The following is a 144,179-nucleotide window of genomic DNA, read 5'->3' as shown; positions in this document are numbered from 1 at the left end:
GGTTGACCTGAACTACATTCGAGTGGCTGGAATAATGTTATTACTGTCTACAGGTCTAGCTGTCTATTCGAACAATATAACATGGTTCACCTGAACTACACTCGAGTGGCTGGAATAATGTTATTACTGTCTACAGGTCTGGCTGTCTATTCGAACAATATCTCATGGTTGACCTGAACTACACTCGAGTGGCAGGATTAATGTTATTACTGTCTAGAGGTCTGGCTGGCTATTCGCACAATATCTCATGGTTGACCTGAACTACTCTCGAGTGGCTGGAATAACGTTATTACTGTCTACAGGTCTGACCGTCTAATCGCACAATATCTTAAGATTAAATAGGACTTCACTAGAGTGGCTGGAATAATGTTTATTATTGTCTAGAGGTCTGACTGTCTACTCGCAAAATATCTTAAGATTGAACTGAACTACACTTGAGTGACTGGAATAATGTTATTACTGTCTACAGGTGTGGCTGTCTCTCCGCACAATATCTCAAGGTTGAACTGAACTACACTCGAGTGGCTGGAATAATGTTATTACTGTCTACAGGTCTGGCTTCTCTCCCTGCACAATATCTAAAGGTTGAATTGAACTACACTCGAGTGGCTGGAATATTGTTATTACTGTCTACAGGTCTGACCGTCTAATCGCACAATATCTTAAGGTTAAACTAAACTACATTCGGGTGGCTGAAATAATGTTATTACTGTCTACAGGTCTGGCTGGCTATTCGCTCAATATCTCATGGTTACCTGAACTACATTCGAGTGAATGGAATAATGTTATTACTGTGTACAGGTCTGGCTGTCTATTCGAACAATATCTCATGGTTGACCTGAACTACACTCGAATGGCTGGAATAATGTTATTAATGTCTAGAGGTCTGACTGTCCACTCACAAAAATATCTCAAGATTGAACAGGACTATACTTGAGTGGCTGGAATAATGTTATTACTGTCTACAGGTCTGGCTTCTCTCCCTGCACAATATCTAAAGGTTGAACTGAACTACACTCGAGTGGCTGGAATAATGTTATTACTGTCTACAGGTCTGACCGTCTAATCGCACAACATTTTAAGTTTGAACTGAACTACATTTAAGTGGCTGGAATAATGTTCTTACTGTCTACAGGTCTGGCTGGCTATTCGCACAATATCTCATGGTTGACGTAAACTACATTCGAGTGGCTGGAATAATGTTATTACTGTCTAGAGGTCTGGCTGGCTATTCGCACAATATCTCATGGTTGACCTGAACTACACTCGAATGGCTGGAATAATGTTATTACTGTCTACAGGTCTGGCTGTCTATTCGAACACTATCTCAAGGTTGAACTGAACTAAATTCGAGTGGCTGGAATAATGGTATACTGTCTACAGGTCTGATTGTCTATTCGCACAATATCTTAAAATTGGATAGGACTACACTCGAGTGACTGGAATAATGTTATTACTGTTTACAGGTCTGGCTGTCTAATCGCACAATATATTAAGATTGAACTGAACTACACTCGAGTGACTGGAATAATGTTATTACTGTCTTCAGGTCTGACTGTCTACTCGCAAAATATCTTAAGATTGAACTGAACTACACTTGAGTGACTGGAATAATGTTATCACTGTCTACAGGTGTGGCTGTCTCTCCGCACAATATCTCAAGGTTGAACTGAACTACACTCGAGTGGCTGGAATAATGTTATTACTGTCTACAGGTCTGGCTTCTCTCCCTGCACAATATCTAAAGGTTGAACTGAACTACACTCGAGTGGATGGAATAATGTTATTACTGTCTACAGGTCTGACCGTCTAATCGCACAATATGTTAAGGTTGAACTGAACTACATTTGAGTGGCTGGAATAATGTTATTACTGTCTACAGGTCTGGCTGGCTATTCGCTCAATATCTCATAGTTGACCTGAACTACATTCGAGTGAATGGAATAATGTTATTACTGTGTACAGGTCTGGCTGTCTATTCGAACAATATCTCATGGTTGACCTGAACTACACTCGAATGGCTGGAATAATGTTATTAATGTCTAGAGGTCTGACTGTCCACTCACAAAAATATCTTAAGATTGAACAGAACTATATTTGAGTGGCTGGAATAATGTTATTACTGTCTACAGGTCTGGCTTCTCTCCCTGCACAATATCTAAAGGTTGAACTGAACTACACTCGAGTGGCTGGAATAATGTTATTACTGTCTACAGGTCTGACCGTCTAATCGCACAACATTTTAAGTTTGAAACTGAACTACATTTAAGTGGCTGGAATAATGTTCTTACTGTCTACAGGTCTGGCTGGCTATTCGCACAATATCTCATGGTTGACCTGAACTACATTCGAGTGGCTGGAATAATGTTTTTACTGTCTACAGGTCTGGCTGGCTATTCGCACAATATCTCATGGTGGACCTGAACTACACTCGAGTGGCTGGAATAATGTTATTACTGTCTAGAGGTCTGGCTGGCTATTCGCACAATATCTCATGGTTGACCTGAACTACACTCGAATGGCTGGAATAATGTTATTACTGTCTACAGGTTTGGCAGTCTATTCGAACACTATCTCAAGGTTGAACTGAACTAAATTCGAGTGGCTGGAATAATGGTATACTGTCTACAGGTCTGATTGTCTATTCGCACAATATCTTAAAATTGGATAGGACTTCACTCGAGTGGCTGGAATAGTGTTGTTAATGTCTTGAAGTCTGACTGTCTACTTGAAAAATATACTCAAGATTGAACTGAACTACACTCGAGTGACTGGAATAATGTTATTACTGTTTACAGGTCTGGCTGTCTAATCGCACAATATATTAAGATTGAACTGAACTACACTCGAGTGACTGGAATAATGTTATTACTGTCTACAGGTCTGACTGTCTACTCGCAAAATATCTTAAGACTGGATAGGAATTCACTAGAGTGGCTGGAACAGTGTTATTAATGTCTACAAGTCTGACTGTCTAATCGCACAATATCTTAAGATTAAATAGGACTTCACTAGAGTGGCTGGAATAATGTTATTAATGTCTAGAGGTCTGACTGTCTACTCGCAAAATATCTTAAGATTGAACTGAACTACACTTGAGTGACTGGAATAATGTTATTACTGTCTACAGGTGTGGCTGTCTCTCCGCACAATATCTCAAGGTTGAACTGAACTACACTCGAGTGGCTGGAATAATGTTATTACTGTCTACAGATCTGGCTTCTCTCCCTGCACAATATCTAAAGGTTGAATTGAAACTACACTCGAGTGGCTGGAATAATGTTATTACTGTCTACAGGTCTGACCGTCTCTCCCTGCACAATATCTTAAGGTTGAACTGAACTACATTCGAGTGGCTGGAATAATGTTATTACTGTCTACAGGTCTGGCTGGCTATTCGCACAATATCTCATGGTTACCTGAACTACTTTCGAGTGGCAGGATTAATGTTATTACTGTCTATAGGTCTGGCTGGCTATTCGCACAATATCTCATGGTTGACCTGAACTACTCTCGAGTGGCTGGAATAATGTTATTACTGTTTACAGGTCTGGCTGGATATTCGCACAATATCTAATGGTTGACCTGAAACTACAATCGAGTGGCTGGATTAATGTTATTACTGTCTAGAGGTCTGGCTGGCTACTCGCACAATATTTCATGGTTGACCTGAAACTACACTCGAGTGGCTGGAATAATGTTATTACTGTCTACAGGTCTAGCTGACTATTCGAACACTATCTCAAGGTTGAAATGAACTACATTCGAGTGGCTGGAATAATTGTATACTGTCTACAGGTCTGATTGTCTATTCGCACAATATCTTAAGATTGGATAGGACTTCACTCGAGTGGCTGGAATAGTGTTGTTAATGTCTTAAATTCTGACTGTCTACTCGCAAAATATCTTAAGACTGGATAGGAATTCACTAGAATGGCTGGAACAGTGTTATTAATGTCTACAGGTCTGACTGTCTAATCGCACAATATCTTAAGATTAAATAGGAACTTCACTAGAGTGGCTGGAATAATGTTATTATTGTCTAGAGGTCTGACTGTCTACTCGCAAAATATCTTAAGATTGAACTGAACTACACTTGAGTGACTGGAATAATGTTATTACTGTCTACAGGTGTGGCTGTCTCTCCGCACAATATCTCAAGGTTGAACTGAACTACACTCGAGTGGCTGGAATAATGTTATTACTGTCTACAGGTCTGGCTTCTCTCCCTGCACAATATCTAAAGGTTTGAATTGAACTACAATCGAGTGGCTGGAATATTGTTATTACTGTCTACAGGTCTGGCTGGCTATTCGCTCAATATCTCATGGTTACCTGAACTACATTCGAGTGAATGGAATAATGTTATTACTGTGTACAGGTCTGGCTGTCTATTCGAACAATATCTCATGGTTGACCTGAACTTACACTCGAATGGCTGGAATAATGTTATTAATGTCTAGAGGTCTGACTGTCCACTCACAAAATATCTTAAGATTAAACAGGACTATACTTGAGTGGCTGGAATAATGTTATTACTGTCTACAGGTCTGGCTTCTCTCCCTAAACAATATCTAAAGGTTGAACTGAACTACACTCGAGTGGCTGGAATAATGTTATTACTGTCTACAGGTCTGACCGTCTAATCGCACAACATTTTAAGTTTGAACTGAACTACATTTAAGTGGCTGGAATAATGTTCTTACTGTCTACAGGTCTGGCTGGCTATTCGCACAATATCTCATGGTTGACCTGAACTACACTCGAATGGCTGGAATAATGTTATTACTGTCTACAGGTCTGGCTGTCTATTCGAACACTATCTCAAGGTTGAACTGAACTAAATTCGAGTGGCTGGAATAATGGTATAATGTCTACAGGTCTGATTGTCTATTCGCACAATATCTTAAAATTGGATAGGACTTCACTCGAGTGGCTGGAATAGTGTTGTTAATGTCTTGAAGTCTGACTGTCTACTTGCAAAATATCCTAAGATTGAACTGAACTACACTCGAGTGACTGGAATAATGTTATTACTGTTTACAGGTCTGGCTGTCTAATCGCACAATATATTAAGATTGAACTGAAACTACACTCGAGTGACTGGAATAATGTTATTACTGTCTACAGGTCTGACTGTCTAATCGCACAATATCTTAAGATTGGATAGGAATTCACTAGAGTGGCTGGAATAGTGTTTATTAATGTCTACAGGTCTGACTGTCTAATCGCACAATATCTTAAGATTGGATAGGACTTCACTAGAATGGCTGGAATAATGTTATTAATGTCTAGAGGTCTGAATGTCTACTCGTCAAAATATCTTAAGATTGATTAGAACTATACTTGAGTGGCTGGAATAATGTTATTTACTGTAGACAGGTCTGGCTGGCTATTCGCACAATATCTCATGGTTGACCTGAACTACACTCGAGTGGCTGGAATAATGTTATTACTGTCTACAGGTTTGGCTAGCTATTCGAATACTATCACAACATTCGAATTTAACTCAATTGGTAAAAACTATTCATTCCAAACAGGAGTGTTCCCCTCTCTCCTGAAAATTGCTAAAGTTGTCCCAATTTTCAAGAAAGACGACCCAGCTTCAATCACCAATTATCGGCCTGTCTCAATCTTGCCAGTTCTGAGCAAAATTTTTGAAAAGCTTTTTCTTATAAGAATGCTTCAGTTTTTGGAACGAAACACAATCAGCTCTCCAGTGAAACAATTTGGATTCAGGAAGAGCAAAATCGACAACAGACGCAGTCGTGAGTCTTGTCGATATGATTGTAGGAGGGGATTGAATGTCGTAACCACACAATGGGTGTGTTCTTAGAACTGTCCAAAGCATTCGGACTGCGTTGACCACGGTACACTGCTTGACAAACTTGAGTCTCACGGTATTCGAGGTTTGCCTCTTAAATGGCTTAGCTCGTTTCTAACTCACAGATCCCAGGTTGTCCAGATTATCTAGTAAGTCGTCCAAAAAAATAGAACTGAGTTACGGAGTCCCTCAGGGATCCATCCTCAGTCCTGTGCTTTTCCTGCTTTACGTCAACGATGTAAAAATCATCGCTTCTGCATGCAAAAATTAGTGCAGTTTGCCGATGATACGACTCTCTTTTTCAATTGCAATATCAAGTGAATGTTTTGGAACAACAGGCTTTTGTTGACGTCAACAACTGTGTCCAATACTTCCACAGCCTTAATCTTACAACAAACCCTTCAAAAACCAAACGTTTTTGAATATAGCCTTGCGCACTGCGGGCAACCAGTGTGGGCCTGCTATTTTGTTAGATGACTCCACACTGGAAGAAGTCAGCTCTTCAAAATTCCTAGGAATGCACCTTGACCAAGGGCTGACTTGGAATGAGCATATTGACTATGTTTGCGCCAAAGTCTGCTCAGGTATTTTTGTTCTGAGATCTTTAGCACAAATACTGCCCGAGTCAGGTACTGATTACGGCGTATTATGGACTGATTTACCCCCATCTGGCCTACGGAGTGGTCCTTTGGGGAGCTTGCGCAAACACCACAGTTTCAAAGAGCATTCAGACTCCAAAAAAAAGCAATTCGAATAATCGCCAAAATCAAATTTAGAGAGTCGTGCAGGGAATCCTTCAAGAAATTGCAGCTGTTGACTCTGCCGTGCCTCTACATTTTGGAAAACAACTTTGTTTTGTTGTGTGAGTAAATGCGCCTTAACCAGAGGCCAAGACATACACATGTATGAGACACGTGGTAGAGCAAACTACCGAACTGGGAGGACACAGAACGGTGGTTTATGAACGCCTGCCCTCGCAGGCGGAGTGTTCATTTTCTCAACAGACTGCCCAATTCAATTAAAGATACTCCAACGCCCAAGGCGTTAAAGACTTCGCCTTAAACGCTTCTTGGTGTCACAAGCATTCTATAATGCAGGGTGAGTTTTTGGCATTCGACTGGGGAGACCGCCCAATTAGAAAACTGACTCCGTTGTACTAAGTGGGTTGCATTGGCGAAGTATGAAAGAGGCGTAACTGTGAAACTGTATGTATGAGTGTGTATTGTTATATGAAATGCAGAAATGGGGGGTGGGGGGGGGGGGGGGTGGGGGGGGGGGGGGGTGGGGGGGGGGGGGGGTGGGGGGGGGGGGGGGTGGGGGGGGGGGGGGGTGGGGGGGGGGGGATAATACAATAAGAATAGTACAAATAGAAAGTGAAACTGTCCAAATAAAAGTACTTATCCTTGAAAAACAAATTGCGTTACTATAAAATCAGGTAGAGCAAACTTCTATTCTAATATCCTTATTCATTGGCTAATACCAACATACAGTCCTTAACTAAGAGATTAAAAGACGCCTCGGAATTACTTTGCGTGAATAAGTTTAAAAGTCGGATGACATTTACTTTTATAGCTTCTAAAGTTCGTAATGTTTAATTGGTTCCTCACAGTTAAAACTGAATATAAATTAAAACTGACGTTGTAAATTCAAGCCCTCTCTCCGATATTGCTTTTGTTATCATGACAACTTTAGAACAAAATTCTTTGGCATTTCATCTTGTTATTTCTGATATTTCAGTATATTTACTTGTATATGCAACATGATGTGTTGGATCTATGAAGAGTAGAAACACTGGTATTATATAGTATTATACAGTATATCCCGATATTTTATGTAATAAAATGTGTTGTATATTGTTGGAAGAAGTCGTTTTACGTTAAACCGTTTTTAGTCCATCTCTATATATTTTTGCTTTCTCCCAAGAAACTCCTGAAAACCTTGTATTATAGTATTAGCGGATATTTTTATTTGACTTATTTTAAGATAATAAATTATTATTTGCGTAGCAACCAATAAGGGGTTTACATGACTATAATATATATTATTCAAGTCAGTATTAAGTAAGTACCCATATATAAATTACTGTAAACAAAACAAAGTGAAATCTTTGCCTCCAGAGATGAAAATTATTTATTTTAAAACTTTGTGATATTATTAACTGGAACTTGTACGGGAGGAATGAGTTAATGACTTATAAAGATCCAACCACTATAAACAAAACACAGTCAAATCTTTGCCTCCAGAGGTGATAATTATTTATTGTAACACTTTGTGATGTTATTAACCGGCACTTGTACGGGAGGAATAAGTTAATGACTTATAAAGATCCAACCAATATAAACAAAACACAGTCAAATCTTTGCCTCCAGAGGTGAAAATTATTTATTGTAACACTTTGTGATATTATAAACACAGATAATCGGTCTGAAAAAAATGTTTCATTACATTCAACCTCTTACATCCTAAGTGATAAGTACGATGGAAGCCACATAGCAGCCCTCTCACTAAAACGATGTAATCTGTATCATACCAATAGCATGTTAAAAACAAGCAATTTGAAAGTGTGAAGAACAATTTAGAGTTTCGGTGCGTTATGCTTTTAACGTCATAAAAGAGATTTACTTTTTGATACGTTAAAAAGTATAAATTTTCAGTCTTCTATGAATTTCTATAAACTGCGCGACTCGCTTTAGCCGCTTCTCCAATTGTGATCAATTGCAATACACTATCTGATTCCATTACATAATTGTATATTAATATTTTGACTTGTACTGCACAAGCAACTTTCCAGGTAAATTAAGAGTGTGGAAAAATTTTGGATTAAGAAGTAAGAAGTTTTCAGTTCAACCGTTTGTTTCGAAGATACGTTCCGAGTAATTATTTGAAAAATTGTCTTAGAAAGTTACTTGTACAGTAAAATCTTTTAAACAGAATTTTTATTTGAAATGACATTGGTGAAAAGCTTTGAACGATTACAGCATCAGTGTGCAACAACTGAGTCTTCTAATTCGTGGTATATAACACTTGTGTTATCAAAAAGGACCTGTGTTATATTTTTAAAATGTATAAACGTAACTATTGTTTGTTTTCAAGCAATTGTAATTCTAATATTCAACATCTTCAAAGAAAATAAATAGTAAATACAGTTATAATGGGCGATTTAAAAATAATATCTAAATAATTTTTAAAAACTTTAGTTCAACCTTATTACAAGAAGAATTGTTGTAGTGGAAAACATGAAGGCACTTTATTAAATTTCCGTGCATGTAAATGAATTTTGTTTGAAGAACAATTGTAAAATTGTAAAGCTATATTTGGTTTTATAAAACGTTTAGGGGTATTACAATCCATGTTCTTTAAAGTTAATTTTATTGTAAATTCAAGTTAAATTCAGATATTAAACTGTAATTAAATTTACATTACTCTCCATTCTCATTCATTATGAATACGGTACACCATTGTTTAGACAGTATGTAAGGACTGTTTTAACCTTTAAATTATTCAGTACTTTGATCAAGAAACTGAAATGATTTATGCAATAACTGAGATATAGTTAAAACATATATAACACTGACGCAGATATATCACACACTCATTAAGGCCTATACACGAGTTAGACCTATAAATCATATGTTCTCGAAACATTGAACCTAGGTAAGCTAAGGTAAGGGAGAGGTTTTACAGGCTTTCAATGTTCGGTAAAGTTGCTACAATCCTGATGGCTCAGTGGGATTTATTTGTACTGCGTTGAGGAGCATCCAAGTGCATTTCATGGAGTCTGAGAGCATTATTTGTGAACTCATCTCATGGATCTCAGAAAAGCTTAAACTTGGCTGCTTCAACTACAGGTTACTTGTTTTATCCATTATATTATATTATTTGTTACTTGTATAAAGATACAGTTTTAAATATAAGTTTATACTGTTTATATATTAATACATTACATTATTGTTTTTCATCCAATGTATTAAACAACACTAAATTAGATTGTTTTTAATTCGTTTATAGCATTACTCATTTCTAAAGGAATATAGTATGTTTTTAATATTTTTTTCTATTTAGATAAAATATTATTATTTGTCTATACTTTCGTCTTGTATTACACTTTGGTTCAACAATTTATTCTAAAAAAAAGGGCTCCGTGGTGTATTGGTAAAGAGCCCTTCCCTGCAAGTGAGACACCAGGGTTCGCTTACTGCTATAGCAAGAACTTTTTGTGATTTAATGTTTATCCATAATTAAAAAATTATATTGTAGATAATACAGCATTTAAAGAACTGTAGTTGGGTACATATATTAGAGCATTATTATAATTAAAATGTTTGTACTACTTTACGATCTTATAATGTTCTCCTTCAGTGGCTTAAAATATTGAGGAGACGACAGTACATTTACAAATCGTACGTTTGCCTATTCAATCGTTCGATGATTACTATAAATGTCTTTTAGACTTTTAAAAGTATTACAAATGTACTCTATTTGTTTGAGTCCAAGATATAAAATAGAATTATAAAAAGAAATGATTTAGTTTTTACATTTTTGTTGGGGAGTGCGTAAACAGTAAGGGTAAAGAAAACATTACTAAATATCAAAACTGTAATGAAATAATGTGATAGTTTAAAATTGTGTCGTTCACCATATAAGCACATAATACATTGGTCTTATTTGGATTTAATGTTAATAGTTTTACTTTTGTATTCATCAGTATTCAATTTATTTCAGGCTGCACATCCAGGAATGTATGTCGATACTGCTGTATTAATCTTTAAAATAAAATTATTATTTTTTATACATTTAAATGTCTCATTTCAAATACCTTTAGTAAACATACTGATGGTATATCCTAAATATATTTAATAGCAGTTTGTTCAATACATTTTGATACCGCGGATAGGAATGCACAACATAGATTTTCCTTAGATATATTGTATTTGATTTACTCTTTTAATTCAATAAATTTGTCGTTGAGCTTTAATTTTCTTCGCAGTCTACCAAAATCCCTAAATCTGTAGCTTTCAAACACGAGTAACAACGAGAATAAGTGTATTATGAGTGGGACTGTAGTAGGTCCACGAGTTTATAAAATAATTTTTCTCGGTTATGGATTAATTGCATCTCAAATGCTAAGTAACGCCTTTCGTTAATTTTATCGGAACTATATTGTCAGATTACAAACTTTACTGATGATTCTACAGAACTCATAAACTGAAATTAGTGTCTAATTTTTATCGTACCGTTAATGATACATATTCAATAGATACTAGATAAAAAGACATAATAATAAACCCAAAACAAGTTAAAAAATTTTGATTATTGCTGTAATATATTGCATAATACCCTCGAGAACTATCTCAGAAGCAGTCCTAAATGTAAATGTAATTTAAATGTAAACCTTTCTATGCGGTTGCTAGTCAAAGTTAGAAAATATTTTAAACTCTTTACTTTAGCCCTATTGTATAATAACGTACAAAAGTATAATAATACACCATGGTAATACCATTGCGTACTTATACCGGTAATAAATTTTTTGTTAATTCAATATGTTTTTGTTATCTTTAGGAAACAATACACATTCATTATTACCAGTTATCACTAAGTTTTACGTCAGGTGTCAAGTCAGCAAGAGTGCGATCTTACCCTATATACGAAGGCATCTAGTTGGGATAAAACCACATCCAAACTCTGAAATTTAGTTATTGACCTTGTTACATTCCAGTTACATTATTTAATAAAATTTTCTTTCAAGAATATTAGTTTTTTTAATAGATTGGGAAGTAGGATAAACTGTAATAATTACCGACCGACTTCCCCTCTACCTACATTATCGATGGTTTTCGAAAAGTTATTTCTTTATGGGATGTAACTTTTTCGTAGGTCCTGACATATCTATGAACTAATACATGTACGATACAAACAGTACATGTAGTTTATTTTTGGTTTCAAATCGTTGAGTAAATAACATTTGGCACTTTTCAACAATTAGGTTAAAATCGAATAATAAGCTAGTTAAATTGTAAAATTATAATTATGATGGATCAATTACGATCAATTATTTATTGCTTTCTTAATATAATGCCAGTTGCCAGTTTCATGTTGCCAGTGAACTACTTACATATTTTCGTTATTATTATCAACGAGAATAATTGGTTAGTTCTCAATATTTCAAATAGTTTGTTATGTTAAAAAGCAACCTATTTAGACATATTTACAAGATACTTGTAGAGAAGTGGCTACTAATAGCGGAAAGCACCGAGTAAATAACGTCCACGTTTTAGATTTACGGTCCTGGTATCTCCCCCTGTTGGCTGTATAAATCCTTCAATCCTGTAAAACAAAACCTTTGAAAATACATCGTACATCTATATATGCACAGTAGTATTTCCCAAAACCCAATGCAAATAAACCGTGTACTAGTGGGGTTCTGTTTAGATAGGTAAAAATATTAATTAAGCATATTTTGCGATGCTACGTGATTCTTACCATAAATGATTAAGTTTGAAAATATAATATAATTCTTATATATAAAGTATAAAAAACAAAGATTTTAAATAAATTTGATTGGAATGGCATATAAAAATCTACAGTTATGTTAAGTCTCCGGTTTAACATAATTATATGGTACTTGGTATTAATTATTTTATAATATAGTTTAAGTTATTTTATTAATATTCCATACATTTATATATATATATATATATATATATATATATATATATATATATCTCACTATGTATGTTTCATTTTACACTAATTCTTAAGCTGTATATATAATATGTTAAATTTATAGTAAATGTTAATATAGAAAAATTCTTACGTAATTACATTTCTAATGCTTGTTTAAGGAACTCTGCAATAAACGAAAAACATATAAATAGTCGTTTGTTTCATTTAATTACCTGCAAAAAATAAATTGAAAGCCATATGTATAATGTATATTTTGTATAACGAGTACTTCCAGAAACATATCTTAGACAGTATAAAATATATGTTTGCAGGAAATGTCTGCACTGAATCTGCGGGATCACACGTAAGCTGCAAGTGTGTCATAAATGTGGCTTTTATCACAGACATTCACTTGTGTTCTGAACATAACTCTTTCTTATGAATAATTTACGGTTTAAATTTTATACTTCGAAAAACACATGTAATAATTATTTACCAACAAAGATTTTGTTTCATATATTCCCCGACCTCATTATTTTAGTAATATGAAGATTTCAAAGAATAAAATAAAATGTACTAAAGTGAGATTGTACTACGGAACCTTTGTAGGAAATAGTGTGCCCTTACGATGTTACAATTAATAGTTCTCAAAATTATTGTCCCTAACCTTTACATTTTTATATAATATAACTTTGTTTGGAACAAAAATTCTAATTTATGTGTTTATTATAATATATCTCTGTGGTGTAATGGTAGCACATTCACCCGGCAAGTTAGAGATCCGGGTTCGAGTCCCGGCGGAGCAAACACTTTTTGCGATTCAATGTTTATTGAAATTATATTTCAATATACGTTTAAGTAAGAAAATTCATCCATTTCACATACATTCATGTCAACAAATTCATTGATTTCTAGAATGTGTTTTGTTTGGCTCTAATTCAAAGATTTGTATCATCAGCAATCATATTGACCATTTTTATCCGCCAGGATCGATGACTTCAACCTGTTAAGGTACGCAAAGAATAGGATTCGTCCAAATATAGATCCCTGTGGGACACCCACGTCATTTGGACGTTTCCTGACAGTGCACTCGAAATCTGGACACACTATTCCTGGACAGCTTCTATTCCTGATGTAGGCTAAGAAAAGATATTCTTGAGGCAGGCCACAAACATCACATGTTGTTAAATAGTATAGCATTGTTCCATGGTTTACACAGTCAAATACTTTAAATAAGTGGAGAAATATAGAGATGCTTTTAGACTGTAACTAAGTAAATTTAGTGAGGCTGAACACGGTGAAAATCTCTTTCTTTGATTAAACATAAAATTTTAAAATTTGGTACACGCTCTGCATTGTAACTATACATATATATATAACTACTAGCTGTTTCCCGCGGCTTCGCACGCTTTTCGTAAGTTTTGCCCGCGTATGAGCATTTCTGGTTGAAGTAAATTATATTTCCAACCCCGATGTAGATTTTACCTTGATGTCACGATCAAGAAAATATGTCAAAAATGTATTGTACATGCATAATGTATTTTATTACAAAGTGATCTACCACTCAACCTTTAAGTTCAACCAAAAATTTAGTTTAGACAATTATACATCATAACTTAGCGCCTTCAAATAGTGTTTCAACTGTTTAATATACGTATCTATCTCGTAATTGCAGGTTATAATGTGCAGGCGCTTTGAAAACTTTTCTTCATTTTATTCGTTTATATTCACGACATAAGCGAATAATTCAGATAATAACTATCCTATCTTCTAAGTTAGACTAAATTACTGATACATGTGAAATTTGATTGAAATTGGTTCAGTCGTTTTGGAGTTTATTGGCAACATACATCGTGACTCAAGATTTTTATATATAAGATATATATATATATATATATATATATATATATATATATATATATTTTTTTTTATTTATTTATTTTTTGGATTCAATAACACCGGCAAGAATACTGGGGGTCAAATCATTGTTAGATGAAGGAAATTAAAATTTCCGTAACGGTTGTTGACTTTAGGTTCTTCTATGAATGACTATTTTGTTTAAACCATACTATATATCAAGTGGTCTGTCAAACATTTGTGATTCGAGTTCGCAAAGAAACTATATAAAAATGGGAATTTAGTAGGTAATATAATTGCCTCAATACTGATCATAATCCGTCACGAATAAACATAATTTTCCTGTTTATTATATTCTTATACGATTATTCTTCCACTCCCAAGGATAACTGAGTCAGGCCAATATTTGATACAAAGCATTTTGGAAGTAGTGCACTAAAGTTTGAAATTATATAGAAATCAACTTTAAATGAAATCAAAATTCTCTGACAACGAACAAACAGATTGTTAAATAAAATCATTAACGCAGTAAAATGTTTTTAAATATAGAGCCTTAGTTGGTGACCTTTCAAGCCAAAGACCATAAATAATCAAATGCTAAAGTTAAAATACCACCATCGGTCGTAGACTATAAATTTTTTATAGGCATATGTGTAGAGTATTCTGATCATTAATTCAGCCGCATGAGCAAAACCTGCTGCGTGGTAACAATTACAATAGTGCGGGTATTTTCATATTTAGTCCAAATTTAATTTTCTAAATTAAACGTGTATATACACGTGTGTTTTATAGAAATAACATTGAAAAATATGTTACTAAAAATTTTATTGCTCGATAAATATAAGGTGTAGACAAATAGGTTTGCTAAACATTAAGTTTGGGTATAATAATGGAAATGGACGACTGTCGACTATCAATAACCATTTTTATCATATGTTGTTATCATATATATTGCTATAATTTAATTTTATATTATTTCCATTTCTTAGTTAATTATTCTTCATAGGTATCCACAATACGTGTCTTAAAAAAATTTACCTAATTTATTAATTTATAGAACTGACCTAAATACAAATGTAAAGATTGATATCCTACTACTTGATTTACAATAATTTCAGTTCTTGCAGTTGATATTTTGTAATAAACATATTTTAACAAAATGTCCCCGATAAGTTATTTTAATGGAATACCAATATAAAAAAAAAATTGGTTTAAGAGCCACTTTAAGTTATCTTTACTAAGTTCTCGATTGTTCAAATTGTGAGTAGACATTTCCGATACGCCTAAGGCTACATGTTCTGAGTTAAGATACTTTCGGAACATTTCATTGTCCGATGTGAACTTTACTCAAACTTAGTTAGAAACAGTTTACTTTGGTTGTATGTTAAATTACAGCAATCTACTTTAAAACACTGCATTGTCTTAATTTACAAATAAGTCTCTTAAGAATAAAATAACTAATGAATATTTTACAGACAACATATATAAAACAATTACCAATGTACGTGGATAAAACTTTTTTTTACAACTTAACATAAATGGTCAGGTTACATTGTAATGTTTACTGCAGGATACAAATTATGGTTTAGAAACAAAACAATTTATATACGAATTTAAATTTGAAAAAATACAATATGTATTGTAATAAGCGCATAGTGAATCATGATGATAGGCCTATTTGTACAAATATCACACAGTTTCAGTCTAATGATTTTAAAACCTACGTGTAATGGACATTGAAAATATATTTTACGGGAGGGGTGGATTTTTCATCAATGCAATGCAAATGGAATATTTACCAGTCAGGGTTCTCAGTAGTAATTAAAACTTTATATTCGGAGTTGGCTCAGATAGTTAAATACGCAACGCATATCGTGCCGTTCATTGTCGTTTGATAATAGCGATCATCCAAACCAAATTTAAATTTTTGAAGAATCTGAATTTTAAATAAGCAAGTCCAGTAGGTTGAAAATATATGTCTGCAAGGATACGGGGTCAGAATACCTACGGAAGTACAATTTACTCTCGTTTGAAAAATTTGATTGGAATTGAATAAGAAAAACCCTGTGGATATGATTACTCAGAATGTTAATAGATGAATATCTAAATAACAATACCTAAAACATATATTTTCTTTACAGCAGTAAAGAACCAAGGGGTATCATTATTTTTCGAAGTAATAATTTATGGAAGACTGCCTATCATGGGAGTACAATCTACACTTATCCTAATACTGTAGACCTCTTATTACAACAGTCTAGAGCCTATATATATAACAGCAACTCGAATCTACAATAAATTTCAAGTAGTAGTAAATAATCAACAATATTTCGAAATAAGAATATAAACAAACATAGCTTTAAATTTTATCTAACCTATTCTCTGGATTGTAAAAAAACAACGAATTCCCCTTATTACAACCATCTAGAGATAACATAAATTATAACAAGTATCTTTAATATATATAATTATCAATATGTTACAAGCAATACGTCTATAAATACATAATCGTCATAGTTTACGATTAATTTTCTATTATATTTGCCTATAATATATATAATGAATATTATATATATATATATATATATATAAGCCATATTCAATAATTACGCATGGAGCATGTGAACTATAAGCCAGACGCAGCGACAGCAGCTTGCCCGATGTGGTTCACCACACCACGTGCAGTTAGTTGTATTCATCCAATACCCCACATTGAGTTCTTAGGGTCATTGAACTTTCACAATGAGAGATTCATGTTTTGAGTAATGTATATAGCAACTAGTATAAGAATTCAATAAGTATTAAATTTAGTTTATAGTTCAATACGGTAATTTTAAGTATAAATCGTCATATTTTTTATATAATCTGTTTTAATATTTCATACAATTTAACACGAAACAAAGCTATAAGTTTAATTCTTGTGTAAAAATGTCATTAGGATAGAAATAAACGTTGGGTACATTGTTCCGTGTCTGTGGTATTTTTGTACCAGCATTTAGATTCAAATGTTGATTATTTTTCTGTGACTTAAAATACACTATTAGTCAGAATCAAAGGTGTAGAGATTTATGTGTATACATTTTGAAAATAATTTACTCACTAAAATTCTAAGTTACTACAAATATAATGGTGTCGTTATTTTGACATTAGGAAATTAAATTCGCCCATTCTGATGGATGGCCATGCATTATTACAATACGGCAGGTAAATGTCCTAGGCTATCTTGAGTAGGCCCGGTTTATGTCAAGTGAAATAAAGCACCGTTTTCTTCACTTACGATGGTGAAAAAGCGTCTACTGACGCTAACCGAGCATTAAGCACGGGGAACCTCCTAGCTATTAATTCTATTAGCTACTATTGTCAGTATTATAATCTTCTGACCGTTAAAGACACTAATACTTGACATTGTCATAAAACTATTATTGTAAGATTGGAAATATGTTGTTAAATATTAATAACATTACAGTGGAATAAACAAAAAGTGATGGAGTCAACTGAAAACCTTGACTTTAGATATAGAACAGTCCCTCTTAGATTTATAACCAACTGTCATCTTCCACACAATTCAGCTTCTGAAAATGAACTCAAATATCGGTATATTTCTCTACTCGATGACAATTTACAACATCTCAATATTTCAGACTGACAGCGATCGGAATAGCTTTCAATCCGATTACAAGTGCCGTAATTTATTACATGAGTTTCAGATCGTGTTCTGAATTTGATTGATTTTACGTATCCATAGAAAAGTAATAGGTTTAATCTATATACCATATACGTATCTGATCAAAAGTAAACCATCTCTATAAAAATTATTATTCAAAATATCGTAATTTATATTTTTAAATTACTACATTGCAAATTAATTGAATTTTATTTAAGTGTAAACTCAAAGGAGAAGTCAAATTAAAATTAAATTTACTTGCGAACACGTTGATTTATTCTACAAACAGACGTTGTCCAACCCAAAGGTAGTATCTAACAAAGATTTTAAAATTCTTTTAGTTTTTAAAACTAAATCTATTGACACACAAAAAACCTGTATAACAGGTATATTTATTTTCAAATATTTAAATGTCTTGTTTTAATAATATTAACTAAAAATTCTTTGAAAAATAACTTTAAATTTTATTTACAAGCATTTACCTAAATCACACAGTACTTTTTAATGTTACTTATAAGTTTATATTACTATAAAATAAAAAAAAAATTAATATTTATGAATTTTGCAACAAATATCTAAATATATAAGTACATCCGAAAAATAAAAATATTTAACATTTCTCAAGAATTCAAACTTAAAAAAGACAATGAACTAAATAGAAAACAAATACTCCGAAAATCGTTTTAAACCAAACAGTTACGTTATACATTACCTACACTAAACCGGACCATCCTACTGATTTTAAAATTCTCCAGAACCTCAAAATGTTAGGAATAGTCTCTTTTAAAACAAATATTCAAATTTTTAAATAAGGCTTTTTATGAAATTAGACAGTGACTTGAAGTTAAAAACAGTTTGAATAAAAATTGAACGTGTCGCACACATAAAAATAATTTACTGGTGGTTACTAAAACTCATTGGTCTAACGTACACTGAAGAAGTTCATTAGTTTGGCTCAGGAGAGAGGTGGTTGAGGGGAGGGAGGTAGGGATTGGCGATATGATCGCCCCCACACCTGATCAACAGGATTTAAATAAAAGAGAAGCGGTTTAGTTCGGTTCCGACACTATAAATATCTGCAGATCGACACTAGACCTTGCTTTATTTCAAGAAACAGTCCTAGCAATGGGGGAATTATCGCAAACATTTTACTCAACGGTACATGATCAGAATTATACTTATTTTAAACAATATGTTAAATAATATGTAAATGTTAAACAAATATTTGTAATTTAATGTATATAGAACATAAAACCTTATTATTGTCTCAATTACACCAAAAAATATATCATTACGTTCATCGCATGATTAAACCTCTCATGAAAACTTTCTATGAACCTAAAAATTTACGACCCTTTTGAAAGCTACATTTATATGGAGCAAAAAAGGCAGAGGGACGAACACTTAGTCAGAAAATCAACTGATACTTATGTTTTATTTCAGTTAAATAACTGACAGCAACTCTTAGGTTTGTTAATATTATAATATGTTTACCATAATATACAGTAAACTAAATGTGTCATTCTTGGTTTCATAAATAAATCGTGATATTACCACGTTTGATTTTGTATATTACCTTAAAAAAGAAAAATGGATACCAAACAATGAATAAATCTAAAATAAAGTTAAACTTTACTGCTGATTTTTAATTAATCTGCTGAATTTAAAAGAGATATAACATACCAGGCCAAAATATAGGACAAACGTAACATACACAAAACAATTACGATGTTTAATAAGAGTTAACATTGATTGTTCTCCGTAGGTCATACATGAACCAGAGTTTCGGTTTGGTTACTCAAAAAACATTACATGAAGTTTATATAGGCAGATTAGCATGTAACCAATTATAATTTCGTTGATTTTTCTAGTACATTTACATAGAAAATATGCATTTTTCCCTTGATTTTAAATGTAATATTATAGAGCACTGCATCACTTAATACCGTTAAAGATATTAATGAGAAGATTTATACTATTTTTAAGATTTTTAAAACTAGTTTGAGTCCGATTTGTGTCCGCAGAACCTTAAAATTACATATACATATACAATTACATTACATATAAATGCAGACAAAACACAAATAAAAGTATATAAATAAACAAAAACAATAAATAAATAAATATAAATACAAAAGTACAAATAAAAAAGTATAAATTACTTAAGTAGATATAAATTCGACATAAGTAGTAGCTCGTTTTAGCACTCATATATATTTGGAATATATTGGAAAATAAAACATGTTTTACAGGAATAATATATAAAACATGATTAAATCATGTTATACATTATGTTGAACGTTGAACTAAAATATATTTAATTCTCAGTTAACGTGGTTATTGTAACTTTAAGTAGATAGCATAGCAAAAACCTTATTCGAATTTTGATTCAAAATTGCTTTGATATATTAAATTTATTTATAATAAAAATTTGTTGAAAAAATGGCATTTTAAAAACTACTGTTACGCTATATAGTACTTGTTTAGTGCTGTTCAACAAATAGTAACAAATCCTATGTGTATTAAAGGCTAATACAAGTCTAAGAAATACTATAATAAAGCTTTATTTTATAACGTGACGCCAGATGTGACTGAAGATAAATCGATCTAATCTGAGCAGTAAGGAATGGTAGACTCCAGCCCAGGAATATTAGAGGTGCCTGCCTTTGTTCGTGTCTCACAGCCGCCAGGAAAGCTCGTGAAGTGTGTTCGGCCTTTTACTAGAGCATCGTTGTGATATTTCCTTCTACAAATGGTATAAGTTTTTCTTATTCTTTTCATACAATAACTAATATGGCATATCGTAATTATCGTATACTTTTATAAATAGGATGTTATTTTTGTACTTTCCAAAACTAATAGTTCGAATTGCGTTGTAAAGAACAACCTATCATTAGAATACATTGATTTGAGATATGTGTAAAACTCGACTGTAATTGTATAAAACTAGTTTGAAATAAACTTTTGTAAAAAACTAACCCATTATTTTTACGTATCTGGCTGTTACATAAAAAGGTCCATAGTGCGATTTATCTCATTAATCATATTGGTTACTATGACGGAAACGAGAAAACTTCAGGATAAATAATAATGTGTAAGCAAACTCAACACCAATAAAACCTTAAAAAGTGTGACATATAATAATAAACATGTAGCATAGCCATCCGTACACATGAAACATAATTTTATATACTGGTTGTGTACATTTCTATTATTTAAGCATTGATAAGAAATTTAATCAACAAAAGACGATACAACAGGTAGTGTCAAAGAACTCATATCAAGTTTTACAGACAACTTGCAATTCCCTGTATCTTTTCATACGATGTTATATAAAAAAAAAAACAAAAAAACAGGTACGTCATGTACTTCTAATTTAAAATGATATAACAAATACTCCTTAATTGATCATATTAATAATAATTAGATTTTAAATCGATATAATATTTTGAAATTCAGAATTTAGATAATGAAACCTTTTATTTGAGTACCATATAATGGAAATATAATGAAATATTATTAAAATTATAGTGTACAAAGTTATAAGAGATAATTTTTACTAAAATCATGTGTAGTTTTATACATATATATGTGTATAATAATATATTTATTTTATGGTGTTACATGCATAACTTTAAACACAAACGTTGTATAACGGTATGTTCTTGATCCACCTAATTGAAATTATATCTAACAATTCGACTATATTAATTCAGGGAACATGGTGTAGCGGTTCTAAAGTTATATAATATGGAATTGGCTATCATTTCAGCTTGTGTGAAACACTTATTCAAATGCTTTTTATTTCATACTTCATTGTAGATTTTGTTTTCTTTATTAAGATAAAAATTGACATAAGTTCATAAGTAATACAAACTTTAGTAATAAATGCATTACTGGTATAATATATTATTAGTGCAGTAGTAGCTTTTGTACTGTTGTCCTGACCAATACAAATGTACGTAAGTCAAAAATGTATGTAAAAGCATTTATTTATTAATAAACCACTAACGGTTTAAGGTATTTTAGTGCCGCAGTATTATTTTCATTGTTGGACCATTTATGGAATTTATATACATTGAAACATACATTATACGTATTATTATACATACAAAAATGAAAGAATATGATACATACATTAACATATCTCAAGCAATTAGCTCCTTCGAAGTAAAGTAAAAAGAAACATCATACTTAAAACAATTAAGACTACGTTGCGAGTTCAAAAACAATTATTATATTTTGCAATTCCAACCGCATTAAAATACTTCTAAGACAGTTATAAACTTAGAATATTGTTACCTTGCTTGAAGAGCCATCTTGCGTCAAGAGAATCAAATTTAGTTTCAGTTTTACATCTAATTGATCTCCACAAAAGAACTAACATTCAATTAGAATATTAAAATACATATTTTTAATTTATAATTTTTTCAGCATTATAAAAAGTGGTGATAGGGAGAAAAAGGTTTATCCTGTCAGATATGTGAATAACAGACTTTAATAAATTACACTAATCCAAATTCTTTCACTCGATACACAATAACATTTAATACATACTTTTCTCCATAGAAATTAACTTCAATCCATGATTACAAGTCATGTAATATTTATAAACCTACCTTGCTAAACAATGTATTTCAATAGGTTAGGTTACATACCAGTAGGGCTAAACTTAAAAAAACGTGTACAAAGCAAGTTATCAGAGTATAATGATATATGTGTTGTTTCATATGATACAATATTATATTTGTATTAGCCTATCAAAAGTATTCTTATATGAGTACAGAGGAGAACCCATTCACGTTAAAAAAAAGAAATATAATACTTTATATATATAATATTATATATATATATATTATATATATATATAATATATTTAATCAAACTTATCGTACACAATAAAAACGAAAATTCGATGCTAAGAATTAAGAGAGGATTAAATATATAATCCAGAACCTTCTTACTGTTAGAATGCTTGTTTTTGTAATATTTAATTAATTATATCCATGAACACTAACAATTTATGAGATATCTAGTTGTAAAAATTTGAGACAATTGTAATTTTATCATTCGGCATTTGAATCAAATTGTAAAGTATTTATAGGACTTCCGGACATATTAGACCTCCCACCTTTTGTAGCTAATTACCTATAGGAGCTCTTAGCCTGTAGTAGGTCAAGACCTCTGAAAAACAGAAAATTCTTGGCCTTGGCATGTAACAAAATATGAAAGCTTCTAGTCTCAAGGTGCTCCGAGACTCTAGGAGGTCTAATCTCTGTCAGGTTTGGTCACTGAGAGGTCCCAGGGAGGTAGAGGGGACGGTCTCTGGGAGGCCACAATCTTTAGCATGTCGAGAGCTCAGAGAGTTTCCTGACTTTCTCAGTCCAGTCATCTGGTAAACTATGGTAGTTTTCAAATCCCGAATTCTAGGGGCTTTCGGACTCTCGTACGTCCTAATCTCTTGGTGGTTCCAATCTGTAGAGGCTCTTACTAGATATGAGTTTCGATATATTTTAAAGCAACATATTCTTAATATGTACACTTACAATTTTAGAAATGATAAAAGGTTTATTTCTAACTCTATAAAAGTAATTATTACTAACACTACACGTAGCCTCATGGTATATGACTTTTCTTCAATGTTACAGTGAATTAAAAGAGATAGTGCTTCATAAAATACTAATTTTAATAATTCAATCTGTAATAACATTAATATAAAACCTGAATGAATTAAATGCTGACTTTTCTAAACATCTGTAAAACTTATTTTATAGTAGGCTACAATGCTCTATTCCTACACTTATATAATCTACTAATAATACAACTAACATTAATACAACTGTCACTACGACAAAAAAAGCAATATCACAAAAACGCCAGAGAGAAAATCAATAATTTATGCCAGTCAAGAATGGAAGCCTAGGGGTCCACCACGTTATTCGCATTCACTGTCCTGCAACCAACGAATAGCTACAAATCTGTTAAAAATCAGGTAGGATCTGTTGGCAGACAATCTCTGTTTGGGCTTTAAAGTTACGTTTTCTATTGATGCGTTAAAATTAAGCACATTGCATGCATTTCTTTAACATATTATAAATATTATTTATTATTAAATTTACCTGTAATATAAACAAATATACAAAGATATATAGTAATAACGTTCTACAAAAATCACTGATAAGGGGTTTGCTTTTAAAATATTTCTGTCTGAAACCAAAAGAATAAAATTCAGGTTTTAGTGAATTTATAAAAGCATACAATTAAATGTGAAGGCTTTATGGAACTCGTAAGGCTGGAAAACTTCATTTCTGATTGTCTATCTGACTATCCGCATAATACCTCGTTATAGAACTGACCTATAGACTTGAAATTTGGCACGAACCTTCATTTGTATACAATTACCACTAACATCGACGATGGTAGTTTTACTCTATGGTGTTTAGCTACGCGTCATTTTATGGGCATACATAATATTATTGAGATAATAGCAGGTTAAGTACATTTTTAATACGCTTTTACAATCATACTAGTTTCAACATATTACCTGTTAACATGTACAAATTATTGATACAAAAAAGAAAAGTGATACGGAAAAAAACAATGAAAACGGGTGCTGACAGGATTTGATTTTAGTGCAATATTACGTTTTAGGTACCCTTCCGCCTCCATCGGAACAGATATTATCTAAATTTTCCTACGAAACGTGTAATGTCTCTCCTATATGATGTCTGCTTGTTTAATTTGCGAGCAGGACATCTAGAGAATTAAATGAAATATAGACATGAAATTATTTATTAAACCTCAGTGAAGCACTTTAGATGACATGTGTTGTGGCATACTATTACATTTTAGTCTATTATAAACACCCCTCTCATTAGTATTCTTAAACTATACAAAGAACACAAGTGGTAAATGGAATCAATCAATATGTGTGTAATTGTATATATAGGCTCTTATAAATTATCTGAAATTATTTATAGTATTTCTAGCTAAGCGGAAAGTAATTATGATTTCAATTGGTGATTGTAAATTTGTATAATATATATTGAATGATTATTGTATTTGCTTGAGTTGCTGCTATATTTTTTTTCAGTTAATTGAAAGTGTGTAAAATTCTCCAATCAGGCATGCCTGGGAGATTATATCTTTATTTCTCAGCTTTACCCTATTGTGTGCATGTTGTATTCATATGATATAAGAATTATATTGTATTGCATTGTATTGCATGTAATTTTGAAGAAAATAAAGATTTATTATTATTATTATTATTATATAAGCTATTAACTAAAAAATCATCACAAAAAAATTATGTGTGGCATAAATTATTTAAAAATGGAGGATTTTAAAATAATTAGTAATCTTAAACTAAATTCTATAACACCTTTTAACTGTAATTGTTCCTGATATTTTACAAATACCAGTATTAATTTTGCATACTATAGTCAAAAGCAATTACAACTAACTGAATATAATGCACCGAGTCTGGCTATTTACTTACTATGTCAAATAGAGAAGATGTGGGTAACATAGAGTCTCAAATAAACATTTAATTACTTATATCCGCAGACAACTAATGCTGTACATCATTGGTTCAAGTAGCTGTAATTTGATACTGCTCATTCATATTATAGTTAGACCGTATATAATAGTATTGCCTTTTTGCAAAAAGCAACTCCGTGGTTTTCTTAGTTTGTTTTTATATAGTATGATAAATTTTTTTATATACTGTAAATGTGATAAGTGTAAAGAAAAACGAAGATTTTTCTTCGCTAAACTGGCTCTACTCAAGGTATAAAATATAGGTATCCATGATAATTGTATCACACTCTATCTTTATATATCTTAACTCTTAATAATTTTGCTCAATTATTATTAAATCAACAAGGATCTTCAAATATGGATGAAAATGAATTAAACTTTTAGGTGTCTAAAAACTTTAAATACAAACACGATCATATTCAACTTTTAAACTAATTCTTATATTGAATTATTTACTAAAAGTATTTAAATATAAATTAGGTTTGTTATATAACTAATCCTTCTGTATTATCTAAGCAAATGCGTAACTATTGCTTAAATATATTCCTAATTCCAATTAGATGAGCTGCTCTGGGATTCCACTTACATGAAATTAAAGCTACGATACTCATTCTTAAGCCCAAAGTTTGATTCCGATAATGATTTTTTATTTGGATAGTAATTACCTTTTCTGGCACCATTCAGGTGACGCGTCCAGGGGTAACCAAGTACTGCAATTTTATCTGTTCGTCACACAATTAATTACACCGTATACATGTCCATACATCCAGCTGTTATAGCGTAATGCTGTAAAAGTATACAATCACACAAACACTAACATTTGGGATAAGATTAGTTTATTTCGGAAATTAATTTTTAACACGAGCTTGGATTCATGGCGCAATTACGAATAGAATAAAAAAATATACGAATCAATATAAATGACAGAACTTAGTTTACCTGAATATCCGTAAGTACTTTGTTTTAAAGTTGTTTTGACGATGGAAGAATGTTAAGGGAAATATGATTTTCCGGACATTTGCAATCGTTCAGTGATACAATACAATAAATATTACTAAGTTTCTAGATCTGCAATAGTAATTGGCAATCGTCACGTCAGAAAATGTTACTATTGGCCTTTGGTATGTTCTATTTGGTTGCCTGGTGATTGCAGATCTATTGTGATTTGTATTTTGTGGTTCAGTTTGCAAATCTTGAAACGTAGTGTTACTAATTGTATTGTACTACAGAAAGATGGCAAATGTACGGAAAATCATACTTATACATGCCAAATTTTACATGATTTGTGTGAAAAAAAGACATAGGGAATTAGTTAGAGTTTGGAAAAGGCTCAGAGATTTGCTCAAATAATAATTCTTAATGATTTGCAATCAAAGATACTAGAAGAGGTAAAATACCACATCAATATCAATATTGTTTTTACTAACTAGCATAAATGTCTCATAGAACTTCTTCAATCCTTTATATATAAATTACTTAATTTTTTACTTTTGTGTCAGATATTTTACGAAAATAATTTCGAAAGTTAACCGCCATTGATCATTGATTTACGATATGCACATATTATGCTCATCAGTCGATATTTGCACATCATTTAACTTACACGCAAGATCACTATTCTGCATGTTAACAGTCATTGATTATTGATTCTTGATATGCACAGAATGTATATATCAGTTCATATTAGCACACCATTTAAATTACACCCAATCTCCTCTTTGGCGACTAATAATATAATGCGAATTTTAATATAATAATATTTACATATATATACTCTTTAATTTTGATGTTATTACAACTAGATATATTTATAAGCACATATTGTGTTATTCAGAGTTTAAAATTTTCAATAGGGATAATTATGAGTGAATTTTCAAGTAATATTAGCTTAAATTAGAGTATTGATTAACCGATGGATGGGCAACCACCACAAGGCTATGATTGTTTTCCGTAACTTAGACGTTCAATATATTTTCATTTTATATTTATTGTTTTCATTAATTTCTCAATATGAAAGATATAATTATTGATACATGTTTATTTTTATGGTGTTAAATAGATTAAACAAGTTAATCTAAAATTTACTCATTCTAAGATTTCTGACTATGAATGCTGAATTTTACTAACCATTGTTAAGAAAATTGCAAATCCAACTACGTTATCCCTGGACATATAATATCGCTCTAAAAGTAAGTTCGAAACCATATTAGTATTTATATGACCTCTAAATAGGGACGTGGAGAGGACTACCATACTGCACAATCTTATACATCTCGTCAGAATAATTATAAACTTTATTTAAAGATAGGTCGGGAAGTGCTTCTTTGGCAAGTTATGCAGGGTCAAAGTTTCACCAGAAATTCAGCTCCCTTATTGAAGTTGACTTTCACTAAACATTAGAATGTTGCTATACAGTTTGTTTGTTAGATAATGTTTATATAAAATATATATGTTATAAATGTTAAATCGTATAATATCTGTACCAGAATTCTATCTACAATCTCAGAGAACAAAATCTAGAAGAAAATCGTGGCAAAGAAAACAATTTTGAATTTAAAGCAAATTCTTTTGCTTTTAGACTAAAATAATTAAGTTAAATTGTTTACAATCAAAAATGTTTTACAAAATTTGTAGAGAGTTGTATTCTAAAGAAATAATTTAAATTAAGTTATTAATCGTCAACTAAAAAAGAATAGTTCTTCTGAATTCAAAGTTAGTAAGAAACAAGCAAAAAACTACGAAAACCATACGTTGCTGTTGAAGTAGTTAAATTTTATATAATGCATCGTTTGGACGTTAGAATATTTAACCTAGATATTTCTAGGGGCATTTATATTTCTATTATAAGGTTTATATACTGTTTTTAGTTTTCATTTTTGTAATATGTTATGCTGAGTTGTTATATCGTAGCTCTAACTGAAATAAGAGTGAGGAGAGTTTATGTCTGTGTGTTTTTTATCGTTATTATTTGTATTCGTAATGGCAATACCAAAAAATGTCGTGGTATATCGTATACGATTTCCTAACAGAGTTATTGTCTACACTCAGTTTTATTGATAACATAGAATACTGAGAGAAACTGGGTCTTCCCATAGTGATTTCTCTTTTTTCACAGCAGATTTCAACTTAGTACCAATAAAACAATTTCAAGGAATCAAAATAGACTCATGTCTAACTTGGAACTACTATATTAATGTGGCAAATACAGATACTGACAAAACTTAGTAAAGAGTTCTTTACCTTGTTTACTTTTTAACTTTTTGACAAAAAACACTCTCAATCAGGTTTACTTTGTCTATGCTCATTCTCATCTATCGTATGGAAAGATATTTTGGGGATGTTCCCTTGCGTCTGAACAAGCGTTTTTTATCAAAACAAAACTGAAAGACTGATCAGTTCTGCTCCTTTTTGTGAGCTGTGCAGGAAGCAATTTAAAGATTTTAAATACCTCCATTATCTACTATTTTTACTCGTCAGAGACTTTTTTGCGTGAAAGAGAACTAAGAAAAGTTTTTAAATAACAATCATCACCACTCTCATTTCAGAAGAAACTCTCAATTGCTTCCGTATCCTATTCAAATTACAATCCTTGTGAAAGTTTCCCACTTACCTACGTATAAAGAATTACAATCATATTCCACTTTTAATAGAGAAAGAAGAATCGTTTCCAAGATTAAAATTACTTTCAAACATACCTTACATACCATAAACTTTTTCATTGTTTTTACAATGTAGCTGAGTAATTGCCTTCTCCGTCCAACTTTGAGGCATCCGACCATTATAAGAAAATAGGAAATAATTTAAACAATCTTTTTTGTATTGGTGTATTAGAAATTTTGTTTAATTAGTTTATTATTCAACTTGTAATAATTGACGAGTCTTTGCCAAAGCATTGTGCTTGTGAGACGTCTGTGACAATTATGTAAATAAATAAATAAAAATTATTTGTATTAAATTCTGTATGGGATGTAACAGTCATGGACAGATATTGCCTGTGATACCGCGAAGTCCTTCAACAAATCCACGAAGATTATCTGAACGTGTACAATTTACACATGTTAACATGTTATGGAGAACATTACGTTGAGAACGATGGCATTCGTAACATATTCAGAGTGTGCAATTTTTTGTAGATTGAAACTTTTATGAGAGAATAAAAAATTGTCAATGCTTATTGGCTAGTAATTCACTACACATGAAAATACTATCTACCTACTGACATATTATTACACAAATTGCAATAACCAACAAAAGAAACAATAATTTTTGGAAGGAGCCAATCCTTACGTCGATTCTCGATAACTTCTGGTTTCGTGTAATGGAAAATATTGTGGTGGGATCGTTTATCCTCACTCGTTTATGACTCACTGTTGAGACTTATCTATATTTTCATAAAAATTTACTATTTGAGCTTTATTTAACTATTGACACGAAGACACATGTATTTTTAACCCATTTTTATCTCAGTATAACTCACTATCTTATTGATACATTTTCAAAAATGTAGATTGCAAAAGCGAGATTTCTCGAATTGAATGCCTTAATTTCCTTTGTAAGGGAGACATTATTATTGGTTATTAGTGTATGCATTAAAATGGTATAATGAACGTGAACTTTTAAATAGAACCATATTTGCTGTCTAAGAAATAAAAATAAAACAGTCTAGTAATGCAAGATAATGCGACGCCCATTTTATTGAATCTTCCAATGTTATTGTACATTTTTGTTTCCTTATAAGAAAATTACCGGAATTATTATACTTTAAACGAAAAAAGTGTTTTTGAGACTAATATTTTTGCTTTATCTTGATTTTTTTATAGGCAGAGATCTAGGAAAACTTTTACAAGATTTTTAGCTAATTTAAAATAAAATATATTTATCTTGAATAAAACACAATTAAAATACGAATTAATTCCAATGTGGGTTAATTCACTAAGCGAGCTGTATTTTAGGAGAAATCTTGGACCCTGTGTTACTTGCCAACGATCCTTTCCAAACATATTTCTATATACTTTCTTTCATAATTTTGTTACGAAAAATAAGCTAGTGCAGTATGATGCCCTTTCTTTATTAAGTTCTAGAAAGGGGGGCAACGGTTTCTTAGAGATGTAACGTACTAAAGTGAACCTGCAAGTAATATATTACGCAATTTTCAAAGTACACATGTTACAGTATTTGGTTTGTGTTTTGTTCAAGAGAGAGAGCAAAATTTTCAGATTTCGATAAGTTTTCACGATTATGTTGAATACCATAAGCACCATGACACTTGTACTACCGCGTCACAATGCTATTTTTTATGCCTAGCATAATATTACACTAAGCGGGAGTATATTGCTCAGTATATCATTGGTATATTGTTTGAAGCTTTTATACATTTTCAAAGGATTCTGTCTGAGTAGCGACTCTCGTAGGAACAATAGAGGGACAACATAAATGCTCAGAAATGGTCATTGAAGTAGCAAACTACGTATACAGCAAAGTGTACTTGAAAAGGTTGGGGGCAAGTTGAGCCAGAACAGGGGTATTTGAGCACGTGAATCGTAACTAGATGACATCGTACTTCAAAGTCTGTCTATTTCAACTTTTTTATATTTCTTTGTTTAATTCAATAGTAATATTTCATTAATTAATTGATATGGGATTTCTTCGTTTTATATTTGATTAAGATATATGTTTAAACATTGAATAATAGCTAATCACTTTAATGTTTTCGTATTAAACTGCTAAAGAAGTAAAATTTACAACTACAATGAAATTAATGGTATTGCTAAAACAACGAAAAACTAAATTTTTTGTTCTTCTGTAAGTAATTTTATTATCAGTTCAAAATAATTCATTACCGATGTATAAATTAGTTTGTTTCATTAAATCAAACTGAAATGGATATGATTTAAGACTAACATTAAACGCTAAGAATAAGTAAACTAATGGCACTAACAGTTAAGATGAAGGTTAATTCATAAAAGGAAATATTGAGGAAAGATTAAGTTAAGAATCGTAATCCACTTGAGAATTGCCCTAACGAGGCTTATTAACAGTTTTGCGTTGGTTACCTTTCAATATACGTTAATCACTTTGAAAACTGTAACGTTGAATCGGTGAACTAAAATTGGAATAAAATGGTAATAAACAACGTTTTATATTATTTGAGTTGTTACAAAATACAAATGGCATATAGCAACAATATAGTGCAGTAGTGTAGTAGTAAACATTTGTTTACGTGAATGTTCAATTTGGTTGTGAAACACATTCTATCTCGTAATTAATACTATAGATCGTGGGTAAAGTTGGCTTATTTATTTTTTCGGTAGTATTTTAATCTACATTTAGTTATTTAGTGTAATGAGTAGTATTAATAATTTTAAGGAACAGCACTACTTCATAAAATATTTCATTACAAGGAAGCGTTTCATTAATATACGCTATACCCGTTCCTCTTAGGTAAAATTAATAATGTAATTTCTTTTTACCCTTTACAGCAAATTTATAACATCACTTATTCAAACCAATTTATTTGGATCTCAGAAGACTTACCAAATTGTTAATTATGTAACATTATCTGTAACATTAATAAGTTATCAGTGTTTTATTATTACATGTTATATGATAAAATTTATGAATTAGTAATTATCGACAACGACTATGCACCAGATTTAGATTCCACAATTAATTACGCTCTCTCTCTCTCTCTCTCTCTCTCTCTCTCTCTCTCTATCTCTGAAGCGAAGTTGTATGTTTTTTAAACTGTTCAATCCACGCATGTCAACGTTACTGTTTCGGCACATAATGTATCATTGCTGCTTTACGTCTTGTAAGCTATCTCTTGCATTCGCACTCCTTGCCATGATTTAAGATAAGAAGTAAATTAGGTTCTTTTTCAAATCGGGTCTTACAGTGGCAGGAAATCACATTGGAAACAAACGGCCAATGAAAATATCCTCTGATGTGTCAATAATAACATTGCAACTGTGTGTTTGCTCTTGCCTTTCGAACGTGGCAAACAATTTATCTTTTTGTTACGCATATTCTACTCTGTCAACTCTTATGAATAACTATTATTAACCTTTAGATCTCGTCTTGACATTTATATGTCTAATAAATGTCCTGCTTCTAGATTAGTTTTTTTTTTTTTTTTTTTTTTTTTAGGGAGGGGCAGGAAAAATGCAATTAGGCACGCAGGTGGCCAGCCTGTAGTGTGGGACTCTATAGGATTCTAATCTGGGACTGGTTATCACATTACTTCAGGCGAGGCCTAAATTAAGCCCGTGGGGCTCGCTCCTTATTCAGCCGCTCGGTCAAGGGATCTGGGCCACTTCCACTCATTATCCATAATTTTTTCGCAGATCGTGTCCACAGAATAAATAAGAAGTTTTCTTGTTACCTCCAGGCGGAGCCATTCCCAACGCGGAAAGCGGAAGAAGGTGTGTTCCGCGTCGTCAGGAACGACGGGGCAGTAGATGCAATCCGGTGAACCGGTCTTGCCCTTCCGATTCAGGTACGACTTGGAATAGCCGTGACCTGTCAGGAACTGCGTGAGTTAGTAGTCAACCTCGCCATGCCGCCTTTTGACCCATAGTTGATCCTGCTTGATGAGTCACGCAATCCATCGTCCTCGGGTCTCGTGCTCCCAGCTGTGTTGCCACTGCTGGAAGGTTCGGGCACGCTCTTCGGATCTTGCTGCGTTCTTGCCGATCTCGCCTTGTCTCTGATAAATCGCCTTCCTCTCCCCTACCAAGAGCTTGACAGGGATGACTCCGGCAACCACCAGGACAGTAGGCTCGGATACAGGTTCGATAGGCGGAACACACCCGGAGTGCAGCTTGGCGCTGAACCCGGGCGAGTCGCAACCTATAGAATTCCTTGGTAAGAGTGTCTGCCCACACCTCTGGCCCATAAAGGAGCACGGACTGGACTGCGGACATGAATAACCGTCTTCTGCTGGACCGAGGAACCCCGATATTGGCCACCAGCTTACTAAGATAAGAGACCACCATAGCAGCCTTGTCCATCGTACGTAAGATCTGGTCTCTCCATCTTAACTTGTTGTCCACCATGACTTGGCGGCACGCGTTGACTGGACCACTTCCCTTCCAACTCGCAGCGGGACGACAGTGTTAATTCTCTTTTTTGTGAGGATCACGATCTCCTTCTTGCTCAGAGCAAGCGAAAGACCGTGATCGGACATCCAGGCGTTGACCACGGGCATGACCTGGTTCAACTCTAGCTGGGCCAGCTCAACGTTGCGTGCGGTGATGAGAGCCGCAACGTCATCGGCGTACCCAACTAAGACGGTTTCCTCTGGCATTTCGGATCTCAGGAAGCTGTCATAAGCGATGGATGACAGCCATACTCTCTAGAAGAGTATGGTCTATTGATATGGGTGTAGTTACAAGTGGAAGTGTAAAGTTTAATAATCGTAACATTGCAGGTTTTAGTATGACACTAGGAGGCAGAAGGTCATTACATATATCTTCACTTTGTGAGTTTCACTGTGGAAGAAGCATAGCCTTCGTACTCTTTTAGAGCAGTTTATTAGAAAGTATCCTTATGTAGTAAGTAGAGGATATACACAAATATTTCAGGCGTAACCTTACAAAAGGTATTATGTATTAGGTAGGGATTTTTGTTTTAATTGAAATGTTTTGTCCATACTACGTGTAATAAAAGACACCGAAAAATGATTTCTTTTGGTTTATGTAAAGGAAACTTCTTACGTTGTTTTCGTGTGATATATATATATGACCAATGTATTAGGATAAGTATTGGTTGCCGTATGGTTTCTAGGTTAAAATTCGTAACGTTTTAATGAAATAATCCCAAAAAGAATTTTTTTTATTAAACTTAAGTAAAATTAGATTTTTCCATCATAAGATATTAATTTGTTATATGGAACACGAGAGACAATTTATCTTTCTTTATTAGTAACCTGATTATCAACGGTAATAATATAATTATAGTCTATACCAGCATTATTTGTATACATGTGTTATTTTTTATTTGAGACATTTCTTTACAAATCTACTCAAATCACAACATACGAGTTTCCAACAAATTTTCACTGTCTGGTCCTAAATAATGCCTTCCAATTATTGAGGACCACGATAACTATCGGAAAAGTATAAAACTGTTTATTGATTCACTTCTACGGACATTTAATTCCTGAAATAGAAAATGTTACATTTATTTTAACATTTATTTATATTAACTGAAAGACAAAGTGATAAAAATCTTTTTATAAGCTAACAAAATATTAGTATTCAAGTAAGTTAGAACATTTATTATTACAATTTATAACTGAGTATTCCTAATTTCACGAGTTGTATCAACATAAAGTTTCATACACCTATTAATAACGTTATTATACTTTAAATTCTACTAGGAAACTCACTTGCTTGTTAAAGACACATGAATACTTCCGATTTACAGAACCAATTCTGACTAGCTACCGAGACAGGGTGCAACATCCGCCATTTCCAGTCTCAAGGAAATTTTGTGGTACTCTAGCCAAAATATTAGTTTAAAACTATTTTTACGTTTCTGATACAGTTCACTCATTTTAAATACATCACTCTATTATTTAAAAAATGCAATTTGCTTCTATTTTTCTTGTTGGCTGTTTTATGAGGTTGAGTTGTAGCCTATACACAAACTATTCTTATTAACGAAGAGTTATCTGGATATTATTTCACCTTTTTGGTCAGTGAATAACATTAGTTACTGTTGTAAATTAGCGTTGAAACTTTGAAACTATAAAAATCAAATTAACATCAAAATTAAAATACTTAAATATTAATTTTTTGTCGTGTTCATTGTAAATGTTTGGTATTATGACATCACTATACATATCTCGTAGATAAGAGGCATGATAGTATTTACTGTATCCTAATTGTAAGTTCTAAATGTAATGCAACAATCGTTATCTGGAGAGGCTTATTAAGTTTTAGTGGCTAGTAGTTTGACAGTTGTTGTATAAATATTTTTCTGGTAAGAACCTTTTATATTTTTAACTATTCTAATATCATACTTCCAAACTAATGTATTAAGAACAATTATCTGCTGAATCTAATATAAAAATAAATGAGGATTGTCATGGTCCTTGTGAATAGTGAAATTAGGACTTTCAGGAAAGCCGGGATTTTATAATCGTGATGGCCTGAGAGAACCGTGCTTCTCATGGACTAAGAACCAAAATGGACTCATGGACTTGAGATGTAAAAGAACCAAATTAGTAAAACTACTCAATACACCCAAACGTACAGGTTTTAAAGGTTTAGAGACTCCCAAAGTCCAGGATATGCTACAATCAGGAGATCAAAGTGCTAGAAGTTCTCAAAACCCAATGGTCATAGCGTTGAAGTCTGACAGATTCTACCGGTGTACTTTATATTTAGTGTAGTTTATATTTAGTGGGAGGTTCTAAAAATCTCCCAAAATGCAGTGAATAGAATAGTTTTTTAGCTCCTTGGTGAATCATAAGACGATTACTTTCGCAATAACTAATTATTTATTAATTGAATCCAGGTATGCCTTCTACTCTTGAGTTAATTTTAAAGAGATAACACAAAATATTATATTAATATTTATTATCTACCTGGCTAGTCCGCAATCGTACAAATTTTCAGCCGTTAAATTTACAGAATTAAAACTCAAAGAGTTTCCGAAACAAAAAGCAAAAGGCTTTTTAAATTACGCATTTGGATTTCTTTGTTTCATCGAAGGATCGGTACTCTCCAACTTAAAATGTTCCATTGGAACTAAATTCCCTTTATGGAAAGGCCATACAAATAATATTTATTGTGCATTTCGGATGTCTTTACGTATAATGGTTATCAAGTTATTTCAGAATTTAACTAAATCTAAGATACATTGAAAAGAAATAAAAAATTACTATAATATTTATCCTAAACTATGGATTAAAAGTGTTTACCACCATTATAATTAGTACTGTTACAAAATATGGGACGGTTTTAATTTATTGAAAGGTAATCTATAAAATAGAATGGCGGTGATTTTATGTTCAGAATAAAATATTACTGAAACATAAAGGTACATACTATATATATATATATATAATTCGTACGATAATTCGTAGATAATTCGTAAATTATATTGTAAAGACTATCTTCAAATGTTCCGAAAAGTAAGAGCTGATTCGCACTATTAGAATTTACATCTTTCGTGATATAAAGAAAGTAATTTTCCATATGAACCAGTTGTTACACACGAGCTTGGGACACGAAAATGTGGGAAGTATGTCATTCAACTGTAGGCATAAAATATTACATGTAACCTGCTATTGTCCTTAGCTTCGGTTTATACCACTTTTCTAATCTTTAACCCTAGAATGGTAAGGTGAACTTCCGTTTCCAATACGGTAAGATGGGGTGTAGCACACCCCAAGTAAAAAACAGTTTTTTTACAAACAGAAGTTGTTTATTGCCTATAAAATACAAATCTACTTAATATACAACTACTCTACTTTAATTTTCTCTATTTTATTTTGTTAGTCTTAGCACAAACACTTTTAGGACAATTTTTTTTATATTTGTAAATTACGTTTTAATATTTAATTCACATATTGTAAATAAATTTTAATTATGACTTACAAGTTAATAGTAAAATGTTGTTAAAACATCTCACAACAGTTTTCATTGATTTCTCAGTCACTAAAATTTTTACATAAGTCCACAGAATGATCTTTGCATACAGGCTTCTCGCAGCCATTGCACCTAGATTTAGATTTCCTGTCCTTTTTACGATCACACATGTAGCACCGCTTTTGCTTGTTGTCTGGCTGCTCTTCTTGATCCTCCTCAGCTTCTTGATATTCTCTTTCTTCATTGTAACTAAGGACGGCTTTAATTTGTAATTTCAATTGTTTGGGAATGTTTCCATGCTGACTCCTTGCAATCATGTGTTCGCGAGTCAATGCTGCGCTGAGATCTTTCAAAAAGAAACGCCTGTTGTGTTGTTTCTTTTCTTTCCATTGTGGATTTGCAAGAACAAATAAAACATACGCGTTCACACCACCTTGGTCCAGCATACCATAGAAAACTTGCATTAGCCATCGAAGATTCTTTATTGAGGTGGAGAATGTTGCACATACGAGTAGTTTATCAAAAGAGTCAGTCCCTCCTTTGTTCTTATTGTACACAATAATTATTTCAGGTTTGCCTGTTTCTTCATCAATATTATCATCGTGGTGCATAGATGACACCAAAACAACATTTTTCTTCCTTTTTGGGCTTAATGATACCAGTGTCTTGTTTGCGTCAAAAACAAAAACAGAGCTGTTAACTCTGCCCTTTCTTGAAACAGACATGGTGGGATTTGAGGCTTGTTCTTCCTCAAAGTTCCAATCATCGTCAGCTCTCTTTCCAACATGCGGTCCACCAATGGAACAGTTGTGAACCAATTGTCACAAGTGATGTTGCGCTTTGTTCCTGAGATGGATTCACTTAATTTTCGTACATAATACTTAGGAACGAGCTCATTTGGAAGTTTTTCAGTAACTTCACCAACATAAGGAATGGCATCACACATATAGTAAGTTTTTGCATCGTTCATCATGACAAATTTAATGCCATACTTCCCTGGCTTGTTGGGCATGTACAAAAGAAATGGGCATCTTACTCTACATGAAACAAGTTGCTCGTCTGGTTACATGAGCTGATGGTGAATATAATATCTTAGAATTTTCAATAAAAGAGTTCCAAAGAGTTCTTATATGTGTAAAATTGTCGTTTCTTTCTCTCTCTAGCCTGGTCCTTTTGTCGTCAAAACGCAAACAGTCAGTTAGAAACGAAAACCTTTTCATAGACATAGTTGCTCTAAATAGGTAGTTGCCATAGATTGGTGACCATAAATCTTCGACATTTAAACCTGACCCACGTAGCATGCCAGCCAGGTAATACAAACCAATCAAAGCTTTGATTTCTGGACAAGTTGTTGGATTTACAGAATAGTTACCGATAGAGTAGTGGGCAGACTTTCTTTCAATTTCTTGGTTAGTATGCAAAACAATCAAGTTCAACATTTCCTGAGTAAAAAGTAAATTCCATGCTTCAAGTGGAGATTCTGCTCGTTCTGCCCCATTCTTCGGACCAGGCTTTATAATTAAAATGTTTCTAGCTGAGGGCCTACCTCCTTTAGTAGGAGCTACTACACTCCAAGCAGTTGTATTGTCCTTGCCAAGAACAAGAGGGCCTAGTTCAATTTTCTCATTCATCCTGATAGCAACTGCGTCAGCTGGCTGCACGTCATTTTCTTCGAGTTCTTCTTCCATGACCTGCGGTATGATGTTAGCATCATGTCTTTCTCCGTGTTCGTCTTCGTTATCCACCCAGAGTAGCCGAGCAATTTCATCTTCATTTAGACTTTCCATCATCTAACCTGGAACGCAAAAAAGATTGTAAAGCAAGGCTTTTTAGGTTAGGTTCTGAAAGTTAGACACTTAGAATTGAAAAGGAAGTGTTTTAGGTTAGTTTGCGATAATAAGATGATTACAATATAGCTTAATTCATAAACACTTAACTGAGAATCAAAAGTAATACAGTACAAGTACGATTGCTGACAGTAAAAATAAAAGGTAAGGTGGGGTGTCATACACCCCACTGCATGCAAGCTTTAAGAAAACACATAATAACTACCTGCAGGTAGCGATGACAACTCTGCTCGTCTGCCCACGTCTAGGTCAACAGCCCAACTAAATTTACAAGGCCACGAGATTCCCCCCACTCATTCCTACTCTGAGTGCTGAAACAAACTAACACTGCTGGGGTGCAATACACCCCACCTTACAATTCTAAGGTTAAGTATTGTTACAGCATAAGGTATAGCTTTTTTTAACTACCAGCAATTTTTCATTATTAGTTTATTGAAAGTATCAAGAAAACTTCAAATTTTGAGTGGGTAGTTTATTTAATATTGGTTTTATGACGATATATTTTACGTTTTTTCGTCATAGCTTTTATAAATACTTATTAATATCTTGTGGGTCGACTGTAGTAATATATACTAAAGGGTGTTTACTAAAGGTGTTCCTATATTGTAGTATTTTGTTCTAGACATGCAAATGAGCAAAACACCTTATATGGAGGTATGTCCTAAAACATAGTTTTCCGTCTATCTGTACGTATGTGATTTTTAACAAAAGAGTTACATCTTTTATACCAGTAAAGATCCGGGTTCGACTCCCGGTGGAGCGAGTACTTTTTGCGATTCAGTGTTTATTGAAATTAAATAAAGCTATTGCCATTTATACAATTTAATGTAAATAAAAGTCGTTTGACAGGTATTTGGTCTTCCGATCATATGTTAGTTTGCTTATTTAAACGCATATGTGACAGATATGGCCAAATACAAAATAATCGAATCGGAAAAAGTAAGCGCTCTGTGGTGTAATGGTAGCACATTTACCCGGCAAGTGAGAGATCCGGGTTCGACTCCCGGCGGAGCAAGTACTTTTTGTGATTCAATGTTTATTGAAATTAAATAAGGCTATTGCCATTTATACAATTTAATGTAAATAAAAGTCGTTTGACAGGTATTTGGTCTTCCGATCATACGTTTAGTTTGCTTATTTAAACGCATATGTGACATATATGGCCAAATACAAAATAATTGAATCGGAAAAAGTAAGCGCTCTGTGGTGTAATGGTAGCACATTCACCCGGCAAGTGAGAGATCCGGGTTCGACTCCCGGCGGAGCAAGTACTTTTTTGTGATTCAATTTTTATATATATATATGTATAAACTATTCCTTAAGAAAACGAAACCAGAAAGTCGTAACGCGGGAGCTATTATTAGCCTTTTGGTTCCGAAGTCGGCTACACCACTTGTACGTACAGGTACGTTTTTGTCCTACGTTTGTTGCATACCAATTATGCAAATAGATATTTGGCCATTTTAGCTAAACTTTTCTGTCCTTATACCCTTGGTTTGAAATTTTTTTTCAATATATTTTGAATTTTTCACGTATTATTAAGAATCTTTACAGTTTTCGGAATTCTTTTTGTCAAGAATTATTGTAAAATCAGGCGTACCAACAGAGCACATGATTATAGTAAGTTTAGTGAAAACGACCTGGACAGTCAAATGGACGTCAAGGTGCGGAACGTTAGAATCTATCATTAAATAGTCAAACTAAAATCTAAATAAACTATTAAAAGGTTATTATTTACGTACAATGCAATGGCATTTAGAATTTGTCGCTCTACCACCATTGTTATGTTTTATTGTCTTTCTTTAAAACAATAACACTTTTCATGTATGGTACAGTTTCTGAACAAGAAAATTTAAAATACTCATCTCACGTCGTTAACACGAACTTTTAGAACATTTTGTACAGCGTACAATTAGTACGTGTAAAATATGTATATATATTTGAGTTTTTTTATGTAAATTTTATAAGTTTATTTTAATTTAGAGGACTGTAATGTGTACATTTAATGACTTGAGTTAAGTAGATATTAATGTCCATGTAAGGCCTTATAAAGTACATTACTAGATTTAATATAACCTTGTAGGGAACTTTGGTTATCCTACTTTATGATTGTGTTCGATTTTATTGTGGAATGAACATTTATATAAACAGGCACCTTTTTAGCAAAAGTTTGGGTATAAATAATTTTGTATACATCTGTCGAACACTCGTACGAAAGTTATATTATGTTTTCAATTACTTGAACAGTCAAAGTTATATATTTAGGCTTTGTTAATCCGCAAATATTTTCCACTTTGTTTAAACTGAAATTTATCGTAGTGCGGTTTAAATTAAAAACTATGATATTATTGAAAAATTATATAGTAATGATGAATAGAGTAATGTTATAACTATTAAGGAATCAAGAACGGATAAATATATTGAAGAACGCATTTTTACATCGGATTAGTTATAAAGACTACGTTGAAAACATGTATCTTAACTACCCGTTCACACAAAAAAAATTTCATTCCAATATAGGGAATCTAAGATGGCCGAAAATATTAACTTATTCTTACAGTGGTAGTCCAGATTCAATAACTATGGATAGGCGAGACATGTGGCAAAAGGGTATTTAAAGCTAAGGAAGTATAGGTGAAAGGTTGCACGTAAATATTACATTAAATATGTAATTTTGACCAGTAAAACTTACATTCTCTAGCTTGTAGAATGACAATGTTAGAGCGAGTAACTATATTTATAGATTCCAGTGAAGATCTATCATATTATTAGTTCTAAGATACAGAATAATACATACTTTTTGAGTTACTACATTGTTGAAAAATAGGTATTATTATGATAATAATATCACATACTATGCTACGCGGCTAATGTATTACGTAATATTTCTTAAAATGGTTTTCCATGTACGGATTTTGACATTTGAGTAAATATATATTATTCTGGAACAAAGCAAAGTAAAGTATTTAACAAATTCCTGTGAAATTGGTATCTCGTAATATTAGATAAGTTTATTTAAAGTTTTATAAAATGTTCTAAAAGCTGCAGCAGCAATAGTCAAATACTGCTCTTTGATCACTGGTTTCATCTAACAAACGTTTTCTGGTTTAATTGAATGATGCTCCAGGCATCAAAGCAGAGAACCGTTAGGGGAATGCTTTTCATCTCGGAGCCAGTTTCAACAAATGTTTACTTTCTGCCAGACATTGTAAAACCATTACTATATGGGATGGGTAGATCTTGTAGGAGTTCATTAATAAACTTTCCGATCAGATTATAAAGAATATCACTGATACTAAGATTCATATATGCAAGCAATTTTTCTGTATATTCTTTAAAAGATACTACTTTGTGCAAAATATATTTTATGAAATGTTTATAAACAGATTTAATTAAAAAACAAATTTTGTGTTTTATGATTAAAAGGTAACTTTTAATGTGTGCATTTAATACAAATCTAGGCGTAACATACAAATATATTTTTAAAACAAAACTTCTTAATCGTCAATTCTTGAAATAAATTGAAAATAAGTCACCTCAGGAAAAGGGGTAAACTACCAACTGAGACGTAGAATTTAATACCTTTCTATTGGAGTAATAATGTGAGTGAAATACTTCCCCTTCACTGACTGATGTCATAATGTGCAGCCTATTGTGGTTACTGACTAAATAACGTAATTAATAAAGGATATAATGGATGTAAAGAATGGAAATGATTCTAGTGAGTGAATGGACTATTTTAAGTGACGTAATTCACCATCAGTTTTTTTTCGTTAGAAATTGGATGAAATTAACAAGAGAGTTTCGCACCTAAATTCATACCTCTAGGTCAACTACCTCGGTACTTATAGTACATAAAAAAGATCATTTGATTTTTTTATTAGCTATTTATTCGGAGAGCCAATCAGCCAGTGCATAAATTGTTATGGGTAGTATTTTTTGACATAACTCTAAAGAATGTATGTTAGTATGGAATTTTCAACAGAGCCTTCTTCCCTAATGAAACGTTTTTCCGTATTTTACACCTTGTGTAGAATTGAAAAACTCTACGGGACTGGAGTATATTGTTTTTGTACCTTATTTTGTTACTTTAAAGTTTTCATCCTAGATGTCCTGATTATGTACAGTGGTTCGCTAGAGCAGATGGTTCTGTTCCTCACTTTTTAGTTGTAAATATGTTCATGCAATCGTTTTAAAGATTTTTTTTGTCTAACTAAAACTTTATTAGCGTAAACATACTTGTTACTCCATTGAAATGTATGCTTCAATTTTTTAAATGTTTTGAGTTTTTTTAATTCTTTGTATGAATCATAATATATCTTAATTTTAGAATGCTCGTAATCTTTTTATATGTATGAGCTTGAAATATATTCATCCAAATTAGTTCTTACTTTTTGTTTTAAGTTAGTAATTACGAATTTATTGGTTATTTAGTATTCATTGAATTACAATATACTGTCAATACTGTGTGTAGTGTTACCATTAAAGATGTGAGTTTAAAGTTTTACGTATGTGTAATTTGTGGGAAGATAAATGTTCTAGTTGTTTGAATTTTTTCACCTAAATATCGTCTTACCTACATATACGTTATTTGGTAATAAAATGTCGAGTACGAGCACTTTTAGATAAAGTAGTCACAAGTAAAAAACAAACATCCCAGTCCTATAAATAGAAAGTAAACTACTTATTGCAAAGTTACGGTAAAATCCACTTTAACGAATCACAGTTAAAAGTAGGAGTGACAGAATATGTGAGCAGTTTGAGAGAGCTTACCGTTGTTTTTTATGTCCCGTGGTATGCGAGTGTTCACCATTTCCATTATAAATGGTGTAAAACGTTTCTCCTCTTTTTTATTATTTATTATAATTGTATCACATCTTGATTATTATTGAGGTTGCCGCTATAACGTAATATTACTGCTTATCTGATACTGGTAATAGCCTAGGAGTATATAAACACTTAACTAGTTAACTTATAATAGCAATAGTTCATAAATATTCCATAATGGTAAAATTGTTGTATTTATCATTTTATGTTTATACATTATTTATTAGTTATAGATTAATTCTATTAATTCACTAATATTAATTGAATTAAAGTACATAAACTATATATACATGCTTTTATTTAAAATAACTTATGAGTAATTTTAAAAAAACAGCAACCAAATCTGAAATGTTTTATTTCGCAAGTAGGCCTAATATTGTATGGTTTGTCAATGATTTCTTTGCAGTACTAAATTAAAATTAAATTTTCTATAATTTTCACGACAGTTAGTTATGAGTATTGCCCGTGTACTTGTTTCGTCTTTATTGCAATTTTTGACACTAAAAAGTTTTTGAAACAGTTATCAGGTTGTGATCTACTACGAACAAACTGGTAATTAGTCGAAAACAAACACCTCCAGCCTTATTAATAATCTCTCCTGGTAAAATCGTTAACTAATAATTTAATAAAGTGAAATTGTTGATAAAAATTATTTCTTTGATACTTTTTAATAAAGATAATAACATATTTATTTTGTTATGACAAAAGTCCTGACAACATTAGACGCAAAGTTTAATGTATAATATAATATGTATACATAACGAATAAATTATGTTCTTCGGTATGAAATTCAAATCCATGAATGATGCAAATTAAAATAAAACTATCGGAATTCATCATTAGATTTTCGTCACTTTCTGACTGGTAATCAATACCATTATTGACGTCATTAAGCTATATCATTAAAGAATTGATTATCAAGTATTTTAATTTGCTAAATGATAATGTCATGAACAATTCAAAAGAATGGTATTTTATTCTTAATCATATTAATCTAAAACAATAAAATCAAGCCTTAAAGTGATAGTTCAATTTTAAAATTACTAACCTGATAACAATTCGTTTTGGTAGAGAATGCTACCTGACTATTTCTATGAGATAATAAACATTTGTCTTTAAAAACACTACTTTTATTTAGTATATTGTTTATTATTTTAATTAAAGTAAGGATTTCCGTTTATATTAAATTTACTAATTATATTCTGTTTTAAGCCCAATATAACGAGCGGAAATACAATAAAAGCATACCAGACTTGTAGTCTTCTTGATAATTTAGGTTATTTTTTAATTGTTAAGAACACCACACTAATATTACTACGATTGTATATAGCATGCATGGTAAAAGCCTTTACCTCATCGACGGAGAAAAGAATCATACTGAGGTTTAGGGTGGATACAAACTTTTTAGCTACGGATAGTACCGTATTGTTTGGATTTACCACACTGAATTTTCAAGTAACCAATATTATGTAAAATATTTATTAACAAAATTCAACATTAATTTGCCTTAATTTATAGGTTATTTATATATATATATATATATATATATATATATATATATATATATATTGTTAAGTACTTTATTGTTTATTATTTAAGCCATTTTGCAGCCCGTTTAGATTTTCACTAATGCGTTAAATGATTCACACAGGTAATCCTTTAATTATCTCGAGTACCTAACTTATAAAACGACTCCTCTCGCTATTAAGGGTAGTAACTTCACACAGAATGGTATGTTATCCGTGCATCCCACTAGACCTGGCTTGTTGTACACTACTTCACACAGACAGGGAATATGTCGCTAATTTATTGGCAGACTGGTCGCGTCATACGGAATTGTAATGTTATCCGTGGATCCCATAACGATGTGGCTTATTAAATATTACGGCATGAACGGGGCAAACATCTCTCCTTTGTGCTTTGAATAATTTTTCGTACTTCATTCAGGTAATTAATTTCAACAATGTGGAAAAATTTACGAAGTAACATATTTTAACTGTTTATTCTACTACGAAATAAAATAAACACAACAATTTATTACGTGGTATTGTTGTATTCTCTAGGAGTAAAGTCATAACCGTAACTTATAACCTAGATCATAAATTTTATGTAATGTATTCGAGACATTAAATTGTGAATATATAATATTGTAACTATCAAAGTTTAAAACTCTAATAGAATGCTGCAGATTAAATATTAGGGCATTTACCTAGTACCAGGCAGAAAACATGTAAAGTAACAACTCTATAGGTCCCACATTACTGTACGAATTAACGTATGTTTAACGTGCTAATATATGTATAGACACACAACTCAGCCACATGTTATTATCGATTTGTCTATTGTTCATAAAAATGATTGTAGGGGCAAGTTAACTATATGATGTATGCATTTTGGTGAAGGTTTTCAGCACCAAGTTCTTAATTACATTATAGTAATCATCCACGGTGTATGCATAAGGGTTATGTTTTTATAATATAGTTTATATTCTTATAATGGTTGAATTAAATAATATTTACGTAACTGTAATTAAATAACACATTTATATACTTTAAGATTAACTAATTTAAACAAGTAAGCATCAAAGTTTATAACTCTTGATTAATAATTTTTTAGCAACTATGCACAACCATTATTTAGGGAAATCAGTATATTTTATTTTTAGTTTATTTTGTCACACTGTTAATGGTTTTATTCAAGTAATGAGTAAAACTATTTATCTTTGACAATAACTTACTTCATCAATACAAGAAAGCATTAATACCTGAAATAATGTTTATACACAGTTTTGGATTCGTACTCGTATACGAGTAGCTTATCCAATGTACGAAAATCCATGTCTGTTACTGATTTTTTACTATTGAAGTGCAGTTACCATAATACGCAAATTTTCTTGACCTTAACGAGACTTTATTTCAACAGTAATAAGCGCGATAATTGAAAACTAGTTTTCATGTATAATACTTTTTAATTTTTGTTATTTTAGCTGTATTTCTGTCATTCGTACTTGTCGTCATAATAGGCTTGCGTTTATATAAAAAAAACTTACATTATATTATTATATATTATAAGTTTTAGTTATAGTATAAGTTATAGTTTAAATGAGTCATGTATTTTTTCTTTATAAAAATGCTCACTAACTTTTAATTATACCTTTTCATGTGTGTATGTATGTATATACACACATGAAAGGTATAATTAAAAGTTAGTGAGCATTTTTATAAAGAAAATTGCATGACTCATTTAAAATCTGAATACTATTTAAAAAAAGTACTGATAAGCATTATACTGGAAAATTATGGGTAAATATATACCCAGAGTCAAAATGCACAGATAACATACAACCCATTTTAATAAGCTTTAAAACTATGTTAGTTCCTAACTTACTCCATCCAAACTGGTTTTGGCGGCTCATTCTTACATATATCTTAGGCAAGATTGTGAGCCAAGGGTTAGAATGGAAAATTTAAGTATTGCCTTAATTTTTATGACAACATTATATTGTTCCATTCACATTTACTAACTTAGCGGTGTTTTCATAAGATAATTTTTAAAAACTATATATTTCTTCGTAACCAAAAAACGGAAGTTTATAAGTAACAAAAAAAGATAATTAACTTTTTATAGAAAAATACAGTAATTTGTATTTTTAAATATTCTTTTAATTCAGAAAATAAGTAATAAATAATATAATTAATTACATTTTTACATTATGTGATCGACAGAGAGTAGGCCGCAAAATTTCCATATGAAAATCTCTGCATTTTTGGATTGATACAGCATTACCGATTTTGTAAAATTCATTTGAATGAAGGACCAATTACAAATTCCAGGAGTTTCTAACCTAAAGGCGTAAAGCTATGACTTAAAATATTAGTTAAATCGTTAAACAAATACGTTATATTGCTTCTGAAATTATTAATAACTTATACACGTGTGGTGTGGCTTGTGTGTGTGTGTGTGTGTGTGTGTGTGTGTGTGTGGTGTGTGTGTGTGTGTGTGTGTGTGTGTGTGTGTGTGTGTGTGTGTGTGTGTGTGTGTGTGTGTGTGTGTGGTGTGTGTGTGTGTGTGTGTGTGTGTGTGTGTGTGTGTGTGTGTGTGTGTGTGTGTGTGTGTGTGTGTGTGTGTGTGTGTGTGTAAGAGAGAGAGTTTTAACTTGATATTTAATGACCTACACAAAAAATCCAGTTAAAAACTTACGCATGTGTCAGTTAAATATTTTAAACCTTGAGAAACTATTTACAGACAATAGAAAGTTTATCAATATTCAATAGTCAATTGTGTTAGCCGGAAACCAAAGTTATGTTTTTTGTTTTTTCAGGAGGTTCTAATATTTAACGGACACCACTTTTTTTAGTGTTATATACATAAAATGGTTTTGTAAAACAACTATAGACAAACGATAGTAAAACAGCATTAGTAGCCCTAACATACAATACGAGTCTTAGACAACACATTACAATTGAGATGTTATCTTATATTAACATACGTTTCAGAATTCTCAATCCGAACACTTTATTAATTAAGTAAAAATAAATAATTAAAGATTCACTAAAGAAAAACTAATTATATTAACAATTACAACGTATATAGAAATAATACATATCAAATTGTAAGACATACGTAATTATTAGTAAAAAAAAATCATAGAATCAATGTAAAAGATAGTTGCTGGAAAGGAAGTCTTGTATTATAATTCGATACAAACATCCTCCGGATGTAAGTGGATACGCACATCCGCCCAGACACCGATGATGAACCAACAGGAAATGCTTTTTTAAGCAGCGGAAATGCTTATTTATAAAAAAAAACCGTTGCGACGATGTAAGGGACAGCCATGCTGATATGAAAAAATTGGTTCTCACCAATTATGATGGAGAGATTTGGCATAGGCGTGGTCCTTGGAGAGCTGGCGGGGGTAACAACATCAAAAAACCACCCACAACGAGGGAGAGATAGGAAGTCGAGGACGGGAATTCGAAAAGCGGCGTTCGGGAGTGCCAGTGCTTGTGTTCGTGTGCGGGAAAAATATCTTTAGGCGTAATAAGTGTCAAGTGTAAAAAATGTAAGTAATTTTAGGAACTTATTATATATATATATTAGGGTTCATTAATCATTTACAATTCCAACCCAAATAATGAAAAGAAAGTTTCTCAGGTTAGTCCCATAAACTTTTATTTATTGCAAAACTACAACATTACTAATAATGTTATAGTGAATTAAATTGTAATTAATAATTTAATAATAAACATGTCTTCAAAGTATTAGGGTATTAAAATTTTTGCTTAATATGTCGGTTGACGTTATCAATTGTTAATTAAAATTTTAATCGATTTAATGAGATGTTGTCACAAATAAAATATGTGTTGGTTCATTTGAGGGTGTTGTACTGCCAATCTAACCAATTATTAAATCCTCTCACAGTAACCCTTGCTCATAATATTTCACAACCTAAACTAAACCAAACTTATAAACCTTACAAAATATAAATACAATTTAATACAAACCGTAGAACATCTAGAATGTTCTGACTCCCCGAATAAGCAGCGCAAAGGTCTTTTTGGACTAAGTAAAATTTCGATACTTCATGAAAAATTTAAAACTGTATAAAAAACGAAGTTTACAGGGAGCTGTTACAGAAGTATATGTGAACTTGGCTATGTATAGACAATTTTCTACCTGGAAGAATATCAGTGTGTTTTATTCAAGTTACAGCATGTTCCTGATGAAAAAGGTTTTAGTGTACTTTTTTGTAGCGATCAGATCGGATTTGCCTTTGAACAGAAATTTTATAAAAAACTATTGTTATAATTTATTACATATAATATACTGTGAATTATACTACTAGTCGAAAAAAGGAAACGTTAAGTGGATTAGCCAATTTACTATTGTAGAAAAATTACTTATTCGTATAAAGTATTATTAAAATTTAATTTAATTTTTCTTTATCAGCTGGCTTACATTATGTAATTACACACCCAACAAATAGCGTTTACCGAAATAATAAAAGCATTATTACAAGACAGTATTCAGAATTTTGAAAACTGAGTTTACGTTTCAACACTATCACTTGTAACTAATTAGGTAATAATGAAACGTAAAATATTTTACTCTTAATATGGGTAACATTTCAAGGACCAGAGAAGAATTAACCTTAGCTTGAATTTTAATTTAGAATTATTCTTTAGTTTTCAATCTCATAAGTAGTTTTCCATTTTCACATAACGAGCTATACAAAGCTAACATTATACATTTATATAACTTAATATTTACGTGGAAAGTATACAGAATTCTAAATTTGCATTATAACCTACAAAATAATTAGACATTTAATTAATTATTTATTAGTAACCTAGGTATTTTCTATTTAAACTGACAAAATAATATATTTCTTATTTATATGTTGTATATAATGCTTTGTTTGTTATTAATAACACACCATTAACGATTATTATACATATGTTTTAACATTGTCATAGATATTGTAAATGACAATATTACCTTAAACTTGTCTCTCCCTACCATTAATAATGTTTAAAAATAAAAGTTACACCTGTCTATAAATTACATTTAACAAAACTTTCAAACGACGAGGTCAAGAAAATAAGCAAATACTTATTGATAATATATTAAACCTGTAGAATTATCTCTTAAATTTTAAATTACCAAATATAAGTTTTATAAATTTGGTGTAGTTTTTTTTACGTATATAGTACTGTATTTCTTTAATATCAAAAGAATACTAGGGACGTTTATAATTGAAATTATGCGATTAATTTTACATCTATTGTTATATCTCATAATAAATGACACCTAAATATTACTATCAATAGGTTCATAGTTTTAAAGATGGGTCCGTTATAGAAGTTTTAGTAGTGTTTGTGATTTTTTGGATTTAGTAACCTTAAATTCTTATTAGGGATTATATATTGAAAAACTCATAAATAATACACTTCTAAAACCCGCAATGTTTTCTCGCATTATGAAAGTAAATTATTCCACAAAAACAGAAGGTTTCACAATAGAAGATGGATAAACAGGTGAACTTTGGTCTCCCTTTGCGTAAGTTTTGTTCAAAACATGGCAAACCTCTCAATAAGTTACTGTCAGCCGTGTCGTCTCACACGGAATGGTAAGTTTATCCACGGATCTCACCAGGATATGGAGTGCTGAATACGTCACTTCACACAATCTGACACCAACATTAATCTCATGTTCTGTTTATATAAAAATACCATTTATGCTAATATTGTTGTTTTATATATTAATTAAATGTATATACTTTTACTTTTACTGCATTTTCTCTTTGATTGGAACACTACTTTGAATTGTTTCAACAAGAAATTACAGAAGTCGATAGAGCATTAAAATATAGAAATCATAGTACTTACCCGCGGTTTTGCACCCAGTCAGAACGTCATAGACATATTCTTTTTAAACGGCAGAGCAAAAAAACGCTATATAAACTGATATAGGCTACAGTTAAACATATAATTCATTTATATTGATATTATCTAGCGTTTCGGCCATATTATATTCGGTTTTTTAACATATATTGACGAGCTACCTCTTTTTGGCGAGATATTTATTTTCACTTAGATTTTGGCACGTACGCATACATTGAAGTATAGGAGAAATATTAGTAAAAACTTGTATTGTGCATGAAGAAACTTATTGTTTTTTTTGTTTTGTTTTACTGTGACATTCTTTTTAATTGTTCATCATCAATATTACAGACTTCATAGTGAGGCCAATGTAAGCTGTTTACTATGACGTACTAAGAATCTTGTTATATATAAAAGCATTTACTTACCGTGTAAGAAGTATAGAAAAAAAATTCTTTTCTTTCAGCTCTGCCTTTCAAAATTTTAAAAATTTACGGAATTTACGATCAATTTGATTACCCCTGAATAGAATGTATACCTTAATTTAGTTTAACCAGGATTGCTTATATTCTATACACTTGGTATTCATTTTGGATGGAACGTGTGCAAATGTTATATAGTACAGTATTAGCGACTACTCATTATCAATGGATTTCCTTTAATTTAATTATTTTAAAATCACGTAAATAGTGTTGGATGTCCTCATCGCTTAAGTTGATCTGCAGTTGGGACAAATGCAATAACTTTCTGCTAAATTCATCCTACACCAACTGGAAGTGAGGTTTTTAACTCAAAGGAAAGGCAAAATGTAGAGTGCGCTCACATGGTAATTACGTTCCGTTGTTGTTGGTACGTACGAGTAACAAAATTATTCCAGATCCATGACAGTTACGTACTTTATATTTCTGTTTTTGTTCTTCAGGACACTGTAATTATTATTTTTTGCGTTTATGCATATTTGAAAAATATAAGAGTATTTAATATTTGTAGAAAAATGACTTCCTTATACTATCAATACTTACTTGCACAACACCTTTGCACACTTTACTATGCAGAATGTATATGAATCTCACGTCGTTTTCTTTCTCGTCCATAAGCTGCCTTTTTATATTCAAAGCGTATCGCTTCTCTCCACGGCAACAATACCCTAACCGCCAGTCTGGGATCTGGGAGCAATTAATATACAAACCTAGTCCAGGCTTATGTAAAGCGTGTCACCATGCGGAGGTCTTATTCATGTTGTTTAGCAGCCAGTGTAACTTACCTCACAACAAAATATTCCATGTTTGTGATGAATAAAACCTAATATCGAGAATTATATGTTAATATTATATATCATTGCGTATTTATCATTGTAAACTTACACACACAAAAATAAATAAATTTATATAATCAATGATTTCCAGTAGACAAAAGAGACGTTCTCATAAAATAATAGGTCGCAAAGGTTTCCTACCATAAATGGATTAAGTATTTATATTACTAATTATTTACATGCAATATCATATAGATCAGTTTAGTACTTCATACATAAAGCGGTTTATTTGTGTTTTCTGGTAATATGTTTTTCCCTATATGCATGAAGCTAACATTATCACAATGCAAATGTGTGCAAAGGAAGTCACTGTATAAAAGTTTTAAAAAACTGCATTGATTTAAAAAGGAGGTATCCCACTATTGATAAACCATACTATTGTGTTTAACATAGATTTTTGTCTAATTACAAAGTTGGCCTACGACAGAGATATGGGATCCGGGAACAATCTAGAAGTTACGTTTAAGTAAGTACAAATCAACAGCAGGATAGGTCTTAAATTATAGATTAGTAGAGTTTAATGCTCTGTTTTTATTACGTACTATAACAAAAGTTATTATAAAACATCTGACATTTTGTTTAAACTATTTTGATTGTTAAATATCCTTTTTGACAATTTTTACGATGGTTTTTTAAAAAATAACAATCAAATTTAGTTCCACGACTGTGTTTATTTCATGTTTACATAAAATATGTATTGAATTATTATTAAAAAGGACTCGAAATAGTACGATTTTAAAATAATATTAATTAAAGTAAATTTAATTTAGTTATGTTAAATAATGTAAATTTTAATTGAGTGCAAACACTGACAACATACGTATAATTCAAGCAAATAAATCAATGGTTTGCGTTTGAAAAACTAAAAGCAATCACATGTTTCATGTATTACAGAGTTTCTTAAGTCATAAGGTAAATGACACGCACTTTTACATATTTTACACAATTCACTTTACTAACATATTGATTCGTTTAACATCCAATAAAAACACGTAAAACTTTATTCCATCGTTTTAAAAAATCATAACAATATGATTCTTTCTGTCACTTATATGCCTCAAATATGAAATGCTTTTGTTTTTTCACTTACTGCTTTCGGTTATAAAAAATATTGCTAAAAACACATCACTAATTTAGCCGAATAAAAAATAAATCACGTAGCTTATCGCAGTTTTTCTATAGTTATTTTATGGTTAGCTATTTATAAATAAACTCTAAAACAGTTGTAACATAGTAAAATATACATCTATTACGTAATATATCACACTGCTTGTGGTTAAAGCTTATATATATAATATATATATATAAATAGATATATATATATTTACATGTATAAGGGTGTCCACCGGAAACACCAAAATGTTGAAAGTGGTCCATGAGCAAACGGTCTAGGAAACTTTTTAATAATACCCTCGAGTAATTTCTCATTAGCAGTGGTTCAGAAATAAATTTTCATATTCAGTAGTTAGACATGTGTAAGAGGATAATATTTTGTCCCCATTCTATCACACTCATAGTGTATAGGCTGTAACATATTAAATAAACTGTTAGAGATCTCTTTAGTTCATCACATTCAAGGCTAAATGAAAAATACATTATGTTAATGTAGTTGAGCTTTCTAAATAGTCTCAAGAATGATGTGAATCCAATAATTTGTAGTTTTAATTTTTTATCGAACGAAGTAAATTAGGTTGTAACTAAAATTAAAGGATATATTATTTCAATCTCAAATCGAGGTTGCATTGAAAAATTATTATAACAAGATATATGGATGCTTATACAAAACTGGAACTATTACGTACTACACGCACCAGTTTATCATACTTACAATGTAGCAGTGCAGTTTACAAGATGGTAAGCTGTAAAATTTAAGATATACGTTGATTTTACCTCCAACAAGGGAGTCGTTGAAGTTGCTTATGGCGAAAGTTTTATGCTAACATTCATCTTATACCAAACTTAAACTATAAATAAATATTTATGGTTCCAATCCGATCATTTAATGTTTACATAGCATGAATAAAAGTGATTTATATGTATACGTATTTGTAAAAAACAACATTTACGTATTTTTTTATTCAAAGATTATTAGAAATATTTTTATTATTATTTATTCCATATAGAAATGTGTTTAAGAATTGATATGGAAATAAACAGTATATATTATAATCGTTAATACACTACAAATGTATACTATAAATGTATAGTTTACAAATATTTTTAAGATAAGAATTATGTTTGATGTCCCATTATTTTTGTTACCTTCTTTCTATTCGTTATTCATAAATTTTGATAATATTGCAAGCAATGAAATCATGAAAAAACATGACATTTCTTCCACAATCCTTCCATCATAAAAAAAACATCAAATAAAGAATGAGATTATGATTTTAAAACTACCAACTAGTAAAAATTAAAACGTTTAATAGCTATAGTAGTTTACTTGTTTTACTATATTTTTAACCTAAATATGCATAATAAAGATTAACAAATTAGTAAGTGTAAGCAGAAACTTTGAAGCACATCTCATATGTCTTAAAACCTGTACTAAACATTATGATATAAATAATGTAATGAGTTTATGTAAAAATATGCTACAATGCATTCAATGCACAGAAGATACAAATAGGCTCACCACTGTGAAATGTGTAACGGTCATATTAGTACACTGAAGTGGAATAGCTGTCGCCTCACATCACATAGCGAATACTAACCAACTGTGTTTAAATTTAGTTAATGTACTAGTTTCGTTGCCTACAAGTATATGTAGCGAATAATTACATAATAGTTTTTGTTCACAATAGGGACTTAAACTACTGTAAAAACTTTATTCGTAACTAGCCATAATATATCAACAATTAATTATCATTCGTTCCGATATTATTATCAAACTAAAATAGGTACTTATTACTAAACAATAAAGTACTGGATAATAGATGCAATTTAAAAAAATACTTCGTTCACTGAAATCCAAAAAGTATGATTAGACGTTTCATAAGTAATTTCATCAATTCTCATATGAGTTCTCCTACGGTACTAAAGCAGCAAGTTAAATATTGGTCTTAGATCTCAAACTATTGTACTTATTAGTTTGGTCAAATATGTTGAGTACTAGGCATAAAACTCTAATCCACACTTTTCTTTAAATGTTAAGTTTTCTCAACCTGAACAACCAACATAACTGGACTGGATTTCTTAGTAATATAAAATCTTATACTAGGATATAACTAGTTACACTTTATACCTGTAGAACTTCCTATTAATATCATATTTAATTTTTTAATAACTTTTTTTCAGGAATTGAAAATTTAATCTGTGCACGCTACAACAGCGATAATAGTCGTACACTTACGCAAATAACACGTTGATTTGTCAATGATCAGAGAGTTTTAAGGAGCAAGGGCGAGTCTACTCTGTTGCGTGTAAAACGATTTCATTTCTACATGCACCACGCTTCTCTTTTACCCTTGTTTGTCTAGGTAGTGGGCGTAGCTTTACACCAGTTACTTTCCGTAGCTATCATATTGTATCTTTAATACAATTTAATCCATAAATAGTTTTCTAAATATCCTTGTTATGAAACATTTTTATTATGAACATGCTCAACAAACTGTCCAATTTTCTCTAGTCAACTAATACAAATATCACACTATAGTAATATTGTATTAACTGAAATATTTGTAGTAACATTTTGATAAAACTAAGCGTTTTGTTTTTTAAAGATTTAAAAAATTTACGAATATATAACTAACTAAAAGTAATAATGGACTTCACAGATAAAACCTGCCTGGAACTACGTGAAATACTTAATACTATAAGAAAGAAGTTCACATACCTTAATCGGGTGCTGGAAGAAAATTCATCTTTATACAGAAAATTGCAACTTTAATTATATATTAGGTACCCAGTTCGTGGTGATAGAAGAACTGATGAATTTGGCAAATTTCTTGTGTAAGGTTTCAAGGTCATGTTATTATTAAAAGTTTACAGGTAATTCAATTACAATCCTTCAATTTTGAAAACGTTTATGTTATTAGTGTTTTAATAATATATTTCAGCAAACCATACGAAAAAAAACTTAATACAGACTAAACAGAAATTTAGATAATAGGCCTAAAATATACTTAACACATTACGCTACAAAGCGGTGTTTTAGAGTTGTCCAAGCCAGTCTAAAATGGTGGTCTCAATAGGATGTCATGTTCATAATTCAAGAGAAGTTGCATTTTTCAAGGCACGCACGACAACACATCAAGGCCAAAAAGCCAGATGCCCCCCTTGCGTGATCGATGTTTCCCTACACAATGCTGGTGGGATATGCTGTACTACTAGAATTCAATGAGAGGTGGACGTAACAGCTACCATTAAACTCTTTTATTTAGCATCGGCAGGCAAATAATAATATTATTAGAAAAATTAACACATTTTTAGACGAATCTCCTCGTGTTTTTGTGACTTTACCTTTCAGCTTCATGCATTCAATTAAAAAGTTAAGTTTTTGTTAGTAATTACAATAGGAGATTATTAAAATAAAAATTTATTGTGTGCATTCAATACTATGAATATAATTAAAATGATGAAAACACTTAGCTTTTAAATTTCAAAAACGATTATAATATAAAGAAAAATGCGTAAACTTTGTCACATGTTTCAAAACCCATCAAAATAATGTTTAGTGGTATATTAACGTATAAGTGTATAATACTGTATACATCATTCTAGGTTAAAGTGTATTGCCGCCCAAATAATTCTACTGTATTATTGAGTTTTTTTTTACTAATATTATTATATTATAACGTTAACAAGATTACTTTTTATGTGTATTTATCCTGATCAATTTTGCAACACATTGCTTGTGTTGTAAACATGTTTATTTACTTGTGACAAAGATTAATATTAGGTTTCATAAAACAAATTTTTATTTAAATTAATAAATCTGTTAAAATATATTGTCAATACTAACACTGGCAAGCAATATACAATGTATGTATCTATGTTAATCTATATATACTCGTATATACAGAATGTTAACATTTACACAATCCAATATATATTTATAAGAAATAATAATATTTATTTCTAATTCCAGTTACGTTATTGTTTAAAATAATGATTTGAACCTGATATTGGCTAAACGGTTTTTTATAGCTCAAATATATTTTACCCTGAAAATTAGGATATGATGTGTTAAACAAAATATGTTTGGTGAGTCATTGCCTTACCTCCATCAGTTTGGCTGGAAAACGCAATTATATGAAATGTTTTAAAATAATTACGTAAAAGTTTAGTATCCGGGAAGCATCCAAAACTTTGACCGTATCTCAAACACAGTTTTGTAGGAATTTTAGAGAAATAACGTAATCTAAATATGTCTGTAATATTTTAACCAATCCTCAATAGGTTGGCTGCAAAATATAGCCGGTGGGGCACTTACCGGACTGTATCTAAATCACAGGTGCTCTTAGTTCTGGGAGATGCGTACTATTTCATTAAATTTAAAATCATCACACTTACGCGGGAACCTAGATTTTTACATATCTTGAAGAACGATTGCAACAACAAAAATGGATTGTCGAATTTATATGACAAGCTATATAAGACAGTGAAAAATTATTAACGTAATTTTATATGAACATAGTTTTCGTATAATCCTTTTCTGTATTAACAGTAGGCATATACTGTACAAAATATCAAGTGGCGGGTTCAGGAATGCACTTATTCTTTTGTGGAGCTTGACGCTTTCAGCTATAACATAACGGGATATGAAACAACACTTCTTAACTTATCGGGAGTCTTCGGAGTGTTATACAAAGCAATCCCAGGGACAGGACTCAGACCGGGTAGAGGAGCAGAGGTCGCTCTGTTCCAGTCACTAGGTGAGAGAACACTAGTCATACCCTGCCTATTTGTTGAAATAGTTGTCCCGAACAAAAATACTAGTTGAGAGACACCTTTTTTGTTGTACTGCACACCATCCCTTGCGAGGTCTCATCTGCCAACACAAATGTTAGCATCCACTGAGCCAATACCAAGTTGTTGTACATTGACGTTTAATGATGTATTTCAAATGTCACGTTAAATCAGAATGCCGTTGAATTTTGAAAACTGGTTTTGACACTGTATATAAGATCCGCCATACTATGGAGGGCTTCTCGCTTACTATACCCGACCTTGTATCCAGGATCCCCAATCCCACGTAAACAAATATCATATATAAACTGGGAACTTGCTGCCTCCAAAAATGTGTATTTATTTAAAAACAATTATAAATATTGGAGCCTATGGTATTTACAAATGTTGTGGTATGTTTAATATACAACAATTTAAAGTTTAAGGAACTCCAGATCAGTTAACCCTACCGTTTAGTTGAACAGTTTCTTGGGTGATTTATTTAGAAAAACATTGCCTTTGAAGAAAGCATTAGAAGTGATAATCAAGGTATATAGTTAGCCTTAAGAATATCAGGATTTAGGAGTGGACTACTTCTAGCCTCACATTATCAACATCCTGAGGACGATTAAGACATTCTAATCTAAGAATTAATCTTATACGAAGTAATTATGTTTAAGATCTCAGTGTAATAATTTCCTTGACTGTGCAAATGTTGTCTTTTGCTTCGCAATAGCTCTTGAATTGTGATTGTGCTTTTTTTTATTATTTCTTGTGTCGCTGTAAAAATTATTCAATAAAACATGCTCACCCAAATGTTTATTGGCTTTTGATAAATAAAGATCCTGGAATCAGCGGGTTTTCGAATTTCACAATTTTAGCTGCGCATGTACCTAGTCTCTGGAAGATTTTTAGCACTTGTAAACTTCTATTTATAAAGACTCTAAACCTATAATTTATGGTATCTCACGGTTTACAAATTTATCGTCTAGAAACATTTTTAAAATGTTCAAGTCTTTTATAAATGTTTTCATACTATCTTCTTGTATTAAACTTTAGTTAGATAATTTAACCATAAAAATTAAAGGCTCTGTTGTATAAATAAAATGCTAGCCCATCAAGACAGAGACACGTGTTCGTTTCCCGGCAGAGCAAGTACATTTTAAATGTATACATAATTAATTGCGGCTATTGTCGCTAATACAACGTTAATTCTACTTTAATTGGATTTATATAATTTGGTATAAATATTATTAGGATGTCTATTCAACAAAGCTATGATTTGATATAAATGTCCTATAGACTTAGAAAATTAGTGCAAGGATAAAAATTTTTATCTATTTATTTTATTCCAAAATATGAAATAAAATCATGCAAAATAAATTATAACGTTTTTAAATTTTGGGTACGCTGCACAATAGTGGCAACAAAAAAATTACTATATCACACAATTGGAAACACACGCAATGCAATAATATGACATTCACCATAGTAGCATATAATACATTAACGCGTTTGGAATTATTGGTGTGTGTTTTGTTTCCGTATTCACCATCAATCGTTTTATTTCACATTTCATGAGATATCGACATTAATCTTTAAAATCATATGTTCAAGGTACGTTCTAATAAACGAGCAAATTACAATTTTAGTAGAACCATAATCTTAATTGCAATACGCAGTTTGCTACTACGTGTTTCATGTAATTATTGCTCGTATAATGGGTACTTCCATACAGTCAAGAAACATATCTTAGACGGTATAAAGTATATTGCAACAGGAATTGTCTGCAATGAAGTTGCGAGATCACATGTATTTTGCAAGTGCGCCATAAACATTCATTGTTATCTTAACACAACTCTATTTTATGACAAATAGATGGTTAAAACATTTCACATACAGAACCATGAATTTTTTATTGACCTGCAAAAATTCTTTTTGAGATTCTACCTGATAAATTATTTTAATTATATGAACGTTTCACAGAATATGTATAAAACAAAACTGTACGGGAGTGAGTTCCATAAAAAGCATAAAATAAATATTGTGCTCTTAAAATCTTATGATACATTATTTAAAAATTTACTTTATTCCTTTCATAGATCGTGTAATATACTATTAGTTTGTTTAGGAAAAAAACTAAAATATTCCAATAAACTACACTCAGCATAGTATTACTGGTGTAATCCTCATGGTTTTGGACGTGATATAATGATCAATAAATATTAAAACATATATAAATATTATCTCTTACTAGAGTATCCATAAAGTGTATCTAAAAATTTAATGACTGAATTTATTAATAAAAAAAAACTGTTTTACATTAATTTTTTAGAATTAGATTTAGTATAATTTAAGTAGTTTTATAAGAAGATTTGTAAAAAACATATTTTTTCTAAATTTATACGATAAGTTATTGTAATAGAGTATCAATAATTAATTTTGTTTTAAGAGCCACTTTCAAATATCTTTACTAAGTTTTCGATTGTTCGCTTTCCATGTAGACATTTCCGATATGCCAGGGGCTATGTGTTCTGAGGTAAGATACTGTCCGACTATTTCATTCTCCGATGAGTACTTCACTTTAAACTTAGTTAGAAAGAATTAACTTTGGTTGTGTCCAGTTACAGCAATCTACTCTAGGACACTACAATGTATTCATTTACAAATAAATCTATTAACAATAATATTATGACTCGTGAAGTTATTAAGTATAAATTATTAAAAACACTCACCAAGTTAAAAATAATATTTCACAAAATACATATACCTAAATGGATACTTTGTCAACTTTGCTCTAGGATACTTTTTATTGTTTAAAAACAAAGCTATTTGCCTCCGAATTGAAATATCATGAGAAAATATCATATTTAATTCAATGAGCTCAATGTAAAACATGGTGATATTTTCTACTAATATCGTAGTTTTATTAGTTTAATGTTCTTAAATCCACCATGTTAAAGGCAGTAATCGTGATCCTAATAGACGATGGAACCGCTTTCTACAAAAGTCCAGACCCTATATGAATTTACAATTTATATAACATTGGGAAATAAATAATTATGGATTTTTCTGGTTATATTAAAATACTATTTCATAAAAATGCTATTATTTCTTAACTTCACTCGTTATACGTTATAAGAAATTTTACCTCATACTACAAACTCTAGTAAAGAGCAACATTTACTGTTATCATATATTATTTATAGCTAGTGTTTAAACCCAGAAAAAAATCTGAAAATGGGTAGGGAAAAAAATACAAGGTACAGATTAAAATAAAAAGACCAAGAGGAATCTTTTGGGATATTTATTAGTAAATTTAAAAAAGCTTGACTTGTTTAGTACTGACAAACACTTTAAACTTATATATCAACCCACAATATACAATTTCTACAACACACTGTCTTCATTATACTAATAATTAGTGAAGAGATTTGTACATTATTATTTAATACTTTATCTTACAGTAGCATTTTCATTATAAACTACTTTGGCCAAAAGTGAACAAGCATATCTTCTTCACACTGTAATTAACACGATTTACAAGGTATATATCAAATCACTCTCAGTTTCGAGACAGTAAAGTAATTAAGAACTATTAATAAGTTTTTTTAATATTGCCCTGACACGTTACATCTTTTTGAACTGATAAATTTATTTGGTAGTATTTTTACGTTTGAAATTATTGTTCTCAAATCGCTCTAAAATCGACAAACTGCCCAAAAGACACCCAAGAATTAGGAAGGTGTTGAAGATCATAAAAATATCAAAGTTGGACCAAGGTTAATTGTCCTTTTTTTTACACCAACTGAAGTATAAATTGTATACAGGTATATCTTAAAATACTTATATTTGTGTTTTTTTAGGAAATAAATCATTTATTCATTTATTCATTTATAATACAAATATTCCAAGGTCTTTATAAAGTGAATCATCCTTTTAAAACTGCAAAGGTATATCCACTTTATGTGGTAAATATAAAGTAACTGTTAAACATGTAGATAAAGTTACCATTTAAATCAAAATTAATTGTGTTACATATACAAATAATGTTTAAAATAAGTTATGATGTTGCTTATCTCTAACTATTTCCTCATCAATTTGGATAGAACAAAACAAAACCTAGTATTTCATCAATACATAACATTTTGATGAAACGACGAGTAACACACATATGTTAAGAGATACAAATATAATATTTTTCAATAAAAAATATTAACCTGAAAGTTAAACAACTACTACCATAACAAAGCTTTATGACATGTTCGACAATCAACATTTTCCCGGGATAAATGTTTTTGTTATAAATAATTCAATGATAAAATGATAGAGACACATATATAGATTTTTAATATATAACGCTGATTATTTTAACTCAATAAAAAGAATAAGAAACAAAATATATTATGACGAAATGTCTCAAAAGAAATTTCATACACATACTTGAAATTTTCAAAGAAAAGTATCTCTATATGCACGAGAAAGAGTTCCATGTTGATGCATGGCATCAGCCGAGCATCCTTGTAGCTTGCCACTCAGTACATTGACGCAATTTCTCCTTTCGTTGCCAGTGGGTGTATTTTTTCGCACGATTGCGTCTCGATTTCATCTGTCAGAAATTTTTCATTAAACACCATCGAAGCCTCTTACGTTACAAGTGTTCTGATGTTATCGTATCCTGTAATCTTAATATCGCATTCTTAAATAAAATCTATATTTTATTTAGATCTTTAGAACTTTCATGTATCAGAAAAATTAAAATTTCAAGTCTCAAAGAAACTGATTTCTGAAAGCAAAAATCATTAATTTGATAACATTTAAATTATCAATTAACTATGGTTATTTGAAATGTATTGATAACTCTTTGAATCATCCTATTTCATATTCAGAACTTAGAAAACAGTCTACTGAGCGTCGCACATTGTGACAGCATTGTTCATGTATAACATTCTTTGAATAGTGCTACCTCCCTATCTATTTTCTGTCACACGTCAGTCACATCAAGATTTATGTTATATTTCTTGCTCTCTGAATGTCTTTGTATAACATACTTTTTTATGAACGCGAAATCACAACCTATTGTAAAATATGTTGAATATAACATAAACTGCGTAGGATAAACCATATTTGGATGAAGATTTAAATATTTAAAGAATATATTAAAAACATAAAACTACGGGCCAAAGATTTCTTGAAGAATATACAATATTACATACCTTATCAAACCTGGTTGTTTATTTCTTCGTAATGAATTTTTTAATTCCAGCTAGGTAATGCTCTATTTTTTTGTTCAATTAGTGCAGGCTGAACACTTTTTTATTGTTATACAAGTCGTATACCGTTTAAAGATTTCAGGAACACATAAAAAGCAACAAAATAAATATTTGAAGGATTTATTCTGCGTTGTAATTTAACAGAAACGCAATCTAGAAATAGCTTTACTGCGTTTTGTCGCCGCTTTTGAGTGATTGCCCTCAAAATATTGGTGTTGGTCTGATGAATGGACTCTCTGAGGAAATGTAAAATATCAAATTTAAAATATTATTATTTTGAAGCATTATTTTAAAACATTATTTTAATTCAAAATTTACCATAAACGTCTGTGGTTAACGATTTTGTGGCCAGCCACTGGGAGAATTTATTATTTAATAATTTATTGGCACATTCTTCTTTGCTGCTGTCAATAGTAAACAACGAGATGAAGAGACAAAATGTTAACTTGACTTGAGTTTGAGTGAATTTTGTCCATAGCTATTTCTGACACATTTATTTAAAACAAACTAAATATAGTAAGTATACGTCTTTTGATGCATTATTCATTGCAAGATATTTTGACAGCTAAAACATTTCATGTTTAACCTTAAGGTTTTAGTTTTGACAATTGAACAAGAGGATTATTAGGTTTTATTAGGTTAGTATATAATTTTTATTAGGATTATTAGGTTTTATAGCAACCAAAGTTCTTGAATCGCAAAATTTTGGTTGCTATAAAGCAAGATGATGGAAAATTGTCGGGAAATAATTGTACTTAGTTATTCAAAATTTATGTGTTTTGAGGTACCACAAGATATTCGTCCTGTAACTTTTCAAATTGGCAAAATGCATGAACAAATCTCTCAAATAATTTTAAAACATTATGTCCACTTTATTTTTTAATATATATCAAAAATAACCATTCTTATCACTACTTTTAATTTTTATAGAATCAAAAACACTATGTTATTCTTGTTATTAGATTTAAAGCATTAGGAAATTGCTGCAGAATAGAAGGTAAAACTTTGCACTGACCAAACTTACTGCGTAATTTACTGATAATAGTGATATACATAAGAATTGTTTTTTTCAAAAGGAACTAAGTGCCAAATTTTGGTAAAGTGATTTTAATTTTTTTGTGGTTCTATGTGCCAACGGGAATCCATATCTAAAAGAGCAAAGAGCTAAGTTCCAATTCCTTTTCTAGGTAGTTCATATTATTGCTCAAAGAATGCGCTGGTTGTAACTGAGCAGGCTCTCCCAGTCTATTGGAGCTAAGTGCCAGTGCTGCCACTGGTGACACTAGCCTGCACTAGAGATGTTCTGTTTACTTTTCTGTACCGGTATCACTCAGACAATGGATAATACCATGAAAGCTTTTCCTGTTAATAATGATGTACCAAAAACTTCTTTTTTTAAATAAAACAAAGAAAACTTCATGAGATTGGCCAACCCTACAAAATCGGAACAAAGAAGAAGGGATAGGCTATAAAGATATTCCAGCCAAGGATCCTGAGTATGTAAAGGTAAGTTTGGTTATGTTTACTTCCAAGTGATGCTTACGTTTACTGTTATAGACCATTTTATAAGTACAAATATACAATTTAGTACATACCTACTCTTTGTCTCGTATGCTGGTATACAAGTTTTAAACAAAAATTTCCCTCAGTCTAACCTGCTTGAAGTCATTTTATTTCTGGTTGTAACTAGTAGGCCTAGGTAAACCAGCTCCGCGTTTTCTTACTAGGTTGGCCTGTATAAACTATGTAAACCTGTGTACATTATCTACTCTTGTTCCTTATTTTTAATTATATCAAGTACAAATACTTGGTTTGTGTACCGAATAACCAAGTTTAATAATAATAATTTAAAACTCATTTTTATCAATAAACTTTTAATTTTAGGAGCAATGCAATTGAAGGAATAGTTACAGTCAGTTATCAGAAGACCATAAGTTGAAGTTGTTTGAAGAGATTCATATTTTAGATGGAACAGCCCAAAACAACTAGGCCTACTTGCTTGGCCTGCTTACGGTGATTCCTTTTCAAGAAGACGTCATGGCATGTATGGCACACCAGAAAAGAGCTGCAGACAATGTACTAGTTTTATAGTTTATAGTAGTTTTATACATTCAATCAAATAATAAGTTATTACTAGTTTACTAGTGACTCGTTTGGGTTTATTATGAAATTAAATTTACCCATTCCGATGAATGGCTGAGGCATTATTTCAATATTCTAGGTAAAAGTGCTAGGAACTCTTGGGTTAGTCTAGTTTATGTAAATGGCAATCATGCACGGTATTCTTTCTTTTTTGTGAAAAAGAGTCTACGGACGCTGAGCAAGCAAACAGTAGCTACACAATAAACATTTATTGTAATTGCCAATTATATATCATATCCTTTTTGTCCTTAAAATATGACACTAACATATGTCATTTACATACAATTATTATTGTAAGACTTAAAATAATAATAACGCTATATCATTAATTCTCAAAAAGTATTGTGTCACATACAGTATATAGCCAACTGTTGTCTTCCACACAGTCCAATTGCTGAAAATGAACTCAAATATCAGTATATTTCTCTATTCGACGACATTTTACGACATCTCAATAATTCAGACTGACAGCAATTGGGAATCTGAGCTTTCAATCCGATTACAAGTGCCGTGATTTATTACCTAAATTTCGGTTCGTGTGTTGAATTTGATTTATTTATGAATCTATAGCGACATTATAGATGTAATCTGTATAGTATATACTCAATTTGTCGAATTAAAAATGTGGATACAAACTATCATTCAATACAAAGTTATTTATTGTTTTACATTACTAGATTGTTCATTGATTGAATTTAATAACAGTCTAATTTAAAAGATGAAAATAAATTAAAAATGTAAGTTGCTTGAAAAGATGAGGATTTATTCTATATACAGACTTTATTGAAACACTAAGATTTTGTCATTCTTTTTTTCATAGCTTATAAAATGTATTTACACATACAAAACCCAATATGTGTAGTTTCTATTTAAGTTTACTTAATAAACAAATTTATATTAAATTTAAAATTCTATTAAAATTTAAATATTTTTATTGAAAATCTCATCAAAAATTTAAATGCATAATTATTTTATAAGTAGTAAAAATGGAAAGAAATTGTATTAAATTCAAAATAAAAAAAGAGTAAAAAGCTCAAATATTACTCCAAAATTATTCTGAAAATAAACAGCTATACACTTTAACCTAAAATAAAAAAGAAACTTTCTACTTTAACTGATAAACATTTTTGAAATTTTTACAATACCATGGAAAGTAACTTTTCCATTATTATTTTAAATAATAAAATAAGAAGGGAACGTAGGGGTAGGTCATACGATTGGCGCAACCTGATGAACATGATTGGAAGAAAAGAATGAAGCAGGTTTCGTTTAGTTCCGATACAGTAAACGATTTTTAGATCGACACTATACACAAATACACTCTTTATTCTAATTAAGGTGTCTTGCCACGTGCCAATTGACCTTACAATTTGTATCTATGATTTAAGACCTGAATTATAATTATCTTAATTAGAGGATGAGATCATTTGTAAATGTACATAAAATATTAATAAATTCCTGCGTATGTAACTTGAATAATTATTATTGAGGTCATATCATTAATTTTAAACTTAATTGTTACAGCTTACTTAAAACACTAAGCTACACATATTCTTTGGGTCTCCCTCATACGTATATGTTTATGTCCATCTTTTGATTAAACGCTCTAGGACTTTTCTCTAATACTCAGAGCAAATTTTACTTTTGGGTGAGATTATACAGAAGAACGAAACCTTAGTCGCAGAATCAAGTATGGTGCGGGTTTTATATAAGTTACTTTAGCCTGATATCAATTCATAAGTCCGACTACGTTATCACTTGTTAAATGTATACTATAAAATAAGATGTAAGAAATATGTTACTATTTATTGTATAATAAAACCATGATTTTACTACGTTTTACCTGTTTCTTACTCGCTTGAATATGAAACAAAATGTCACTAACAAAATCTTCATCAATACTTTTACTCAAAACAAATAAATTCCACGCAAACATTCCATTCCATGGTTTGAATAAGGTACCATTTCTCTAATAAATATTTCGTTTTGTTTCCGATTAAAGTTATGAAGAATCAAATGCTATGAAATATGTAAAAACACGATTGTAATTTGCCTAAAACTGGCATGAAATAAAAGTTTGTAAATCGCTAACACTTATTGTTAATATCTGCATTTTAAGTCCAAAAGCCCATAATGTGATTTAATTTCTATCGTTATCACTGAATACTATTTAGGTAGTTTTATATCACCGAAAGATTCCACAAAACAACGGGTTTATTAATATGTTTTCCAAACTGGCTATAATGAAAGTATAAATATGAATAATTCAGGAGTTTATTTTAGGATACATATGAGAAGTTTCCTTTGGGATATATCTCTGAAGTCTGAGATATTACTCAATAATTTTTATGTTAAAAGGGCGTAAGTCAACAAAGTAAAACATTTGGCAAATCATAAAAACTTTATATTTTCTTTTTTACATAAACATATAATACTAAATAACACGTTTATTCTGAAGCTAACTCAATGATTAGTATAAATTACTGTTTTAAATCATTTGAGCTCTCTTTTCATTGCTGTTTTCAACTCAATACTCAATCGTGTTTGTAAAAATATGCTATTTTACAAAAAATAAACTTCACGGTAGTATGTAATACTTCTTTAAATTTTAGATATTAACATCCCCTAATTAGGAAATCAAGGTTCTACTTAAGAGAACAACATTGTAGGGAACCGTGTTGGTAACGTTTGATATTTTATGGGTACTAACATTACTTTTTGTAAACTCTATTGTAGATCAATTTAGCTCAAAAGTTAGTAGAGGTAATAATTTTAATATTAAAATAAAAAATAAATTCGTTACAGTTTTTGTGGTTAAACTGTGCATTAGTTTCACCTCACGTTTCTTAAAATTTAATGATAATAATAGAGACATGACTTGTTAGCACTAATATTTTCACCGGGCATTAATACTTTCAAATTTTTTTATTTATTTAGAACGGTTTTTTATATTTTATGTTGAATCCAAGTTAATTATTTTAAAAGCCAAGAAACACGGGATAATGCTATATGAGATAATTTATAGGTGTTTTATTTGTATACGATTACAGTAAATATACGTACAATTTTTATTCTGTGCCTTTCAAACACATTTCACTATAAATTCAGTTACAATTCAATAGTGAAAAAGCCAAATTTATGCAAATTAATTTTGTGCTTCAGTCTAAGTTATTGTTTTTATTATTGGTTTTACGCATTTAAATTTTCCTTTAGGGAAGTTTATATTCACCATACACTATTGTTTCCTGCGTTAGTAGTTCAGTACATTTATAGTGAATGATTGAATTTGGTACCTATACTGGTTATAACTATATTGTGATTTCTATAAATTATTGCATCACAGTTTATGTTTTGTACGTATGGTATTGATTTATGTATTATATTGTCTTACATCTTGTTGTAATCTACTCAGTTATTCCAATATCATTCCTCCAAGAAAGATTAGATTATTTAGTTTTCAATTATTGTCACACATAAAGTTTACGCTATACTTAACGGAAGAAATGCAAAAAGCTAAATATTTATAGAAGTTGGGACAAAAAAATATACATATACATAGCGATATACATAGAACATTTTAATGTTTTAACTTATTTCCCACGTTGGCACTATTTATGTACACATAGTAGGAGTACGCCATGCCATGTGACACGTAACAAGCTTGTTGAAGTTTTGTTAAATCCCAAGGAAATAGGTCATTTCATTTTAAACATGTACTGTGGACTGTTAGACAATCAGGTATAAAATAGAAACAGGCAAAAAGAGAAAAAAATCTTCATCATACTGAGTAATAGATTTCAATTACACTCAGACAAATCCTATAAATTAGAAAGAGTGTTGCACCTTAATTTAACTTCTTATGGTGATATATAAATGTCTCTTATGCAAAATTTAATTTAGTTCTAAATATGAAATTGTGTTAGAAATTATTCGGATAGTTAGGCTTCGTAAAGGCTCATGTAAATTCCTTATAAGGACAAGTCCATCTTCAAACGAAACGGTGCTTCGATAGAAATGACGCAAATAGAAAAGTGTAAGCAAATTTGTTAAACAATAACTCGATTCGTTTTTGAAATATCCGGGAAAAAGATATACATAGGCAAATATACAGGACGACACAAATATACAGTTTAGGAATTTTTCCAGAATCCTAAGTGATAACGAAGCAAATTTCTACTTTAAAATTAAAGTTATTCTCAAAATATCACCAAGATTTAGTGGCTTTACTACGTTTTCGAAATGCTACCAAGCAAAACTTGAACCATCATAGAACTATATCTAGGCTAGGGTAGGGTACGATAAGCGGACCAGGTTTTTTATATCGAAGAATGTAATCATCGATACCTAATATTTGCATCTAAAATCCTAGACTATCAATCGATCAATTGCTACTTATATAAAATTAAAATATTTCAGTACGAGTTTAATTTTTAAGTGTATACAGCTGTTGATATGGATTATTTAAGTTAAATGTTCAAAATAATTAATCGGTTTCGACTGATTATATCAATGGTTTATGTTTAAGTAATATCGTTTTCCAATTTCGATATAAAAATCCGAGTCCACTTAGTGTACCATACCCCTAGTCTATATAGAAATAACTGATATAATTAAGTACAGAATGAAGCATAAAATCCGCCGAAATTCTTATCAGATTATTATACTATCTACCAAATATTATCACTTGTTATTAGATGAAATACTCAACCTCTATGAAAACTATTTATTCTATGGTTTTATGTATTATTCTTGATATTAAAAGTTTCCTAACGCTCAACCGAAATGCACAAAATCAGATGCATCATTATGAAACCAATATTTTTAATCTACAGGTGTATTACTTTTTTAAATATCGTTGTGATAAACAGACAAATATAAATTATATAGTTCAAGTACTTCGTGTAATAGGCTCCTCATACACTGAGGTAATATAATTACGCAGACTTGCTACAGAATATACAACTAGAGTTACTAAAATGGGTAAGCATACTTTAACATGGCACATAATTTTAAAAGAAGTTTTAGAAATATTTTACAATTTTATTTTTAAATTACAAGAAGTATAGTAATAAAAATATAGTAAAAACTAGTATAAACCTTAAGGACAAAAGCGAAAACATAAATTTACAGTCGGGCTATTGAAAGGTGGTCGATGATAGTAACCGAACACAAACGGATGGAGATAAAGTTTGGTAACTAGTTTGGAACCTTCACTGTAAATGAAATCATATTACAGAAACTTATTATCAATTCTCAAACTTTTTTTGTAGCTATTATTCTGTAATTGAGAATACATGCCAAGTATATTACTGTTTTTTAATGACCTAATAAAAATTATCAAGCAAACCCACTGCACTGCAGAATTTAATTAATAATCATGCAGTTTGAAGCTTTCAAAATTATTGAAGACGAACACTTGATATAAGACACAAAAGTATTAGCTTTAAATAAGATTTTATTTGTAATGTTTAGTTTATATCTGTTTCAAAATTGGAAAAAATATATTAGGCTTGTAGAGATTTCAGAATTAAAGTTCCATAAAAACACCATTGCCCAACATTACTGTTTAAACTGTATTGATTTTAATTTAATAAATTCTTTGTTTATTTAATTGCAAAATTATAAAAAATATTTTAATTTAATAATATCGTAAATACCCAGTTCCAAAAGTACAATACATTAAAGCTATTTGGCGGCCGGCCAAGAAAAGTAATTTTTAACTAAGAAAAATGCTTCAAACATCCCAATTTGATTATTAATGCCGAGGAACAAATTACGGTAAAAAATAGTGGCCCTTTGCCTTTTAATTGTTTGGAGTTCAGAATTGCAGCTAAATTTAAACTCTTTTAGGCTTGTCCCACTGCACAGTGATACAAAACCTAGGTAAAGCGAGGACGATAAGAGGAAGAGATGGTTTGTAAATACACCAATTAAATTGAGTACTGAACATTGGAGTGAGGCAATAAAATTGCCTCATGAACCGATTCATCGCTTCTTGATCGCTACCCTGTGTCTCTTCAGGTGGAAAGTGAAGTTATGCTTTAAAATATCTCATTTAGTCTAAAGGAGAGTTATAGCGAAGTTGTTCCGTAAATGTTGTATTAAAAAATTGTTAAGCTTTTAAATTTACCATTCCATGTTTTGTAAATATATAAATAAATAAATATATATAAATAATAAAAATAAAATAAATAAATAAATATATATATATATATATATATATATATATATATATATATATATATATACATACATTACAAAGCCTTCGTAATTGTTTTTTTTATCACTCTAATAATATCAGACACAAACTAAACCGTGTCAAAGTCAGAAATTTTTTCAAAATTTATTAAGAAATCCTCTTTACTATTTGTTCCAAAAAGTTTTAATTTTTTTCTCAGTACATTAGATATAAGGAAAGTTTTACAACATTTAAATTTCATTAAAACGATCACTTGGCTTTGTGTCACCTACAAGAAGCTATCAGAGAGATCCCGATAAGATGCAGCAGGTGTAAAATCACTTTCTTAAAATTTACATACTTCTTAAGAGTGTATCGTTACTCATATTACTTTTGGTGTATTATTTTATTTTGAATTAATGGAACTTCATTTTCAGCTGTGCAAATAAAGATTATATTTTATTTAATTAAACTCAGTTCCTTTTTCTGACATCTCAAGGGGACGGAATACTTCTTAGTCAGCCAGCGAGTCGTCCTTCTCAGTGGTCACAGTTTAATATCGACGTGTAAAAGCAGACGTCACAAACACTTTGTCAGGAAGATCCTGTTATTCGTTCATATTTAAATGGTAAACATTAAAACCAAGTCATTTCGATAAAACTAACGCGTGCTGTTTTATACATTTTAAGCCTGATGAGTATAGTTCATTGTCGGCGGCTTTGTGTCAACCATCTTAGAGGACGTCACCGACTTAGGTGTTCAATGGTCATCGCAGTATTCAAGTATTCAAATTATTTAATAATAATTTGAATACTTGACTATTGCTGTTGCTATAACAAACAAAGTAAAAAGGCTCATCGCTTAAGTCGTGTTGCTTTAATTGTTTGAATAAGTAATGCATGAAACAATATTGGTTAATTCCTATACTAAGCACTATTTTCTTTTTGAATACACAAATGTTCTAATATCGATTACGGCTTCCTCTACCATTGTCGTCCACAACCGCCAGAACTTGACAAAGCAATAGGCTCGGGTAGACGTGTTTATACCAAAGAGCTTGGTATAAACATCTTTTTTTTAATTTTTTGTAAAAGGTAAAGTCAATGTCGAAATATTCTCTGATAATACTAGTTGCGGGAAAATTTCAACGGACGCCGAAAGGAAAGATTAAATTTTTAGACTCATCAATCACTACTACGGTCGTTTAGTTCTTAAACTGTTTCTTGCTGAGAAAAGGTTGGGTCGAACTAGTATATCTCCTAACACCTTATATTCACGTCGTACAGCAGATCAAAATTAATTCTTAAGTCAAGTTAAAGTAGTAATGAGTTAATTAAATCATATAGTTATTATTCAATATCAAATTTGAATAAAATCTCATACTAATCTTGCAGTGGCGAAACCTGGTAGCAAGCTTCGTCATGCAGTTTTAACAGTCATCTTAAAAGGTGACAATGTCGTACCTTGTCTTTTCCAGGTTTGACAGGGACTCGGGTTTAGTAGTGGCCGGCAACGTGGGATATTCATAGAGTTTTCAGTGGTAACTTACAGACATACTATTACAAAGTTAAAAATGTTTTGATAAGCCGATGTTAATCACTAAGGGTTGTATTATGGTTTTTACCTTGTCTTCCACTTCAAAATGCGATACTCCTAAGCAAACAGGAGAACAATGCACAAATTAAAATGTTACATAGGTATGTTATAAAACTTTTAAGTTTTTCAAAATAAAACAAAACATGCTTTTAGTAATCAAGCCTACGTTTCTAGTTCAGCAGCCATTACGATTTTACCATTCAAACCGCATCCAAACACTTCTAAGACAATTACAAACTTAAGATATTGTTACCTTGCTTTGAAGAGCCATCTTGAGTCGAGAGAACTCAAGTTGAGTTTCAGTTTACTAATTGTACTCTACAAAATGGCTGCAAATTAAGATGACTATTATTCATATCAAATTTTGTTTTTCCACCTTACAGAAGTCTTTAAGAATTTTAAGTCTTACATTGATGAAAATTTTAAAAATTGTTGTTCTTGCACTAAACCGATAAATAAAGGATTAGTCATAAAGATCAGCCACCCATTTTGATTGGAATAGAGTGGCAACGACGAAAAGAAATATATTTAAGTTTTAATATTTTTGCTGTTTATAACATAAGAATTCGCGAACACATAAATGCTTCATGACATAATAAAAGTAATTTTCATGAATATAACCCCATATTGGCTTAAGAGAGATTGCAACCTCTAGAAAGGCTATAGGTTTATTTTTAAAACTTTCTATGTTCTAGAAACAAGAAATATTTTCGCATGTGTATAGTCGTCTCAACAATCTTCAAGCGCCTAAAATAAATTAGGCATGAAGTAGATTTGAGGAGTACATCTTTTTACAGAAATGCACATTCAAACCAATGATGTATACTTTTTTCTTGATCGGGGCAACAATGCAAACACTGCTAGAAAAAATATGATATCTTATACCGTAATTAGTAACTTAGTAATACATGTTTATGTATTTTATAATTCAAGGCTTCAACCCAAAATCTACAACTGCCTCAAAAATATCTTTGAAGAGTATAGGCTGTACTTATATATATATATATATATATATATATACTTTTCGAAGTACTTTAAAGTGTACACAAAAACAGAAACAAGAATTCAGTGCTCATGTTTAATTTTCGAGTTGACACAGCCCTTCATCAGAACACACTGAATTAAAACATATAAACAGAACTCAAACCAAAAACAAAAGACATAACCAAAGTAAAATTTTAACCATAAACAACAAGATCCCAATCAGCTGTGTGTAGAATATTTGTAAATGTTTACATAGAACTAAACATTTTTTGTTATAAAAAGGAAAAGAGAATCATCTTAGGTTCAACCCATATGGTTGCCTTGATTTTAAAATTAATTGATGTGCGATTTCAACATTTTTTAAATTTATCGGATTGGTATTTTGATTGGGGTTTGGCTCTAAATGGTAAATTCCTTTTAGGCTGAAGCAACTTTCTAATTTATTTTGATTGTGTTGAATCGCATGAGCAGATAATGGTCTCTCATAATTTTGATGAACAACATCAAATCGATGATTGGTCATTCTCACTCTTAATGGAGTGATGGTTTTTCCAATATAGTCTTTGGGACAGAATTTACAGGTTAGTTGATAAATTATGTTTTTTGTAGTGCAATCAATGTTACCTTTAATAGGATATTATTTTTCAGTTGTGCTACTTTTAAATGATTTAGAATTTATTAACATCTTACAAATGCCGCATCTTGGCTTGTTACAAGGATTGCACACGTTACATTTTGATGTTATTGCTTTTTGTATTGCCTTCATACTTTAATTTTGGTCTAGAGAGAATGTTATGTAAATTTGGAGGTTTTTTTAAAAATTACTTTGGGGGGCTTAGAAAATAAATTTCTAGTTTAAGGGGAAGATTAAAAAATAGGAAAAGAAACCTTTAGAATTTCGTTGATTTTATGAAGGCCAGGAAAATATTGGGTGATAAATTTAGGATCATTTGGATAAATAGCACTGGAAATATTTTTAGGTGCTCTGATTTGTCTATCAACAAGATTTTTTCGATACCCCCTTTCAAAAAGTACATGGGACAGTCTGTTTATGTAGTTATGGAAGTCGGATTGATTGCTACAAAGATTTTTTGCTCTTATTGATAAACTCTTGGGTATAGATTTTTTTATGTGAACTGGATGGCAGCTGGTGAAATGCAAATATTGCATGTTGTTACTGTCTTTGACATGGATTTTTGTTTTCAAATTGTGATTTTCAATAAATACATCAGTATCCAAGAATGTTACTGAATCTGGTGAGATAGACCATGTAAATTTTAAAATGCTATACTTATTGAGGTTAAAAAGAAAGTCGTTACGTTCTTTGATACCATGCTGCCATATTATAAAAATATCATCTATGTACTTGAACCAAATTAGAGGTTTATAATTTTGACTGGTTAAAAAATTCTTTTCCAATAGTCCCATAAAAAGATTGGCATAAGAAGGAGCCATCCGTGTGCCCATAGCAGTTCCTTTTGTTTGAAGGTAATTTTGGTCTTGAAATTTAAAATTATTTAAGGTTAAAATCATGGTCATAAGTTTGAGAATGAAATTAGTACTAGGTTTGGAATCGTTTGGGAGTGAATCAAGGTAATTTTTGGCAGCGCTGAGACCATCATCTGTAGGAATATTTGTATACAAAGATTCTACATCGACAGTGCACAATAAGACGTTCGTCAGGCAAGGGTTGATTAATTTGAGCTAATTTAGTTAAAAAGTCATTTGTGTCCTTGATATAGGAAGGAAGTGTTCTTACAAACGGCTGCAAGATGTCCTCATCATAAGCAGATATCCTTTCCGTAGGGCATCCATAGCTGGAGATGATAGGCCTGCAAGGAGGTGGTCTGGTAGGCTTGTGTGTTTTCGGTAAAGTGTAAAACACTGGAGTTCTAGAATATCTAGGTGTTAGTAGTTCAATGGCTGTCTGAGACAATCCCTCTTGAGGACCGTTGTTCATAAGGTAATTTTGGATTTGTTCATTATGTTGAGAGAAGGATCTTCATCTAATTTTTTCTCATATGTTGTCATTCAGTTGTCTTTGTGATTCACCAATATAATCTAAAGAATTCATCAGAACGATAGAGTTACCTTTGTCGCTGGGTCTTAATCATGTCTTTGTTTTTCACGTAGTGATTTAATTGCTCTAAATTCATTTTCAGATAAGTTTTTGGTAGTATTTAAGTTGTTAGGAAACGAGGAATTTGATAGATTGGCTAGAACGACATTTATGAATTCTTCAACAGGATGATTAGTTGGTAAAGGTGGAGGTTCCCAACCTCGATTTGTTTTGAGTTTTGATAACCAGTCAGGAACTTTTTCAGTTATATTTTTGATTTCCTGTATTTTGGGACAGTTAAAAAAATACTTTAATCTTATACTGCGTGCAAAATTAAGGGCATCCGTAACAAGTTTGAATTGGTCAAATCTTGGTGTGGGTGAAAAAGTTAGGCCTTTTTCTAATATCGATCTTTCGTGAACATTTGGTGAATAGTTAGACAGGTTTTTCAATTCGCAAGGTTTCTTCATTGCTGTAGTTAAATGTACGTAAGTTGTAGCTATGATTGTCAGAACTTAAGTTGGTGGTTGTAATTGGATAAAGACTGTTGATTTGGCTTAATATCGGTCGCATCCATGGTATTCTTGGTATTTATGGTTTCAATAGAAGTTGTAGTTTGCAGAGGAGTGTTATCGGAAGAAATTGGAAGGATGGTTATCGGAGGAATGGGAAGGATGGTTATCGGAGGAATTGGAAGGGATTTCAAAGGAAGACGTAGAAATTATTGGGAAATTTGGAAGTAAATTTAGATTATCAAGAATGTTTTTCAGTAACACATGAAGATGTTTGTCGAAAGGTTTTGTTGTGGAATACAAGGATAAGAATCTGAGTTGATAGTGGGAGTAGAGGTAGGTTATTTTTATCAGAAATTGAACTATTACCAGTACAAAAATGATGTGAAATTGGACTATTATTTTGGTATTTATCAGCTGAATTGCAATAGTTTTTAGAATTCCCTTGCAGATTTGACAACTTGAGATGTAACGAATTGAATTTTTTAGATTTAAATTTCTGTGAGATTGATAATATATTATATTAAGGTCATAAATTGCGTCTTGATACTTATTAGAAATCTCCAAATGTAGCAGTTTAAGTTGTTTTTCCGTGGTGTTGGGCAAGAGTCTTGTATGGATTCAAAACTAGATTAGTTAATCTAGTCTTGTAATGAATTTAAAAGCTATTTTTTATCGCTTAACCCAATAACACTACTGTGAATTTCAGGGGAAGACCAGTTAGTGGAAATTTGGGTTGCAGGCCACGTGGTGTGAGATCTAAGGATAGGCAAGCTGTCAAAAACATGATGTGGCAATTTAACTCTAGCAATTTTGTTGGCGTGATATCTAAATTGCTGTAGATAAGAAGATTTTATCTAAACAATTGAAGTGGCTGGAGTTCCTGTTCATTTGTTTCACAAGGAGATAAAGAAAAATACAATAACAGTAGGCTTATACATCTTCTGCAATGCCAATTGGCTTCAATACTCTTCGGAGTACTTTAAAGTGTACACAAAAACAGAAACAAAAAATTCAGTGCTCATGTTTAATTTTCGAGTTGACACAACCCTTCATCAGAACACACTGAATTAAAACACATAAACAGAACTCAAACCAAAAACAAAAGACATAACCAAAATAAAATTTTAGCAAATAAAATACCATAAACAACTAGATCCCAATCAGCTGTGTGTAGAATATTTGTAAATGTTTACATAGAACTAAAAATTTTTTTGTTATAAAAAGGAAAAGAGAATCATCTTAGGTTCAACCCATCTGGTTGCCTTGATTTTAAAATTGTGTTACGAGTAGTACTGCAGAATTTTCCACCACTAAACCATATCTACGTATCTGAAAGTCATATAATATATTTAAAAAACTCTTCGAAACAAGCATAATTTTGGCATGAACAGAGAGTTTCTCAACACTTTTTTTCACAACACGGCCGAAATATTCTATGACTTAGCTTATATAAAAAATTTAAAATAAGAAATTTGTAACTCTAATATATCTTCAAAGTATTGCTTTGGGTCTACAAGGGGAACCAATAATAATAATAATTTTTTTAAGTAAGTTGCTGCTTTCTCAAAACGTTTATTGGTTAAGAGTGATTAACGAAATAAGTCAGTTTATGTGTAAAGGGCTGACTTTTTTTATCACATTTATTTCATGAATTTGCATCAAGTTTTAGATTGAGGGAGTTCTGATAGAACCAAAATTCTGGATTTCCTGATAATTCTGTTATGAGGGTGATCGCTAAAGGTCGATTTATATGACAATCATATCAATGTATGTTGACACTATAACTAAAGTGATGTGTGGCAACGTTATGAGAAATATATTTTTCAAACATGATTTAAACTAACAATAACTATTACTTTAAATGGAACTGAAATACGAATCAAAGTTCGCTTATATGCATTAAACAAACTCTGATAACTCAATAGTGGCCAATTTATTTGAAAATAGTGACCGTCCACGGGAGAAACAAGATGACGGCCACTTACCAATTTTTAATGATAGATATATCGCAAACAGTTGTATCGTATTTTTATATTGTAATTTTTTGTATTACTTCATATAGTTAAATAAAAAAACTTAAAGAGTAATAAATAACTATATACATTTTTTTTATATAAGTGTTAGCATGATTAATAGTGCCATAATGACTGCGATCCCCACCCACTGTCTATATCACAGATTGTACAGCAATAAAGGGTGGGTATTGTAAGACCAATAATATACGATACAAATTTCTAATAGTTGTGGGCATTCATAATTATATTTTATCTTTGTTTAACACACCATCTGTTAATTTACGTCAACTCTGGAATGTTGTACTCCATACTTTACATTGGTATTATCAAGACTCTTTACCTGTCATTGCCAATACGCCCAGTTGCGAGTAGACCAACTCAAACTTAGGCTTTCGGAAGGGGGAGAGAGCGACTTTGTAGAGATGTAACGTACTGAAAAATAATTAGAAGTTACGAGGTTATCAAATATTAAAAAAAACACTGTGCCCTTACAATGTATGGTAGGGCAAATATTTTCAGTAAACAGGGCCTATATCCCTTCCCCGAACAAAGGAAGGCAGTGATTGTCTCATATACCGACAAGGTAGAGGCCATTCGACTAAGAGTAAAATCACAGACACTATGGTTTACATTATGTGAAGCTTCAGGACACGTGTAAAACCGTGCCTCACAAATAGTGTGTCTACCTTTCATAATAATACGCACGGTGAGATTAACTTCTATCACTGGCTTTCGTCCACTTCTATTTAATTTGGAGATTATTTTTGAATAGTGACTCTGGTATGAATGAGAGGCTACATAAATACACAACAATGACCATAGAAGTAGCATGCTATGCAGCAGTGGTCCTCGTAAACGTTGGCGTTAAGTTTTAACCACTGAAATTATTTGATCTCGTGAGTTGTAACAAGCTGATATTAAACATAAAAAATCTAGCTATTTTAACTTATTTAAATATTTTATTTTTATGATGTACAACTGTAATAATTTGTTATGGATAACATACGGCAATTCATTTAGTATATGTGTTTAAATATTGAATGGTGAATCACCGTCTAAAACTTGTCATAGATAAAAACATCAAACAAGAATATAAATAAATTGAATCGTTGTAGCTATAAACAATTAAATGCATTTATTTTTGTCCTTCTATAATGAATAACCATTTTAATATAATTTAATACTGATTAAATAATTTTTTTTAACGATGGTGAAACAAACATGGGAAAGATTTAGTACTTATATTATACGTTAAAGATAAATAAAGCAATAAAATTAAAAATTGACAGTGATGAATGTTTAGTATGAAAATTTGGTATATTTTATATGAAATATTGATTAAACTCTTTTATAAAATGTAATATCCTTGAGAATTTATTAATTCATATTAGTATCCGTTGTTAAAATTCTTGTTAAAAACTTGTTTATTCCGTCCACTATATTTTGATTTTCGCTTCGAAATTTAAAATATTAGATAATAATACGTACAATTTTAAGTAATAACGTTATATTATACAAATATAATAGGAAGCTCTGTCTTTGACATACATTAAACCTATTATATTCGCGTAAATAATTTACTACGCAGTATATGCACAGAGTATTTCACAAGTTTCTCCAGAGTATCTCCAGTGTAGCCATAATAAGACATGAGTCGTTTTGTAAACCAGCAATTATTGTTGAAAAACCGCTCCAAAATAAAGTCCTTATTTATTTATTTATTTAGTAATGTCTTCCAACCATTTATATGGGCCTCAGAAGATTAACTATTTTATTATTTTCCATATACACTAAAGTATTGTCCCTTTATTACAAATATAAGTGTTTTATAAATACAATATTTTATAATTTTAATTTTTCCGTTTGAAAAATTGCACACGAAAACCAAGCACTAGTTCCAATCCCACCATTACACCATTACGTTCCCTCTGAAGCGACGTTGTAGGATATTGGAACTGTTCAATCTACACGACTCGATATTACTGTTCCGACATACAATGTATCATTGCTGGTGTGCGTCTTCCAAGCTAGATCTTATATTCATTTATTAATTTGAGATAAATGAAACTTTTTGATATCTTTTTTAATTTGGGTTTCGCAGTGGCGCAAATCTGGTCGCGTGTATATTTTATAAAGACTTTTATAAACTCAGCTTTAAAACATACACAGGCCTTTTAAAAACTTAGTAAAAATATTTCAATAACAATATTTGCAGATATATTAATGAAGCTAACGTAAATGTGTGCTGTTCTGGATTTTTCAACATAGTGAAAAACCTATATTGATGCAACCCATATTCATCGTCTCTGATCATATAAAATGAAAAATAATATTAAAAAATAAGAATTTTCCCCGATACTTTTATGAATCAAATGTAAATGTGTCCTTGATCTAGATTTTGCAACGTAGTGAACAACCTATATTAGTGCAACCGATATTGATCCTCACTCAGGAATAACATTTCGAACTCGTTTGAACATCTGTATTGCCAAACGTCCTTCTGTCTAGATCTTTAGTAGCTAAGGATATGGGTGTAATTACAAGTGTAAGGGTTACTAATAAGCGTGATATAATAAGCTTGTTTATGAAACTAGGTCACTGAATATCATAGCAAATATGTTCACTTTGTAAGTTTATTTGTGCCACAAGCATAATTTTGTACTATTAAAGAAAAGTTTACTGTTAGGGACCCTTAGGCAGTAAAAAAGTTTGTGCTGTAAAAATTAAAATTAAAACTATAGACATTATAGTTTTTAAGAAAATATAAGGTTTCTAGGATATACTAGAATTATTGCCGTTAGTAGCTCTCAAATATGACTTTTTATCTCCAATAACCAAGATGAAAAACGGTATCCACGTGAGTTTTATACCAAAAGTATCTGTAATTTATAAAAAAAAAGTTTCATTTCATTTCATTCTCAATTTATAGATAAAGATTTTCACAACGAGTCCGACAGGTAATATTTTGTCAATACACACGAAAATAGCATATATAAGCTATTATTAGTACATACCGATGTTTTACACAGATGTTTTACTTCACAGAATTTCATTTGGTACTTGACTTTATATTTGAAACTTAAAATAGTTAATAACCAATATAAAATAGAAAGGGGTTGTAAAGTTATTTAGTAATAATGAAAGATAATAGTATAATTTTCAAATATTGTAACTTAAAAATGTTATAGCCCTAGTATTTTTCCTAACCTTTTATATGTTTTACCATTAAAAAAGTACATTTTCATCCAATATACCGTTATATTGAGCTTCTCATTTAAATAAATGAGGATCTCATAGTTCTTGTGAGGTATATTAAAAATTACGACCTTCAGAAGAGTCGAGGTTGTATAATCCTGATGGTATAACAGAACACCACTGTTTCTCCTAGACTAAGTGGAAATTTGAAATTTCTAATAGCCAAAGCAGTCAAACTCCCAATCCTTCCAAATGAACGAGTTTAAGAGTTTCTAATCTTCATAAATCCAGGATGTGCTAAAAGCAGGAGATTTAGAGACTGAATAATCTCCATTTTGAAACGATAAACCCAGGTGTGAGTAGTAATGGAAATCATTTGTTGCATTGTTATTACAAAATAAAATTTCCAGAAAATTAGATTAGAAAAGACATTGTTCTTTGATTGCAGACTTCCAAATGCTGATGGTTGCTGACAATAAAAACCATTCAAAGGTCCGTTGATCGAATAGTTGATGGCTCCTTAATGAGTTACTCAACAACTGGAAGGTTAAGTAACAATATATACTTTCAATCACTTATTCTATTATAAAAACTAGGCACGCCTTTAATGCTTAATGCTGGTAATGTTTAATGGAAAAATAAAATAATATTTTCTTAGTTTATATCTTATTAGGTCAACCCTCCGACTAATTTTACATTTGTTACAGTTACATAAATGTAACCCAGGGATTTTCTGGAAACTACATAAACTCATTTTAGAGTATGTAACATTATCAAAATTCCATGAAGGTAAGGGTAACTTTAAGCATGAAATTTAAAATTTGAACTACGCCGCTGTTTGAAAATAAACGAAAAAGGGTTTATTTTCAAATCAGGATGTTTTTACGTATACTGGTTTTAAGACATTCAAAATTAAACTTAAATTTATTTGTAACCTAAAAAGAAATATATAATCACATTTTTAAAATAATTTGATCTAAAACGTTTAGCGTGAGAAGCAGAAATATAAACAAATAAGAGGCACTTTTAAATATGTCGCAACATCATTTATAAATTAAAATGTTAGTAGATATACCTAAATTACATCATAAAGGCTAACCATAAATGTTCTTAGGAACAAGAGCTGATTTGCATCTTAATAAAAGACGTACATCCTAAAAATATAACGAGTAATATTTTCGTAGCAGTTGGTTGTTTCACGTAAGCCCGGGACACGTCAATGTTAGATCAACTGATTATACTGTCTACATATAAGATTAACATGTAACTTGCTCCTTTCCATACCTTCTGTTTGTACACTATCTTCCTTGTTCATCAGTCTCCACCGCTTCGTGAACAAAGTGACTCACATATATATTGCATATTTTCTCCTTTTATATTCCGTATCCATTTTAAGACATTTTAAAAATTTACAATTATCAAGAAAGAAATATTACATTAGAAAAGTTTTAATTCTTAATTAATTCGTAATTAATTCTTTCTTTGTTTAAAACTTTAAAAGCAATTAATATGTAAGTAATTTGCGACACTACAAGAATCCAAAACGGATTATTTTATCTGATTGATAGTTATTATTTTAGATAAAATAAAAGATAAAACAAAAGTCTTAGCAATAAAAACGAGTAGTATTGACATTGCTATGCTATATCTGTTTTTCCAAAGAAATCAACAAATGGAAGATTTAAATAAATTTTCGACTTTAGCACAACAATTATATTTAGATCGGAATAAGTGGTCGAGGGTGGATCCATATCACAAGACATTTGGACTGAAATATCTGCTGTCTAAAACACCTGTTCCACTTCAACACATAAAACAAATGTATAGACGTGTACTATCGAGCGCTTCCTGACCTTACCTAAACTGGACATTACTGTTTGCCTTGCCCAACGCTTCTTCTACTAATATATCATTTTAGTTCACACTAATAATAATAATTTTATCAACATCAAACTCATACAGTGTGTGCATTATCTTTGCCACAAAAATAGATTATTAACTTGATTTTATAATAATAATGCCAACTATACAAAATGAATGACGTATCCATACTTCCGTCATATTTAAAGTGAACCGACTATGTATTGTCACTCGGTGCTTGTTTCTAAAATAGCAGTCTATCATTAGACTAGTGTGTAAATAATAATCCATCGAATGGCTTCGTTACTATAGTAAGGAATGCGCAACATAACAAACAAGTCAATCACAATTACTTAGTTCACAAAGACGCATTAGTACTTGAAACTTACATCTACACGATACAGCAGCAAACCCTGACATAAACAGTTAGACGACAAGTTACATTATAAATTCAAAGTCATACTGTAGTATAACGATGGAGTGTTATCTGCAAACCAATTAATGAACAATGCATCATTGTTTATTTAGGAGGCTAGGACAATAATATGACTAAATAATTTGTCAATTGAGATCAAAAATAATTTAATCAATTTTTTTATAATTAGCTGAGAACTATTCACTCGTAGGGCTGAAAATATTTAACTTTAACAGGAAATCAAAGGGCATATCATTCCTTGAAATTTTGCTGAGCGAGATAGAATATTTTACATAGCGCTTATGGGCAACTATGATAGGAAAGAAAAAAAATTATGGTTGCCTGTAAAGTCGGTTTTACGGGCGAAGATTTTACGTGACAACGTCTTTTTCTCGGTAGAATATTTATTGATATGAATATTATTAAATTGCACAATAGGAACAAGGAATTGAATGAAAATAAGAATTGCACAAATTTTAACTATAGAAATATATTTTGTTCACTAAAACATTGTACATAATTTGAAATTAATTAAAATTTGTTATTGTAAATGGTAAAGTTGAATAAAACATTTACTAAAATTGGAATTTGAAATTCATGCTAAACACAGTTAAATTCTAACACCGCGCGTGGTGATTGGTCGGTTTAGTTCGTTTGTTTGGTCGCACTGTTATGACAGGTTAGAGGTTATAATTTGTTATTTTAAATGTTTGACTAGCAATACGCGCTGTTTCTTCTCAATCGACTGCATTACGATTGATTGCAGAGTGATTTAAACTTATAATTTACATAACACTATCAACATTTGTCAATAGTATGACATAACCTATAAACTCAGTTTCTCAACTTTTGTGTCAATCTAACAATTAATTAATCAATCATAGTTTACGATAATGAAATATCAGTGTACAATTATTTACCTTTATTGTTGTAGTTGTTGTAAATGACAAATCTAAGCACTCCACAATTTCACGAATAAACATAGTTATCTGCTTTATCCCGTGCGGCGGACCCACAGTTATCTGCTTTATCCCGTGCGGATCCCGTGCGGCGGACCCACTGGACGGGCATCGTAACGTTACCGGGCGTTACACTTTTTCATGAGTGACTCCGAGCCGCAACCTAATTTAAGACGTTGTCACGTCAAAAAATATCAGAATAAAATAATTTTTTTAGCAAACTCAATATACCCATATGTTTTATAATATGCGGTATATTAAACAGGCAGTCCAATTATTCCAACACGGTCACTATCAGTTTTCATGAACAAATATAGTAATGTAAAAAATGTTTAAAGATCTTTTTTTTGACTCGCATAAAGATGTAAAAAAGGTTTTCTTATGGTTAGGATAGAGGTGCCATCTTGAAATTTGCATTGAAATTCAGAAAAACCTTGTTCTCTAAACATATTACTATACGTAATTAATTATCCATTATATATTTGTGAATAAATACAAAATCAATACAAAGCTGAGATTACAGTACATATTAGTAACGAAAAAAACAATATATATATAGTCTACTAAATATACGCTATTCTTCTTCACTTAAAGGACAAAAATAAAGAAAAGCTAGGCAATTTTAATTTTCAGTTAAATGTTTTATGAATAAAAATCATATAACTTATATATTGTAAATAAGGAAATTAAATAAACGTAAAAACGCCTAATTTACTGTAATAATAACCTTATATCATTGGAATAATTAACTATTAAAGTTGATCGGCTTAAATTACATTGAATACGTCATGTTATTTATTTTAACTACACAAATGTTATAAAGTATTAAGCTTCGCGCATGACTAGACGGATAAAACTTATGATTTTAATTTATACACATCATAGTAAATATAAGCTGTTTATTTCCGATTAACAATACACATCGCCTAATGAGTCTAGGGGCATGTAAATTATCGTATATTCTCTGTACATTAAAGTCAATTAGAAGGACTTTTAAATTAAAAATCAGGAGATTTTTAACGATTTTAGATATTTACGTATAACAAAAAATATAGCTTTTTATAATCTGATTAACTCCATTCAATATAATATCTACTTTTCTTAATGATTTAAATTTGTGTTTAGTTTAAAAGTTTCCTAAAAACAGCTACAATTTAAAAGGTAAAATCAATTTTGCTAATGATAGATAGCAATTTTTTTATTGTTAGATTAATGTGACTAGTTTATGAACTTAAAACCATATGAGTGCAATATCGTATAAAAAATGTTTTTCAAGTGGTAATAAAATAATTAACGTAATGTGCCAATTCGTGTTCATTATAATGTTGAATTTTAGAAGACCTCATTCTCTTTAAAGACCTTGACAAATATCAATGAATGTAAGATTTTTGACGTAACTTATAAAGAATAAATTTTAAATATCTAAATATTTAGTTAAATACTTTAAACAAAACAGGTTTTCATGGTCCTAGATCATAACAGATTACGATAACGAACATTTTAAGAACATCAAGTAATTAAAATCATTTTAATAATCTTCCATATTTTTTATTTGAAAACTGCATTTATTATATAGGAATTATAACCTAACTACGCGTAATTGGTTACTTCATTAGAATTGGGCTATTATTAAAGAGCACAATTTTGATAACAGATAAAAGATTTTTTCTAAATTACATTTAAACATATTAACCAATATTTAAAACTTTTTTTGTGAGGCCTTTCGATAGCAAGATTTATGTATTTAAATATGTTAACATAGTTGTATAAAATATACTATATATATATATATATATATATATATATATATATATATCTTATTATATATATATATATATCTTATTATATATATATATATATATATATATATACTAAATATATATATATCTTATAATATACATATATATACAGGGTGAGTCAGAATTATGGTAAAATATTTTAAGACGTGATTGTAGAGCTAAAAATAAGAAAAAAAATTTTATATAAAGGTAGGTTCTGGAAACGCTCCATTACTGAGTAATGGCTGGCGAAAGATTTTGCTTTGTTTTCAGTTCACCTGGTGAAATTAAGTGATTCTGAAAAGGGTTTGTTCTTACTTTTTAACTCAATAGTGGATATATAAGGAAAATCACCTGAAAAATCAAATAAAAACCACTCTAGAGGTTGTAGTGTGATCAGTTTTTTGAGAAAAAAGTATGAAATTTGCCAAAAATCTAATAAGAAAAATACCGTCTTAAATGTTTGAAGTCGAATAACATTGTTAAATGGCCAATAAACAAATTGTTTTTTTCCTAATACAGATTGTAGAGAATTTAATTCTGAAAAACAACCGTAATAAACGAAGTTAACTAAATATGTAAAAAATTTATGAAAATTGATTCCCCACGTATTACTCTACACAACAATTTTTTGCTGTTTTATAATAAGGAATGAGTATCTGATTGGTAACAGCTGGTAATAATTAATTATTTAAACAACAACTGTTTAAAACATTTTAAATAATAAATAATCAGCTGGGCATTTATTATTAGATGACATATGTCGCCTCATTGTTGAACAAAACAACAACTCTGTAAAGATACTATTTTGTGCTTGTGTTAAGTATTTTAACTAGTTATTTCCATCCATTTTATTAGTAATTTTGTTGTTTCATTTATTAAAAATGGGAAGGTAATATTCATGTGTATTCAAACTCTGATTTAGCAGAACATGCATTTTAATGTATGGTTTGGAACGCTGCAATAGTACTTCAGCAAGACGTCTGTCTAGCGAAAGAACTTTCTTAACCGCAGGTGTCAAAGCGCAAGATTTTTGCCACTATTCATCAATGCCTATCTGAAACAGGTTCTTTGAAGTCTTCGGGAGCATTAGTAATGCAGGCATCGCCCGATCATGTAGGACTGTTGAATTAGAAGAGTTGGTTCTTAGTAAAATTTCTGATTATCCTGAAAAGAGCACTAGAGAATTGTCACTACAGTTCAATGTAAGCCAATCTAGTATTCGGAGAATACTACACGAGTACCAGTTATACCCATACCATTTCCAGCATGTCCAAGCAACTCCATGTTCCAGCAACTCTTTTCCCACAAGAATACGCTCCCCATGTTGTTTTTGTCGATGGCTTCTGTTAAAATGTGCTGATCCAAACTTTTTGAATACCATTTTGTTTAACCAATGAGGCTCACTTTACAAGATCAGCTATGATTAACTTCCATAACAACCACGTTTGGGCAGACAGAAATCCTTATGCTGTCAAACCTAATCACCCACAACATCAGTGTTCAGTAAATGTTCGGCTGGAATCTAGCAGATCATTTAGTCGTATTCGTGCTTCCTCCCAGGCTTAATGGCGTGGTGTACTTGGACTTTTTAAGAGACGAGCTACCTAACCTGCTTGATGATGTACCTCTGCATTTACGCCAAAACATGTGGTTTATGCATGACGGGGCACCTGCGCACTACTCTCTGGCTGTTCATGGACACCTAAATGAGAGTTTCCACAAATCAATCATTAGGCCGAGGTGGAACAGTTTCATTGCCAGCAAGATCACTGGACTTAAATCCTTTGGACATTTTTATCTTTGGGGACAATTTAAAAACATTAATTTACTCCTCCCAATAGATATCATTGAAGAACTCCGATTAAACATTTCTAATGGAATAGAAACCATTAAGCAGGACACCTGGAGTTTTTGAATGGGTCCGAAACTTGATGAGAAGACGCCTGAACGCGTGCATTTTGAACGATGGAGGTCATTTAGAGCATCCTTTTTAATCTTCCGGTGAGACTAAAAGCGATTGTAGATGTTTATTGTATTTAAAAATAAAATTTTGAATTAAAATGTTTATTTTTCACCAGCTGTTACCAATCAGATACTCAATTCCTTATTATAAAACAGCAAAAGTTTGTTGTGTAGTGTGATACGTGGGGAGTCAATTTCATAACTTTTTTACACATTTAGTTAACTTTGTTTATTACAGTTGTTTTCAGAATTAAATTCTTTACAATCTGTATTAGGAAAAATAACAATTTGTTTATTGGTCATTTAATAATGTTTTTCGACATCAAACATTTAAGACGGTATTTTTGTTATTAGATTTTTGGCAAATTTCATACTTTTCCTCCAAAACTGTTCACACTACAAACCTCTAGAGTGGTTTTATTTGATTTTTTCAGGTGATTTTCCTTATATATCCATCTTATTTGAGTTAAAAAAGTAAGAAACAAAAACCCTTTCAGAATCACTTAATTTCACCAGGTGAACTGAAAACAAAGCAAAATCTTTCGCCAGCCATTACTCAGTAATGGAGCGTTTCCGGACCTACCTTTATATAAAATTGTTTTCTTATTTCTAGCTCTACAATCACGTCTTAAAATATTTTACCATATTTCTGACTCACCCTGTATATATATATATATATATATATATATATATATATAATATATATATATATATACAAGTTATTAATAAAAGTTAAAAAAAGTCAATAAAAGTAAAAATATTGTATAACGCAAGCCGTTTCTCTTGGATTTCAGCCAATTTATACTAAATTGTCCATCACATACACTTATATACCAAGTATCATGAATTATATTGGTGTGGATAATTTTTTATAATAGGCTAGGCCTATATTTTGCTTGGTCAAACTACAGGTGTGATAAAGAATATGAATAATCATTTAAAAAAACCTATATTATGCAACAAAATAAAACTATTATTAAAAACTAATTATAATATAAAAAAAGTTTTAAGCTATAAATACGTTTTACATTTAAAGATTGCTCTCTTATTTGCCACTCAAAAGTAACACTTCATGCAAATGTACGTAATGCACTGTTTTAATAACGTTTATATTTGTTATTCTAAAAGTGTATCATAATATATTAACAAGGAGTGTTCCTAAGAGAGCCTAAAGATAGTATTTACCTGAATATGTCTTTAAAATTTACGTAGAGTCAGTAAAATATTATAAATATACTTGCCTTGTCACTCATTTAAAAACCTTTTACGTTTATGTTCACTATCTACACATAACTGATATTGAACAACACATTTTATTAGTTGATTTGTCATCAATATGAAACCAGATTAATATCGATGAAAACAAGAATTACTTTTTTTCTATTTAAACAAATTCATTTTTCCATACCTTCTATGTAATGTTCGTTAAGTCTAAAGATAATTTTTCCATTATATTGATTTTATATGATTGATTTTTTATTTACATTTTATATACTAGGAAAATAAAAATGTAATTCAAAAGGTTGGTTTGATAGTTTCTAGGTTAAGTTGATTGGTTGCAACGGCAAATAAACTGAGACCGAGGTGTAATGTTCGAATATGTAACTTTACGTATCTGCAAATGGTAGTTATAGCTTTGCTGTTACATTAAATCTCTTACTGACAGCCTGCAGTAATAAGATTCATTTCAAAGGTTTTAATTTGCCTATATTTATATCAGTTGAAACTTCTATACTTTATTGAAGCAGATTGATACTCTCTAATATATTAGTTATAGTGTTAATAACTTTTTAATACTATCCAATAAATTGAAATTGGAAATAAACGTACCATTTTTTAACATTATAGAGAATAAACTTAAAAAAGAGATTGAAATAAACTTTTGTTGTTCATAAAAAAATCCAATCAATTAATTTGTGTCCGGTAGCACAGCAATACATGTAATGAAATGAAAGAAAAATGTTCATTAATACTGAGCAAATACGGTAGCTTTAAAAAATAACGGATAGAGGTTGGCATTTTCTTAACAATGATAAAAAGAGTTCTGTTCACAAACTAAGTTGGTTTTTAGATTATTTAAGTATCTCCTAAGAATACAAAGATACAAAATTCCTAGTTGTATCTGTAAGTTTTGTTGCAATTAATTGTATCTACGAGTATAATATAACATCAATAATGAAACAATTACGCCACAGAACATTTTCTACCCATAGTGATTGAAATACGAGGGATTCTCCACGAAAGTTATCTCAACACAGTTTTATTACATAAGCTATGGTTGGTTGTTTAAACGTTGTAGGATTTACAGGAATATAGAGTGGAATTTGGTAATAGTGTTTTGGATGACGGAATGGCAGTCGGTGGAGCCAAAAAAATCTGCTAAAACCTCCTCAAGTTAAGTTTAAGTAACAATCTCACAGAAAATGGGGACAGTTATTAATAAAACAAGACTTTATATTATCAATCCTATCTGTCGAATATCTCCTCTAGCTTGCGAAGGCCACGATGGTTCAATTTTAAACAATATTAATTTTAACAAAATGAAAGGAACTGGGGTAACTATATTTCCAAGAAGTTTTGACCACATATCCAAGTTGGTGCATGGTAATAAAATGATTGTTTTTTTTGTGTAAAAAGCTACCAAAAGAGGCTTTTTACTAATATAATCTAGTCAATCACAACTCAAAACTGATGCTTTCGTGACACAATTACAGAAAAATTTCTATGACTGAGCACTGAATATAAATATAAACATTGATACCATTTATGATATTTGATATACACCATAAATAATAAGTGGATTATAAATCATTTATAAGTGCACAGCCAGGATACATCGTATAGGATCCACTAACTTGCAGCTTAGTCATCCAGGAAAATAGCAGCAAAACATTGGTATGACTGTAAATGCCTTGAGAATTCATAATTTTTTTATTTTTATTCATATTTTTTATTACGTACCATCGCTAAATAGAAAGTAAACATTTCATTATTTGATTTAATCTCTGTTGTTCTGTTCTGCCAAAAATAAATTAAGCACCGGTTTTACCTAACTGAAGTAATTATTCCTAATAACTATAACAATTTATTATTTTACAAGCAAACGTTCTACGTAGGTTGAAATATATTTTTTTTAATTTGGCACCGAGTTTCCAATCTTACATTGAAGTATGTTTATGTATTCACTTACACATTTTGGTAACTAAGTAATATATTAAAAATGAGAAACTAGCCATGTGTAAATTACGATGAAAGCTATGTTTACTGTACAAATCACTGTATAAACATCTATGAACGAATTATATGATGCAAATTTCCTATTTACAATAAATTAATAGTTTCCAACCCAAACATAAAATACTCCGGGATTCCTAGAATATATCTGAAATTTGTGGAGCCTCTTTATCATACCGTTGAATACTACACAGTCAACCCCACCAGCTATCCTTTGTACTTATCGTATTTATCGCTATGCTATAGAAATTGTTATATTTATAACATTAAATTATTACAAAATATTTGTAACTATTTTATTAATACAACATTTAGTCTGCATATAATACCTAAATCATAATAGTAAATACTTCTTCAATTTCACCTCAATCGGATTAAATATTTAATTCCATCAATATAAATTAGAATTCTTTTAAATGAGAAAAATAAATGTAAGCTAATTATAAGCAAAGCTGTATGATAATTTTCCCTTTAGGTTTTTAATTTTTAATTTAATATTTTGTTAATATATCCCCGTTACATAGGACGAATAGGTACTTTGTATTCTTAAAATACAATATGGACATCTACCCGAAACATTTCTATGAAAGTTATGATTTTTTTTACTTTGGAATCAAAAAGCCAAATTATACATATAAACCTTTTAATATACATGTAATTCGACACATTCAACGTGTTGATATAGTTTACGTCTTGTAGATATGGCGATACAATTCCGTCATGTTGATGCAATGCAAATGAAGATAGCCATATACTTGCTCCAGCATATTACTAACGCCATTGATCAGTTAATTTTTTTTGGTCTGATAATAGGATAATTTTAGTCTTCAAGCCAGTCTTCAGCTATTACGTGTTGTATGTAAGGCCGCCATGTATTTTTATTGGCATGTCTGTTATAATTCATGGTTATTAGAAACATTCATATATATATATATATATATATATATATATATATATATATATATATATGTATTATATAAGTAACATTTTCTATAATTTAATTACAGCGGGTTGTATAAGCCTCCTCAACATATGAATTTATTACTGATGTTAACAATAACATGAATGGTGAACGATTCCGTTACTATTTCAACTATTATGACTGATTCGTTAACTTTAAAAAACGGCCAGTGTTGTCCTCATCGTCACTGAAAACTGCAATACGAACAGCGAATTATTAGTTAGTATAGTTTATGTGCAGTAAGTAATGGTTTTTAGAATTAATTTATACCTCCTAAACAATTTATAAGTGAAATTTTAATCTGAACTCTCAATCCTGTCTCATTACTCTAGGAGAGATCCTACAATGCTTCAAGGGACATCTTACCAAGACCAAGCACAAAAATAAAAATTTTCTTTCATCAATATTTAAAGAATAATTCTAAGCTCATAATTATAAATTGTATTATCAAATCAAATGAATTATATTAATTTTTAAAATCTATTCCTTTGATTCAATAAATAATCTTGACATGCTTAAAAAGAACAACAGTGATATAAAATTTGCTCGTTTGTTCCGACATTTTCATTGTATATTTCGATGTTTTCTTTCTTGCCAAACCTTTCTTTTTTTCCTTTTCTAAACATATGTTTAGAGTTTTGGTTTTATGCATTTTTTATATGATATTGTTGGCTGTTACAACGTAAAGAAAAATAATTTCCTCAAAATCAAAAATCAATTATCCTTGTCAATAACAAATTCACGACGAAACGTTATCCTTGCATATAAAAACTGCATCCTTCACGTTACTTTTACTACTTTACTTTACTTCACGAAAAATCTATTTTAAAGATGAGTGCTCTTAGTTGTTATTGCTGGATGTGATTATGTATATGTATGTTACATAAATATGCATGTACATTAAGTACATGTATCTGATATAATTTTAGAACGTTTTTTAATGCTTCTTGCTGCTAATACCAGAAAAATTAAATTTTAGATAAAATTCCGGAATTGGCCTGAATTAAAATGTTTATTCCTTTATTGAATATGAAAGGTATATATATATAGTAGCCTAATTTTTATCATTTAATTAATTTCTTAAAATTATTTAAGAACGTTCTTTAACAACTTCAGTAATGAAATAAATTAGAATGTGCTCAGGACAGTTGATTTGTATAGTTACTACTAATAAAAGATATAGCACTCCTATTACACGGATATAATTTAAAAAATATTTTAAAATAGTTTTTACATGGTTATAACCACGTTAAATACTTTTATACACCACATTAAGTTTCTTCTGATAGAAAGCGGAGCATCTTAGATACATTTAAAGTTATAGTAAAGCTTCAGAAGTAAAGAAAAAGCCTCAGTGTAGTTTCAAATTACTATTCAATATAGCTAGAAGGACATTTTTATGCTCTTAAAACTGAATGTTTTCGGCAGATCTATGCCCATTTACTGACTCTATATATGATAATATTAAAGCAAGATAAAATAAATATTCGCTCATCTTAAAATGAGGCAAAAGTGAGATGTAAGAGAGCCAGTTTTCAATTTCTAGAGCATATATTAATAATATATTCATGATTTAAAATAAACGATCCATACGACAGCGCGGCTAGGATAGGATAAAGCCACAATACCACATACAGTAACATTACGCTTGACACAATAGTGCTGGAAATTGATACAACATTCTCTCGTATCCTTAATCATGAAGCTGCAGTGTACAACACACTGCAACCAAATTAATCTTCAATCCTCAATATAGTTCCGTTTTTAGTTCATGTCTTTATTTCTTATAAATTCAAGGGATAAGGTGATTCTGCTTTATATTGGAATTTCTTGCATCGCTCTGCTTATTATATATTAAAAAGGAGTGGTAAAGGAAAGCGGTGAGATAGAGGTTTACTACTTTTGTTTAATGTTTTTTTAAAGCACTGGTATGAGGATTAATGTCATTTACAGTTTTATAAATATTTATTTATCATGTAATCTAGAATAATATTTTTTATTGATTGTGCTATGGGTGACGTATAAATGATCACTTAAAAATGTATTAAATGATTATACAGTGCTGAACGTGATACTTTCTATGATATATGTGATATTATTGTTATTATAATAACAAAAAACATTATAACAAACCTAGTAATATCTAGAGAGTAATCTCTCTTGATCCAAAACTCCTTTGTAGATTATATTTTTAACATCTTAAGATATGTTCAAAAGCTCAAAGCATATTATCTTTACAAATTGGTCCTTGAGCAAGATATCCATAGTGAGTGACGTCAGTCTTTATCTAAATCATACCTCATATACTGCAAATCTACAAAAGAGGCAAAAGTGTGTAGTGTTTTTCACAACATTTATCAAATAATCACTCAACGAAGTATTACTAGTATTAAAGGAATCGAGGTAGTTTAGAGCATACTATATTTGCTAATACTTTAAGCACTTTAAACACTTTATTTCACTAATGGTGTGGAATTCGTATTTAAATCAGATACAAATCTTTAAGTGTAATTTATTAACATTTTCGACCTTTATACAACTTCTGGATGTGGTAATTTGCCATAAATTGTCATTGCTAATCCCGTGCCAGACATTGAAAGGGAAACATTTTAAACATTTCTTATAAATTCATATTAACATCGGTAAGTTATCATTTTCACTTATATTGTATTTTATATACAAGAATTGAATAATTAGAACGTGGAATTTTATTTATCATTAAATTTCATTTTCCCGTTCACTAAATTAAAATACCACTTCGTGACCGGCTTGTAATAGTATTTAATAAAAACATATCCTGACTAGTCAAATACAAATGTTTATGAATTTCATACAGTCGCCATTTTTGCCAGGGTTGTTCCTTTTGAGATGAAACTTGTGGCTACTTACTTAGAAAAAGTGGTCTTTAAAATGACATCATTTGCAAACTACTAAATATATACTGTAAAGTAAAAAGTACAGTAGGTATGTAAAAAAGTTACATTTTTACTATAAATTTAAAGACTGTTATCAAACCAAACTTTTTGTCGGATGTAGGCTTCCCATCTTTGTTTATGAATATATACATTCTTGATTGAAATAGGGCAAATTTTAAACGGAACCAAATTATTATAACTCCAGAGTCAACTCAAATGGCCATACATAAAAAATTATATTAATCGTAAACACTAATATAATCAAACTATATATCTTATATAAATATTGTACACAATAAAAATATTAATGGAATCAACTTAGGTTGTTTTATTAAATTATATCCTACTTATAGTTACAACTATGCTAGAATATATTTAGCACAAACTTACGAGCAATACTTTTTTCCAACTAATATAGAACTACAGTAAATATGCTCATTCAGGAATAAAACGAAGCAATACGCTCCTTTTGTAGAGACAGCTGTTGAAGAAGTCACCTGTGAAATTGAATTTTCTTCACATACTCACTCGTGAGTAAAGCTATTCAGAACTTTTTTATAAAATTAAGTAAAAATGCTGGAAAAAAGATATAAATGCAAACATTTTATTTATGTAACACTTTAAAATAAATTAGTTCCCTTTGCCCCGTAACTTTGTGCAGGAACGTAACATAAGTTTTCTCATTTTAAGTAATATATAATTTAGATTCGGCATATTTGTTTGACTTTTGTGTGTAGGGAATGGTAAAAACCATTCTGATATTAGGTTGTACTAAAACGTGTGTGTTTTCTTTACTTATATTTCTTACTAGTAATTTTGACTATTTAATGTATTACTTTTACGGATTGAAAGAAATATTAGTGATGTAAAAAAAAAATTAAACTTTGATATTCACTAATTTGTATTAAATATGTTAATCAACATTATCAAGTAATTTTACTATGTTTTACTAAAAAACAATATTTTTAATATACCTAGTTGGAAATCTTATACATTGCTTTGGTTTCACTAATAAATACTTTTAAACTTTATAAAACTTTTTATTTATTATAAAGCAGGAACATTAAACTTGTTATTTAAATCTTTATAGTGAAAACGCAAAAGTAATATTAGAACCTGCCGGAGTGATTACAGTGATGATTTTTACAAACAAATAAAATGGATTGTTTTGTGATAAAAATGTTTTTATTCACTTGCAATACGAAAATAAGCGGCCATCTTTATCAGACCTAAAGTGGGCGAGTAATATCTAAAGTTGACAAAGCAATACAAAAAACAAAACATTTGACTAATTCTTTAAGCTTTTAAGCTTTTTCTAGAGGAATTTAAACTCTGAATATGCTGTAAGTTATCTGTTTAGAATAATACGACTCCAGTAACAAAAACAGTAATAGAGAGTTGTAAAGGTAAAAATTGTGAGTATTTCAGTTCATTAAAGATTATAAAATTATAAGTATTTTAAAAATGTAGGCCTAATATTTATGATTAATAATATATGAATATTTATAAATATATAATATATTCAACAAATTATCTATGTATATATATAGATAATTTGTTGAATATTTTATAATAAACAAAAACAAACATACATTTCCCACAATTCTAAATACAATGTTAAACCTCATAGATTTGTGAGCGCGTAATTTTTAAGAGACGTATTTGTTGCCAAATTTAATGTAAAATTTAACGTGTTATAATGAAAAATAAATACAATTCCATTAATTATACAACAAAAAAGTCAATATTTTGAGATTTAAGATCATCTATACAAAATAAACATGTTCGCCAATGGAGACGAATTTTATAGTTAGATAACAAGTTTTCGTTGTATAAACACAATACTTCCAAAAATAATGGGAAGTTCCACATATAAAATTAACTTTAACATTCCATGAACTATAAAACGAATCATACTAGAGAAATACTTGAAAAGCCTAATTTAAAATAAACAAAATTATGCCACATAATATACAGTCTGAACTAATGAGATGAACAATTCAGACTTAAGCAACATTGAAAAAATATATTATTACAAATTAATACAATTTTGTAAACACATCTTTTCGCGACTAAATCACTTTAAAATAAAACTTATTACTTTAAAATATAGAACTGTAATTAGGTTCTATTTTTTAAATTAAAAATGTAAAATGCTTAATAACAACCATTGTAATATTCATGACTGTTACTGATGACAACTGTAACTGTAATTTTAAACAATATTGAAGAGTTAAAAAAGCAGATAGCTCACAAATTAGACAACATCATTATAATTCTGCAGGTACACGGGACAACATTACATTCATAATTACTTTAACCAAACAAATCATTATAGATATTGCGTTAAATCATTATTACACTTTTAAGACTAAGCAATAAAATACCTATTCCCTCGGGATCTATTCCCATACACAAATACAGAGCTCACTCTTTTGTAATCCAATGTACAACATGTAACCGTATCGTTCCTTTACGAATATAGTCTTTATTGATGTCAGACATGTAAACAATGGTTTCTGATTAGCAATTGTCAAGCTGAAAGTTAAATGGTACATACAGTTACATAATATCTGTGTACCGATATAAACTTGGCTGTACTGTACATGCGGCCATAGACAGGCCAGTTTCATGTCGTTCCAGAAATTGGCTTAAAGTTTTGTTTAGTTTTATTCACTTCATTACACGACACAATTATTCATGGTATAAGTTTCAATACTTAAAAAATGCTAATTATATACAATTAATAATATTTTAACACATGAAACACTATACTAGGTGATTCACTGTGCAGCAGCGGGATGAAGAAGTACCAAAAATATACCCCAGTAATAGCTAGGTGGTGTGAACCCTCGAACTGGTAGTGTCTGCTCTTGTACTGGCACCGTTTTTACAGCCAGAATTACATTAAACTGTTATATACTTCTCAAAATTCTTCATATAAATTACATATATATATATATATATATATATATCACTGCTTTCATAATATTCTTAGTAATAAAAATTAATTATATCCAATAATTTTTTCCTTTTTTTCAAACATGATTTCTGTGTGTGAATGCGCTTGATATGCATTTTTTTAATATTTTATAACTCTGCACTATCTTATCACGTATGTATACAGAATAAAAAAAATGCTAAACATAATACAGAAGCAGGATTTGATTCTTAATCAATATATAAATGTATATATATATACAGGGTGATTCATGAAGTTCTCCCCCCACTTCTACAGCACATTTTACTAGTAAAAATTATGAAAAAATGTTATATAAACATAGGTCCAAAAACGCTTCGTTAGCGAGTTACAGCTAGCGAAAGATTTCGCCTGAATTCCTGGGTAAAGAGTAAAATAAAGCCATACTGAACTTTTGGAAAGGTTAATTAAGTGAGAAATATCGTGGATTCTTATGTATTTTTACCTGATAAAGCAATAAAATAGGTTTCAGAACTGTACCTGTAGTAGTTTTTGAGGGATTCAGGGTTAAATATAAAAAATTGGGGGCACGAAACAATGTTTTTTTTAAGTTTGATGTACAATAACTTTTGTTAAATTGGTAATAAATACATAAAATCAAACAAACATTAATTGTAGAGAATTTTAATTCTGAGAAAATTTATATAATCAAAGTCTAAAATAAAACAGAAATAAGTAACCAAAAAATCGATTTTTATTCAGTATAATACATTACTAGTTTTAAGCAAAATTAATCAGTTTGGGCCAACCGTACGCACCTTTTTATAATAGATGTTCGAAAATGAGGCCATCATTATCAATACATTTTGCAGCACGTTTGTGTATTGCTTTTGTTGCCTTTCTTAATTTTTCAGGACTTTCCTGTATCTGCATAGCCGAATCCATAATACGGGCAATTAATTCATCACGAGAATTCACTTTTGTCTTGTATGCAATGGTCTTTCATCCATCCCCAGATGCAATAATCCAATGGAGATAGATCTGGTGATCTTGGTGGCCAAGGGTGAGGCCCTCCACGACCAATCCAGTGTCCCAGGAAATTGATGATTTAAGTAAGCAGAAACGGCACGTGAAAAGTGAGAGGTGCTCCGTCATGCTGGAAGTACAAATTTTGTCTGAGATGTAAAGGAACATTCTCTAACAGCTGCGGCAACTCTTCTTGAAGGAAATGCAAATAGAACTCAGCATTTAGGCGTCCAGGTAATATGAAAGGTCCAATCAGCCGATTGTGCAAAAGGGCCCCACCAGACATTGACGCTAAATCGGTGTTTGAAAGTTCTGTTCCACTACCCTCATGTGGATTTTTCTTCTGCCCAATGAGTGTTCATTGTGCAAGTTATTGACACCATCCCGAGTGAATTGTCCCTCATCCGTAAACAAAATACGCTTGTAGAGTTGATTATTAATATTCAAAAAGTTGCAAAACTCCAAACGAAGCGGACCTTCCCTAGCTGTAGATGTTGAACCTTTTGTTTATGAAACGGATAAAATTTGTTTCGATTAAGTGACCTCCACACCGTTGACTGCGAAACTCCTATCCGCCTATAAATACGTCGTGTACTTACACCTGGACTGCGATGAACAGCATTAATAACAATATCATCATCAAGTTGGACATCTCGTTCATAATTGGTTCTAGTACTTGGTAGTGATCCTGTTTCCCCGAAGAGTACGAAAAGTTCCTGAAATTGTTTTGGTATCTGGAATCCTTCTACAGCAGCTCTAGCATTACCATTACAGTAACCCAAAATAAAAACCATATCAGCGTATTCCTCTGATGTAAATAAGTAAGGCATTTTTTCGCTGAATAAACAATTCGAATTATAACTCACAGAAAAATTTGCATTTAATAACACGATTCACAGAACCCGATCTCCTGCTGTAGCTTGAAAAAACACCACTAACACACAGTTCTAACGTAACAGTACAGAATACCATTGTTGATCAGCTGTTATTCGTGCGTTACCAACTTAGAAATTAATAAAACAAAAAACTGCATTTCGATGGTTAGTAAACAATAATGGGAAAATGTTTGCTTCATTTATTTTCGAACATTTGATGTAAATTTTTATTTAAAAAAAAATACAACATAATAAAACATGATATTTTTTTATTTACAAACAAATTTTAATTTAACAGTTAATCTTGTTTTCTCAATTTATCTCATCATTAAGGAACAAACATTTTGTTTTTGTTTTATTTTAACTAAATACCGTACGGTATTTCTTTACAGCTAGTAATGTATTATACTGAATAAAATCGATTTTTTGTACTTATTTCTGTTTTATTTTAGACTTTGATTATATCAATTTTCTCAGAATTAAATTCTCTACAATTAATGTCTGTTGATTTTATGTATTTATTACCAATTTAACAAAGTTATTGTACAATCAAACTTAAAAAAACATTGTTTCGTGCCCCAATTTTTTGTATTTAACCCTGAATCCCTCAAAAAACTACTACAGGTACAGTTCTGAAACCTATTTTATTAGCTTTAATCAGGTAAAAATACATAAGAATCCACGATATTTCTTACTTAATTAAAACCTTTCCAAAAGTTCAGTATGGCTTTATTTTACTCTTTACCCAGGAATTCAGGCGAAATCTTTCGCTAGCTGTATCTCGCTAACGAAGAGTTTTCGGACCTATGTTTATAATAACATTTTTCATTAATTTTTACTAGGAAAAATGTGCTGTAGAAGTGGGGGAAGAACTTCATGAATCACCCTGTATATATATAGCTTTAGTGGCTTTACTTAAAAAATGGTACTTTTTTAGCATTTTTTTAACTTTAGCGCTAAATCTACTAAGAATGTATTATTAGCGATTTTTAAAATCGCTTAAGAACACTGAAAACTCAACTTGTCTAGGCTTATTATAATTTTTTATATTTTTTTTTGCTTTTAAGAATATTGTTTAATAATAAAATAATAACTTATTTTTATTTAAATTTTCTTATTTTCATACAAAATTTTTATTGTAATACTTTTCATGTATGAGTAAAAGGTTTATATAAATTTCCAAATCATAGCTTTATGCTTACTAAAAATATATATTTTAGCTTTTTTACTGAACAATTTTTTAATTTTTTTAGCAAATGTCGACGTTAGCGCTAAATTCCACTAACGTTTTATTTTCAGTGTTTAGTACAATTGATTTACAATAGTGAAATTTAACCTATTATAGTTATATTATAGTATTATAGACTTATTATATATAACGGTTTATGAAAACTAAAGGAATAATACTCGCTTATTATTGTTACCATAGTTTTTATTAACAAAAATATTTCTATATTATATTTCATTTGGTTTTCAATTCTAATACACGTATCTTTTATATATTTCCTTTATTTAATGTGTGCTCCTTTTCAAACATTTTAAGGACTGAATATAAATGAATTTATTTCCGAAATTGTACAAACAAATCTTTGTAACAAGATAATAGAGCAATATAGTAACAATTGTAATAATTTTAAGTGTTACGTTTTTACAAACACGAGGAAAAGAATCTTTGTTAGTATAATAAACAGAGTATCATAAGCTATGTCTATTTAATAAATCAAGTATTTTGGTTCCCCCTAATGAAATAGACTTTAAATTTGGCATGTAACCTCAGTAAAGCCTGTTACGTGAAACACACATAACATACTATGTCCTACTCCTATCAAACAATACATAACATATATATATATATACATATTATAACGTTAAATATTCAACAAATGTAGATAGAACTTATTGCGTGAACATACATTTGCCCAGAACAAGAACAACTGATTGAAATAAAACATATTTTCAGATCACTAGCCTGCCCTACTCCGCATGCGCAGATACCGACATTTTTGTTCAACAGTGCTACTACTTTATTAACATATGAATTTTTAATGTCTCATATACTGCTATGCCCCAGACACGAAGATACAAATGGTTGCGGGGACCGAATATCATCGTCAAATATTTTTATTTGAGTACTCTCTTCAAAACAGCTAACAGCAGAGATTTTGTTTAAATGTATCCCATAATAAATAAACCTTACATATTTTTTTATTATTTTAAACCTGGACAACTAGGATGTCCCAAAACAGAGATTCTCATTTTAAAAACCAAAACTTTTCAACTGCAAACAAGTACACACTATCACGTACATCATTTTAGAAGCTCTTAAAACCTAAAGACTTTGGAAAAGGAAGATCTATTGTCTCTATTCGTTACAATATAGTGATTACAGTGTATATACAGAAGTGATTTATTTAGATTTTTTACTAACACTCCTGTAATTTGACACCCCCAAATTTTTCTGATACTTGATGACAAGCTTTAAAATGAAATAATAATAAAAATTAGATTCTGGAAGTAAATGTAGACCTCAAACGACGTCAAAAAATATCGTTAAATAAATGCTAACTGCAATTAGCCATTAGACAGTTAAAAAATTGAGATGAGTGCTCTGAAACACCTTGTACAAATAAATGAAATGTAACTTTAAAATAAGTATGCTTTCAAGACAGATAGTTTAATATATTTATATAACGTTTGAGTATCCAACATTTAGGTGTGGTAACAACATACATCTGACAAGTGCAGACTCTAATCTACTCAAGATTTATTGCCATACACATTAACGTATGTACCTACCACTTACTTAATCATCACAATGATATACTGTGCCGTAAAGGTAAGATAGAGTGTTTCACCACATGTAGAAGCATGGAACATCGTCCTCTAGTAATGATGCCCACTAGATTACCACCCGTATTATAATCGTTACTAATTAGTCACCAATACTTAAATACCATCTGATAATGAAACAAAAATACAAAAGAGAAAAAATATACTTAAAAAAAACACTTGTTTATAATTTGATCTTATAAAATTATGTAGCGCAAACCAACAAAACGTTAACCACTAGTTTCTTGTATGCCATCTTGATTTCACCTCGTTACTTACAAAGGTACTATTTTTATATTTTAAGCATGTATTTAACTGTTTTACAAAACTAACAAAATAATATCAGATTTTACTTGAGAAGCTTCTATTTTGATCTTAAATAAATTATCTCGTCCATTTGAAATTGAGGTAAAAAACGTAAAAAATTAAGTTAAACTCTTGTTGTACAATTAAATGTAAGCAAAATGATACGAAGATTACATCGTGTAATTTTCAGTTCTCCTAGGCAAAAATTACTTTGAAAATGTTTCCAGCTTTACAGAAAAAGTACACTTTAGAGTACATTTCTTATTTTGAATAAAAGTTTTAAATGTATCTAATGAGTCTGATTGTAACTCCTCCAACTTCTAATGGAAAAAGTAAAACCTCAATAAACATGAATAGAAGAAATTTACACAATTTTTGGACATTTAAAATTAAATATTGTTATTTGTACAATGAAAGGATAGTGATACTTATTAGTTATTTCTGGGGTTTGAACAGATCACGTATAAACTATACCTTTATTATCATGTTCTACAATCAACATACATTGAAATGAATAATTTAGATTCAGGTTTCTCTAAAATGTGAATACACGAGCCTCACACTTATTATACTATAAAATATTTCTTCAGTATTACTTTCAAGAAATATTACATGGTTTACTAAAACTGGAAAATGAGACGAGAAACATAAAACTAGGGGCTTTCTATTAATAAATAACTATTACTTACGAAAGTTTTATATCTTCAGAGTACTATTTAGGTTTTGTTATTTACAAAAGAGTTTTACAGGATTTCTAGTGAAGTTTTTAGACAGTAACTATGTGTACTTGTCTAAAAATAAATTAAAAGTAAAATATTTAAAAAACTAATGTTAAACACTCTCAGGTCAAGTTCGAATCATCTGCTGCTATGGAGCACAGCAATGCCTAATTCCTCATGGTTATGTTCATACAACAGTGAGCCAGCTCACTGATGTAATCAAAGGTAAAATAGGTATCAGAAGATCCCCGTGGGTGCACGAGGATTTCACTTACTTGTCTGTGAGTACATATTATCTCCTAGAACAGATTATTTTAACTGTAAAACAATTTTATGTTACTATATCAGATGAATTTCAATATGAATATGAATTGAGGAACTTTAAATTGTTTAAAATAACCTTCTCATATTAAGTATTTACTAGTTGAGAAATGTTTGATGATCTCACTAAAACATAAAAATCTATCACAATCTGTATATCCAAAAATCTGCATATTGTGAATTCAGTAAATGGTTAAGGTTAACTCAGTCGTAAAAGGGCAATTTATCACTTCCTCGCTAACTAATATTACCTGAATGCAAGATAAAATTTCGATTGATTTGTCGTCAGAGTTCTAGATGAATTTTGGTCTATCGTGTTCCCTGCATAAAGAACCTAAATCGAACCCATATTTCTACATTAAATGATTACAGTTGTTCATATTAAATTTTAGAAGTTAAACAAAACGATCTCTCTCCCTGGGCTGTGAAGCCAAGTTAGCCCTCTGTTCCTCTGTACTTTATATTGTCATAAATGTAAACCATTACAATATTACGTACTTCCATTAATACAGTGATGTTTATTTCACAAAGGGTTGCCTATAATTAATTTCATATACAATTCTAATGCCACCAACTTATCTTAAATAATTATTTTAAACTCTAATATAGCTAAGAAGTTTAGTTTTACAATTAACTTATAATTTTACGTAGTCTTCTTATTGATCTTTAACATAGAATAACATATTTCTTTCATTATTATAAATTTAATTTTTAAGCAACAACAGTTTATCTATCTAAAACATTAGTTTTATCATTTTCCGATCACTATCTTTTATGTTATTTATAAGACTATTACTTCTATATTATACTTCAGAGTATGCTATTTAAAAAGAGTGTTTTCCAAAACTTCCTACTAAAATTACAGTACATAATGTAGTAAAAAATACAGACGCTTTTCGCAGACGTATCCAATGCACGAACTGACGAAGTAATTATTGGGCCTTCCAAACACATACTGTTTCACTTTGGCTTACAGTAAATATCAATCACCTATATATTTGAAAAGTCTGATAGCTGTGGGAAATAAATGAAAACTCGCTCGATGTATAAAATCAATATTGCCGAACATATTCTGCTACATGTTTAACAGTTAATTTAACATTGCATGTCTTTCTAATTTTCGTTTACAAAAGAGATACAAACTAAATAAAATATTTATTAGTTAAGTATTTATTATTCCTCAATCAGTTTTTTCTATCACTACAAATAAATTTAAGCCATTGTGGACCAAGGCAACTACAAAGAGTAAAGCACAGGGCGTGCAGTAAACATCCCTCATTTAACGTTCGCTCGACTAATTTCACCTCTCGTACATTTTCTAATAAGGTAAGACATATGGAAGTTATGTTGTGTTGCTAGAGTTAAAAAAAGGATGATGGCTAGTGAAGTTCCTCAACAAAACTTTGTATTTAGTGTTTGTATATTTTATAGTATCGGTCTAGTTCTAAAGCTTATTTTGCGTTCGTATGAAGTTGACTGTTTATTATTTGAGAATAGTAATGAAGTAAGTGAAAGCGATCGTGACGTTGTTGCAATGTCATTGTCAGTATCTTAGGTGGCCGTAGAATTCCGCTGAGGTTATTTTGGGACAATACTAATATATTTATGGTTTGTAGTTTATTTTTATAGTTTATTTTTTATAGTGTAATTTTTATAGTTCTGTAGTTCCCGTATTTCTTTATAAACTGGTGGTGAAATGTAGAGTTTAGAGAAAGTAAGTGTAGTGTAGAGTAATAAATTGTCACTAAAGGATTTAAAAAAGTCTATTCGTAAACAATCGCAATATGTCATTAAAATTTTTATAATACTAAAAATGTAAGAGGGCATAAATAATACGCACTTTAATGTTAGTCACTTCAAGGGAAGACGTTCAGCGTATATCTTTGTTCCAGAATAACTCAGTGGCGCCCAGAATAAATCGTAACGGCTGGTGCAATCTACTCCACATTTAACTATTTGCAAATAAGGCAAATAGTTAAATTAAATTAAGGATTAGATCAACGGATCACTTAGAATTTAAATGTAAAATAAAAACCGGGTGATTCAACACTAGGAACTGAGAAGATTTAATTAAGTGATACGATTCAGTACCTTTAAAAAAACTTCAGTTGTATCAGGTATTCTGAAATTGTTCCCTCTTTATTGACCCTTTTGTATGTAGCGGATGTATCCTTTCATTCCAATAATATATTGACTCCTCATTTTTATTGAGACAGTCATACAATCACGACAGTTGAATGGATTAACTAATCTGATACAAATTCAACAATAGTATCTGATAAACGGGAGTTCATGAAGGAACTAAGTAACCAGCGTAATTCGAAATGCTTTCAAATAGAACATGTTGAAAACATATGGGAATAGAAAAATGCGATAAAAGCTTATGTTCGATTTAAGCTTGATAGATATGTCCAATTACTTCTGCCTGACATTAATATACTTTTGTTGCAATTATATTTATAGACAGGAAAGTACCGTGAAAAATATTTACAAGATAAGAGTTTAAAATTAATGTAACAAGCTTATTCTATACCTGTATATTGTCCCTAAATATTGTGGTTCTCAAATCTTAGGATCATAATAAGAAATGTGAAGTTCTTTTCTACGGAACTTTCAAAAGTCTCTTTTTCTTATCTAAATTTTTAACTAATAGGACACCACCATAGTGTAATTGTGTATCTGAATATTTTATAACGTACCATCTCGGCCATATGTCTCTTCAGATTGCATCAACATTAAAGACATCGTTATCGACCACCGGCATTTTAAAATTAATTATAAATGATTTCAATAATAGCTGGCATTCAGTTTAAAGCCTGAATACCTGTTTAAAGAACCTTTTGATCTACTGGAGCTTATGATCATTTAACTGAGTTGACTGCTAATAGGAATATTATCTCTATAATAAAATGAGCAATACTTAATGAAAGCTTTTCTCTTTTCTATGCTCAAGCGTGTAAGAGTATACAATGTAGTTTTACGTAAGTTATTTCTTTACAATAATTAAGTAGAATGAATAGGAACCAATTATTCTATATAACATTGATTTTAACCACTAAAACAAAACCGCAAAATAAACTCAAAAAGACGCCGAGAAGCTCGTGTCGTAAGTTTTTATGCTGACCCTTTCCACCTAACCAGCTAACTAAAACTGACGACTTTGATTGGCCTCCGACTATCCAATCACAAGGTCAGATGGAACAAAAGTAAACTCTTATTGTAATTCCTTTATCAAAGCAGACTACCAGAAAAACCTGCTGTCTCACTATACCATTCCTACATCCGCAGAACCTTTCTTGTAAAATTGCATAATGTAATTTACCTATATGTTGACATCTAGTCTGTTCATCTGTGACATATGTTCTATTTTAAAATAATAATAGAACAAACACCAAGTCTCAAATACATAATGTAATATATGTTAGAGTAGTAAGGTAACATATATTAATATATAGCTTGTTAAAATACCATAGGCTTGTAATCAGCTTGATTATAAATTTATTTAATCTGCTATATTTTTACGTTGCTATTATGATTACAAAAAAAAGTAACATTTACTAACGGATTAGCCAAATTACATGTATTATCATGGAACTCGATGTGGGTCATTTAAAAATTAAGCTTAATGCAACGTTTTCCATTATATAAGTATGTTTATCATTGAAATATCGCACGGAAAAACATATTTATAAACTGATAGACAAACATAAATAAGCATACAACATAGACAAGCATAAATTAAAACTTTGAAGACTCTCAAGTAATACTAGTACAAATAAACAGGTTATTTTAAATAATTCAAGCTTCAGTTAGGTCCAGTGAATATGTTCTGGTATGAATTATCGTAAATATATATTCGTAAATACTAATGCATCACTTTGAATTTCGTCTTATTAATATTTTACATTTCACATCAACAGCTCAGTTAATAATTAATTCTGTAATCATCCTCATCTGTAAGCGTTTTTGCCCGAAAACCTTATGTCCAGTTTTCATCTGGATTCATCTGTTAGGTGAGTTATTTATCTGAAGAAGAGATCAGATTGCAGATCTAGAAGGTAGTGTTACTGATTTTTTTATAAATGAACGATGACCAATGTCTGGAAAAATTCTGTTTCCTCCACAACCCTTCCATCGCCAAAAACAAATTTTAAACAAAAAGGATTCATTTAATAATTGCCCAATATATTTACATAATCAGATTGGTGTTACAGAATTTTACTGACTACACGTTTTACTACAGCAGTGCTAAAAATATGATAGGTATCTTGATTGTATGGTATTCTTTGGTTTAACGTGGTGTCCAAATACCGTAACCTAACAATCTGTATGTAGTTTTACTACAAAATGTAAACTGCAGTTAAACATTCACAATGTTATCAACGTTGCAACATATACTGAAAACTATCACTGCACATTGATTCTAAATAAAAAAAATAGTTAGAAAAATCTTATAAAACACATTCTATCTTCATACCTGTATTGAATTCCAACTCATTATCTTCTCTGTTTCGGAGATTTATTTTTTTATAAGTTAATTATTTTATTATATTGCTACATTCCCTTAACAAAGACAATATTATCTCCCAAATTAATCTGTAATTCCTCATCTCGATGCAAACTCAGTCAAAACTACTGCTCCATACAAAGGACACAACAGCATCGTTTCCATTAAACAAGCTCAGTTTAGCATAGAAATCACTTTCTTGCTTTTATCCGAGAAACATATTGGTCGTAAAAACCTATGCTATGTAAATCATCGGTTTTGCAGGGTTTGATTTGATAATAAATGTTATACAAGCTTTTACATCTTCTCCAATCACTTAATTATTAGTTTTAAAATATTACAAAATGGTAATTTATTATATTAACCATACAGTAGTATATTATAATAGAATATTGTTAAGTGATAAAAAATTATGGTTGCCTGTAAAGTCGGTTTTACGGGCGAAGATTTTACGTGACAACGTCTTTTTCTCGGTAGAATATTTATTGATATGAATATTATTAAATTGCACAATAGGAACAAGGAATTGAATGAAAATAAGAATTGCACAAATTTTAACTATAGAAATATATTTTGTTTACTAAAACATTGTACATAATTTGAAATTAATTAAAATTTGTTATTGTAAATGGTAAAGTTGAATAAAACATTTACTAAAATTGGAATTTGAAATTCTTGCTAAACACAGTTAAATTCTAACTCCGCGCGTGGTGATTGGTCGGTTTAGTTCGTTTGTTTGGTCGCACTGTTATGACAGGTTAGAGGTTATAATTTGTTATTTTAAATGTTTGACTAGCAATACGCGCTGTTTCTTCTCAATCGACTGAATTACGATTGATTGCAGAGTGATTTAAACTAATAATTTACTTAACACTATCAACATTTGTCAATAGTATGACATAACCTATAAACTCATTTTTTCAACTTTTGTGTCAATCTAACAATTAATCAATCAATCATAGTTTACGATAATGAAATATCAGTGTACAATTATTTACCTTTATTGTTGTAGTTGTTGTAAATGACGAATCTAAGCACTCCACATTTTCAGGAATAAACATAGTTATCTGCTTTATCCCGTGCGGCGGACCCACAGTTATCTGCTTTATCCCGTGCGGATCCCGTGCGGCGGACCCACTGGACGGGCATCGTAACGTTACCGGGCGTTACACTTTTTCATGAGTGACTCCGTGCCGCAACCTAATTTAAGACGTTGTCACGTCAAAAATTATATTATTAATTTTTATATATTCTTTTCATACATCAACTAAAAGTTGGGTACTTTCAAAACGGAGTCCTTTCTTTCTCTGAGATACTACAGGAGAAATATTTAAAATAGTAATCTAAATCTGTTTTGGCCTTTGTGAAAATATCAGTTGTAGTAGAGATACAAAATATAACTAATAATAACGATTAAATATAATATTTTATTATATTAAAGGATAATAGTAAAACTCGATATTTTTCAGGTGTATTATCTAACTATCATCTAAACAATGCAGCTCCCTAAATTGTATGAACACATGAACACATTAGATATGTTCCTATATTCATATTTGCAAGGGTGCAAACAATTTATTATATACTGATTCATTTATATATACGAGCCCAACCTAAATAATGAACATATTTTGTTTATTTTGGTTATAAATGTTTTAAATAAGTATTTTGAATATAAATACCGTTTTAGCGAAAACTTTAATTTCAAGGTGGTTGCTTAAAATAATTATAAACGTAAGACAATAAAGTATTTTCAGTAAGGATAGGAGTGGTGCTTGATTTGAAATCATGAAATACCTAGTTAGTTATTCCTTACTCTGAGGCTATGTTATACCTTAAGCCATTAGATGGTCCTGCGTGCCATAACTCCGGGATCTATAGCACCATATAAGTCAGGTGTTTAGATTGATTCCTATATAACCATATATCCTCTATGAGTTGACGGTTGATATTATACTCGGACTTATTAGTCATTTCTGCAATAACTAATACTTTCAAAATAACTAGGAAAGTTAAAAAAAGGATCGTGAATAATTTTGAATTAAATTTAAAACTAAATTTTTAACTAGAACAATATTACTGCGCATCTGAATTAGATGTAGTATAGCATTTAAAAGTATTTGTAAGCCTTCGATTTAGTAACCAACTTTTTGAGTTCGGCTACCAATAGTCCTTAAAAGTCTTTCCTTGCTTTAATTCCTGATCCCATGTGACTCCTTCTACTGCGGATTGAGTAGCGATATGTTCTCGATGTATCGTATAACATAGATAGTGACTCTGTAATAATCTCCATAATAAGTTCTATTCTCAGTTCTGGAGATTGTTTCGTTGCACCCGATACAACACTCGTGATAACCACGATCGTGACAAATAGTTCTCGTGTTGAAGATGCAAGAAACATGCTGGCAGTCTGAGAGAATAACACAATATACATATATGGAGTTTTCACCTAAAGAACAATATTTAGGCCTACCAACGTAGTATTAATGAAAATTAGTTTTTGTATTGCTTAGATTGAAGTGATGTATGTTTTGGGAGTAATTTTCCCATTTTTTATCATGTATCACGACAAAAACTTTTGAATAATATCCCTTCAATTGAAATAACTTTTTAAGGGAATGACGCCAGAGGGTATTAAACGGGTTTAGGAATTCAATTAAAAGAGTCGGATCCATCATGTTAAACCAGGCTTAAATGCGACGTATATGAGCCTGGAGATAAGGTCAGGATTTGAATGATGTGATTGGTACTCCTTCCGCTGACGGATTTGTTCTTTTAAAACATATTACTGATTGTAATATACAAAAGTAATGGCGTGTTATGTAATGTTAATATAAAAAACATAGACTTATACAATTAAGGATGGAAACTATGATTAATTCTTCAGTTTTTCATGAAATCATCAACAGAGCAAAATATCATGGAAGCTTAAAAAGTAATAGACCAGGTGTTGAAGCCTATTTTAGTTGAGTGAGCACACAGCCTACATCTTTGTTAAATCGATGGGTAGTTTCCGCTACAAATAAACCGGTCTTTTGTCTCTATAGGTTTATGGAGTTAAAATATTATAATAATTTTAAATGCATCAAAATTTAAATGATAGATTTTTTTAACTTAGTTTTTTTAACTTCACAGTCTAAAAGTTAATATAGAGACACGCGAATAAGTTTTAAATCCGTGTTACCTAACCATATACAAACCATTAATCATGGTGAATTTCAGCACTTTTATCTAAGGGCCTTATAGTATTATAACTGATATATATATGTGTCTGACGGTCGGTTTTAAGTGCTCGAAAGAAATGTAACACCTGATGAAACATTGATTGCACCTCTCCATCTAGGTTACACTTAATATCTGCTAGGCGAACCAAACAAATTCGAAACGATGCAGAATAAAACAACTATGAACTCACCGTCTTATCAAGAGTACGTTTTCAATACAGAAGACATGGCAAGTATCAGAGTTATGGCTAAGGTACTCTTCTGTTTCTATCTTGCTGGATTCTTTCAGACGAATGTATATTCCTGATTGCATGAGATAAGTCAGTTACATTGTCAGATCTCATTCGTTGAACTAAGTGAAAATGAATGTAAGAAAAAAAGCTAAAATACATTATCTAAAGAACAAGTATCATTTTATATTTCAAACGTTTACCTAATCTTCGATTTTGACATCCGCCGGAACTAGCCTGGATGATATCTAAAAGTATTTCAATATATTTGGTAATTAACTTGGTATATATACCAGTTGTCCAATGAAATAATTTGCTAAATAAAATCAAATCTGTTTTATTGCTGAGACAGTAATACATCGTATGGCAAACGTCAATTTATAATATTATCCTAAAGTTTCAGCCATTCATACTATAATACACATACAGACATACAATGTTTAAAGTCACACCTCTTTCATTCCATCGCCAATGCAACCCACTTTGAACAGCGGTGTCATTCTTCAAATTGGGCGGGCGGCCTCCCAGTTGAAAGCCAAAACCTCACCTGCATTATAAAACGCTTGAGAGACACCAAGAAGCGTTTTAGGCGAGTCTTAAACGCCTTTGGCGTTGGAGCATCTTTGATTGGATTGGGCAATCTGTTGAGGAATTGAACACCCGCTTTTGAAGGCAGGCGTTCATAAACCACCGTTCTGTGTCTACCATTCCGGTAGTTTGCTCTGCCACGTGTCTCATACATTGTAGTCTTGTCCTCTGGTTAAGGGTACATTTATTCACACAAACATAGTTGTTTCCAATGTGGTAGAGACATGGCAGAGTCAACTAGCTGCAATTTCTTGAAAACTTGCCTGCACGACTCTCTGAATTTTTTATTTTAGCGATGATTCGAATTGCTTTTTTTGGAGTCTGAAAACTCTTTGGAACTGAGTGTTAGCGCAAGCTCCCCAAAGGATCACTCCATAGGCCATGTGAGGGTATATCAAGCCATAATACGCCGTAATCAGTACCTGACTTCGGGCAGTATTGTGCTAATGACCTCAGAACAAAGATGCCTGAGCAGATTTTTAAGCGCAAACATGATCAATTGACAGTTTCATTTAAGAGCTGATTGTAATTTGTCCAAAAAGTGAAGAAAAAGCTTTTCAAAAATTTTGCCTGAATACTGGAAAAATTGAGACAGGCCGGTAGTTATTTATAGAGGCTGGATCGTCTTTTCTTTAAAATTGAAACCACTTTTGCAATTTTGAGGAGAGAAGGGAACACTCCTGTTTGGAATGAATAATTTACTAATTCAGTTAAGGGTCTCACTAAATGCTTGCATGCATTTTTTAATGAGCCATGGGGACATCAGATTAAGGTCGTTTGACTTTTTGGTTGGGAGCTGCTGGATAATTAGGTGAAGCTCATCCCCAACAACAGGCGCACCATTGATGCTGCTGGGCTTTCCCTTCGCGAGGGCGTACTTTAGGGTCAGATGGCAGAGGACCTTGCCCGTCAGCAACGGATGCGAAGAACTCGTAAACCGACTGGCAATCTCAGTCTCATCTCCACAAGCCTATCCCCAACTTTAATTTTGATTTGATTGTATGCATTTGTTTTATTGTTTATGATGTCCCAAGTTGTTTTAGAAACGTTTTTTTGAAGAGAGAATTGATTTGGAGACATCGAGTGCTTACGCAGCTTGGATCACTTTCTCTTATATACTTTTTGTAATTCCTAAAAAATATTTTGAACTGTTTCATTAGAAGTGTTTTTATAATTTCGGACATAAATTTTCAGTTTCTCTCTAGAAACTAAAATTCCTGGTGTGATCCAATTGTTTTTTTTGAATTTTTTTTCACAGACATTCATTGTTTTTGTAGGGCAGCAGGTGTTAACGGTGGAGATTAAAAGTGTCGGTAAAAGCGTTAAGGTGAGCGATGTTTTCTGGCCTTATGTCTCTTATTGTTTGTTTAATTTTGGGCTCCCTTGTAAGTTGTATCCCACTAATTCGGCCTCTTGGCCGTAGTGGTCAGATATAGCTGTATTCACCACAGACACTGCGACACTTGGGTGATTGGTGATTATGTAGTCGATTACAGTTTTGGTTGCAGCCGTCACTCTCGTTGGAGATTTGACTAGCAAATCAAGCTGAAATGACCTAAGTTAAATCGACCAAACGAATTGTTGCATGGTGAGTGTTGTCCAACGTGTTGATGTTGAAATCCCCCATAATGACAAAATGCTGACGTTGGTTAGTCAGACATGTCAGTAATTTTTCGAATTTGAAAAGAAGGTGTCTTCGTTTCCACTGGGAGACCTGTAAATTCCGATCACGAAGAATTTTGATGTTTTTGTTTGTAGTTTGATCCCGACTGCTTCGAAATCTTTTTCGATTGAATCCTGGATCGGAAAGGGGGCAGACGCAAAATTTTGTTTCAGAAAAATGGCCAACTCCTCCTCCTCTGGAGTGGAATCGGCAATACGCGGAAACCAATTTTTAATTTTTAATTTTGCACAGTGCGATGTTATCCTTGTTGAAACCGTTTTCTGGTATTACAAGAATATCTGCTTTCAGATCCTCGCACATGAGTTGAGATTTGATCTAATTTGTTAGTTGCAAATTGGAATTTTGATGAAGCAAGCCTTATTTCTGTTTGTCTGTGAGTGTTTGTGTGTTTCTGACGGTTTTTTAGTAGTTAATTTTATTAGCTGATTCAAAGTGGGGTCCCTAAAAAAACGAGTCAATTCCCAGCTTGCACAAGATCCGCAGAGCGTCCATTGGTCATCAACGTGTGAGATTTTACTGCCTCCGCGTAGCTGTTGTAAGGCAGCGTCCAAGGCCCATCAGGAGCAAGCGGTACACGGTCGACATCGGCAGCAAATGCTGTTAGCAGCAGAGACGGCGGCGGCGACGGCAGTGATGGAGGCGCTGTGGTGATGGAGGCGGTGGTGGTGATGGTGGCGGTGGGGGTGATGGCGGCGGTGGGGGTGGCGATGAAGACGTTTGTGGTGATGGTGGTGGTGGTGATGGTGACTGGTCATCAGTGGCTAAGCTGGCCTTTCTTCAGGCCGGCCACCACTAGTTCGGCAAGCATCCGCTTTCCCTCATAGTCATGTGCTGGCCATGGCGAGTGAAGTGTCGCCTTCCGATGGCGTTGAAATCCAGCAGCACAGACCCCTTACACCTGATACACAGCTCCCTTATGTAGTTGTTAACACAAGTCGTCTCTTGGTTAACGAGGTGGGAGGGGGGGAGGTCGTGGCTATAAGGCACTGTTGATACACATGACCTTGGCTGTACGGGTGCGCATGGAGATCTGGTTTTCCAATTGCTGGTAGATGGTAAGATACGACCGACCGGCTCCGATGTCATTCGCTCCGGCATATCAGAACGCTAACAGCTTCCCTGGGGAGGAGGTTGACTCACCTCAACCACACCCAACAGTCCGGCTCCAGGCTTGCAGACGCCGATCACAGCCGTCTCTGCGATCACCAGAGACTGGACCTTCCCAGCCATGAAGCGTGCATGACTATCACCCTCAATAGTTACTGCACGAAAAGAAGCCACTGGTACGGTAGATGTTGAGATATGCAGGGGTATTTTAGATTCGTTTTGTGACCAGCTGTTTAATGATTTGTTTATTATTAAAAATAGTGTGCTGCAACTTCGGTTTACGTGTTTTCTTTTTCATTCTTCTTTTCTTCTTTTTTTTTTCCACTCTGGTGAACCCATTTTTTCATTACCTTCGGACAAATCTTCCAGCGCCTCATAATTATTTGAAACTACTATATTAGATCTAGGAATTTTTTTCCTGAACTAAAGTTTGATTTTCCTCCTCTAGACATCTTATTGAGGCAACCATGTTTTTAATTTTTTGAAGTGAAAACTTCTTTAGGCGCGTTGAGCGTTTTGGTAGAGGGTAAAATCCTCGGTTCGCGTCACCGACATGCTAATGATTACTAACCTGCATGAAAAAGTCAGTCCTCGCTGTGTTTTTGTAACCGTAGACTTGGCCGCGGACTACTAACCTGCATGAAAAAGTCAGTCTCGCTGTGTTAAAACTGTCCCGGCGGAGTATGAGAAACAGACTGCGAAAATCAGTGACCTTTACGGCTTCCTCTCGCGATTTAAAAGTGAAGCCAATGTCGTACAATTCTGTAAGATGCGTCAAATTAAAGCTCTTAATATTGGCAAATCTATTGGTTACATTTTTAAATATTAAAAAAAAATTTTCGAAATAATTTTGATTATTTCTTAAATTTTACATAGCGTTTACAATGACAAGAAAAAAGTAGTAAGCGAGGATTTTTTTTTATTTTTTTGGTCAGACAAATTTGTCAGCGAGAAAGTTGTGTGAAAATAGATGAATATTTTTTTTGTAATTTATCATTTTTTTATTGGAAGTTTAGTTTAGCCTGTAGTAGCGTATGAAGTGATGAGTGAACGTTTCTGCCGGAAACTGTAGTTGGCGCATTGGCTCACTGATACCGTAATTAACTCAATAAATTAGTTTATTGTGCAATAAAAATAACTTTACGAAAGAACCAAGTTAATTTAACACATTTTATTAGTTTTAAAAATATTGTGGGTTTAATTGTTATTGCAATTATATACTTTATCCGTAAGTAAAGTTAAATTGACCCACGTGGGAAGTTCAAAAGTGAGTATGAAACATATTAATATTTTTATACAGATAAATGAATAATGAAAACAACGAATATATTTTTTAAACAATTTTTAAATATTTGTACGAATATTTGTATTTAAAATTTTAGCATTAATTCATTTTAATTATGTTTTTAATATTTAACCTCTTCATCATGAAAAATGAGTATTATTTACGGTATATAAGATTTATCTTACTAGCGTGGTAAAATAGATTTTGATAATATTTTTTCGTGGATTTTAAAAATTGGGAAAATTAAAAAACGCGTCACATTTACAATTACAGATGTACTGCTACTATAACGTATTGTTAATTACTCTCAACTTAATAGTTCCGTTTTCACTTCTATCGGCAGTCCCACAACTGCTACTGTTTTTTTTTCTTCTCTGAGAGTTTTACATTCACGGCAGGGTCGTTTTATAGATCTTGTATTTCTTTTTCAAGGTCGGCTATTTTCTTAGACTGCACTAGGCCTATATTATTTTCAGAGACACCAGGGAGTTCCTCGGTTTGAGCTGATGCATTTACATAGTTCGTGCAAGATTTTTTCAGAGGTGTCACCGATTTTTAGGATGTAAATATTGAATCCGTGAATTGTAAAAGTCGTTGGTCCGATTCAATTGAGTGATCGAGGATAACTTTAACATCGGTCTTAAGCTTGGCGACTTCTGCTTTCAACCTTGCGTTTTCTATTAATATTGTGTTTTCCGAAGCTGGTTGAAGTGGTGTTGAAGGCGAAGCAGCCGGCAACGTAGACGGCGGCACGACGTCGGGGCCGGGTGTGGAGCAGGCAAACGAGCTCCTCACGTGTGAGATTTAATGGGGTGATCAACCGAGGCGGAGAGAAAGAGTGGGGATGGAGGGGCCCCTCCTGCCAACTACAGATAGCCCGTGTGAGGAGCTCGTGTCAGTTTTGGATCCATCAGTATAAACATAAACATAACCTAAATGTGATAGTGACATTTTTTCTAACCATAATTGTTTTAGAGTTTCTTTACTCGTATTTTTTTTACTTACTTCTAAATTGGAATTAATTATATTAATATAGAACTTTCTTTATAACTCCAAAGACACTTTACACGAACATATCTGCAAAACATAGAAATTATATCGAATTAATTATATTAATATTGAACTTTCTTTATAACTCCAAAGACACTTTACAAAATGTGAGATGGTGCACAACGAATAAAATGTCATAATCTTTTTGTGCTATTGGAATATATTCAAATTAATAGGGCAAAAGCAACATATTATAATGTGGAGTCCTTAATTGGTAGTAAATAAATTAATAATTACACTACAAAATCTGTAAAAAGAGTTATGTAATAGCTGTAATAAACTAAGGGTATTAAAAAAAGATTAAAAAAGAAACCTGCGAGTAAATACTAATCAAAAACATAATAATAGAAATATGACAAAACCAATGACAACTACCTGACTTAAATACCTAACATAGCACGTGACATCATTAATAAATACAAATTTTTGCTAATTATATTAGATTACTGTAACTGACAAATTCAGTTTAAGATCATATACGAGTATATTTTTGGTTTACAATTTTAAACATTTATATTTATGTAAGAAATATTACACTTATATTACAGAAATTTTATGTAATACGGATGATGAAAATAATTTAGTCTCTAATGCTACGAATATAAAGATTTATGATACAATTACAATTACACAAATTTATTGAAGACTCATTAATTCGGATATAAAACGACTCATTAATTCGTAAGATAATAGAAATCAGAACCGTTCCGAACTGAGGTCGCTATTAGCCGCATGTACAGAGTTTGTCAGGAATTTTCGGGATTTATCGGTACTGCTCGGCTCTGCTCGGCTCTGTCCCCACTCTTTCTCTCCGCCTCGGTTGATCACCCCATTAAATCTCACACGTGAGGAGCTCGTGAGCAGGCAAGAGCGCGGGACGCGGGCAGTACAGCAGAGTCAGGCGGTGGTGTGGCGGGTACTGGTGACACAACAGTCGCAGGCCGCTGCAGCGGTGATGACAGTGTACGCATGGTCACTGGATGCACGCCGCTGTGTTTATCATTGCACACAGTCACCTTAGTCATGTTTACATCTGATTTTATTGATGCGCCACAATTACGTCCTAAAAATTGCCAAGAACTGTCTCCAGATTTTAATACTCTGTGCAGCCTGTATTTGTAATTGTTGAATAATATACATGGTTTGCCAGTTTTGGTTTTTTCTATTGAAAACATCGTTCAGTTGTAAAATAAATATATAGACCTATATTGAATAAAATGTTAATAAATAAATAATATAAAATTTTAAAACTATAACAAATAGATAAAATATGAATGGTAAAACAATGGGGTTAAAACTTTATAAATTAAAATAAAGAAATCGATCAATAAAAATATACGTCCTTGTCCGAGAATCTAACCGGGTATCTCAGGTATAGACTGCCGCAGCTATACTGACTACGCTACAGCCACTTGACGGTAGTAAGCGTCATGTCAATTCATACCGATTGCTAAATAATCTGCTAAATGATTGCTAAATACTTAGGAATCAACTGCATCTAATTTTCCCTGTTATAAAAATATTTAATTGAATGTGCTGTGCACGAAACCAAACAAGTTTATTTTTAATATATACAATTAAACTAAATTAACGAGTTATTGCTATAAACATAATTTAAGGATAAAATACTTTTTTGTGAGATTTAACAACAATAAAAATAGTCTTATTTTTTGTAGCAAGAAAGAATGAAAGATCACACTTGAATTTTGATTGCTTTTCAATGGTGACTTAGTTCAATGACAATATGGAAACATTTTGTTTTTAATAAAGGTATTTAAAAATAAACTATATATTGTTTGGATTTATGCGTTATTTTTTTACCCCAATAAAACATGAGGCATTATTGGGTTTTGTGGCAGTGTTGGAGCAGTCTATTATTGAAATCAAAGTAAGTGACTTCAGTTCAAATATTTATTTTTATATAGTACACTATCATTACTATTACATACCATTTTATTCAAGCACAAATTGTTAAAATTGCATTCAATAAGAATAATGATGGTAAATAAAATGTTATTGTGTATAAAACAGTATTTGTGTTACTTAATTAACAGCTTTTTAAAATTATATGCAAATAAAAATAACCTGTCTCAAATAAAAACTTTATACGTTGTAATGTTTTATATTTTGAAAATTTTTTATTTCATTATTTCGTTTCTTATTCTTTACTTAAAACATACACGGCTAAAATAGGAGACTGGAAGGATTCAGAAAAGAAAAATGTCTAGGGAAAACATTATACCTAAAATGTTAAGACTATAATATATCTCAACAAGATTTGGAAAATTGCTTGATTTCTTTTCATTTAATGATTTACAGGTAAAATTTGACAGATCATTTCAGTCCACAAGGTGATTTGCACTGCTTTAAACTTCTCAATACGAAGCTCTAATAAGATTGTATTGTATTCTCCTGGCCCAAATTAACGTCCACGATAAAAGACCACCGAAGCTGTACAGTTTAGCCTTGCTGGATAGGACAATCTGCAGCTTGCACTACACAGACCTCGTTAGGTGATTATTAGTATAGCCTCCTCACTAATCACAAGGATGCTGACAATACTAATTACTGCTTACTTGTGGCTATGAGCAGTTGACTTGTGACTGCCTCGTTAAATTGCACAATAATATATTTTGATAAGCAATTAATTTTAAGCGCGCGCGCGTGTGTTTTGTGTGCGTGTATTTTTTAAAATATACCCTTTACAATGCGGTATAAACTCAATATCAACTATAAGCTAAATAAATAAATGAAGTTGACCTGTGGGACAAACTAACTTTCATCTTAATTACTAAGCTCTACTACAATTAATTTACAAAAGTGAATGTTTTAAATGCTTATCATTGTATGAGATATACGTCAACATCATGCAAATTATCTGATATAACAGATTTTAACAGTACACAGATAAGAAAGGTGCCTTAATTGTTATCATCATTCTTACGTAAGGAACCCTTGAACTCTTATGAAGGCTATAGCAAACTTTTTGTCTACCTCTAATGTTTGTACTATTTAGTTACTAACCACTCATAGTTTCAATTACTGCCTGTTATCTGAGAGGCATACTGTCGATCCTGGATGTGATAACCCGCTAATCGATATATTCTCACAACTCCTATAGGGTTTTCTGAAGCTGTGCTAGGGTCAGTAACTCACCTATTCTTATTTTATCCCATACATGCTCTATTGGATTGAGATTTTTGCTGTATACCGGCTGCTGTAAAACATTATTATCTTCCTCATGTAGGTATTTTTGTACTGCCCTGACAGTGTTTTCTTCATTTACTGTGCATGAAAATAACCTCCTCCACATATCTTAAAGCATTTATGGTGTTTGTATTAAGGACCACAAGGTCTGTGCCTCCCTTGAAATACCTCCAAAAACCATGACAGAGCCATAATGAAACACTCCCTAGGGAAATTTTTGCACAGAGTATATCGTTCTCCAGGGCAGGTGAACTGTCTTTCATGTACATATGAAGCTAAATCTGATCAACGCACTCTGTTCCATTGACGTTTAGTATAGTTAAGGCAATCTTGACCAAATTAGAGACGAGCTCTTCGATGGCCTGCCCGAAGTTTTTGGGGTGCAAAATTCCGAGATTTCTGTTAAGCACACTAACATTATTCAGACAATTTCAAGGCCAACCGGTTTTGGTAACCCTATAAAAATCATTAACAGCTTCAGTCATTAAGGTGCGTTTTATGACACATTTGTCTGTTGTGGGTTTTCTGAATCTGACACAACCAGTTGTGTAAGTTCCTAGTTTTAAGAAAATACAAACATATAAAAGCTTCTGGCATCTAAAAGATTCTCTTTTTTATGTAAAATATGTAAGACTTTTAACTTTCCTGTTGTATAGTGAAAGTTATAAGTTCCTATTAATCTCTATATGGATTCCCCGTGATAGCTAATTCCCGAAAATTTTAAGCTGCAAATTAGTCCCTGTACTATACCTGTATGAAGTTAGATGTATTATTTCATAGTTTATATTAATTATTAGTTACTCAATAACAACCAGTTTTAAATCTTCAAAATAGAGAAATTTTATCCAACCATGTTGCTTCGGATGTTTTATTACAGTTAGAATTGTCAAATCGTTTAATTATTGTCACCGTTCACCATGAGAATTGTCATACGTTTTCTTAACTAAACGTGATACCTCTGGAAAACAGTTTCATCTAACGTAAATTCAATGTTCGTAAATATTTAATCACGGAGCATCATATACGGATTGGATATTGAAAGGTTTGTTTATAGTGACGAATAATATGATATTACTTTTTTAACACACAGAAATAAAATCACAGCTCAATAGATTGGAAAATAAACTGGACTATTTTATTGTATTACTGAAGTAAAATGTTTGTTATGGTGAGCTGCATGTATCGTAAGGCTTGAAGACGTATAAGCTCGGATCCGTAAGTCAGAGATATTTCAAATATTGAGCCTAATTCATTGAAAGTAAAGGAGAGATTTTACTTAGGTTCAGTATTTGATAAAGTTGCCACAATCCTGATGCTCAGTGAGATTTATTTGTCTCGCCATGAGGAGCACCCAAGAGCACTTATGGAGTTCGGAGCGTTATTTGTAATCCTACCACTCTCGATATACGAGTAGCTTGCTCTCGGCTGTGTCAAATAAAGATTACTTTATTTCAAGCATTATAAATTATTTGTTTCTTGTATCTCAAACTGAATAATTGCTCCTACCCTTACATCTACATTGTGTACATCCCCATTGAAACATTTATGGAGGGAGAAGCCGATATGCATATTACTAAATGTATATGGAATTTAAACTGTAGTCGTTGATCTCAGACATCCAAAGTAGCATTCGCTATGGTTTCGTATTATATTGTAATATAATAAAATATGCAAAAATCATTAAAATTGTAATGTATTTACGTTGTATTTGTAATTTAAATTATTTATTTCAACGTATTTTCTTGAATACTGTCAATACCTGAATCTGACAATGAAAGGATTTTATGATCTCATTCCAACAACTTAGTGTTATAATTATGTGATCACAGGAACTGAAATTGATACACCTGATTCATGTGGCCCATAAGAAGTACTGTCACAAAACTAGTTTTGACATTGTATCCTGGTTTGAAAGGAAATTTCAAAACACAGGGGCGAAGACCACAAACATGTCACCCTCGAACGGGCGAAGATAAGTATCAGTCTGAACTTCATGGAAATTAAGGTTCAAATCTACATTTAGTGGCAGTCCATTGTTGCAATTTTTGGTTTGTTAATGTACAAATGTATTTAAAACTTAAGAAGAAGGCATATTTTAATCCTCAAAACGTATGTCTATACTTTTCGTAACTTACAACGATGGCATATATCCGATACCTTACTATTATTTCAGATTAGCCATCGTGAATAACCAACTTGAAACAAACAAGACATGGCATGTAATAAAAACAAAACAAGATACTAACGCATTTGGATGATGTAAGGATCATGTAATAAATAAATTGTAAAATATACATCAGTGCAAGTAAAATAAAAATGGATTACCGAGTATTTTTAATGAACATAATTACATACACTGAAGTGGAATAGCCATCACCTCAAATCACAAGTCTTTTAAAACATAGTTACTGTTCAAGTTTCGAGGCCCAGAAGTTTGTGTTGGCAGTAATTTGATTTTTTTTTACAGTACTGATTTATACTAATGTAAAACAATTGCTTGTAACTTGGTAAATGAAAATCTATTGATCTCATTTATTTTAATAAATACTATGTAACATAAATGTACCTTCTTTAACAGCACTATATACTTGTACAGTAGCAGAAAACATATAAAATATATACAATAATTTTATTTACTTGGACAAATATTACTATATTATGTTTTAACATTTCTTAAAACTAATGGCCATTCTTATCAACTCTCATATATGTTGATTTAATTCTTAAACGTTTTGCATAGCTGAGACAATATAAGTAGTAAGATGCTGAACCCAAAAAAACAGACTTTTAATTGTTTAATAAAAATATATAAAATACTTACTAACGAAACATATTAATATATTTGATTTAATACCACATTTCACAGTATATGACATATCAGGATATAGATTGTCACAATTTCTATCTCCATTTAGAGAATGTTCTGTCCACATAATAATGGCGGATAACTGTATATCATTATTTTTAATAACTTCTTCTAAGGTTAATGATTTATTAAAGTATGAGGCGTTTTTCAACAAGAATCTACAAACAGTCTTACAGTCATGTATAAACCTTTGGTCTGTCAATCAGCAGTAAGCTAAAAAGTTCGATGCCGAGTCTCTAGTCTCTGCAGAAACGCTCCAATTATCACCTCTACTAGTAAATTAAATACGTGTACTACACACCTGCCACTTTACATACATTTCACCGTGTTATTTTAATTAAATTAATTTAATAGATATTTTAAAGTTTTATTTTATATTCTTTGTTAGAAAAACTTTGTATACAGGAAAATTATAATATTACATAGTAATTATATTTTTAATAATATGTTGACTATCCACTTTATCCTATAGTTTATGCAAAACTTAAATTTTATTGTAATAAATGTTTTCATATTTCAGTATTTAACATTTTTACTATTTTCTATCTTTAAAATAGATAAATAAACAATGTATTGTTCGAAATAAATCTTTTAGTTCATTAATACATAGCTATATTGGAATTAACTCATGGTGAAATAAAAACTTATCTTAAAAATCTTTGTTTTACATAAATTGATAACTCTTAGAATTTATTAACTTCATAACTGAATTAAATGGTGTATGAACTAAAATGCTGAATGTTGAGTTTTTGGGTTCGACATAGAGAATAATATTTTAGATTTAATAAAAAAAATAGATAGACTTTTAATATTTCTATAAGTTTGGAAGAACCCATAAATGACTAATATTAATAAATAAACGAGCTAACATATACTGATATGAGGGCAGGTGCTCATACGTACGAAGGAGGATCCGTTTCATCAGATGCTGATATTCAATAGGATGCGATGTGGTGTGACATCCTTTGCACACTTTGACGTCCGATGCTGTGATGATAATATGATCAAAGAGTTAATTTGGTTCCATTACGACGATGTACATTTCTAGTTCTTAATAATGTATTAAAGTACTTAATATAAGTTTTTATAAATTGGATTAATGATATGAAATTGATTAAATTATATCAAAATATAATTTTAAAACGCTTGTTGTGCTTTTATAATATGGAAATTGGTGGAAAAATAAGTTGTGTGTTATAAATTGAGTGCATCGGTCAGGATCGGAAAGATATGTTTGTTAATTTTCTATAATCTAAAGGCACGATAGAATTTTCAGGATGATTACTGGTTATTAGTTGAATAAACTAATTAAAAACGGAGTTAGATATGATATTGTATAAATAAGTCGGTAATGACACAAATAAAAATGTTTAAGATGATTTCATATAAGACAACTTTATAAAAAGAGTATTCTTAAATATAATGAAATGAAATGAAATATGCCTTTATTTAAGAGGCGGAGTTAGGGCTATTTAGCCCTCTCTACCACTCAACCTCACATAATATACAGATATATGTACAGTGAATGATCTTAACTAATAACAAATTTTAAATTAAAATAAATGCTTAAAAATTAACCAAAATATATACATACTATTTAATAATTAAAAATAAAATTTATCAGCTTAATATGTAGAAAAATTCAAACAACGTTAAATTAAAACTTAAATTAACAGATTACTTTTTAAAGAATTTCTCGTTATTACTACATTCATTCTCTCAAACACACAGCCCGACCACAAGCACGCCACGAGCACCGCCACCCGTCACCCCTACAGACCGGCCAGCAACAAGTCCTTGACCTTTGCCCCAAAACGAGCTCGGCCCTCTATAATACGTATATCATCAGGAAGAGAGTTCCAGAGGCGACATGCCTGAACAGTGAACGACTTACTGAAGAAGTTCGATCGATGAACAGGAATTGACAGTAAGGTGGATCCCCTTCTCGTAGGTCGCTCACTTATATCGGAAATAAATTTGAAATGTTCGGACAGGTAAACAGGTGACTTGTTTTTGATAACTGAATGTAGAGTTGAAAGAATGTGAAGTTGGCGAAGTTGTTGAAGTTTCAGAAGCGATAGCTGTTTGAAAAATGGAGTCACATGCTCATAACGTCTGAGATTGAAAATAAATCTGATACAATAGTTTTGAGCACGTTGAAGCCTGTCCGAAAGCTCAACAGTCATGTCACTGATCACAGCGTCACAGTAGTTGAAGTGTGGCAGTAAGAGAGTTTTAACCAGCATAACCTTGACACTGAACGGTAGATATAAAGCAAAACGCTTTAAACTGTGAATGCCAGCAAATATTCTATTACACGTTACCGTAACCTGGTCACTCCACTTAAGACTTGAGCTCATAGTAAGACCAAGGTTTTTCAGTTTGTTTTGAAAATTTAGTACGTGGTTATTGAGTTTCAGTTTTGGTGCAACGTTGAAGTCCAAACGGTCGATCAGTCTTGGGTTTCCCAATACCATTACCTGCGTTTTGTCTTCATTTAATTTCCATGTTTATTTGCCCAACAAGCAATTGATTCAATGTCGTGATTGAGCAGAACCATAAACGTGTTCAGTTCTTCAGGCGAACAGTGTACGTAAATTTGTAAATCATCGGCATAAAGATGAAACTTAGAGTGCCTTATAATAGATGTGACGTCATTAATGTAAAGTGAGAACAATAGGGGCCCAAGAACAGAGCCCTGTGGAACACCCCGTGTTACGGTTTTCCATTCCGATATTGTTTCCCCTTCTTTGACACATTGCTGTCGCCCAGTAAGATACGATTTGACCCAGTTAACACACCCATCGGAGAAACCATACTTCTTCAATTTGATGAGGAGAAGGGGGTAATAAACACAGTCAAAGGCTTTGGAAAAGTCAAAAAGCAGTAAAATGGTGATTAGTCTCTTGTCCATTGCCAATCTGATATCATAAGTAATTTTAAGTAGGGTTGTGGTGGTGCTGTGATTAGGCCTGAATCCAGACTGCCATTTAGACAAGATGGTATAGGTATTCTGATAAGATGAAATTTGTTGATGTACAACTCTTTCAAGGCATTTGGAGAGACAAGGGAGAATACTGATTGGACGTAGGTCAGAAGGGGATTGCGGATTAGACACTTTTCTCAACGGACGAACTAAAGCATGCTTCCAGGTTAAGGGAAATACAGATGAATTTAAAGAATAATTGAAAATGACTACTAAAACAGGAAGGGTGATTGGCAATGTATCTTTTAGAAAGCGCAAAGGTATGTTGTCAGCCCCAACTGCGTTGCTGGTCATCCTCATAAAAGCTATATAATGTACTCATTGAGTTGTTAATATTTAGTGAATTACAAATAAATAGTCTTAAAGGTAGTAGATTCGTTTAAAACCATCGTAATTATATGTTTCATAACTAAACGACTGTATACAAAAAAATATTTCAGTACATGAGAATGTGATTTTATATTCTATTTGAGTTGTTAGTTAGGCTTTATGTATTCCATAAGAATACCTTAATTATTTTAATTTCTAAATTTGAAAATTAAAATTAAAATAATACAGGATAATAGGGGAAAAATAATATTTCTAAAATATTTTCACTTATTTAAACTAATAATTTATTCTAGCTTTTGCGGTTATTGCTTATAGTATTGTATGGTTATGTTCCCGTGAATTATACGAAATTTTAAATTAAATTGTAATTACTGTACAAACAACTATGTTAATTATTTATAAAATAAGATTCTAATATATTACATGAAGGAGAATATTTCATTAAATATAGTCTATCAATTTTAGTTCGGTTTCAAACTCTAAAAAACTGTCATTATAATAAGATCAGAATTTTAACTTGATCATGCAGTTAAAGTATGTACCTTTAACATATAATACTGATACAATCATCGTTATTTTCCGGTCTATAATATTACTAATTTACATGAGTAAAACTGTGTTAAGATTTTCACTAATTATTAATGTATACAACATTTAACTGTGTTTGTCAAAATGTTAAAATACATTTTTGACATAAATAAAGCATTTCTTACTTAAAGAATAATATAAACCACTCACAGTTGCAATAATCTGATGCTCGTCTTTAACCGCAAATTTCCTCTTTCAAGCATTCTCCGATTTAATTAAATGGTGCTCCAGGCAGCAAAACGGGAGCAGCCGTTTGGGTAATGCTTTTTATCTCGTGAGAAAGTTAAAAAAACGTGTACCTTCTACCAGGCATCCTGTAAAACAATTGCTATGTAAGATGGGTTGATCTAAATTGCAGTTATTAGTAGCTGTATTCCTCAAACCTTATACATAATTTAATATTCGTGTTTATAACTGACAACTACTAAAAGAAAAATTAAGTTTGTCAAAGTTGAAGAGAAATATTATATACACATATACTACAGATAGGCTCTAGAATTCATTTTCATCATTAATTAAAGTTTAAATATTAAGATGTCTAGTAATCTTGATAGCTTATAGTTTAATAAAACAACTAGAAAAAGAAACATGATATTTTCACGAAAGAGTGCCACAAACTTGTGTGGGTTGTAGTATTATACATTTTACATAACCATAGGTCGATATATTATTCTAGTATGCTAATTGAGTCTCCAGTGACGGTCAGTTCCATAATGATGAGTTGTAAATAATGAAATTATTACTGGCAGCGCGTGATCGTATTTTCGTAATTACAGTATTAGCCATAATAAACAGTACTGAAACTGAATCAGCTGTAGTTGCCTTCTCGATCAGCTTATTCAATTGTCGATCGTTCCCACGGCTTCCTGTTCATTACTTCTTTGTCATTTGAGGTTAGTTGTTGCTAACATGGTGCTAACAACGGTAGGGAAAGTTTTTATCGTAGAATATTATTTTTGCTCATACGGAATTGAATGTGCGGGTGTGCCAAGCTTGTCGTATACTTCATTACGTTTACAGGAACATTTCCACAATACCGGCCTAGTAATGTTGTGATACTGTGTTGTTGAAAAATTTCAAAGAACAGGTAGTGTTTTGACACAGCGAAAGGGCTTTCCAGGTCGCCCGACTACTGTCTGTACAAAAAAAACCCCACGGAAGAGTGTTGCAGCAACAAGGGTTACAGTCATCGAAAATAAGCCTAATGTGACCTTCTCTTATAATGAGTATTAGCAATACGTCAATGTGAAGAATGTTCAAAGACATCGGTGGTTTTCCCTACAGGATACAAACTGGACAACATTAGAACTGTAGAAACAAACTAGCCAGAGTTCAGTACTGTGCTTCAATGTTAGCAATATGCTATGAAGTACCTGATGTTCTGAGTAATGTATGGTTTACAGATGAATGTCATGTGCACCTTAATAGTTTCATAAACAAGCAGATAACACGTTTCTTTGGATTTGAATGTCCTGACATTGTTTTAGAGAGGCTACAGCACGGTAAGCGTGTAACCATTTAGTGCGTTGTGTCTGGGAGGGGTATAATGGGACCATACTTTTTTGAAGGCAACAAAACTGAACGGGGGTCATATTGAACATGTTAATACCCGAGTTTTACCGATTTTGCTTCCTTTGACTTTTATTTATTGGTAAAATCTATATGTAGTGTTGCTGTTTTTATTAAAATAACATATTACCAATTCAGTACTGTTACTTTGGCTAATACTGTATTTCATGAATATATTCGTTGTATTTTTTGTTTTATCTTTAGTTATATCATTATAATAAATGATCAAGAGTATATTACTATAGCAAGCTATAATCTCATGTGCAAACGTGTATGTTTTATTGTTTTGTTTCCAATTTATGTATTTAGAGTCGTATACTTAAAAATATATAACACTTTAAATTTCAAAAGTAATGCATTTCATACTGTCCAATTTTTATTTATGAATCTAAAACTTTTCTGTGATACAAGGTATAAGATTTTCATTTCTTGAAACCATTGTTTATAAATTTGACTTAGAAAAACTGCCTATGTACTATGGACATTAATACGCATAAAAGTATTATTAAATGTAAATGTTTGGGGGACAAAAAAATTTTGAATATCATAAAATGAAACTTCCTTTCCATATTGCACCACTAATTATCAGCTGACTTTGTTATTTGGTGAAAATGTATTGTATTTGTTTCTGTGAAATTTGTTATAAATTTGCTTTTTTCTCGTGAAATAGTTCACAAATTGATAAGGACTGTTATTAATTGATTTCGTTCATTTTTATAATAGTTTTGATGTAGTTTATTGTTCGTAATGTAATGTTTTTTGTTCTTCTTGTTACATAACCTTGTCTTGTTTGTGTTTATGTTTTGATTGTTTACGTTTTTGTAGATTCTTATGATGCAAACAGGTTCCACTTGTGAAAATGCTTTCACTGATGATAGTGCTCATGTTCTACATGATCATGGTTATAATCATACAGCAGTAATATCTACAGGTATTCCAAACTCCCGAAACTCTGAGGACAAAGAAAGTAATGACGGCATCCACTGGCAAACAGTGACTGGGTCATTCAAAAGACCTAGGAAATTGGTTTCGAACGGTCCCGACATATCGAAGAAATTGTGTTCAAACCCAAGTAGCTTCTCATTAACTACAAATAATCGTTTCGATGCTATTGGAGGGTCAAATACGATGGATGAGAGCACCACATCGACGCCGCCGTCTCATGTTGGCGAGGATAAACCACCTCCGATCTTCGTACCCAACGTTGTAAACGTTAAGAGCATGATAACCGCTATTGAAACTGTTATCCCAAATGACAACTACACATTTAAATGCCTCAGCCAAAACAAATTCAAAGTTAATACAACAACTATTGACGGTTATCGGAAGCTGGTGCACAAACTAAAAGAGTTGCAGGTCACCTTTCATACCTACCAAATCAAACAAGAGAAAGCATATCGCGTGGTTTTAAAAAATATGCACTTTTCCACTGATGTTGCGGACATTAAGATTGCTATTGAATCCTGTGGGTTCCAAGTTCGCAACGTAATGAATATGAGACAGCATAAAACCAAAGCACCTCTTTCAATGTTCTTTGTTGATCTGGAACCAAATCCGTGTAACAAAGATATATTTAATATCGAGTACCTCCTTAATGCAAAAATTACCTTTGATCCACCGCTCAGGAAATCCGAGATCGTTCAGTGTAAGCGATGTCAAAGTTATGGACACACCAAAACGTATTGCTGGCACCCTTACAGGTGCGTTAAATGTGGCCAGAACCATGATACACGGGCATGTTTTGAAATCCAGTGATACCTCACCCACCTGCGCTCTATGTGAGGGGAACCACCCGGCGAACTACAAAGGTTGTTCTGTGTACCGCGAACTTAAACAAAAATCGTTTCCCCCGATCAGACCCAAAGTACCTGAAAGTAAAACTCATGATCAATCACTTCGGGGAGCCCAAGAAGTGGTAAGACCTCCCAGTCCATCCACTGTTCGAATCCTGCCGGGACGATCATATGCACAGGTGGCATCCAACTCGATGTCTGAAGATAACAGTACTCAAAACGCTTTAAGTAAAACACTTAACGACTTTTTCAGCAAATTTGAAAAAATAATGATACAACAGGCTGAACAGATAGGTACTTTAATGAACCTATTGTCTTCCGTCATTTCGAAGCTAAAATGAATAATTTTTATAGAATAGCACTTTGGAACGCCAATGGCTTGAGTAACCATACTCAAGAGGTTACAATATTTCTTGGTCTTCATAAAGTTGATATTATGCTAATCTCCAAAACTCACTTCACAGATATGACACGTTTCAAAATTCCTGTTTTACTCTCTGTATCACTGTAATCATCCAGATAATACTGCTCATGGTGGTAGTGCGGTATTAGTTAAAAATAGTATAAAACACCATGCCATACCTACTTATAAGTATAATTATATTCAACCTTCCAGTGTTGTGATTGAAGACTGGTCAGGTCCACTCACGGTATCTTCTGTGTATACCCCTCCACGTCATAACGCTTCATACCAGCAATACAGCGACTTCTTCAATACTTTGGGTTGTAGATTTATTGCAGGGGGTGACTTTAATGCGAAACACACCATGTGGGGCTCTCGGCTGTGCAATCCCAGAGGCCGTAATCTCCTCAAGACTATCAAAGACAATAACCATCAATATTTTTTTACGGGAGAACCGACTTATTGGCCTACTGATCCCTTAAAAATTCCTGATTTGCTTGATTTCTTCGTGACTAAAGGTATTTCCCAAACGTACACACGTGTAGAATCTTGTCTTGATTTATCCTCAGACCATTCTCCATTGATCTTCACTTTAAGTTCATCTGCCATTACTACAGAGGGTCCACTGCGGTTAAGTTCTAAATATACTGACTGGGACCAATTTCGATCTCTTCTTGATGAAAACTTGCATTTACACGTTTCCTTGAAGACAAATGGTGAAATAGATGAAGCTGTTGAATTGTTTAACAGGACAGTCCAGAAGTGTGCTTGGCAATCAACGCCGTATCAACGAAATGGAACCACTAATGGCCTGAACTACCCTCTTAGGATCAAGAAAAAGATTGCTCAAAAAAGAAGACTTCGTAGGATTTGGCAAAATTCCAGGAATCCTCGTGATAAAAACAACTTCAATAGAGCGGCGCGGGATTCGAAACGTTTGTTATCTAACTTCAATAATGAAAGGTTTCAGGTTTTTACTGCAAGTCTAACTCCTACAGAAGACACGAAATATTCAATGTGGAAAACTACTAAACACATGACTAGTCCAAGAGTGCCGATTCCTCCGATTATCTTGCCAGGTGGTGGCTGGGCCAAGAACAACAAGGAGAAAGCTGAAGTATTCGCTACGCACTTACGCGATGTGTTCAAGCCCAGTGACTCAGCTCAAGCTCCTGACCCAGAAATTGAATACTTATTAGAATCACCTACCCAACTATCACTTCCTGTTCTGTCCTTTACTCCCTCTGAAGTAACTGAAATAATTGTGAAACAATTGAAGCCGTACAAAGCTCCTGGGTATGACCTCATTACAGGAAGGATTTTAAAAGAACTGCCGAGGAAATCTATTATGTTTTTGACTTTTGTCTTCAACGCAATATTGAGAATTGAGCATTTTCCAGCACAGTGGAAATTATCGGAAATTTTCATGGTAGCTAAACCTGGGAAGCCTCCACATCAGGTTTGTTCTTATAGGCCCATAAGTTTATTGCCTGTGACTTCAAAAGTTTTTGAGAAGCTTTTTCTAAAACGATTTCAGCAAGTTATTGATAGCGGCAACCTTATCCCCAACCATCAGTTGGATAGCACTCTACCATTGAGCAGATTCATCGTGTGGTCAATGTAGTGAAGGAAGATCTGGAAGCAAAAAGATACTGCTCGGCTGTTTTTCTTGATATCAGTCAGGCTTTTGATAAAGTTTGGCATGAGGGTCTCCTCTATAAATTAAAACTAATTGTTCCTCATTCTTTCTTTAATGTCATCAAGTCCTATTTGTCAAACAGGTTTTTTCGAGTCAAATTTCAAGACGAATACTCCGACCTCCACAAAATTGAGGCGGGCGTTCCACAAGGCAGTGTATTGGGTCCCATCTTCTACACCCTCTTCACATCTGACATACCTGTACGAGCCGATGTCACCATGGCCACCTTTGCTGATAATACCGCTATACTAGCCTCTCATGAAGTCTCAGGAACTGGATCCCAACGACTACAATCTGAGCCGGATGACTTGTCGGAGTGGCTTGTGAGATGGAGGGTGAAGGTTAATGAAACCAAGTCCACTCATGTAACTTTCACAACAAGGCCTGCTAACTGCCCACCTGTCTCTCTTAATAATGTCCTCCTCCCCAATCTGAAGAAGTGAAATATCTGGGTATGCATCTAGACCGAAGACTAACTTGGCGTTCTCATATCTGGCACAAAAGATTATTTTTAAACTCAAAATTCAAAAAAATATCCTGGCTTTTAAACAAGAGGTCGAAATTATCATTAAGAAATAAGTTGTTAGTATACAAGGTGATTTTGAAACCTGTTTGGACTTATGGTATACAGCTTTGGGGTACAGCCAGTAACTCCAACATCGAAATTCTCCAACGTTTTCAGTCTAAAGTCCTTCGGAACATCCTGGAAGCTCCGTGGTATATAACTAATCAATTAATACATCAAGATACCAAAATTCCCACAGTAAAAGAGGAAATAACTCGCTACAGCAAGAAGTACCAAGACAAGCTGTATTCTCATCCGAACTACCTTGCGATGAACCTGTTGGATAATAGTGCGTCAGTTACACGTCTGAAGAGACACTCAATCCTGGACTTACCTCTTAGGTTCTAATTTCAAACTTTCTTGTTTATTTGTGTTAGCTCTATCGTTGGATAGAGTCTAACTCGTGTTATTTTATTATTTTATCTAATTTACTTATTGTTCTAAGAATGTCTAAACAGATTGTAAATAAAATTGTCAGAAAAAAAATATTGCACCACTACCCAAAGGATATCTCCTTATATTACATATAGAAAGAAGTAGAGGGGGGGCCCTGACTTTATATTCACCCTGTATAACTTTTTTTGTTATCCCTTTTTATGAGTAGCATAGTATATACTCACCCATGTAGAAGTTCTATAGACCAATAAATGGGGACTTGAAAATTACATGGCGCTTATTTAATTTGTCCAATATATCTTGTCGTGATTAAAAATAATCAATCTCATAGAACGTTAGAAAAATTACAATATGTTCTTATATTTGAATACTTACTGGTCCAGCCTTAAGTAGAAAATGTTTAATATATATTCTCAGGTATATTAATAAGTAAGATATTTTTGAAATAAATTTGAACTATGTAATAGTTTTTGCAATTATTTATTTTGATGAAAACTGATGAGAAGTAGATTTAATGTTTCGCAGGTACTTAAAAATACTAAATCTCAAAATCTATAAAATTACAAACAGAGTATATGACAGTGATTATATGAAATGTATTTCAACGTTTTCATTTAAAATAAAAAATATCGATCTATATAATGTAGTTTAGACTTTATTAGTTGCCTGCCTTATAGTATATATAAACTATACATATATATATATATATATATATTATATATATATATATATATATATATATAACTATATGTGCCAGAATATTAATGAACAAGTTCGCAAAATAACTACTGTATAATGGTTGTAAAATCATCTTCACCTTTTAGAAATGTATTTATATGTTTATGTTTTTAAGGTGTAATATATATATATATATATATATATATATATATATATAATATTTATATTTAATAATATATATATAAAATATTTATATTTAATAATATATATATAATATTTATATACAATAATATATATATATATATATATATATACATATATACATATTACACCTTAAAAACATAAACATATAAATACATTTCCAAAAGGTGAAGATGATTTTACAACCATTATTCAGTAGTTATTTTGCGAACTAGTTCATTAATGTTCTGGCACATATAGTTTTATTGGTAAAATAATATTGTATTTTCGGAAATTTTTCATTATGTTACAATTGACATAAGCCGAGCCAACTTTAAATGTGTACGACGCCAGTGTTTATATTGTTATCTATGACACGTGGTTATCTCAGTAAAAAGAGGAAAGTCCTTGCTAGGATGAAAAATTCTGAATATTAGTATTTATTTTAAATTAATACCATTGCATTGTGTCTCCAACTGTTATGTCGATATGAAAATCGGTACACACAAACTGAAAGAATATTTCTTATCAAAAACAGCATTAATATCATACATAGAATCAGAATTTTAGTACTTTTAATTCCTGTGGATGTTTTTTTTATAGCCCACACATGATGTTCACAAAGCTATTCCAGACCGTTCATTTATAGCTCACGGCGCCAACACAGTGTGTTTATACGGCAGATTTACTTTACCTGAGTAAAAACATATAACTCTAGGTCATGTAATTACACCATAGTAAGGTTATTATCAACATGAATGTTATTACTGTGAGCTAGCATGCCTGTATTCATTTACGCTCCTAATGTTGTTTTTAAAATCCTTTCTTTCATAATACAGTGTATCGGAAAACTACATCGTTCTTCCACTATTGTTGAATGTAGTTAATAAGAAAAATAATACGTAGAGGCACAACTGGTTATTAGGTTGGGATGGTTAGTACTCTGTCGTTAGGGAAGACAGAGGATTATTAGAGGCTAGTTTTCCAACTAATCATCTGTGCTTTACTGGAAATCTTTGTTCGTTAGACTTAGTTGACACTTAAATACCACATAGTTATATATAATAGCTGAGTGTAGATTATGGTAATATGGTCATATTTAAATTTAGAATCAAAAAGTAAAATTTTATTGAGTGTAGTGGCATTTTTCATCAGAGGACCAACCATGAAAATATAAAACTAACCAATAGATACTAAACATCAGATTTTATTCATATTTTGGGAAATAAATAAGCAATATTAGAAAGCTTAATTTACTCCTATATGAAGTATATAGATTTTTTAAAATAATGAATACAACAAAAACACAATTTTACTGTAATGCAGGCGCTAACTAAAATATGTGGAATATGTTCCTGAAACCATTGATAGAAACAAAGAGATATAAGTATCAGATAGATACGAATAAAACGACTTAACAGCACTGTCACTAAACTATACGATATATAACAACAACATTATAAAACTAACTTAATGAGTGTGTGAAAACTAATGATTTCATGAAAGTAGTTTTTATACTGCCTACAACGTGGACTACAATTATTATATAGCTATACATAGTTTGTGTAGGTGAAATTGCATAATAATAAGAAATGCCACGTTACTGGTTTATGCAGTAATTAGAAGCATGTTGAAACACGTGACCTGTAACACTCATTTTGCATATAGATTGAAATAGTTAGATATTACACCTGTCTGTATTATTTTAATCTCCCCTTCATATGTACAACAGTAATTAAAAGAGGTATCTTACAATTGTTTTAAACTATCAATAACTACTTGTTTTTACGAACATATGAATTTTAAAAGGTGTTAAGAAACATCTGTAAAGCTAAAAGATTGCTTAATTAATATTATTAGTAAATACAATTTACATATTTGGATTGTGGATATATTGTAGCCAATACAGAAATAGTTGTATGACTGTTCCATATTCATGGAGTAATAAACATTAGGCCGTATCTGTGAATATTTTTTCATTATTATTCCATATTGTTTATATGAATATGTGGTTACTTATCGTGTAATGGTAATTTACTTTTTATTATGTATTATATTATAATTATATAAACAGGTTTTACATTAAACGAATAGTACATTTTATACGTCATAGCTGAAAATTGTATACCAATAATAATTATGCGAGTTTGTTATAAGAAGAAAAATAAAATGTTTCCCAATGGAAAAATATAAAATTAAGGAAAAATCAAGGTAACTCGGTAAATAGATCCAATAACTTTACTAATTCTTGAATTAATTAAATTAATCGAAATGGGTTTATCAATTGAGTAAACTAGTAGTTTATTTTATATTACTTTATTGTTTTGCGCTACATAATAATTAAATATTAAATTTGTGTAGTATTATTTAAGAGAAAATATTTTTAAATGAAACGTTTTTAATTTATATTTGCTCATATGAACACAATACTTTAAAATATGACGTGTTTACTGATGTTTATCATATTATACATATAATGTACTCCTTTATTTCATATACTTTGAGTATAGAGTAAACTACAATCAACATTGTCACCGAAACGAATCCACGGAATGACGTAAGGTTTCCAATGTGATAATGGTGAACACTCATAACCATTAGTGGAATAAAACCAACTGCAATCTTATTCATAACAATAAATAGAAACATTTAGCAATTTATATAATATAGTCTACACAAAGAATAACTCCAATTTTCATGTAGATTAATTATCAATAATATATATTATCACAATGATATTTCAAGAACTAGAACAAATAATAAATAGGCTATATTATAATATCTTAAAAAGAAACTAAATTAAACAATATTTTAACATTTAAAGAATATTGTAATGAAAAATTCTTTATTTATAGAGGCAAAGTTGGAGACTCATGGCCTAATATTTAACTTGCAACAAACAGAAATGATCAAATCAAACATTACCCTATGAGTAAGAAACGAAACAAACTAATAAATAGGACATGTAGAAACTAATGTAATATTGTAACAAGAAAATAAAAAGTATAAAAATTATTAAAATTAACTACTCTAGAAACATATTAAGTATAATTATAAATGAACTAATTATTATAACTAATTACTCCCTTTAAGTTAAATTTGTGCACAATAATATCCCTCTGCCAGCGACCAAATAGTCTCAGACCAGGCCTGTCTTTCTGTAACCGCCTCCTTCAGCGCCGCCACAAACGGGGCCGGATGTCACTGGAGGTAATGTTTAAATAAGGGCCGCCCTTGTTTAGAGAAGAGCATTCTACAACCTGCAAACCATTGCATGGAATCGCTTATTGAATATATAGTCCTGTGTTGAGACATCCTCTAAACGTACTAGCCAGAGCGAATGTTTCTTACCCTTCAAGTCGTCGTAGCGTGGGAATTGCGAATAGTTTATTCATATATGGCATTTTAAAATAATTTTCATCATTCTAACTTTACAATAAAGATAAGACGTTTACGAAACAGGGAACGTTACTTGCTTAAACATGACTACTGCCTTCATATTTTATTGAGAATCAGTATTTATAAAAAATTTTTAGAATTCAGAGTTTTAGAATACTTCTGTAAATATAAAATATTATACTATATAAGTATCAGCAAGAAGAAAAACCATTCTCTTTGATTGTGTACTATATTTCTTATAAATACAGTATTAATAAGAAGAAAACTTAATACCATATTTAAATAAAGAGAATTTATGATTTTGTCCTATTGACATCCCTAAATATTTGTAAACAATAACAACGTAATTAGCCTCTTAAAAGCATACACTTACTATGCAGGGTGTACTCTTATCGTGTGTTTAACTGGCCTATGGGGAAATCTATTAGCTTTGATTACTTTAATCCTAAAATGAACTGCTTTTGTTAATTTTATTTCATTGATATTTTATCCTGACCAAAATTCCATTGCTTTCCTCTTCAAAGACAAAATATCCTTAATGTTTTTTTTCACTCCCACTATCATTATTAAAAGTAAACATCCTACAAACTATATTATTCTAAATTAATATTCTTTATTTTTGTCGTCATAGCTTGAGTTAGTAGTTTGTTTTCATTTTTCAATGTAATGAAGGTCCGACTAATGCAATCTAGCTTTATAATTTCTTTAGAACATAAGCATAGTCGAGGTTTACTCAGTAGATACATGAAGATGTTTCTTACAAACTAGCCTATATCGATTTATAGCCTCATCTATAACTGCTATGCCTTTTATCGTTTCGTCTGCGAACTATCCATGTCTCTATATCACTAATATACTGTATAATAGTATATGAAGACAAATCTTCTTATATTTTAGCCTTCTTGCGTAAAACAATTATATGTTAATTTAAAACTCAAGTAAAGTTCCCTTGACTCAAGATAACTCTTCAAAGAGAATACAATACTCGAATTTTGTAATTGTGTTAGAAGTTTTTGGACGTGCTTTGCATCGTAAAATTGAAATGAAAGTCGCCACGTTGTCTTACGTACGTAGAATGCGTTTTATTATTTTTTTTATTATTTCTAATTCATTATGCAGAGTATACAGTGAAATATATGTTAAGTATTGTTTTACTCTTTGCACAGTTCACGGTATTAAAAGCCACATATAACAATTACTTTAAAAAATGCTTTTTTGATTTAAGACATTTCAAGTATAAACAATATTTTAAAGCGTTATACGCAGTACTGCATTAGAGTCTACGAGGGAAACCTACGCCATTACACTTAATCTTCTTTACTTTCTAGTTATTCCGAGGGAGGACTGGAGACAAAGGTTTATTCTCTATAATTGTGATCTAGAAATGAGATTCTGAATTGCTTTTGATTCTCGTTTAAAAAACATGATGTTGTCTTCGCTTCAGAAGAATGTTTCTTTATAAAAATCAATTCAGCGTAAAAAAAAGCTTATCAATTATTTAAACCTAATCAGCTTTTCTTGGAATTTATTACTTTACCAGCTGCGTTTTTATGAAAAACATTTTCTGTCACAGCCCACAAGCATAGTAGTTAAAATTTATATTGAATAATACTTCCAGTATAATAAACACCTATTAAAAATTATCATCTATTTTCTTGGTGATATGTTTAACAGTTAGTGCTCAGGACACATATTAATTTTCTATTTTCTATTATTCCTGTATCGCGTATTACGCTTTAAAATATTGTTTATACTTGAAATGTCTTGAATCCAAAAAGCATTATTTTTTAAAGTAATTGTCATTTGTGGCTTTTAATACCGTGAACTGTGCAAAGAGTAAAACAATACTTAACATATATTTTATTGTATACTCTGCATAATGAATTATAAATTATAAAAAAAATAAAATAAAACGCATTCTTCGTACGTAAGCATTGAATGTAATGGTAGCACATTCTGCCGGCAATTGAGAGATCCGGGTTCGAGTCCCGGCGGAGCAATAAATTTTGTTGATTCAATGTTTATAAAAAAATGATATATATATATATATGTCCTAGTTACGTTTGTCCTACATATATATAGGAAATAATGGTGGTCAGTCTTTCTAAAGATTGTATTTTGTTAATGACTGTACATGTTTGCTGTTGGAAATAAATTCAATTCTTCAATATATTTAATTAAATATCTATCTATATATATATATATATATATATATATATGTATATTTATCTCAAAATGATACTTTGTAATATGTTTATAATATAATTTACAACTAAACACAGCAATTAGAGCAAATTTTAATCTGCTCTGAAATTCCGCATATGATTGTCAAATAATGAAGATTAAAAAATTTTTTAAATGTCTTTAAATAAGAGCGTTTTTCAGAATAACTCGTGTAATAAACTGCAATGGGTTAAGTGACATAAAAACTAACTTAATTTTAAACTAATAACAATTTAAACAGCCAAACAATTTAATAACTACTACAATTGTGTAAAATTGGTTTCAATTTGGGTTTCTAAGCTTGAAAGGAGACAACATATTTGATGTCTTTGAAATGGTCATTATATAGGTTAGGTGTGAAATATGCAAAACTTGTCCATCCAGTCTCTAGCGTAACTGTAGGAAAGTGCAGTCTACCACGCTAACGGACGCATCGTTCAGCAACCTCTTCTCGGGAACGAACTCTTTCACTCAGGTACTGCGACTCCTTTAGAGACAAGACTATGTGCACCATGCAGCATGTCAGCATCCAGCAGAAGAATTCCAACGGAAAAAGGTGGGCTACTTGCGATAGTGGGACACTTGGTGAAAACATGACAGGCAGCCAATTAACCTTACCGCAGTGTTTTGCAACTTTTGAATCCTTCCTGTGTCCCCCTTGAGAGGTTGTTCCCATGTGCTGGATAGCAGTAATAAAATTCTGACAAAATCACTGAATACATTATCTGAACTTTAGCGGATTCCAGTAACAGATTTATAAATCTATTAAGGCTACTCAACCTTCCTATGGATCGCATAATGGCGTGGGTGATGTGGTCAGAAAATGAGAGCTCTTTGTAAAACACGACGCCTAGCGCTTTGATCTTGTCACAAACCATCAGGGCCTGACCCTACGAGCATCATCACCTGCACCCCACGCTAGGTGAGAGACTGCATCTCTTGTTTTGGAGCTATATACAGAACTGAGAACTAGTTGGTGTTAACTTTGAGGTCGTTGTGAGAGACAATGTGATGATCTTATCCAAGTCAGAATTGATATCAATAACTGCAAGTTCCATATTTTCAATTCTATATGAAATATTTAAATAGAAATCGTCTGCATATAGAGGTATTGTACAATGTTTATACAACTGGATAGGTCTGAAGTGTACAGATTGAAGATAATAGGCCCAAAGCAGATACCCAGAGGCACACCATGCCGCTTAAGAAAGGCCGATACAGTCTCACCTCCACCCACCTTCGTGAGCTATCTTCTCGTGTCTCTAAAGGTCAGCAAATAAATTAAAGTGCAATGTATGTGCTATAGTAATTCCGATATCCAGATTGCAACTTCGGCAATATGTCTTTGCATTTAACACAACGTACGATCTGACTACAATCACAATATTTTAAATGGCAGGTAATCTCGTATGAGGATAGGTCTCAGCTGCTAAAGTGTTCTTGAATTTGGCACTTTCGGTTGTGGTTTCACTATACTTGTTTTGATTTAATCTGTTACGGCACCTACGGTTTAGGGGCTAACAGCTTTTATCATATTAATGGATATCATATTAATATGTCATCACTACATATTGTCTTTCATTGTAATTCTTGTACTGTTTTGAGTTTAGAACTTTCATTTACGTCTAAAAAACTAAATCCTTCAATAACCCCATCTTTTTTATGAGTCATAAAGAAATTTTAATTGTTATCATCAGTTTTACTACCACGTTCCATTTCAACAAGAAAATTGGTTCATTTAATTACACGTCAAGACGTGAAATTTTATCATTAAAATATCCTCCTACTAAATCACACCGCTTAAGACAAGCCTAAAGCTCTCCTAGATTATCACACCCAGATAGGTTATTAGAAAATACTCCTTCTGTGCTCCCAAAATCAATCCACTTCATCAGTTTCTAACTCGATTATAATCATTGCAGTCATCATTCTTCCTAGATCTTATATTTTTTGTCAAGGCTTGGTTTTATTGAATTTTTTTAACTGCATGCATTTTTCATTCTTCCATAACGCTTTTTCTGAGTCACTCTTTTACAAACTAGAGTGTTGTTCATTAAACAGATTCTTAGTATTTTATGTTGTATTATTGTTCTATTTCATCTACAGGTTCAATATATGTCACACATTAAGCCATGTCCTCCTGGACGAAGGGAAGGCCAGCTCTGAACCAGCATC

This window comes from Homalodisca vitripennis, chromosome 2 (assembly GCF_021130785.1).
Source record: "Homalodisca vitripennis isolate AUS2020 chromosome 2, UT_GWSS_2.1, whole genome shotgun sequence".
Lineage (NCBI taxonomy): Eukaryota > Metazoa > Arthropoda > Insecta > Hemiptera > Cicadellidae > Homalodisca > Homalodisca vitripennis.
The sequence above is the reverse complement of the archived record's forward strand: the minus strand, read 5'-3'. Positions refer to the sequence as shown.